We start from the raw sequence: 110,953 nt of genomic DNA, 5'->3' as shown, positions 1-110,953 counted from the left end.
CATTGCTAACCGGAGACGCTTTGGCCTGGGCATCTCCTTTCTGGGAGTTAATGCCTGAACTCACGCAGAACTTTATTTTTTTCAGTTTCAGCAGGTTTTTGACACTCCTGGCCGCGAGGCTACTGCGGCCTCTTCTCTTTTCCACATCACCCAGGGCCACCGGACCGTTGCGAAGTACGCTATTGAATTTTGGACTATTGCCGCGGAAACCGGTTGGAACAACGAGGCTTTAACTGCAGCCTTCTGGCATGGCCTCTCTGACTCCTTGAAAGATCCATTGGCTGCACGTGTAAGACCCACTGCTGATCCTTGGAGGGGCGCATGTGAAGACCGCTACTGCATGAGAAGAGTCTGATCGACTACAGTTTGATTTCATGGACTCGGCTCTGCCTGAAAACTGGAAGAAATGGCTAAGTGCTCAGCTGGAAGAATGCCGAGAAGGGTTCTCCACTAGTGAGATGGATGTGGGCTGTAGCAGAAACGCTGAGCACACGATTCGTCTGAACGACACCACGCCATTCCAGGAGCGCTCCCGGTGTATTGGTCCCAGAGATGTGGAAGACGTAAGAAACGTCATAAACGAGATAGAGACAGCCGGCATAGTGACCGAATCCCGAAGTCCCTACGCCTCCCCAATAGTGGTGGTAAGAAAGAAGAATGGGTCCGTCCGTCTGTGCGTGGACTATCGAACTCTGAACCATCATACCATCCCTGCCGCGGATAGAGGAGATCATCAACGTGCTGACGGTAAGCCAGTGGTTCAGCGCGCTGGACCTTTGATCTGGGTACTACCAGGTCCCCATGAGCTCTGAAGATCAGGAGAAGACGGGGTTCGTCTGCCCTCTCGTGTTCTATCAGTTTAGCCGAATGCCTCAAGGTATTTGTGGTGTTCCAGCGACTTTCCAGAGGCTGATGGAAAAGACGATTGGGGATATGAATCCTCGCGAGTGTCTGGTCTACCTGGATGACATAATCGTGTTTGGAAAAACCCTCGAAGAACATGAGGCAAGTCTCATGAAGGTGTTGGATAGATTAAGCAAAGAAGGCATGAAGTTATCCCTAGATAAGTGCCAGTTCTGCCGAACGTCCGTCAACTACGTGGGTCACATAGTGTCCGCAGATGGAGTGGCCACCGATCCCGCCAAGGTAGAAGCCGTGGTGAACTGTCCGAGACCAGACAATGTAATGGAGTTGAGATCCTTCTTAGGGTTTTGCGGCTACTACCGCCGCTTCGTAGAAGGATACTCAAGTAAAGCCAAGGTTCTCAATAGTCTACTCAAGGTTTATCCCGAGGAGCCTCGGCAGAAAGCTACATCTCCGAGAACACCCTTTGGTTACAGGTAAACATCTGCCTGCGGACAGACCTTCACCGGACTTAAGAAACGCCTGACGGAAGCCCCGGTCCTGGCTTATGCCGACCCGAGAAACCTTACGTTCTACACGTGGATGCTAGTTTCAACGGGCTGGGAGCCGTGCTACACCAGAAGTATCCTGCTGGCCTGCGTCCAGTGGCCTATGTGAGTCGAAGCTTAACTCCTATATAGAAGAACTATCGGTTTCACAAATTGGAGTTCCTCGCCCTCTAGTGGGCCGTAGTGGAAAAGCTCCACGACTATTGGTACGGGGACTCCTTCGAAGTGAGAACGGACAACAATCCATTGACTTACATTCTAACGTCAGCCAAATTGGATGCCACTGGTCACAGGTGGTTGGCCGCCTTATCCAACTACCAGTTCACTTTGAAATATAAACCCGGACCTCTGAACATAGGTGCTGACGCCCTATCTAGGAGACCCGGGCTGAGTATGATGTCAGATGATGGTCCCTGGGAAGAGATCCCTGAGCCAGGGATGAAGGCAATGTGTTCCACCGCGGCGATAGTGGACGACAAAGTCACGTTCTCTGAGTTGAGACTAGCCGATTCCTTGGGATGCCGCCCACAGGCCCTTCCCGCCACCTACTGTAGTTCAGACGGTCTGGAAATATTCCCGAACACTCTCCTGACGTGGAAGGAGATAGTGATGGCGCAGATAAACGATCCAGTGGCTAACGCTATCCGTGAGGCTCTACATCAGAATAATCCATCCTTGGTAAAAGGCCCCCCCCCCCGACACTGTTGCCATCCTCATGAGAGAATTGGACAAATTCGAAATAGAGAGTCTACTCTATCGGATCGTCCCCTACCATAATCATCCTGACCGACGGCAGCTGGTCCTACCTCGAAGTATGCAGTACCATGTCTTACGATCCTTGCATGATGATCACGGACACTTGGGGTTAGATAAGACTTTTGGATTAATACGAGACCGATTCTTCTGGCCCAAAATGCGGGAGTCCATAGAACGGCATTGCAGGAAATGCCTACGATGCATCCAAAGAAAAACACTGCCCACCCGTGCGGCCCCAATGGGTCATCTCAAAAGCTCTGGCCCAATGGACTTAGTCTGCATGGATTTCTTATGTATAGAACCCGACTCAAGAGGTATCGGCAATGTGCTAGTAGTGACAGATCACTACAGTACATCCGCTACTCCCAAGCGTTTCCGACGAAAGATCAGAAAGCTTTTACACTGGCCAAAGTACTGTGGGAAAAGTATTTTGTGCACTACGGTCTGCCAAATCGGATGCACTCCGCTCAGGGACGGGACTACGAGAGCAAGCTTATCAAAGAGTTGCTCAAGCTGTTAAACATTCAGAAGTCTAGGATCACTCCCTATCATCCTGAGGGAGATGTGCGACCTGAAAGATTTAATCGGACATTGTTAGATGTGCTAGGCACCTTAAAAGGCTCTTAAAAGTGAGAATGGAGCAAGCACGTCGAAGCACTGGTGCACGCATACAATTGCACTCGGCATGAATCTACGGGGTATACGCCATACTTTATGATGTTCGGCCGAGAGGCATGGCTGCCCGTAGACATCTGCCTAAGGGTATCTCCTGATGGGGTACCCAATGTGGCTCACTACCGCTATGTAAAACGGCTTAAAGACAGCCTTCACCGTGCCTATCAGTTAGCGGAAAGGGCCAAGGCTCAGTTAAATGACAATAACAAAATAAGGTATGATCACAAAGTCCGCTATCGGGAACTTCGGCCCGAGATGCAGTTCTTCTATGCAATTTAGGGATCCCTGGCAAACATAAGCTGGCCAACCACAAAGAGAGAGGGTGGGTGACAGCGAGAGAGGGTGGGTGAAAGAGAGAGAGAGTAGGTGACAGAGAGAGAGGGTGGGTGACAGAGAGAGAGGGTGGGTGACTATGAAAGACTGTGGATTGGTGTCTGTATTCATTCACACACTCACACAATCTTACACTCACACACTCTTACACACTCTCTTACACACACTCTCTTACACACACTCTCTCACACACACACACACTCTTACATACTCACACACACTCTTACTCACACACACACACACACACACACACACACACACACACACACACACACACACACACACACACACACACACACACTGTAAGGAATCCGCTCCTCGGTTTACTGTTTGACTTACCATGCAGACATGTGCAGTCCTGGAACACTTCCCCTGATATTTACTGCAGCCTGGATTCACTCACCAAAGCAATACTGCCACACGCCCCTTCTGCCATTGGTTCTCTGACCTTTAAGTACTGCTTTCCCACAATGCTCCCTGCCGAGCATAGTCCTTCCTGGATGTCTCTGTGTTCTGCCATAAGCCTTGTCTTGTCTGTCTCCTTGGTTCCTGAGACCGGCTGCTAGTGTCACGCAGCGGTCTGTCTGTTCCTGTGCTGAAGCGGAGTACTCTCCTTGTTGTCTTCAGCTCCCTGGTTCCTGTGACCGGCTGCTAGTCTCATGCAGCGGTCAGTTCCTGTTTCCTGTGCTGAAGCTGAGTACTCTCCTTGTTACTTCAGCTCCTTGTTTCCTGTGACCGGCTGCTATATTCACGCAGCGGTCTGTTCCCTGTGCTGAAGCGGAGGTTTCCCCTGTGTTTCTTCAGCTTCCTGGTTCCTGGGGCCTGCTGCTCTTTCCCTATTGCAGAGGCCGTGTCCTGGTTCCTGCGCTGAAACGGAGGATTTCCCAGCCCGCTCAGGACTCTTGCGCTGAAGCACTGGTTCACCAGTGCAGCTAGGCGGTGTGCTACTCTGGTCTGTCTACCACCTCCTGAGACCAGTACCATGGGCCATGGTCGCCGCACATGCAGAAGCCACTCCTGCGCTCCTAAGCTGAAGCGGGGCTCTCCTGACTACCTGTTGCCGAACTCCTGCTTGAACAACGTTTACCCTGATGTCTCCAGTCCTGACCCTGGCGTGTCCACCGACGATGCTGTCTTCTCCTATCCTGATCCTGCTATGTACGACTACGAACTGCGCAATCCGGATCCGCCTGCGCGGTCTAAGGTCGGTGCTTTTACAACCCCACCTCAGCCACGCGGTCCGACCCAGGTTTGTGGCGAGCACAGCCGTGACACACACACACACACACACCCTTACACACTCTCTCTCTCTCTCTCTCTCTCACACACACACACACACACACACACTTTTACACTCTCACAGACACACACACACACAAATGGGGATCGGACACACGGGGGGCCAATCGGAGCAGGGGGTGCAAAATTGGAGCAGGGGCGGCAAAATCAGAGCAGGGGGGGGCAAAATCGGAGCGGGGGGGCAAAATCGGAGTGGGGGGGCAAAATCTGAGCAGGGGGTGCAAAATCTGAGCAGGGGGGGCAAAATCTGAGCGGGGGGGGGCAAAATCGGAGGGGGGGGCAAAATCAGAGGGGAGGGGGGCAAAATCGGAGCAGGGGGGGCAAAATCGGTGCAGGGGCAAAATCGGAGCGGAGGGGGGCCAAATCGGACATGGGGGGGGTCAATTCAGACATGGGGGGGCCAAATCGGACCGGGGGGGCAAATGGGACAAGGGGGGGCCTAATCGGACCGGGGGGGGGGGCAAATCAGACCAGGGTGGCCAAATCGAACATGGGGGGGCAAATCGGACCGGGAGGGGCAAATCAGAGCTAATGAGGGCATGGAGCTGTATTTACCCTACTCGCTCCATGCAGGAAAAGGCGCCTCCTCACTGTGCAGCTCGGATAGAGATTGGCTGCGCGCCAACCAATCAGGTGGGGGGATGTTTATTTCCCGAGGGGACGGCGCACGGCCCGGCAAACCGCCTGTTGGCGGCCCTGACCGCCCGCGCCCCCCCGAAATAATCCTGCACCCCCCAACGGCCCCAGTTTGCGCACTGCTCAGAGGTTTTGCGCGACAGACCTACACACTGCAGCTGACACACTAACGTGTCACAGAAATGGCAAGGCTGGGGGAGACTAATTCCTCTAGCAGCCAGGGGAATAGTTCCTCCAGCACAGTGGGGACTCAGGATGCTCAGATAGATTGTGGTAGTAGGGGACTTCATTATTAGGAAGGTAGATAGGGTAATCTGTTGCCGTGACCGCATGAACCGAACAGTTTGTTGTCTCCCGGGTGCTCGGGTTCGGCACATTGCGGATCGGGTAGACAGATTGTTGGGGGGGCTGGGATTGACCCGGCGGTCTTGGTACACGTTGGCACCAATGACAAAGTTAGAGAAAGATGGAGGGTCCTAAAAAATGATTACAGGGATCTAGGCCAAAAGCTTAAGGCAAGGACCTCCAAGGTAGTATTTTCTGAAATACTACCAGTGCCATGAGCTACCGCAGGGAGACAGTCAGAGATCAGAGAGGTTAATGCATGGCTAAGAAAGTGGTGCAGGAAGGAGGGGTTTGGGTTTTTAGAGCACTGGGACTCCTTTTCTGAGAGGTGCCATCTATATTCTAGGGACGGATTGAACCTCAATGAAGAGGGATCTTCTGTGCTAGGGGGGAGAATGCTAAAAAGGTTGGAGGAGATTTTAAACTAGGATGGAGGGGGGAGGGAGTGAAACAGATAATGAACTAAATGGAATTTATTTATTTATTTATAAAATACTTTACCAGGAAGTAATACATTGAGAGTTACCTCTCGTTTTCAAGTATGTCCTGGGAATAGAGGAGGATACAAGGTGGTATGGAGGTAGAATGGGGCAAGTGTGAGTTTGACAAGCAGTGAGACACCCGTAATAAATACAGATAATACTAGAAAACTTCTAAAGACTAAACAAAGTGGGCGCAGAAAGGAAGGAGCAGATAAGATAGTAGTACAGGCTGAAAAAAACCTGAAATGCATGCTTGCTAATGCAAGAAGCCCGACAGATAAAATGGGGGAGCTTGAATTAATAGCTGCAAGGGAGCAGTATGATATCATAGGCATTACTGAAAAATGGTGGGAGGAAAGTCATGACTGGACAGTTAATTTAGAGGTTTATTCCCTTTTTCGGAAATATCGAACAAATAGAAGGGGAGGTGGAGTATGTGTATATGTGAAATCGGATCTAAAACCTATTATAAGGGATGATTTTTATGAAGGGAATGATGAAAATGTAGAGACTTTGTGGATAGAAATTAGCAGTGGAGGTAAAAGTATAAAGAAAATGTTTGTGGGAATATGCTATAAACCACCAAATATCTGTGAGATTGAGGAAGCTAAAATACTTTTGCAAATGGAGAAGGCATCAAAACTGGGTCATGTTTGCATAATGGGGGATTTTAGTTATCCAGACATAGACTGGGGCAATGAGATTAGCATTACAACAAAAGGTAACAGGTTTTTGGGGGTGCTTAAAGACAATTATATGACCCAAATTATTGAGGAACCAACCAGGAGAGGGGCAATACTGGATTTGGTAATATCAAACAATGTAGAAGTAATAAAAAATATTCAAGTCCTGGAACATTTGGGTAACAGTGATCATAACATGGTCTCATTTGAAATAAATTATCAAAAAATAGATTTCTTTTTCTATTTTCTAGGTTCAACAAAGACCTTAAACTTTAGAAAGGCAGATTTTAATAAACTGAGGCCTAATCTAGTAGTAATACAATGGGATGATGTTTTTGCAGGGAAAATGTAGAAGATAAATGGGCAGTCTTTAAAACATTGTTAGAAAATCACACTTATCAGTGTATACCCTTGGGTAATAAGTATAAAAGAAATAAGTCAAAACCAAATGTGGCTAAATAAACAGGTAGGGGAGGAAATGGACAAGAAGAGGAAGGCGTTTAGATTCTTTAAATCAGAAGGGACAGAGACATCGTATCAGAATTATAAGGAATATAACAAAAATTGCAAAAGGGCAATCAAATTAGCAAAAATGGATAATGAAAAAAGGATTGCAATAGAAAGTAAGGTAAACCCTAAAAAGTTCTTTAAGTACCTTAATAACAAAAAAATGAGAAAAGAAAATATAGGACCCTTTCAGTGTGAGATGGGTAGGCAGATTATTGGAGATAAGGAAAAAGCTGAGGTATTAAACAAATTCTTTGCCTCTGTGTTTACCAGGGAAGATTCAAGTTCAATAGTAGTGCCGCAGGAGGAAGCCACAACCTCCATATTAATGAACAATTGGTTAACTGAGGAAGAAGTTCATAAGCAACTTGAAAAAATTAAAGTAAATAAGTCACCTGGCCCCGATTGCATACATCCAAGAGTTCTCAACTAGTTAAGCTCAGTAATAGCCAAACCATTATATTTAATATTCAAGGACTCCATTTCCACAGGCTTAGTACCACAAGATTGGCGTAAAGCAGATGTGGTGGCTATATTTAAAAAGGCAGCTAGATCACAACCGGGAAATTACAGACCTGTAAGCCTGACTTCAATAGTGCGGAAACTACTTGAAGGTTTAAAATGGGTTAATATTCAGGAATACCTAATGGAAAATAAAATTATTAGTAATAGTCAGCATGGATTTATGAAGGATAGATCTTGCCAAACTAACCTTATTTGTTTCTTTGAGGAGGTAAGTAGGAATGTAGACCAGGGTAATGCAGTTGATGTGGTCTACTTAGATTTTGCAAAGGCTTTTGATACGGTTTCACACAAGAGGTTGATGTACAAAATAAAGAAAATTGGACTCAGTAATAATATATGTGTGACGATCGTGAGGGTTTGGCCCGGGATTAACTGGGTTACCCCCCAATTGGCCACCCTTTAACATCGCCAGGGAGACAAGGGGTTAACTGGGCTGAGGCCCAGAAATGTGATTTAACCCTTGTTATAACATGAAAATGCTTATTCCCCTGTTCCCCCATGTTTTATTGTTTCTGGATCAGTGTCTGCATACCACACACACTGGGACTTAAGGGGTTAATAAACTACAGTTTAAGAAAATACCCCGGTATTGTGTCTTTTCAGGAAATCTGGACTTCAAAAGGCTTAATTGAAGTTAAATGTGAAAAGCAGAAGGTTTTTTTTAGTGTACAGTATGTTAATACCTGTTTGCAGGAAGCTAGAGTGGGGGTGAGCATTATAACTCACACTTACAAAGGCCTCTGATTCAGGAGGTCTGGGCCTTAGGTGTGACACATAGCACCAGTGACCAAAAGGTAACTGCCCTAATTGTTTATGCGGGAGGCAGGAACCAAGAAACGGAGTGTTTGTTCTTCACACTTACAATGGAAGCCAAAAGCCTGCTTCAAAGGGTTTATTGATGGGGGCAAGGGTGGGGCTCCCAAGCAGGAAATCAGAATGAGTGACCTTATTAAATATAAGAATATTATGAGATGTCCTTGGCTGAACATGCTAAGAGTTACCTATGTGTATTCGTGACACCAAGCCCCCCTGGGGAGTCTAATCACTGTATCCCTAGCAGCTACTAAAGGCCAGATATTAATATCTCTCTTAATGTTAATATTACACTGTAATGTTTGGTCTCTCCGGGACCGTCAGGTGTGACGGAATGTATTAATATGTCTCGCCTGCCCGTACGTATTACTGAATTAAAGTTATGACGTTAGGTAGGTATTTACAGCAGATATGGAATTTTGGTTCCATTCTGCTATGGTAATAAGCAGGAAACACATCCTGTGGGAATTTACATAGCCTGGTCATCAAAGGCTAAATTGCTAATTGTTTATGCTTGGCCCAAGTGACCAAAGGAACTGACTAGTTTAAGTGTGACATTTCACACAAAACAATGGAAGTCCAAACTCAGCTTCAAAAGCTTCAAAGGGACTTTTGCTAGACGGCTCGGCGCCGCAACTGGGAAAGAAGGGTTAAAATGATATATAAGTCAGAGCCACCCTTTTACCCATGGTCTTCGTTGTCTTCATGTAATGTCTTGATGCCTGCATGCAAAGGCTTCATGTTTCCATGTCCTGCATGTGCTTCATAACTTTGCCTGTCTTGCTGTGATGTCAGCTGAAATATGGAAGAAATGGCCCAGTCTGTAATCCTGATGGCTTTCTTGTCATAATCTTTAAGTAAGTGTCAATATTTTGCTGTTATTTGTACATTTTTGTGTGTTCACCTTTATCAAGGAATAAATTACATTTTATCATATCTAAGTCTCGTCCCAGTTCAAACCAGGTATATATATATTTATATATATTTTTGGTGTAAATTACAGCCTGTCACAAGCTACCATGACAAGCTTGTAATTAACTGGTGGCAGCTGGCGGGACTGAACTGGACCTGGATTACAGTATTCTGCGGGGTACTGTGATCCAGTGGGAACTTGATGGTAATTGCAAGTTCCTGGGACTAAAGATATTGAACACACAGTGTACAACATATAACACAAGATATGGCACCTCCTCACTGTTCCCCTACTTGTGAGAAGCATTGCCTCCAGAACCAAAGTGCCGGCCATCCGTCTGACTGGAGCCGGGCACCGAGACCAGAGGAGTGCATCAAGTCGGCGCGGGGACCAGCAGCCAGCAAGGCTGAGAGAGAGACAGCAATGGGTGAGCATGAAACCCGGCAGGCTGAGCTAAGATCCACAGCTGCAGCCGCTGTAACCATCAAACCGCCCGGAGAGCAGGGAATAGACCCAGCTCTGAGACGGCAGAGACTTGTGGAGGGAGCGGGTGGTCTCGGAGACCATGGAAATCTTGCACCAGGAGAGGTATTGGCCGTTACGGCGGCCAGTCCATTTTACCCAGAATTGCTGGCCCTGATGTTTGCGCAGGGAGAGATGTCCCCGGCAGAGCGGCTCGAGCAGCTGAAGCTGGCAATGATCCGACCCGCTTATCCCCTCCTAGAGCCTGGTGCTCCAGCAACTCCGCTCTGGACTCCGTTGCCCCTTGCTGGGGTTAGTCCACCGGATGGCCGGAGAAGCACCGGCAGCTGCTGCGGCACTGCCAACAAATGGGCCACAATAATGCCCAGTGCCATGACCGTGCGCGGTAAGGCAAAGAAGCCCCTCAGGGCCAACGCTCACGAGCTGCGGAAAAGATGACCCAGTTAGCGGCATCCTCTGATGGCTCCCGCCCAGCCGGGGCGACAACCCTCCTCGGGACGTCTCCTGGAGAACCTGGACGGGCTGCACCAGCAACAGCGGCGGAGAGCACCGGCCATCCACCGGATCCCGGCGGAGAACCGGCGGCGGCAGAGAAGAAGCCGCCACTCTGGCATCCTGCCGGCGGCAATTTTATTTGGGGGGAGGGACAGGGTTTGCGGGAGAGGGTTATTTTACCAAGTTTGCATGGAGCTGTGTTTCTCCACAAAGACCTGGGACCCTTGTCCTGCAACGTTGTACCTGTACCCAACCCGGGCGCTGTTGCGGCAGCGGCCCGGTGCTGCCCAGTCCAGATGGTGCCGGCGGCGGCCACTCCAGTCCCCCTGCAATTGGGACCAACGAAGGCGGCGGTCTCTGCGGGGACCAGCAAGGTAAGCCAGACCAAGTCGCAGACTGACTCTGACTTATGTTTCCCTAAGACTGTACCCTGTTGTTTCACTATAGGGGTGACCGGGGGGTGGCAGGAGATAGGGGTACCAGGGAAGGGGAAGAAAGGGCAGCTTGTAGGGCAGCCAGATTTCCCCATTACCCTGGCGGAGCAGCAAGGGGACTCTCAGTTAAGAGCCCCACTGTTGCAGCCTTGCTATGGGCTGGAGGTATCAGGGGTTGTGGCACAGTTAGACCACCCCCAGATTACCTGCCAGCCAGGAGCTAAGGTGGGTGCATCTGCACCAGCAACCCTGAGCTCATCCCTGGTAAGGGGGAGACAGTGTCAGGGAGATGGCCTCACTCAGGTGTCCCTAGGGTCCAGGTTAGGATTAGCTAGGGAGAAGCGGAGTGAGGGGAGGCTGCAGGTAGGTAGCCAGCATCAGTTCTCAGGGGAGGGGAAGGAAGGGCAGCTTGTAGGGCCGCCAGGCTTCCCCATTACCTGGGCGGAGCAGCAAGGGGACTCTCAGTTAAGAGCCCCACCGTTTCAGCCTTGCTATGGGCTGGAGGTATCAGGGGTTGTGGCACAGTTACACCACCCCCAGATTATCTGCCAGCCAGGAGCTAAGGTGGGTGCATCTGCACCAGCAACCCTGAGCTCATCCCCGGTAATGGGGAGACAGTGTCAGGGAGAGGGCCTCACTCAGGTGTCCCTAGGATCCAGGTTAGGATTAGCTAGGGAAAAGCGGGGTGAGGGGAGGCAGCAGGTAGTGCAGCTAGAGTTCCCCATTACCCTGGCAGAGCCTCAGGGGGTTTCTCAGATCAGCAACCCCCTGTGTCAGCCTAGCTATGGGCTGGGGGTATAATGGGCAGTGGCCAGTTTGTGCCACCCCACAGATACCTGCCAGCGAAGAGCTAAGGCGGTTGCACCTGGAGAGATGCCCCTGAGCTCATCCCTGGTAAGGGGGAGACAAGGTGAAACCCAGTGACTTGGAAAGGCGCTTAACAACTATAAACGTGCTCAAAAAAATAAAATTAAAAGTTTGTGAAACTGACGAATTCTCTCAACCTTCCAGGGAATATGCACTGATTCCCTTACAACAGTTTAGGATCCAGGGCAGGAAGGGAGCAGCATCATCAGGAACACCCAGAAAAAAAATATACAAAACTCATCATAGTGTGGTATGAAAAATAAATATATGTCAATATGTGAAACTTGGCTCTTTAGATAACCTACTTACAAAATGTAAGATATATAATGGCAGGTTTGTAATTGTGATGGATCTTTGGACACCTCAGGTTTTGGGCTGCAGCAAACAGCAGCATACATCAGATAGGGGTGGTGTCAGGCAAGATGATGTTTTCACTCTGGCAGCAGCTTCCAATCAGTCATATGCAATCATACAAAGATAAGGGAAACGATAGTGCTTTACCAAATAACACAAAGTTTTATCGTGAAGACGAGCAGGAAATGTACTCACAATATATTAAATGAGCACATTCACATCATGGTTTCTTTAGGAACCAGGGTATTGGATCGGCAGATGGAGAGATCCCTCACTTCACTCCGCTTCCTTGTCCTCCACGAGGGTGCCCCCTCGTCCGGTGCCAGATGGATGGCGCCTGTCGTCACTTCCTGGCCTGGCGGTGACGACTTCCGGTGGGCGTGAGTAGAGCGGAGAATAGGGGGAACGCCGGTCCGTGAAGTGAGGGATCTCTCCATCTGCCGATCCAATACCCTGGTTCCTAAAGAAACCATGATGTGAATGTGCTCATTTAATATATTGTGAGTACATTTCCTGCTCGTCTTCACGATAAAACTTTGTGTTATTTGGTAAAGCACTATCGTTTCCCTTATCTTTGTATGATTGCATATGACTGATTGGAAGCTGCTGCCAGAGTGAAAACATCATCTTGCCTGACACCACCCCTATCTGATGTATGCTGCTGTTTGCTGCAGCCCAAAACCTGAGGTGTCCAAAGATCCATCACAATTACAAACCTGCCATTATATATCTTACATTTTGTAAGTAGGTTATCTAAAGAGCCAAGTTTCACATATTGACATATATTTATTTTTCATACCACACTATGATGAGTTTTGTATATTTTTTTTCTGGGTGTTCCTGATGATGCTGCTCCCTTCCTGCCCTGGATCCTAAACTGTTGTAAGGGAATCAGTGCATATTCCCTGGAAGGTTGAGAGAATTCGTCAGTTTCACAAACTTTTAATTTTATTTTTTTGAGCACGTTTATAGTTGTTAAGCGCCTTTCCAAGTCACTGGGTTTCACATTTTTTTTTTTTTTTTTTTTTTTTTGCTTTACCGAATAACACAAAGTTTTATCGTGAAGATGAGCAGGAAATGTACTCACTCCGGACGGAGCTAAAGAAATTTGCAGACAGTTAGCAGAGCCCAGCTGTATCTACCGTTTGGGAACTGTCTTTCTGCTGTATTCACGGAGGCATAGTTTTGGACCGGCGTTCCCCCTACTCTCCGCTCTACTCACGCCCACCGGAAGTCGTCACCGCCAGGCCAGGAAGTAACGACAGGCGCCATCCATCTGGCACCGGACGAGGGGGCACCCTCGTGGAGGACAAGGAAGCGGAGTGACGTGAGGGATCTCTCCATCTGCCGATCCAATACCCTGGTTCCTAAAGAAACCATGATGTGAATGTGCTCATTTAATATATTGTGAGTACATTTCCTGCTCGTCTTCACGATAAAACTTTGTGTTATTTGGTAAAGCACTATCGTTTCCCTTATCTTTGTATGATTGCATATGACTGATTGGAAGCTGCTGCCAGAGTGAAAACATCATCTTGCCTGACACCACCCCTATCTGATGTATGCTGCTGTTTGCTGCAGCCCAAAACCTGAGGTGTCCAAAGATCCATCACAATTACAAACCTGAATACAAAAAAGATGGGGGAGCACAATGGTCGGAAACAGGCAGTGTTATATAACTAATAGTTACTTTTTTAAGGTGAAGCAAATGTAACCTGAGTAGGTGTGGTAGCTCAGGTGTCTAATGTCTAATTGGGAGGGTGGACACACATGAGTGTATGTGTGTTGGTGTAAAAGTGGAATAAAGGTATATAAGACTTACACGGCCTTGTGTAAGCCCAGTCGCATCAGAGTTTCTTTAGGAGTCCCGTGTGCTTCTGATGAGGCTTTTCTTCTTGCGATGCTGGTTCTTCTTCTTGTTTTGCAGTCCACTTCCTTCTTTGGTTCACAGTGCCGCTCCAGGGGAAATTTCCTCTCGTGTAAACAAAAAGGAGGATAGGGTTAACACATATAATTGTACACACGTCAATGAGGGGGGGGGGATGGTGTGTTTATAAACCACCAAGATTTGTATTATATAATATAGTTTAGCACTCACACGGGCTAGTGTGAGTGTAATCCTATCTTGGTATCTTGTTCTAAAGAAGTTGCCCAAATCAATATCAGGTAATGAAAGGGTAGGGTATGAAGGTATTCATAATAAATATATCACAATACTCACACGGGCCAGTGTGAGTACACACTTCTAGCGATATCTTGTTCTTTTGTTCCAGTAGTCACCGATGGTGAAGATGGGGTTTAACAAATAAAAGACACTAATGTCTGGGGGGTAAAAACTATCTTTAATAAAACATAAAAAATAAAAACAGAAACAAACTCAGAATACAAACGATTCTGTGGAAAGTGAATGCAAGGGGTAGGCAGTGTGGTGTATAGTTGTAGGGGGTCTCTCTCTTCCGCGTCCGGATGGAGAGCTGCAACTTCACCTCTGCCTCCTCTGTAGTGTGCTTTAAAATGTTCCAAGTGGAGAGCAACGCGTTTCGTCCAGGTACTGGACTTCCTCAGGCTCTGTGTATGTGGTACTCCTATTCCCAGCTTCTTTTATTCTAAGTTTGGCCAATCGTGGCTTAGATGTGGTCTCCGTTCCGCTTTCTGATGCGACGCGGCGTCGCCATCTTGTGAAGTTGCGCGCGCATCCCATCCTCTATTGGTGTTGCGCGTGTAATGAATTCTGGGCATTAATAAAGTTATTCATTGTTGAGGGGTCGCGTGTCTTGCTGTCATAGGCAAGGCAGCCCCATGTCCTTAGTAGTGTCCATGAATGTCTCAATAAAGTTTGTTATTGAAAAAAAGATTTGAAATTGAAAAAAATGAAAAAATGAAAAAATGACGATGGGAAAGTTACACACATATTCCCCTGCATGCAGTATAAATGTGTGCTCCATTGAGGATCTTTATGTGTTTCTCCTTATGTTATGAAGTCTCAAAAGGGATAAAAATAACATAGAGGGTGTCAAAGATATACCTAAAATTGCTGCTACATAAGATACATTATTCTGTACCATATGTCTCTCGATGTGTGATTAAATAAAATAGTATATTTATAATAAATAATGTGTTTTTATTGTGTACTCATTTTGTAAAAAAGGGGTGGTCTTGTTTTTAAATTTAAAATGAAAAATATGATTCAATATTGGTTTTATCGATTTATGAATAGTGTATGCTCTAGTGTGAATTGCCTAATAAGGTGATAGACATAGTTGAGTCTTGTGTTGATAAAAAGTGATTAGTGTTTAGAGTGCAAGGTGTTTAGGCTTAATTTGATTAAATTAAATTAATTGATCTGTTTGTAAATTAATTGAGATAGTTTGTGGATCAATAGGGAATGTATAAAAAATGTATAAAATATATTATCATTTTAATAAAAGGTAGTAATTTAAATATTTAAAGTGCAGTGTGATTAGGGTTACTTATGTGAGATTAATTCAAATATCTATTTAAAATTGGTGAAAATAGTGTTGATAGTGATATTCCACGGTTTAATAATGAGCAACATGCTAAATTGAAATCCTATGTGAGTAAGTATGACGGGTGGGATATCGTGTTCTAAGTGTGTGCCATCCAAGTTTAAAATGGACTACTGAAAAGGGTGAGTAGAATTGATAATGCCTGAAGCAAGCTAATATCTATATTTAAACAAAAAATATGCCTAAAAATGAAAACAAACAATGTCTAAAAATGAAACGGGAAAATGGTCCCTATCCTTGATAGATCGGTGCAAAAAAGGGGGGGTATTCCATAAGATAAAAAATGTTCTACGTTTTTTAAAAAACATCGTGGTTAAAACAGTCCAATCCTAATGAACAGAGAGAATTTCGAAGTCTTGAGTGAAAGTATCTGTTTACTGGAGGAGAAAGGTAGGTTAGTTATTGCCATGGATTAAACATAGATGTTGTCCAGAGGGTGGAGTATGTGGGCCATAGCCTGGATGCTCACATAAATGCCCCCAGATCTATGTCTATGTTGAGCCCTCTGGGTATCAATGTTTTTAATTTGTATATCCAGAAGGTTTCTCGTTGGCAAAGTTTACGTAGGCGATCCCCACCTCTCCAATTAACGTCTACCCTCTCTATTCCTTTATATGTCAGAAGGTTTGGGTTGCCTTCATGGAATAAGCTAAAGTGCTTGGAAACGCTGTGTGTCATTAGCTGTCTTTTTATATTTCCCATGTGTTCCAGTACGCGGACTCGCAAAGGTCTTGAAGTGCGGCCCACGTACTGTAGTCCACAGGGGCAGGACAATAAATAAACAATGTGGTCCGTGCGGCAGTCTAAATGTTGATTTATCTTAAACGTTTCTTTTGTGGCATTTGACGTGAATTCCAGTTTGTTTCCCTTCACTGCTTGTTTGCATGCTTTGCAATTAAAGCAGCTGTGGAAGCCTTTTACTGGGGGTAACCAGGTTTGAATTTTTGATTCCTCTTTCTTAAAGACACTAGGTGCTAATTGGAGTTTAATACATGGCGCCTTTCTAAATATGACTTTTGGGACATTGGGGACATTGTTTTTGAGGACAGGGTCTTGTAATACCACATGCCAGTGTTTTTTTATTATTTTCTGGATTTTCATGGCATCTGCATTGTATGTGCTAATAAACGGGGTTTGATAGTGTGTATTGCCCTGTTTCGCTTTTGAGATCAGCATGTCGCTACGTGTTAGTGAATTAGTTTTGGCTACTGCTGATTCTATGAGTTCTTGAGAGTAGCCTCTTTCAAGAAATCTGCCTTTCAGAATATCGGCTTGATCTCTGAAGGTGCTATCATCAGTGCAATTTCTTCGGACTCTCCGAAACTGACCAAACGGTATGTTGTCTAACCACTTTGGATGGTGGCAGCTACTCGGCATTAGAAAATTATTTGCATCCGTTGGTTTAAAGAATGTTTTTGTCTTAACTACTGAATTTTCTATATATATGTTGAGGTCCAGGAAGTTGATATTTTCCTTGCTGTGCTCTGATGTGAACTCTAAGTTGACGTTGTTTTGATTAATGTGTGTAATGAAATCCCTCAGTCCTAATTCGTCCCCCTTCCATATAAACAGTACGTCATCTATATAGCGATGCCATGAGACCAGGTTTGCGCTAAAGGGGTTGTTAGACCAAATGTTTGATTCTTCCCAGCTCGCTAGGAAAATGTTCGCGTAACTGGGCGCAAACCTGGTCCCCATCGCAGTTCCGCACATCTGGAGGTAGAACAGGCCATTGAACCAAAAAGCATTATGCGTAAGGATGAAATTAATGCTATCAATAATGAAGCTACGCTGTTCTTCTAGGATGTCAGTGTCCTGGCTAATGGCATTCTCTACTGCTTTGAGGCCATCTGTGTGTTGAATGCATGTGTACAACGACTTCACGTCGCAAGTGGCTAACGTGAAGTCTTCCTGCCAAGTTATATCTTTAAGGAGATTTATAACCTGAGTGGTATCTTTAAGGTATGATCTCCCTCTGACGGCATATTTCTGTAGGTAGAAGTCTAAATACTCCGACAGGTTCTGGGTTAAAGACCCTATGCCCGATATTATGGGTCTACCTGGTGGTTTCTCCATGCACTTGTGAATTTTAGGCAAAAAGTAAAATACCGGTAAAATGGGTTTCTCCTGGTGTAAATAGCCCCATTCTTTGTCGCTTAGGATTCCTAATTGTTTCCCTTTTTCCAAAATCCTATCAAGTTCTTGTTTATGAATGTTTGTGGGGTCGTTCCTTATTTGATGGTATGTGGTTATATCTCCCAATATTCTGTTGGCTTCGAGTAAATAAAATTCTGTGTCCATCACCACCACCCCTCCTCCTTTATCCGCTGGCTTGATGGTGATGGACCTATTGTCTGACAGTTCCCTTAGGGCTGCTATTTCTTCCTTATTGAGGTTATTTCTAGGGTTCTTTTTATCCTGCGACAATTTTTCGAGGTCCTCTAAAATCAGTTGGTGATAAACCTCTAGATAATGTCCCTTACTCCCAATAGGGTTGAACTTTGATTTTTCCTTTAAACCGGAATGTACAAAGTTCACTGTTTCTTCCCCCGTTGATATGGGTGTATTAATGGTATCCCTAGTTGCTGCATCTTTATTTAGAAAAAATCTTTTCATGGTTAGGTTTCTTAAAAATTTGTTTGCATCCATGAACATTGTGAAGCCACTGGGTTTTGTTGTGGGTGCAAAATTAAGGCCCCTAGCTATAACTGCGTGTTGTGCATCTGTTAAAACGGTTTTACTAATATTAAAAACTCCTTTTATCTTTGATATTTCTTTTGGAGCTCTCCTTCTCCCTCTCTTTCCTCTCTTTCTCTTTTCTGACCCTTTTTCCTTTCCTCCGTATCTGGTTCTGCTAACGCTGAGAATTTGTTTTTTAATGGAGGGGGGTGTGGTGTGCTTTGCTCTAAAAAAGCCACTGATGCTCCATTTTTCGTCCTTTCCCATACGGGGCTCCTAATGGGCGATCTAACGGGTGATCTACTAGTGCGTCTTGTCCTTTCTGGTTCCCTATCTCTGTGCCTTGAGTGATCTCTCCTGTCTCTAAAATGTTCCCTTTCCCCTCTCCATGGTGGTCTTTCCCTTTTATCTTCCCTTTCATATTGTGGTTTATAATCCCATCCCTGACGTCTCTCCTGACTGTGATGATCTCTTCGATATTGGTCCCTCCTGTCTCTGTGGTCATATCTCCTTTCTCCCTCCCAGAAATGTCGTGGTCTTTCCTGATGATAATGTCTGTGGGGAACATACGTTTCTCTCTCTTGTGGTGGTCTCTCTCTAGGTCGTTCTCTCTCCCTTGCATAGCTATCTTTTCTTCTCTCTGGACTTTTTCTTTCTAATTTGGCGGGGGACTTTCTCACTTGTTCTTGATTTTCTGTGCGGTTAGTGGTTCTATTGTCTGTGGAGTTTATTCTAGGTCTCCTCGGTGTGTGTGTACTACCATCTCTACCTTTATCGTTAGTCTTATTTATTCCACTCTTATCCCATTTTTTATTGTTGGTGTATACTCCGTCTTTGTAGTCATCCTCATCTCTTTTAAACTTTTTGTTTTTAGAGATTATTAAATCCCTTTCTATTGTATCTACCTCTTTGGAAAGTTTTTTATTTCTTTCATGGAATGTACTACAGTTTTTCAGGGGTTCTAATTTGGTTCTTATCTTATTTATATCTTCGTCTAGTTTTTTTAGAGTGATTTGGTGGTGTTCAATTAATAATTTTATGAGGTTGTTGCCACAGGTATCTAGTATGTTCTCCCACCTCACCGTGAATTCGATTTCCTCTAGATCAAAGGAGGCTTTTTTGCTAACTCTTAGGCCTCTTGGTATTCTTTTAACCTTAATGTATTCTTCTAGATAGGCTTTGTCTAGTAATTTTCTAATCTCCTTTTTTAGGAGTTTATCTAGTAGATCAAATTCCTCGTTAATTACCTCTGAGTCATCTCTCTCTTCTGTTATTTTCATAATGCTCTCCATATCTGTATCTCTTAATAGTCTTTTTTCAAAGATGTTAGGGGTAGTTACTGTGGTTTCCATTTCTGTGGTATCCACTTCTATAAATGTTGTTTCCAGATCTGGATCTGTGATAATTGAATCTGATTCCATATTTTAGGGACCAGTTCTTTAGAGGATGAGAAGAGCTGCCTACAGGTAGTGTGGATACTGAAAGAGTTTGTTTGCGAAGGTACCCGGGCGCTATCTCTCTTTGTTATATCTAATGTGCAGAAGTATAAAAAGAATGGTGTAATACTGCCTGTAAATGGTTTTCGGGTGGTATCCTCTTGTGACTCGAAACCCCAGCAGGATCTATCCAGGACCCTTATAGTTAATGAATACAAAAAAGATGGGGGAGCACAATGGTCGGAAACAGGCAGTGTTATATAACTAATAGTTACTTTTTTAAGGTGAAGCAAATGTAACCTGAGTAGGTGTGGTAGCTCAGGTGTCTAATGTCTAATTGGGAGGGTGGACACACATGAGTGTATGTGTGTTGGTGTAAAAGTGGAATAAAGGTATATAAGACTTACACGGCCTTGTGTAAGCCCAGTCGCATCAGAGTTTCTTTAGGAGTCCCGTGTGCTTCTGATGAGGCTTTTCTTCTTGCGATGCTGGTTCTTCTTCTTGTTTTGCAGTCCACTTCCTTCTTTGGTTCACAGTGCCGCTCCAGGGGAAATTTCCTCTCGTGTAAACAAAAAGGAGGATAGGGTTAACACATATAATTGTACACACGTCAATGAGGGGGGGGGGATGGTGTGTTTATAAACCACCAAGATTTGTATTATATAATATAGTTTAGCACTCACACGGGCTAGTGTGAGTGTAATCCTATCTTGGTATCTTGTTCTAAAGAAGTTGCCCAAATCAATATCAGGTAATGAAAGGGTAGGGTATGAAGGTATTCATAATAAATATATCACAATACTCACACGGGCCAGTGTGAGTACACACTTCTAGCGATATCTTGTTCTTTTGTTCCAGTAGTCACCGATGGTGAAGATGGGGTTTAACAAATAAAAGACACTAATGTCTGGGGGGTAAAAACTATCTTTAATAAAACATAAAAAATAAAAACAGAAACAAACTCAGAATACAAACGATTCTGTGGAAAGTGAATGCAAGGGGTAGGCAGTGTGGTGTATAGTTGTAGGGGGTCTCTCTCTTCCGCGTCCGGATGGAGAGCTGCAACTTCACCTCTGCCTCCTCTGTAGTGTGCTTTAAAATGTTCCAAGTGGAGAGCAACGCGTTTCGTCCAGGTACTGGACTTCCTCAGGCTCTGTGTATGTGGTACTCCTATTCCCAGCTTCTTTTATTCTAAGTTTGGCCAATCGTGGCTTAGATGTGGTCTCCGTTCCGCTTTCTGATGCGACGCGGCGTCGCCATCTTGTGAAGTTGCGCGCGCATCCCATCCTCTATTGGTGTTGCGCGTGTAATGAATTCTGGGCATTAATAAAGTTATTCATTGTTGAGGGGTCGCGTGTCTTGCTGTCATAGGCAAGGCAGCCCCATGTCCTTAGTAGTGTCCATGAATGTCTCAATAAAGTTTGTTATTGAAAAAAAGATTTGAAATTGAAAAAAATGAATAACTTTATTAATGCCCAGAATTCATTACACGCGCAACACCAATAGAGGATGGGATGCGCGCGCAACTTCACAAGATGGCGACGCCGCGTCGCATCAGAAAGCGGAACGGAGACCACATCTAAGCCACGATTGGCCAAACTTAGAATAAAAGAAGCTGGGAATAGGAGTACCACATACACAGAGCCTGAGGAAGTCCAGTACCTGGACGAAACGCGTTGCTCTCCACTTGGAACATTTTAAAGCACACTACAGAGGAGGCAGAGGTGAAGTTGCAGCTCTCCATCCGGACGCGGAAGAGAGAGACCCCCTACAACTATACACCACACTGCCTACCCCTTGCATTCACTTTCCACAGAATCGTTTGTATTCTGAGTTTGTTTCTGTTTTTATTTTTTATGTTTTATTAAAGATAGTTTTTACCCCCCAGACATTAGTGTCTTTTATTTGTTAAACCCCATCTTCACCATCGGTGACTACTGGAACAAAAGAACAAGATATCGCTAGAAGTGTGTACTCACACTGGCCCGTGTGAGTATTGTGATATATTTATTATGAATACCTTCATACCCTACCCTTTCATTACCTGATATTGATTTGGGCAACTTCTTTAGAACAAGATACCAAGATAGGATTACACTCACACTAGCCCGTGTGAGTGCTAAACTATATTATATAATACAAATCTTGGTGGTTTATAAACACACCATCCCCCCCCCCTCATTGACGTGTGTACAATTATATGTGTTAACCCTATCCTCCTTTTTGTTTACACGAGAGGAAATTTCCCCTGGAGCGGCACTGTGAACCAAAGAAGGAAGTGGACTGCAAAACAAGAAGAAGAACCAGCATCGCAAGAAGAAAAGCCTCATCAGAAGCACACGGGACTCCTAAAGAAACTCTGATGCGACTGGGCTTACACAAGGCCGTGTAAGTCTTATATACCTTTATTCCACTTTTACACCAACACACATACACTCATGTGTGTCCACCCTCCCAATTAGACATTAGACACCTGAGCTACCACACCTACTCAGGTTACATTTGCTTCACCTTAAAAAAGTAACTATTAGTTATATAACACTGCCTGTTTCCGACCATTGTGCTCCCCCATCTTTTTTGTATTCATTAACTATAAGGGTCCTGGATAGATCCTGCTGGGGTTTCGAGTCACAAGAGGATACCACCCGAAAACCATTTACAGGCAGTATTACACCATTCTTTTTATACTTCTGCACATTAGATATAACAAAGAGAGATAGCGCCCGGGTACCTTCGCAAACAAACTCTTTCAGTATCCACACTACCTGTAGGCAGCTCTTCTCATCCTCTAAAGAACTGGTCCCTAAAATATGGAATCAGATTCAATTATCACAGATCCAGATCTGGAAACAACATTTATAGAAGTGGATACCACAGAAATGGAAACCACAGTAACTACCCCTAACATCTTTGAAAAAAGACTATTAAGAGATACAGATATGGAGAGCATTATGAAAATAACAGAAGAGAGAGATGACTCAGAGGTAATTAACGAGGAATTTGATCTACTAGATAAACTCCTAAAAAAGGAGATTAGAAAATTACTAGACAAAGCCTATCTAGAAGAATACATTAAGGTTAAAAGAATACCAAGAGGCCTAAGAGTTAGCAAAAAAGCCTCCTTTGATCTAGAGGAAATCGAATTCACGGTGAGGTGGGAGAACATACTAGATACCTGTGGCAACAACCTCATAAAATTATTAATTGAACACCACCAAATCACTCTAAAAAAACTAGACGAAGATATAAATAAGATAAGAACCAAATTAGAACCCCTGAAAAACTGTAGTATATTCCATGAAAGAAATAAAAAACTTTCCAAAGAGGTAGATACAATAGAAAGGGATTTAATAATCTCTAAAAACAAAAAGTTTAAAAGAGATGAGGATGACTACAAAGACGGAGTATACACCAACAATAAAAAATGGGATAAGAGTGGAATAAATAAGACTAACGATAAAGGTAGAGATGGTAGTACACACACACCGAGGAGACCTAGAATAAACTCCACAGACAATAGAACCACTAACCGCACAGAAAATCAAGAACAAGTGAGAAAGTCCCCCGCCAAATTAGAAAGAAAAAGTCCAGAGAGAAGAAAAGATAGCTATGCAAGGGAGAGAGAACGACCTAGAGAGAGACCACCACAAGAGAGAGAAACGTATGTTCCCCACAGACATTATCATCAGGAAAGACCACGACATTTCTGGGAGGGAGAAAGGAGATATGACCACAGAGACAGGAGGGACCAATATCGAAGAGATCATCACAGTCAGGAGAGACGTCAGGGATGGGATTATAAACCACAATATGAAAGGGAAGATAAAAGGGAAAGACCACCATGGAGAGGGGAAAGGGAACATTTTAGAGACAGGAGAGATCACTCAAGGCACAGAGATAGGGAACCAGAAAGGACAAGACGCACTAGTAGATCACCCGTTAGATCGCCCATTAGGAGCCCCGTATGGGAAAGGACGAAAAATGGAGCATCAGTGGCTTTTTTAGAGCAAAGCACACCACACCCCCCTCCATTAAAAAACAAATTCTCAGCGTTAGCAGAACCAGATACGGAGGAAAGGAAAAAGGGTCAGAAAAGAGAAAGAGAGGAAAGAGAGGGAGAAGGAGAGCTCCAAAAGAAATATCAAAGATAAAAGGAGTTTTTAATATTAGTAAAACCGTTTTAACAGATGCACAACACGCAGTTATAGCTAGGGGCCTTAATTTTGCACCCACAACAAAACCCAGTGGCTTCACAATGTTCATGGATGCAAACAAATTTTTAAGAAACCTAACCATGAAAAGATTTTTTCTAAATAAAGATGCAGCAACTAGGGATACCATTAATACACCCATATCAACGGGGGAAGAAACAGTGAACTTTGTACATTCCGGTTTAAAGGAAAAATCAAAGTTCAACCCTATTGGGAGTAAGGGACATTATCTAGAGGTTTATCACCAACTGATTTTAGAGGACCTCGAAAAATTGTCGCAGGATAAAAAGAACCCTAGAAATAACCTCAATAAGGAAGAAATAGCAGCCCTAAGGGAACTGTCAGACAATAGGTCCATCACCATCAAGCCAGCGGATAAAGGAGGAGGGGTGGTGGTGATGGACACAGAATTTTATTTACTCGAAGCCAACAGAATATTGGGAGATATAACCACATACCATCAAATAAGGAACGACCCCACAAACATTCATAAACAAGAACTTGATAGGATTTTGGAAAAAGGGAAACAATTAGGAATCCTAAGCGACAAAGAATGGGGCTATTTACACCAGGAGAAACCCATTTTACCGGTATTTTACTTTTTGCCTAAAATTCACAAGTGCATGGAGAAACCACCAGGTAGACCCATAATATCGGGCATAGGGTCTTTAACCCAGAACCTGTCGGAGTATTTAGACTTCTACCTACAGAAATATGCCGTCAGAGGGAGATCATACCTTAAAGATACCACTCAGGTTATAAATCTCCTTAAAGATATAACTTGGCAGGAAGACTTCACGTTAGCCACTTGCGACGTGAAGTCGTTGTACACATGCATTCAACACACAGATGGCCTCAAAGCAGTAGAGAATGCCATTAGCCAGGACACTGACATCCTAGAAGAACAGCGTAGCTTCATTATTGATAGCATTAATTTCATCCTTACGCATAATGCTTTTTGGTTCAATGGCCTGTTCTACCTCCAGATGTGCGGAACTGCGATGGGGACCAGGTTTGCGCCCAGTTACGCGAACATTTTCCTAGCGAGCTGGGAAGAATCAAACATTTGGTCTAACAACCCCTTTAGCGCAAACCTGGTCTCATGGCATCGCTATATAGATGACGTACTGTTTATATGGAAGGGGGACGAATTAGGACTGAGGGATTTCATTACACACATTAATCAAAACAACGTCAACTTAGAGTTCACATCAGAGCACAGCAAGGAAAATATCAACTTCCTGGACCTCAACATATATATAGAAAATTCAGTAGTTAAGACAAAAACATTCTTTAAACCAACGGATGCAAATAATTTTCTAATGCCGAGTAGCTGCCACCATCCAAAGTGGTTAGACAACATACCGTTTGGTCAGTTTCGGAGAGTCCGAAGAAATTGCACTGATGATAGCACCTTCAGAGATCAAGCCGATATTCTGAAAGGCAGATTTCTTGAAAGAGGCTACTCTCAAGAACTCATAGAATCAGCAGTAGCCAAAACTAATTCACTAACACGTAGCGACATGCTGATCTCAAAAGCGAAACAGGGCAATACACACTATCAAACCCCGTTTATTAGCACATACAATGCAGATGCCATGAAAATCCAGAAAATAATAAAAAAACACTGGCATGTGGTATTACAAGACCCTGTCCTCAAAAACAATGTCCCCAATGTCCCAAAAGTCATATTTAGAAAGGCGCCATGTATTAAACTCCAATTAGCACCTAGTGTCTTTAAGAAAGAGGAATCAAAAATTCAAACCTGGTTACCCCCAGTAAAAGGCTTCCACAGCTGCTTTAATTGCAAAGCATGCAAACAAGCAGCGAAGGGAAACAAACTGGAATTCACGTCAAATGCCACAAAAGAAACGTTTAAGATAAATCAACATTTAGACTGCCGCACGGACCACATTGTTTATTTATTGTCCTGCCCCTGTGGACTACAGTACGTGGGCCGCACTTCAAGACCTTTGCGAGTCCGCGTACTGGAACACATGGGAAATATAAAAAGACAGCTAATGACACACAGCGTTTCCAAGCACTTTAGCTTATTCCATGAAGGCAACCCAAACCTTCTGACATATAAAGGAATAGAGAGGGTAGACGTTAATTGGAGAGGTGGGGATCGCCTACGTAAACTTTGCCAACGAGAAACCTTCTGGATATACAAATTAAAAACATTGATACCCAGAGGGCTCAACATAGACATAGATCTGGGGGCATTTATGTGAGCATCCAGGCTATGGCCCACATACTCCACCCTCTGGACAACATCTATGTTTAATCCATGGCAATAACTAACCTACCTTTCTCCTCCAGTAAACAGATACTTTCACTCAAGACTTCGAAATTCTCTCTGTTCATTAGGATTGGACTGTTTTAACCACGATGTTTTTTAAAAAACGTAGAACATTTTTTATCTTATGGAATACCCCCCCTTTTTTGCACCGATCTATCAAGGATAGGGACCATTTTCCCGTTTCATTTTTAGACATTGTTTGTTTTCATTTTTAGGCATATTTTTTGTTTAAATATAGATATTAGCTTGCTTCAGGCATTATCAATTCTACTCACCCTTTTCAGTAGTCCATTTTAAACTTGGATGGCACACACTTAGAACACGATATCCCACCCGTCATACTTACTCACATAGGATTTCAATTTAGCATGTTGCTCATTATTAAACCGTGGAATATCACTATCAACACTATTTTCACCAATTTTAAATAGATATTTGAATTAATCTCACATAAGTAACCCTAATCACACTGCACTTTAAATATTTAAATTACTACCTTTTATTAAAATGATAATATATTTTATACATTTTTTATACATTCCCTATTGATCCACAAACTATCTCAATTAATTTACAAACAGATCAATTAATTTAATTTAATCAAATTAAGCCTAAACACCTTGCACTCTAAACACTAATCACTTTTTATCAACACAAGACTCAACTATGTCTATCACCTTATTAGGCAATTCACACTAGAGCATACACTATTCATAAATCGATAAAACCAATATTGAATCATATTTTTCATTTTAAATTTAAAAACAAGACCACCCCTTTTTTACAAAATGAGTACACAATAAAAACACATTATTTATTATAAATATACTATTTTATTTAATCACACATCGAGAGACATATGGTACAGAATAATGTATCTTATGTAGCAGCAATTTTAGGTATATCTTTGACACCCTCTATGTTATTTTTATCCCTTTTGAGACTTCATAACATAAGGAGAAACACATAAAGATCCTCAATGGAGCACACATTTATACTGCATGCAGGGGAATATGTGTGTAACTTTCCCATCGTCATTTTTTCATTTTTTCATTTTTTTCAATTTCAAATCTTTTTTTCAATAACAAACTTTATTGAGACATTCATGGACACTACTAAGGACATGGGGCTGCCTTGCCTATGACAGCAAGACACGCGACCCCTCAACAATGAATAACTTTATTAATGCCCAGAATTCATTACACGCGCAACACCAATAGAGGATGGGATGCGCGCGCAACTTCACAAGATGGCGACGCCGCGTCGCATCAGAAAGCGGAACGGAGACCACATCTAAGCCACGATTGGCCAAACTTAGAATAAAAGAAGCTGGGAATAGGAGTACCACATACACAGAGCCTGAGGAAGTCCAGTACCTGGACGAAACGCGTTGCTCTCCACTTGGAACATTTTAAAGCACACTACAGAGGAGGCAGAGGTGAAGTTGCAGCTCTCCATCCGGACGCGGAAGAGAGAGACCCCCTACAACTATACACCACACTGCCTACCCCTTGCATTCACTTTCCACAGAATCGTTTGTATTCTGAGTTTGTTTCTGTTTTTATTTTTTATGTTTTATTAAAGATAGTTTTTACCCCCCAGACATTAGTGTCTTTTATTTGTTAAACCCCATCTTCACCATCGGTGACTACTGGAACAAAAGAACAAGATATCGCTAGAAGTGTGTACTCACACTGGCCCGTGTGAGTATTGTGATATATTTATTATGAATACCTTCATACCCTACCCTTTCATTACCTGATATTGATTTGGGCAACTTCTTTAGAACAAGATACCAAGATAGGATTACACTCACACTAGCCCGTGTGAGTGCTAAACTATATTATATAATACAAATCTTGGTGGTTTATAAACACACCATCCCCCCCCCCTCATTGACGTGTGTACAATTATATGTGTTAACCCTATCCTCCTTTTTGTTTACACGAGAGGAAATTTCCCCTGGAGCGGCACTGTGAACCAAAGAAGGAAGTGGACTGCAAAACAAGAAGAAGAACCAGCATCGCAAGAAGAAAAGCCTCATCAGAAGCACACGGGACTCCTAAAGAAACTCTGATGCGACTGGGCTTACACAAGGCCGTGTAAGTCTTATATACCTTTATTCCACTTTTACACCAACACACATACACTCATGTGTGTCCACCCTCCCAATTAGACATTAGACACCTGAGCTACCACACCTACTCAGGTTACATTTGCTTCACCTTAAAAAAGTAACTATTAGTTATATAACACTGCCTGTTTCCGACCATTGTGCTCCCCCATCTTTTTTGTATTCATTAACTATAAGGGTCCTGGATAGATCCTGCTGGGGTTTCGAGTCACAAGAGGATACCACCCGAAAACCATTTACAGGCAGTATTACACCATTCTTTTTATACTTCTGCACATTAGATATAACAAAGAGAGATAGCGCCCAGGTACCTTCGCAAACAAACAATTACAAACCTGCCATTATATATCTTATATTTTGTAAGTAGGTTATCTAAAGAGCCAAGTTTCACATATTGACATATATTTATTTTTCATACCACACTATGATGAGTTTTGTATATTTTTTTTTCTGGGTGTTCCTGATGATGCTGCTCCCTTCCCGCCCTGGATACTAAGGGGGAGACAAGGTCAGGGAGGTAGGTGCACTCAGGTAGTTCCAGGGTCTGGGTTAGGATTGCCCAGGGAGGAGAGGAGTGCAGGTGGGCTGCAGGGAGGTAAGCAGCAGGAGTCATCAGCAGGGGCTGAGGTGCTGGGCCTCGGGGAGGCTAGGCAGAGAGACACTGGGGAGCAGGGAAAGATAGGAGGTCAGTGGGGTGTCAGGCAGCTGGCAGAAGCTAGGGATGGGCTAGGTAGGCAGAAGGTTCCTTGTCCTGACTGGCCAGGAGTGACCCCCCTGACAGATTCCCTAGGGTTCCCAAAGGAGGGGCTGTGGGTAGATAGGCAGCCAGGGAGGAGAGTCAGGAGTATAGCGGAGCAGCTACAGGTTGGCACAGAGCCAGGGCAGGTAGGGTCCCTACAGAATAGTGACATAACCCTTTCCCAGACTTGGTTGACAGAAAAGCGATGGTCTGTGCTGGATAGCTGGTCTCCTGTTGGTGCAGCGACATGCCAGTCTCTGGGCAATGTGCAGCATAGTCTGCACAGGGGCCCCTTCACCATGGACTTGGTTCACAAGGCACTGGGTGGGGGGCAGAGGGAGGCAAAGGAGAAGGCCTGGCGGCCACGGTGGAGCCCGGCTTTGCAGGATCTGGACTTTACAATCCACTGTGTACTGGTCATTGCCGGAGGACAATTTTGCCAGGCCAATCCCTCAGGACGTATTGAGTGCGTCAAGGGCGCCAGTGGTATCCCAGGGCCAGGGGGAGGCCGCGGGGGTACCAGGCACCCCTTGAGCGGGGGAGGTGTGACGATCGTGAGGGTTTGGCCCGGGATTAACTGGGTTACCCCCAAATTGGCCACCCTTTAACCTCGCCTGGGAGACAAGGGGTTAACTGGGCCAGAAATGTGATTTAACCCTTGTTATAACATGAAAATGCTTATTCCCCTGTTCCCCCATGTTTTATTGTTTCTGGATCAGTGTCTGCATACCACACACACTGGGACTTAAGGGGTTAATAAGCTACAGTTTAAGAAAATACCCCGGTATTGTGTCTTTTCAGGAAATCTGGACTTCAAAAGGCTTAATTGAAGTTGAATGTGAAAAGCAGAAGGTTTTTTTTAGTGTACAGTATGTTAATACCTGTTTGCAGGAAGCTAGAGTGGGGGTGAGCATTATAACTCACACTTACAAAGGCCTCTGATTCAGGAGGTCTGGGCCTTAGGTGTGACACATAGCACCAGTGACCAAAAGGTAACTGCCCTAATTGTTTATGCGGGAGGCAGGAACCAAGAAACGGAGTGTTTGTTCTTCACACTTACAATGGAAGCCAAAAGCCTGCTTCAAAGGGTTTATTGATGGGGGCAAGGGTGGGGGTACCCCAAGCAGGAAATCAGAATGAGTGACCTTATTAAATATAAGAATATTATGAGATGTCCTTGGCTGAACATGCTAAGAGTTACCTATGTGTATTCGTGACACCAAGCCCCCCCTGGGGAGTCTAATCACTGTATCCCTAGCAGCTACTAAAGGCCAGATATTAATATCTCTCTTAATGTTAATATTACACTGTAATGTTTGGTCTCTCCGGGACCGTCAGATGTGACGGAATGTATTAATATGTCTCGCCTGCCCGTACGTATTACTGAATTAAAGTTATGACGTTAGGTAGGTATTTACAGCAGATATGGAATTTTGGTTCCATTCTGCTATGGTAATAAGCAGGAAACACATCCTGCGGGAATTTACATAGCCTGGTCATCAAAGGCTAAATTGCTTGTTTATGCTTGGCCCAAGAGACCAAAGGAACTGACCAGTTTAAGTGTGACATTTCACACGAAACAATGGAAGTCCAAACTCAGCTTCAAAAGCTTCAAAGGGACTTTTGCTAGACGGCTCGGCGCCGCAACTGGGAAAGAAGGGTTAAAATGATATATAAGTCAGAGCCACCCTTTTACCCATGGTCTTCGTTGTCTTCATGTAATGTCTTCATGTAATGTCTTGATGCCTGCATGCAAAGGCTTCATGTTTCCATGTCCTGCATGTGCTTCATAACTTTGCCTGTCTTGCTGTGATGTCAGCTGAAATATGGAAGAAATGGCCCAGTCTGTAATCCTGATGGCTTTCTTGTCATAATCTTTAAGTAAGTGTCAATATTTTGCTGTTATTTGTACATTTTTGTGTGTTCACCTTTATCAAGGAATAAATTACATTTTATCATATCTAAGTCTCGTCCCAGTTCAAACCCAGGTATATATATATTTATATATATTTTTGGTGTAAATTACAGCCTGTCATAAACTACTGTGACAATATGCACCTGGATTAAAAACTGGTTAAAGGACAGACAACAGAGGGTTGTCATAAATGGAACATTTTCAGGTTGGGCTAAAGTCGTGAGTGGAGTATCTCAGGGATCAGTACTGGGACCCCTGCTTTTTAACATGTTTGTTGCTGCGCCCCCTGTCTGCTCTCCCCTGGTGCTCGACCCCATGTACCTTAGTGCGGCGTCAAATGATGCTTTGTCATTTGATGCCGTGTTGCCATGGAGACGTGTCCCAAAGCCGAGTTGAGTAAGTTGAGTTGCAGAGGCCTCGCGCGATCCCCCGGCATTTAATTTAAATGCATTGGGTAAGGGTGCCGGGCCTCTGCAGCCGCCGCGCCCCGGAAGAATCACTCCCCAGTGTGCGCACCCCTGCTCTAGGTGACCTAATAGCATCTCTTGGGTTCAAATATCACCTCGATGCTGACGACACACAAATTTACTTTTCAACCCCTGACCTTACACCTGCTGTTCAGACCAAAGTTTCTGAATGTCTCTCTGCGATATCATCCTGGAAGGCCTCCGTTAACTTAAAATTAACATGGCAAAAACAGAGCTCTTCATACTTCCTCCCAAACCTGGCCTTACTACCTCCTTCCACATTACTGTTGGAAGTACCATCATTCATCCAGTAGCCCAAGCACGCTGCCTAGGGGTCACACTCGACTCCTCTCTCATATTCAAAAGGTAACTAAAACCCGTTGTTTTTTCCTCTTTAATATTACAAAGATACGCCCTTTCCTCTGTTGCTCAACTGCTAAAACTCTGACTCAGGCCCTCATTCTCTCCCGTCTTGATTACTGTAACCTCCTGCTGTCCGGCCTTCCTGCCTCTCACCTGTCTCCCCTACAATCTATCCTAAATGCTGCTGCCAGAATCACTCTACTCTTTCCTAAATCTGTCTCTGCATCTCCCCTGCTAAAATCCCTCTCCTGGCTTCCTATCAAATCCTGCATCTCGCACTCAATTCTCCTCCTCACTTTTAAAGCTTTACGCTCTTCTGCCCCTCCTTGCATCTCAGCCCTAATTTCTCGTTAAGCATAGGGTGACCAGATTTTGAAAATGAAAAAAAGGGACACACAATTTTTTTTTTTTTATATTAACAGTTTATTTATTGTATTATCCCTGAAGGCGTAGGTACGCTGAAACGCGTTGGATTATTGAATATTGATTTTTAATACACCAGAGGCTCTTCTAGTGGGTAGATGCCCGCTGAGAGTCAAGCTAAAGATTGCATAAACCAATGGACTCTAGCCTGTCTGACTGGGTGGACACAACGAGGGGTGCTCAGAGCATCCGGTAGCCCGCCCCCTGACAACGGAAGTGCGTAGTGGTGTGGCAGGAGGGAGGAAGCTGACTCCCAGCAGGACGCCTGGATACCAGCAGCCGAACCCCAGACGGCAGCGCGACACCCCCCGAGTGGGAACACCCAAGGGACGAGCGCAGCAAAGGGAGAGGCAGTGGCAGCAACATCGGTTCCTGAATCGGCTCCTGAGTATACGTGCAGCACCATTGATTCGGGGGGGGGACCTACCTTGTGCTAGAGTGGACAGCCCAGGTTTACAGCCATACCGGGCCATCTTCTCTCAACACCCACACAGGCAAAAGTTTTTTTGTTCTTTTATTCATCTTTAGTTATTTAGTATAACCTCATTGTTACATACTGTGCTGTCTCTTTAGTGTATAACAAACTTATTGCTGTTTGTTTATTCTTGTCCTCCATTACATCTGCTGTTTACCATTAGCGCTCCTGTTTCTCTTTTTGTTTGTTTTATTTATTGTATTACACTTATACTTTACTACCATTAGTCCTTGTTACGTGCGTGTGTGTGTGTGTGTGTACCTCACTAATCGAACAAAAAAATGTGAATGATTCTGAACCCATTAACCAGTGTCAGGATGCCGCCTCTTCACAATTTTTAAAGCAGCAATCCCACCTGAGATCTTACTTGATCCGCAGTCCCTCAAGGTACTATACTGGAGGGGAGGTGTTCCCTACCTGTCTTCCGATGTCTCCCGTGTGAAACGAGAGTCAGATCTGGAAGAAAGCAGAATAGGTTATTTTGGTGTAGGTATACAGCAGTTAAGATAAGACATAGAGAGTGGGTGACAGACTGAGTGAGTGAGACAGAGAGAGACAGTGACAGAGAGACAGTGACAGAGAGAGAGAGACAGTGACAGAGAGAGAGAGACAGAGAGAGACAGTGACAGAGAGAGACAGTGACAGAGAGAGAGACTGACAGTGACAGAGAGAGAGACTGACAGTGACAGAGAGAGAGACTGACAGTGACAGAGAGAGAGACTGACAGTGACAGAGAGAGAGATTGACAGTGACAGAGAGAGAGAGACTGACAGTGACAGAGAGAGAGAGAGACTGACAGTGACAGAGAGAGAGAGAGACTGACAGTGACAGAGAGAGAGAGAGACTGACAGTGACAGAGAGAGAGACTGACAGTGACAGAGAGAGACTGACAGTGACAGAGAGAGAGACTGACAGTGACAGAGAGAGAGACTGACAGTGACAGAGAGAGACAAAGAGACAGACATTGACAGAGAGAGACAGACAGTGACAGAGAGACAGACAGTGAGAGCGAGAGAGAGACAGTGCCAGAGAGAGAGACAGTGCCAGAGAGAGGAGAGAGAGAGACAGTGCCAGAGAGAGAGACAGTGCCAGAGAGAGAGACAGTGCCAGAGAGAGACAGTGACAGTGCCAGAGAGAGACAGTGACAGAGAGAGAGAGACAGTGACAGAGAGACAGTGACAGAGAGAGACAGTGACAGAGCGAGACAGTGACAGAGAGAGAGACAGTGAGAGAGAGAGTGAGAGAGTGACAGAGAGAGACAGTGACACAGTGACAGGAGGACAGAGAGACAGGAGGACAGAACAGAGAGACAGAACAGACAGACAGAGGACAGAGAGACAGAGGACAGAGAGAAAAACAGAGAGACAGATGACAGATGAGAGACAGAACAGAGAGGACAGAGACAAAGGACAGAGACAGAGAGACAGACAGGGAGAGAGAGAGGGAGACACAGAGAGAGAAAGAGGGAGATAGAGAGAGAGGGAGACAGAGAGAGAGAGACAGAGAGACAGACAGAGAGAGACAGAGAGAGAGGACTGACTGCCTGACACTTGGCTGGGTGGGTGGGTGACTGACTGCCTGACACTTGGCTGGGTGGGTGACTGACTGCCTGACACTTGGCTGGGTGGGTGACTGCCTGACACTTGGCTGGGTGGGTGACTGACTGCTTGACACTTGGGTCGGTGGGTGGGTGACTGCCCGACACTTGGGTGGGTGGGTGACTGCCTGACACTTGGGTGGGTGGGTGACTGCCTGACACTTGGGTGGGTGGGTGACTGCCTGACACTTGGGTGGGTGGGTGACTGCCTGACACTTGGGTGGGTGGGTGACTGCCTGACACTTGACTGTCTGACACTTGGGTGGGTGGTTGGTTGACTGCCTGACACTGGCTTGACTGCCTGACACTTGGGTGGGTGGGTGACTGCCTGACACTTTGACTGCCTGACACTTGGGTTGGTGGGTGGGTGACTCCCTGACACACATTGGGTGTGTCACTGCCTGACACTTGGGATTGACTGCCTGACACTTGAGTGGGTGGGTGACTGCCTGACACTTGGGTGGGTGAGTGACTGCCTGACACTTGACTGCCTGACACTTGGGTGGGTGACTGCCTGACACTTGACTGCCTGACACTAGACTGCCTGACACTTGACTGCCTGACACTTTGACTGCCTGACACTTGACTGCCTGACACTTGACTGCCTGACACTTTGACTGCCTGACACTTTGACTGCCTGACACTTTGACTGCCTGACACTTGGGTGGGGGGGGGGGGGGTGGCTCCCTGACACACATTGGGTGTGTCACTGCCTGACACTTGGGATTGACTACCTGACACTTGGGTGGGTGGGTGACTGCCTGACACTTGGGTGGGTGGGTGACTGCCTGACACTTGGGTGGGTGGGTGACTGCCTGACACTTGACTGCCTGACACTTGGGTGGGTGGGTGACTGCCTGACACTTGGGTGGGTGGCTGACTGCCTGACACTTGGGTGGGTGGGTGACTGCCTGACACTTTCTGACTGCCTGACACTTGGCTTGACTGCCTGACACTTGGGTTTTGGGTGGGTGACTGCCTGACACTTGGGTGGGTGGGTGGGTGACTGCCTGAAACTTGGGTGGGTGGGTTACTGCCTGACACTTGGGTTGGTAGGTGGGTGACTCCCTGACACACATTGGGTGTGTCACTGCCTGACACTTGGGTGGGTGACTGCCTGACACGTGGGTGAGTGACTGACTGACACGTGGGTGGGTGACTGACTGACACGTGGGTGCGTGGGTGACTGACACGTGGGTGCGTGGGTGACTGACTGACACGTTGACTGACTGACTAACACGTGGGTGGGTGACTGACTGACACGTGGGTGGGTGACTGACTGACACGTGGGTGGGTGGGTGGGTGACTGACACGTGGGTGCGTGGGTGACTGACACGTGGGTGCGTGGGTGACAGACTGACACATGGGTGGGTGGGTGACTGACTGACACGTGGGTGGGTGACTGACTGACACGTGGGTGGGTGGGTGACTGACTGACACGTGGGTGCGTGGGTGACTGACACGTGGGTGCGTGGGTGACAGACTGACACATTGACTGATTGACTGACACGTGGGTGGGTGACTGACTGACACGTGGGTGGGTGGGTGACTGACTGACACATGGGTGGGTGGGTGACTGACTGACACGTGGGTTGGTGACTGACTGGTTTGACTGACTGACACGTGGGTGGGTGGTTGACTGACTGACACGTTGACTGACTGACTGACACGTGGGTGGGTGACTGACTGACACGTGGATGGGTGACTGACTGACACGTGGGTGGGTGGGTGACTGACTGACACGTGGGTGGGTGACTGACTGACACGTGGGTGGGTGACTGACGGACACGTGGGTGGGTGACTGACTGACACGTGGGTGGGTGACTGACTGACTGACACGTCGGTGGGTGACTGCCTGACACGTGGGTGGGTGACTGCCTGACACGTGGGTGGGTGACTGACTGACACGTTGACTGACTGACACGTTTGACTGACTGACACGTGGGTTGACTGACACGTGGGTGGGTGACTGACTTACTGACACGTGGGTGGGTGACTGACTGACACGTGGGTGGGTGGATGACTGACTGACACGTGGGTGGGTTACTGACTGGTTTGACTGACTGACACGTGGGTGGGTGACTGACTGACATGTGGGTGGGTGGGTGACTGACTGACACGTGGATGGTTGTGTGACTGACTGAAAAGGTGGGTGGGTGGGTGACTGACCGACTGACACGTGGGTGGGTGGGTGACTGACTGACTGACACGTTGACTGACTGACAAGTGGGTGGGTGGGTGACTGACTGACACGTGGGTGGGTGACTGACTGACACGTGGGTGGGTGACTGACTGGTTTGACTGACACGTGGGTGGTTGGGTGACTGACACGTGGGTGGGTGACTGACTGACACGTGGGTGGGTGACTGACTGACACGTGGGTGAGTGGGTGACTGACACGTGGGTGGGTGACTGACAGACACGTGGGTGACTGGGTTGGTGTCTGTATACACAATGTCACTGATACACACAGATACTGGGAGGGGGCAGTCACACACACACTGGGGGGGCAGTCACACAGAGACTGGGAGGGGGGGCAGTCACACACAGACTTGGAGAGGGGGCAGTCACACACAGACTGGGAGGAGGGGCAGTCACACACAGACTGGGAGGGGGGGCAGTCACACACAGACTGGGAGGGGGGGCAGTCACACACAGACTGGGAGGGGGGGCAGTCACACACAGACAGACTGGGAGGGGGCAGTCACACACACATACAGAATGTGAGACACACACACACACACACACACACACACACACACACACACACACACACACACACTGGGAGAGGGGCATCACACAGTGGGAGGTGGCAGACATACACACACACAGAGACTGGGAGGGGGGGGCAGTCACACAAACACTGGGAGGGACACACACAGGCGGCATGGGGCTTACCGGTGAGCCTTCCTTCTGGTGAAAACACACACACACCGCCCCCGATACTAAGCCCCAACCCCGTCATACCCTGACGCCCGGGACCAGTCACCAGGGGCAAAACCCGGGACATTTCCGGGACGGACCGTCACCCGGGACAGCCCAGAAAAAAACGGGACTGTCCCGGCAAAACCGGGACGAATGGTCACCCTAGCTATGCACCATCCTGACTCCTGCGTTCTGCTCAAGGATGCCTTCTCTCTACCTAGGGTGACCAGATTTTGAAAATGAAAAACCGGGACACAATTTTTTATTTTTACATTAACAGTTTATATATTGTATTACACTTATACTTTACTACCATTAGTCCTAGTTACGTGTGTGTGGTGTGGGTGTGTGGTGTGTGTGTGTCTCGGATGGCCTCACTAATCAAACAAAAAAAAAGCCAGATGTGAATGACTTCTGTACCCCTAAACCATTGTCAGGACGCCCCCTCTTCACAATTTCTAAAGCAGCAATCCCGGATGGGATCTTACCTGATCCGCAGTCCCTCAAGGTACTATACTGGAGGAGAGGTGTTCCCTACCTGTCTTCCGATGTCTCCCGTGTGAAACTTGAGTCAGATCTGGAAGAAAGCTGGGCGGGTTACTTCAGTGTAGGTATACGGCAGTAAAGATGAGACAGAAAGGAAGACAGGGACAGGGGGAGAGACAGGGGGAGAGACAGGGGGAGAGACAGGGGGAGAGACAGGGGGAGAGAGAGGGGGAGAGAGAGAGAGAGGGAGAGACAGGGGGAGAGAGAGAGAGAGGGAGAGACAGGGGGAGAGAGAGAGGGAGAGACAGGGGGAGAGAGAGAGGGAGAGACAGAAGGAGAGACAGGGGGAGAGAGAGAGGGAGAGACCGGGGGAGAGAGAGAGAGGGAGAGACAGGGGGAGAGAGAGAGGGAGAGACAGGGGGAGAGAGAGAGGGAGAGACAGGGGGAGAGAGAGAGAGACAGGGGGAGAGAGAGACAGGGGGAGAGAGAGAGAGGGAGAGACGGGGAGAGAGAGAGGGAGAGACAGGGGGAGAGGGAGAGACAGGGGGAGAGAGGGAGAGACAGGGGGAGAGAGGGAGAGACAGAGGGAGAGAGATGGAGGGGGAGAGACGGGGAGAGAGAGAGGGAGAGAGGGAGAGACAGAGGGAGAGAGATGGAGGGGGAGAGACAGGGGGAGAGAGAGGGAGAGACAGGGGGAGAGAGGGAGAGAGAGAGGGAGAGACAGGGGGAGAGGGAGAGACAGGGGGAGAGAGAGAGGGAGAGACAGGGGGAGAGAGGGAGAGACAGAGGGAGAGAGATGGAGGGGGAGAGACGGGGAGAGAGAGAGGGAGAGAGGGAGAGACAGAGGGAGAGAGATGGAGGGGGAGAGACGGGGAGAGACAGGGGGAGAGCGAGGGAGAGACAGGGGGAGAGAGAGAGGGAGAGACGGGGAGAGAGAGAGGGAGAGAGAGAGAGAGACAGGGGGAGCGAGAGAGACAGGGGGAGCGAGAGAGACAGGGGGAGCGAGAGAGACAGGGGGAGAGAGAGAGACAGGGGGGGAGAGAGAGAGACAGGGGGAGAGAGAGAGAGACAGGGGGAGAGAGAGAGAGACAGGGGGAGAGAGAGAGAGACAGGGGGAGAGAGAGAGACAGAGACGGGGAGAGAGAGAGGGAGACACAGGGGGAGAGAGGGAGAGACAGAGGGGGAGAGACGGGGGGAGAGAGACAGGGGGAGAGAGGGAGAGACAGAGAGAGAGAGATGGAGGGGGAGAGAGAGAGGGAGAGACAGGGGGAGAGAGAGAGAGACAGAGTGAGAGAGAGAGACAGAGTGAGAGAGAGAGACAGAGTGAGAGAGAGAGAGACAGAGTGAGAGAGAGAGACAGAGTGAGAGAGAGAGACAGAGTGAGAGAGAGAGACAGAGTGAGAGAGAGAGACAGAGTGAGAGAGAGAGACAGAGTGAGAGAGAGAGACAGAGTGAGAGAGAGAGACAGAGTGAGAGAGAGACAGAGTGAGAGAGAGACAGAGTGAGAGAGAGAGACAGAATGAGAGAGAGAGAGACAGAATGAGAGAGAGAGACAGAGTGAGACAGAGTGAGAGAGAGACAGAGTGAGAGAGACAGAGTGAGAGTGAGAGAGAGGCAGAGTGAGAGAGTGAGAGAGAGGCAGAGTGAGAGAGTGGAGAGACAGAGTGAGAGTGGAGAGACAGAGTGAGAGTGGAGAGACAGAGTGAGAGTGGAGAGACAGAGAGAGACAGAGAGAGAGTGACTGTGGAGAGACAGAGAGAGACTGTGGAGAGACAGAGAGAGAGAGAGTGACTGTGGAGAGACAGAGAGAGAGAGAGTGACTGTGGAGAGACAGAGAGAGAGAGAGTGACTGTGGAGAGACAGAGAGAGAGAGAGTGACTGTGGAGAGACAGAGAGAGAGAGAGAGTGACTGTGGAGAGACAGAGAGTGACTGTGGAGAGACAGAGAGAGTGACTGTGGAGAGACAGAGAGAGAGAGAGTGACTGTGGAGAGACAGAGAGAGAGAGAGAGAGAGTGACTGTGGAGAGACAGAGAGAGAGAGAGTGATTGTGGAGAGACAGAGAGAGAGAGAGTGACTGTGGAGAGACAGAGTGAGAGAGTTTCTGTGACGTGACCAAGTGTGTGACGTGACCGAGTGTCTGTGACCGAGTGACCGTGACCGAGTGTCTGTGTGACCGAGTGTCTGAGTGACCGAGTGTCTGAGTGACCGAGTGTCTGAGTGACCGACTGTCTGAGTGACCGAGTGTCTGAGTGACCGAGTGTCTGTGATCGAGTGACCGAGTGTCTGTGACCGAGTGACCGAGTGACCGTGCATGTCTGCGTATGTATGTTTTGTTAAACCGTTTAATAAAAAAAAGGAAAAACAATTTTTTTTTTATTATTATTATTTTTATTTTTTTCTGGACTTACCTGAGGTCTGTGTGGACTGGTAGTCTGTAAAAAGTGTGCCTTGTGGCAGACACCACAACGTCCGTTGTGAGTGCCCGCGCTGCAAGAAAAAGGGTGCATAAATATGAATATGAAGTTTAAATCAATATTTAAATGCAATACATTTGCACCCTAAATCGGAGTTCTGGACCAGGGATTATAGTGTGTGTGTGTGTGTGTGTGTGTGTGTGTGTGTGTGTGTGTGTGTGTGTGTGTGTGTGTGTGTGTGTGTGTGTGTGTGTGTGTGTGTGTGTGTGTGTGTGTGTGTGTGTGTGTGTGTGTGTGTGTGTGTGTGTGTAACATATGTATGTGTATGCATGTATGTTTTGTAAAACAGTTTTTTTTTCAAAAACAACATTTTTTTAAAATGGTTTTTATATTCTGTACTTACCCAAGGTCTGTGAGGACTGGTAGTCTGTGAAAAGTCTGCCTCGTGGCCGACATCACAACGTCCGTTGTGAGTGCCCACGCTGCAAGAAAAAGGGTGCAAAAAATGTAATTGGAAATCAGCATTTTAATGCAATATAGTTATATATCTAGACAGCAGCATAAGAAAAAAAAATCATAATATCTTTTTTACAGTTTAACTTCAACATAAATTCTATTAAGTAAAAAGGGATTTCAGTATCAGAAATGAATAAAACATACCACTTTACTTCGCAGCCTGAAATCTACTTTCTAATCTCTACTGGACTTAATAAAAAATTAACATTAATTAAAATTACTTAAATAATGAAGACATTAAAATTAAAGAATTTCAATTAATAAAAAATGACCATTAAAATTAAATAATTGACATTAATTAAAATGAAATAAACAATGAATTGACATTAAATAAAAAATGAAGGCATTAAGTACAATTAATACTTTTTTTTAAATTGAACATTCTGACCTTGTGTACTACGATTTGCAAAATAAATAGGGGAAATAACAAATAGGGTTGTATTTATATTAAAAATATATGTTGCTACTACTTACAGTAATTATTAGCTCAGCTCTGCTCCTAAGAGGTGGATTTTGAGACACAGTCAGACAAAGGCCAAAGCAAATGTGCAGCAGCTCTGACACTTGTTCCTCTCCGATCCTCCGCGTGGCAGTGAATGTCACGACACTGACATCACTGACATCACTGACATCACTGACATCACTGACATCACTGACATCACTGACATCACTGACATCACTGACATCACTGACATCACTGACATCACTGACATCACTGACATCACTTCACTCCTCCCCTCCCACCTCACCTCTGGCATCATCCAATCCCCTGCGGTCCTGCTGCAGATTCAATACTTAAATTGCCTCCCCCTGCAGGAAACATCCAATCTCCTGCACCGTTATTGTCTCTCCCCCCCCCCAGGCACGCTGCCTCTCCCCCCCCCCACCCCCAGGCACGCTGCCTCTCCCCCCCAGCCCCGCCCCAGGCACGCTGCCTCTCTCCCCCCCCCAGGCACGCTGCCTCTCTCCCCCCCTCCCAGACACGCTGCCTCTCTCCCCCCCTCCCAGGCACGCTGCCTCCACCCCCCCCCCCCCCCCACTCCACCCCCCCCCCCACCCCACTCCCCCCCCCCCCCACCTCTCTCCCCCCCACCCCACCTCTCTCCCCCCCACCCCACCTCTCTCCCCCCCCCCCCCCACCCCACCCCACGGCACCCTTCCTTCCATTCACACATACTATACCAATACCGGGCCTTGGTGAAGGATGATGCCGGGGGCGGGGCTTAATGCCGAGGGGGGCGGGACATTGTACAATGATGGGCCGCATCCAATCAGCAAGACCCGTAACACAAGCCCAACCCCTGGCAGTAAAAAAAAAAAAAACTTACCAGCCGGGTTGCTGCAGTCTCCTCCTCCGCGCCGCCGCAGACTCGCGCACCGCGCACAACGAACCGCCGGCGACAAAAAAACGGGGACACATGAGGAAAATCCGGGACATTACCGGTACGCACAGAAAAACGGTACAGCTCCCGAAAAACCGGGACTGTACCGGCAAAAGGGGGACGGGTGGTCACCCTATCTCTACCCCCTTTTGTAGCTAAAGCCCTCTCCCGTCTTAAACCTTTCTCACTGACTGCCCCGCACCTCTGGAATGCCCTTCCCCTCAATACCCGACTAGCACCGTCTCTATCCACCTTTAAGACTCATCTTAAGACACACTTGATTAAAGAAGCATATGAATAGCACTGTGGCTAATATTATACATGATACATAAAGCTTGGCCCCCTGCAGACGCACTTACCAGAACTCCCTCCTACTGTCTCAGTACGTTCTTCCTACCTACTAATTAGACTGTAAGCTCCTCGGAGCAGGGACTCCTCTTCCTTAATGTCACTTTTATGTCTGAAGCTCTTATTCCCTTTATGTGTTATTTGTTATTTATGATTGTAATGTGTATTACTGCTGTGAAGCGCTATGTACATTAATGGTGCTATATAAATAACGACATACATACATATAACTAAGAAATAATAATATAAGATCACCAAAGAACACTAAGCTAATAAGATAATGTATAAAATAATAATAATTAGATGAGTTATAATATAATAATATAATAATAATAATATCCCATGACACGATTACGTCACTTCTGTGACAGTGCATGGGCAGCCCTAGTACTGCCTTATGACGCACACCTCCTTTCCTATGTAAAATTCAATGTTTGTTAATAAAGTTATTGAAATAAATTAAAAACAAAAAAAAATCAGCTACTGGCTGTAGGAGTGATCTGGGTGAGCGGCCGGGCGATGACGTGAGGAAGAGGCAGTGTCAAGTCTCGCGAGATCCGCCCCCTAGCTCTCGCGCTCCTCCCCCCGGCCCTGCGAGCTGAGGGATGTGTGTCCGCCATCGCGGAGGAGTTCAGTGAGCGCCGAGTATACCGGCCCCCTCCCCCCCCACCGAGCTGCTCGCACCCCCCCGGGGGAGGAGGAGAGGAGCCCCCCCCGGGACACTGACAGGGCGGGCCCGGGGCCTCCTCACACCGACACCCGCCGCCGGGGAGACAAGGAGGGGCCCCGGGGCCGGCACAGCACCGACACCCGCCGCCGGGAGAGACACCGGACCGAGGCGCCGCCGGGGGAGACACGGAGGGGCCCCGGGGCCGGCACAGTACCGACACCCGCCGCCGCCATGTCCAACCTCAGCAAAGGCACCGGGAGCAGGAAGGACACCAAGATGCGGATCCGGGCCTTCCCGGTGAGACGGGCGCGGGGGCGGGGGGTAACTCTGGGGGATGTGGGAGGAGCAAACACTGGAGGGGCAGATAGGGGCAGGGCGGATTGTAAAGGTGGGGTACATACTGGGAATGTGTGTGAGGGAGTACATGCTGGGAATGTGGGTGCGGGGGTACATACTGGGAATGGGGGTGCGGGGGTACATACTGGGAATGGGGGTGCGGGGGTACATACTGGGAATGGGGGTGCGGGGGTACATACTGGGAATGTGGGTGCGGGGGTACATGCTGGGAATGGGGGTGCTGGGGTACATGCTGGGAATGGGGGTGCGGGGGTACATACTGGGAATGTGGGTGCGGGGGTACATACTGGGAATGGGGGTGAGGGGGTACATGCTGGGAATGGGGGTGCGGGGGTACATGCTGGGAATGTGGGGGAGGGGGGTACATGCTGGGAATGTGGGGGAGGGGGGTACATGCTGGGAATGGGGGGTACATGCTGGGAATGTGGGGTACATGCTGGGAATGGGGTGGGGGAGGGAGAGGTGGGTACATACTCCATTCTGGAGTTGAGAGGCAGATCGTGACATTGGATTAAATCCTGGTTTGGGCAGATGCTGAGGGAATAGGGTAAATACTGAGTTGGGCAAATATACAGGGTATTTTGGAGGTAAACATTGCGAAATGCCTATAGAGAGGCAGACAAATGCTGACGTGTGGAGTCGGATTCTTTAGGAGGTAGATACTGAGGGGTGGGCATCCACAGATGATGCGGGTCACACAGGTGATATAATCAGATAGCGAATACATTGGGTGGTAGGGATATTCTGGGGGCAGATTAAGAATATGTACTGAGGCTAAGGTGAACCAGTTACCACTTTAGGCAGATAACAAGGAAGGGCACATTATAGATGGAAGTAGGGTTGGGAAATACAGTACCAACTAATTTCCCGCAATAACAATATTTAAACATTTGTCAAAATAACCATATTACGCGTGATAACTCGGTTGTGTAGGTAGTATAGAGAAGAACACAGCCAAGACCTCATCAATAACTTCATTTCCCAGCACATTTTTTTCCTAATGGTGAAAGGGATTTCGTTTGAATATTTATTACAAATGTTTTTAAATCCACTACATCTGTAAATAACATTTTTTTGCCACCTTGGAAGTAGAAGGGTAATGGGGTTTACCGGGCAAATCTATCAAAGTTAAGGAGGAGTCCTGCAATTCACCAGTTGTTCGACAATGTCTGTGACTTCCATGGCTGACAATACCGCAATAATAATTTGAAATAACTTACCACCATGTTTTGTTCTCGCAATATTGCGATCATATTGGTATATTGCTTCAACTCCTAGATTAAGAGATACAGTTCGTGTAATTACTGGACTCCATTAATGTAGCATGTTTATTTTTAAGGTTTGGGTTACAAACTGATTTGTAGTAGTAGTAGTAAGGGGCAGAAGGGTAAATAAGCAAGGTAAATATTTTGCATGAAAGCTCTTTGGAAATCTGTATCAAGTGTTGCAACTGGAGCAGTGATCTAGAAACAGATGTAAATTGCGTCACATTTATGAATGTGTCAAGATTCTTTGCTCCAGTAATTTGTTTTGGGGAAGGGGCCTCAAGGAGTTATAGGAGGAAATGGCAAAATATGAGATGCATTTCAATCTGTGCCTATAACTGGGGCAGTTTTCTTTAGTCAAAAAAATCACCAGGTGTGAGGAGGGTTTGACCCTTGCTTGGAAGAGAGCTGTGCTAAATTTAAGACGACATTAGCAAGGTGTGTACATGTGGCGCTGGCGCAAATTGACTCATCAACATGTTAGCTCTGTTTTGAAGGAAATTGCTCTGTTTTGATACATATGCCAATTTAACCTGCTCCAAGCTGCTATCATTTTAGTACTTAAGTTTCACCAAAAGCCTCATGAAACGTGTATTCCTACTTTGTTTTCATCCCTCTCCCCGTCTACTTGAGAACAAGCATTACAGGTCCCAGTATGTGTTGTGGGTGACGTTACAGAGGTATAATGTGATGAGTCAGATGCAAGGAAATAGTTTTTTTCATTCTCATGTTGTGGAAGTTACATGGTAGGTGGGTAAATACTGCTAATGCGTTCAAATTACTGTGTTAGGCAGATTGAAGTCAAACCAAAGTCCCTCTTATTTACTTGTGAGTTATCGGGTTAAATATGATGCAGGTTGATATTTTGGGAGTTGGATTATTTTCTGTATCCTTAATGGGAATCATGCTGGCTGAGAGCTAAAATAAAGAGCTACAAGAATGCTGAAATACTTATAATATATTGTTAATGACCATTACGGCTAATAACATTCTTTTAAACTACCAAAAACCTTATAATACTTATACTTCTACCTGTGATACTTTAAAAATAAATGTCCAGCTCACAGGTTGTGTTACCGCATATTATGAGCATAATAGGTGCCTAAAAAATGTCCAGGACCTCACTAAATTAGCATGAGTATTTGTACACACAAGGCTTCCGTATGCAGGTAACACAGGCAGTGGTGCTCACACACTCCTCGGAAGCAGAGCTTTCTACTCTCCAAGATCATGTCCCACAATGCCTTGCAAAGAGCAACACAAGGAAGGCATTGTGGGATGCGATCTTGGAGAGCAGATCGTGACTAAGGCTTAGTCCATAGGCACTTCGCCCGTGCGGAGGCGCGCTCAGGCTCAGGGAAAGCGGTGCTTTCCTTGGCCTAAGAGTGCGCGCCGTCTGTGGGCGGGCTGTGACGTCACGGAGCTGGTTCGCCCTCATTGGGCGAACCACTCACGTGACCGGCCCTGTGCTCCGGGGAGCTCTGAAACGTAACATTTGTTAGGCCTCGGGCATGGTGCTTCGGGCCACGCTGACCAGTGCGTCTGCTCTGCCTCGCCCGCTCAAACTGGATCTTTTTTGTGTCCTGGCAGGCGAGGCAGTGAGCGTGCTGCGTAGGCGGGGCGGAGGCAGGCCAGAGGCGTGTCGGGAGGCGGGGCGCGAGGCGGGGCTAGTCCCTCGCTCCCATTGGATGTGAGCGGTCACGTGACCGCTCCTCCGCTTCCCTGAGCGGCAAATTTTTAATTTGCCTGTCTCTCCAAAATACCTGAGCCTCTGCACGTGTGCGGAAGCGGCTGCTAAAGCCGCGCTGATGACAGATGCAGGGGCTAAGTGCATCTGCTCAGCACGGCTCACCATACTATGTCCCAGGCCTTGAGACACACGCTTCCGCAGACGTGCGCGAGCCCCTGCTAAAGCCGATGTCATTGCGGCTGCAGGGGCTCAGTGCCGAGCAGCAGTGCGCCTTAGCGCTGTCCATGGCCGAGGCCTAACAGCTCTGCCTCTGAGGAGAGAGCACGCATGCAGTCAGTGTATTGTGTGCATATAGACTGGGCTACCTGGTTGTATAGATCAATAAGTTACAACTTTCCACCTTTTTGAAGTGTCCAGTGCTGGTAATAACATATTTTATAATATTAACTTTGACATCTGTAACAGAGAAACTGTTTTACTAGTCTTGTTACTGTACCGTGTGACAATCCTTTTCTTTACTGATATATGGCCATACTCTTGGAAGCAAATAACTTTTTAAAAGTTTTTTTAAATATTTATTTCTATACTCCTTAAAATGTTTATAACGTATTTTTGCTGCATAGAATAAAACATGTAGCTCAACCTCAGGTCCTTGCTTGGACTGAGAGATTGAAAATGTGCACTGGCATTGTATTTATCATACATTTACATTATGTTTAGTGTGCAGGACTTTGTTAATTTAAAAAGGGGCACCCACATTAACTTTCTGTTTAGGCTTTTGGCAATATAAGCTGTCATCTTGGCTTTGGACTTGTTCACCTTTGAATGAGTGATGTCAAGTGAAACCGGTGAGCTGGTAATGTTGATGGTTGTAACAGGCTGAGGGAAGGTATGACATTGAATGTTTGTTGCTGTCGGTCAGAATTTTAAGCAAAGTGTATTTGAAGAAAAAGATTAGTAGAATCTCTGTAGTCTAAAAAAGAGTACCAAATTTGTCTGCCTCCAGTATGATTTATGTACAGGGTTTGTAAGAAATGGTACACAAAAAGGCTCCATCTCTATATACAGGATCCCTCTGGCCCTCAGACATTAATTGCTATTTAATACCAAAGATACCCGCTTGTGGGCAGAAAGGACACTGGTCTGATAAATCATAACATTCCCACTGAGGTGTAATCCTTTATGGGCCCCTAAGTGGGAGGTTTAAGAAGGTACAATATTTTGAATCTAATGCAGGAAAGAGGCTAAATATTTAAGATATTATACGGAGATACCGGATCTGTGATACTAATGTTATGTGCCGCTGACAATCGTGGGAACCCTGTAAAATTTTGTAAATAGTGGAACTGCAATTAGTGTTTACCACAAATATTTTACATTGTAAGCTTGTGCCTAGCATGCAAAAATAAGATGCAGTAGTTGGCGCTGGGCCTTGACCTGTCATCTTACTTCATAGTCCAGTCATGAAATGCACATCCTCATCTCTTTTCTCCCAGTTTGTGTGTTGGTTAGAAAATCTAATACCTGTTAATTATCATTAGCGGCCAATCACTTGAATAGACCTTTTTGTTTATGAAACATTCCCCATTTGTATAATACTCGTTGTATTAAGAGTGTTAATTTGTATATACCATCTTGATCCACTTGTACACATTATATAGAGCTCCAATCTGGAGTAACTGTATCCGCACTCCGTGGGAGATTATTCCAACAGAAACAATATGAATCCCAATCATTTGTCTTTTCTCCCACATCTTTTCTTCTAGTGGCTCTCAGTACTGGCTTATATAAATCAAACTGTATCCGGTCTTCAAGTTAGTGTGTTCCCTCAGCAGACAATGATGTTGGAAGCAGCAGCGGATTATATGGGTTCATATTTGTGTCAATAGATTTTTGCTGCTTTTGTGCTTGGCACGTTACTTTCTTTTGGAGTAATGCATATGAAACTTCGTGTATGTGTGCTGATCTGTTGTTTCCTCTGTTGTCCATCTTTAAAACGATGCGGAAACACGTGCATATGCCTAGTTTTTGTACCAACTAACTAGTATTGAGGGATAATGTCCTAGATCCAATTCCATAGAATGGTGCTGTTACTGAATTGTACTCGAGGGGGGAAAAGGAGCGAAGAATCGTAAACAGTATATTGACTCATCTTTTGGGGCAAATATATTTTCTAAATGTTTATTATCAAAAGAATCTTGGTTACTGTGATCTGTAGGATGAAGTTGTGAATCATTCTATAGCCATTAACTGAATAGAAATTGCATTTGGGGATTTGTAATGGCAGTCATTGCAAAGGTAAGAAGTACACGTTACTACCCACACTCATTAAAGCAGCAGTCCAAGGTGCCGCTTTTTGGAAACAGATTTCCCTTCCCCACCCCCCCTTTAATATGCGCATCAATACAATCCACACAATTAGCTAAGTTGCCGATCAACCCGCTCTCCTGTGATCGTTCGGGAAGATTCGGCTCGGGGGTTCACTAAATGGCTTTCAGTGCCGTAGAAAAGGACCAAAGACGCAAAGTATTGTGGGGAAGATCATGTAACCAGGCAGTCACTATATACAATTGGTGCTGCTTCCTGTTGAATGGCCATTTAAATCCACTTAAAAAAACAAAAAAAAACTAGTAATATAATGTGTTGATGATTTAGACGGCCAATTGATCGAAATAGGGAAGAAAGGGAAGCTGATTTCCAATTCTTTGCCATAGCACGTCTGATAGGAATAGAAATAGCAAATATTAACAATGTTTGTCTACATTTGTTATAGGTTTGCCTAGTAATGCGGTGTTTATGGGAAATTAGCATTTGCGCCTGTAAAGATGCCACCATTTAAATAACCAATTAATAACCGTACACACCCAGTGATCCACCTTTGTATCAGTAGAGAATTGTATTATTCGCTTCTATAGTAAGCACATTGCTTTGATGGGAATAGGCCAAAGGGCATGATTGTGTGTGTGTTTTTTTTTTTTTTTTAATGCTTTTCTGAAGATACTTTGGTTGTGCCACAGTAGGAAATATAAGGCAAAAATGGAGTGCAGATGCACAATTTATGTATTTACTAGAAACAGTTAGCACTTTGTAAATGTGCATTCACTCTTGCTAAAAATTAATAGATGTTCCCACCTTAAGGCTGTACTTATAGTGCCGGTGATAGTGCTGCGACGTCGCGTCAAAACAAATTGCATTGCCGTCGTCGCGTGCGCTTATAGTAAGTGCGGCGCGACGGCTTGGTCGCGATCACTGGAAGTCATCTCAATTTGATTTTTACAGCTACCGCAGCCTGATGTCACCGTCGCGACGCCGGCACTATAAGCGTAGCCTAACACTTAATTTTTCTTGTATATCCATAATATACTAATGTTAAACTCTCTAGTAAGTAGGCCCTGAAGTCTTTGCTTGTTCAGAGTTTCCACCATGCTCCATTTCTAATGTATTGTGATTGGCTGCCTAAAATAATCCTGTGTCCAGGGCCAATCAGATGAACTGCAAGAGACTAGTCATTAGATGTATATGACACAAATTACCTCTGATGATATTAACGGAATGCATCATTCCGTATAGTAGAATGAACATTTCAGTGGAGAAGTATTTATTGTCCTTCCAAAGTGTTATGTTGTTTTCTATGTGTGACTTTGTCCTCCATATATCTCATTTGTGAGAGCAGGAGGAACAGGCCACTTTGAAAGTGTGCACAGGGGGAGGAGGGCGGTTGCAAGTTTGTTTCTCTGGGGTTCATGCAGGATTGGGGTTTGGGATGCCCATCCAATTGCAACAAATGCACAGAAATAAATACCTGATGTGATAATGTGCAAGATTATGGAGAAAACAAAGCCATTTTAAATGGCTTTATTTTATTGCCACAGTGGTAATGTAATGTCTACTGGAAATTGTATGGCCTTTGAAGTAGTGTAATCCCAGCAACAACTTTCATCTTGAACATATTTTTTTTTAATATATGCGCACGCACATACCTACGCACACATGTGCACGCATACTTGCATGCACTCATACACTCGCATACATGCGTGCGCACATACCTACGCTCACATGCACACACTCATACATGCACATACCTACGCTCACATGCACGCACGCATACTTGCATGCACTCATACACGCACATACATGCGCGCGCACTCACATGTACGTGCACACGTGCACATATACATATTTATAACATGTTTTACCAGGAAGTAATACATTGCGTTACCTCGTTTTCTAGTATGTCCTGGGCATAGGTATGATGATAAATACATGGTTAGAAATAAATAGTTACATAAGTGAACACAGTTATACATTATATACAAGACATTGCATGCACAGTTAAAGATAATGTTATAGGCGTACTGTATGTAACAGTTACAGACCAAATTAAAATGTGAGACAGCTTTAGTTTTGAAAGAACTTAGGCCGCTATAATAGTTGCCGCGCGTGCGATGGAGCGCATGACATTACGCGTGCGAAACCTTGTCTGAGGCGACTGGGAGGCGTGGCCGTGACGTCAAGTGAGCGGTTTGCCCTCATTGGCTGAACCGCGCACGTGATCTGGCCGTGGCGCGACAAAGATGAAATTATTTTTCTTCTCGAATAGCACGCACGCGTTCGTGCGGCCTGATAGAGAAGAGCCGCTTGAGCCGAGCGCGGGCCGTAGCTACCACTATAATCGTGGCCTTAGACTGGTGGCGTCGGTGAGTCTCTGGTAGACTGTTTCAGTTGTGTGGTGCACGGTAAAATGAGGAGGAGTTGCTGGATACTTTGTTGAACCATGAGACCATGAACAATATTTTGGAGTTAGATCTCCGATGACATGCACACATACATGTGTATCTTCTCACTCACTCCCACTCTGGATCAGTGTGCTCTATGTCTTCCGATATCTCACGGCTTCTTTCAATTCTGCTATGTTCAGACCAGTATCTTTCTTGATGGTATCTAGCCAACGAGTTCTTGGGCGGCCTCTTCCTCTTTTATCTCCAAGCATGACGTCCTGCTATAATCAGGTATGGCTGTATGGATTATATACAGACCTGGGATCTTAAAGGCACACCAGCAGCAAGAAGACACATTACAACCTCTGATTTGATGAGCTTTATTTGATCTTATCTCTAGTAAGTGGGTTGGCATATGGGCCAAGCTTAGCATCATATCTTAAGCATTTATATACACCGTGTACACTATATTGTTTTTTTCTCTATTCTGGGGTGATCCGGCTCCTTCGGGAATTTGGAGGTGTAACGTTGAAATTAGAGGACTTTTGTAAACAAGTCCTCATCAGAGGTTGTGAGCGGATCGTATACCCAGTTTCTTTCACATATATCTAATTATCCAATGTAATATTATAATATCCGTGTGGGAACGTCTGTCCATTCTTTGGGTTTGTCGCACACGCACTTATACACTTACGTACGCGCGCACGTACATTCACGCAATCAAACTACGTTCATACATAGGCGAGCACACATACACACCCAGGTCTTAGAGAAAAAACATCAAGTGTGTGTGTGTGTGTGTGTGTGTGTGTAAAAAGCATGTATTACATCGCATAAATCTGGGTAAAAAATGCATTAATAGAAAAATAAAAAAGCCTTCAGATATGCACACTCACAAGAATGATGTTAAACGCATATAGAGATATCTCATGGTGGAAAGATGGTAGGTACAGCAGACAAACGTGTCCCTGTGTACTCGCAACAATTCAAAAAATAAATGGTGCAGGGGTCGGAAGCCCGGGAGAGAGCGTACCTCTTCCATCAAACTTGCACAAACGCTAGTGTGATGATGTAAAACGCAAAAGGGGGCGGTCCCAACTCGTTTTGTCACTGGTCATGTGACTTCCTCGGATATAGAAGACCCAAGTATATGCAATCTTTAAATAGTACTGTATCTACTAACCAATAACTACAATATGTGGTAATTGATAGCAAGTGCAAATAAAAAAAGAAAATCAACCTAGAACATTTGAAATTGCCATAAATAGAGCCAGCGGCACTCTAGAATATCTCACTCTTAAGTCTACTAGGTGCTAAAATGTTTTCATATCTGTAAGTGTTCTGAACCCTACAGGAGCTATGGTGGACAGCTCTGCAACTAAATGGGGATTGCAAAGGAGGATCTTCCAATGTTTGAGTATAAAAGTGATTTGTTCACAAAAGGATGACCTTTCGTGATGAACTTGGGAGGAAGAATTTGTGTTGGTTTGTGCTATAAAGAGTCCCTTGATGATTTAGATAACCTAGCAGTGTATTTGGCTTTGGTTTAAGCATGTAATGCTCCCCTATCATGAGCTTTTACTTTAGCTAGTGAATCCATGATGGGGGTCTTGTTGTAGCCGTTGGTCAAAAATCAAAGTGCCAACTTTGGGGACTGTCAAATCTGATTACACAGAACAATTCCTCCTTAATCTACTAAATTGGCTTAGAGAAATGTTGCTGAGCCATATTTTGTGATCGCACCTTCTGGCATGTAAATAACTGTTGGTTTAGACTTCCTTAAAGTAGACTAATTGTGAGACAATATAAACCTGATGCAGTTCAACAAAAATAATTGTTGGGTGAAAGGAAGTCTATTGTTAGTCTCCAGAAAGTACTGGATTTCTGTAATGCCCTTCTCTTGCTCAATGCTCATGTAAACAGCTTGTACACCCAGAGTAGCCCAACAATAGGGGGATTTCCACCTAATCTCAGAGATGGAGTCCACGACGTGTAGCGTCACATAGGTATGAACGCATTTGGACCACATAAGGTTTAAAAAGTGATCCACATACCTGGACACGCCAGACGTCATTGACTTCACCCCGGAGATGATAGGTCAACCCAGAGGAAAGCCTAGGTCTTTGTGGACCTTCGGCAGATGGTAAAACGAGGGCACATGAGGATGAGGAATGTATAGAAACTTGAATTCTGTGGAAGAGATAATGCCCTCATTTAAGGTAGCTTTGAATAGAGGAAAACACGCATTGATATTCCTCTGTGGGGTCTGAGGGCAGAAGTGTATATGAAATAACATCAGATAACAATCTTTGTGCTTCTCCAATATACACCCATGTTTTGAATTACAATACTGCCCCCCTTGTCGGCTTGTCTCAAGACAATAGATTCAATGTCACATTTCTTTAAGGCCTCCGAAGAGATTAACATTTGTGTATGGGGATCCAGAGCATCATTTTTCAAAGTCTCTTAGCACCAGTGTGTAAAAAGATTCGATATAACTTCCTTAGTTATGGGTAATGTCTCTCGCACCATTAGCCTCAAAGCGATCCCCCTGGATCCATGGCTGTTCCTACTGGGCAGGCGGACCCAGGGAATGTCAAAAGCGGCACACAAACTGGTTGCGCATTTTGCAACCGCCACTAGATGTGAGATCGCAGCAGTATGGCAACAGAATGAATTACCCATAATTCCCAGAATCAGGAACAGAATTTGGCACGTTTGCCAGATGGAACAGTTGACTAGTTGGGTCGACGACACTGGCTCAAATTTTCTAAAAGTCTGGGCGCCGTGGCTTGCTCAGACAGATATCCCCGGGGTAGATGCAAGCACAATCCTGCATTAATATCTATAAATGCGTTCTCCGGTGACATAGCAGGACTCACGACCACTTAGATATGTGACAGGTAGGGCCTACCCCGCGACCAGGGGACGAAGGAGCAAGGAACAGAAAGTGGCCGGCCAGATCATCGCAAAAGTAGAGGCAACAGTCACCAGAATCGGGGCCTTTCCAGCCGATCCCCCCCCTTCCCTTTTCGTGTGCACCCTTTGTTGTCCTGTCTCGGTCATGTAGGTCACGTTTGTCCCGTGCCGTGAGTAATTGTAGTATGTCCAGTGAAGTACCCGTCTGAACACTGTCCCAGGGTATACTGGGATGGTTAATATACCTGTATTTGTATTTTGGTACTAAACATTGGTCTGTGTCATATTGTACGAACTGTAAAACCAAATAAAAATTTGAAGTTGAAAAAAAAAAAAAAGCCTCAAAGCATAACAGCTGCAAAGCTAGACGGTTACGAAATGCTGGAGGGAAAAAAAACTGACTCCCTTCATTCAGGTAGTTAAAATAGACATAAACTTGTTTTGATTACGGTTCTAACGACTTTTTAGCTCTATGTAAAACGCTTAAAGAAGTTTCTGCGAGTAAACATTAATTTAATTTCCATTTCACTTTTTATCATTTAAGAAACCTTTTTATTTGCATGATTTCCTTGATCACACATGCAATGCCAAAGGTTTTCAACAAATTACTACCTCAAAGGGATGACTACAAAAATGACACATGTAACCTTCTCTGCAATGTTTGGGTATATTTCTGGTAGAGAAATGGGTTGTGATTTCCTTTGACAGCAGGTGGGCCAAGACCATGCTATGGAGGAGTACCATCAAATACAATGCAATCAGTGATTGTTTATATTTTAATTCACCTCACACAGCAGATATTGTACATTTTGGGACTATAAAAGTCACTGCAGGGACGGATATGGACATTATCAGGAGCCGTTCCAACGGCTCCTTTTCAGCAACTGATGCTGTTTTTACCTGTTGACTCTCTAAAAGGTGTTCTAGTATGCATCTGATATCCTATGCTGTAAACTACCCTTGTCCATTTTCCTGTTTAGTCTTCCATTCCGTGTGTTGTGAAAGTCTTCTCCAAGCTGGAGAAGATTCTACCCCTTTTGTTTAAATGGAGATTAACTCTGCACGGGGAAGTGGTCTAAGAACCAGGTTCATTGTTCATTGCTTATTGCTTATTGAAAGGTGTTCCAATGTATGTCAGTGATGGTAAAATCCTGGGCACCTGAAATTCCAGCACTGGCACCTATGCTGCTGGCAGTGCTGGCTGACCAGTCTGTCACCACCACCATTGGCAACAGCTCACACAAAGCATGACTGGGAGTGCTGTTGCCGGTCGCTGCATTGACTGTCCAGTCAACAGAAAATGCTGGAGGAGGAAAGAGACCGCAGGGGGAGGGGTGGGGCACCCCCGCCTTGCACTCTCCTTAGGCTACGGCCCCGGTGTTGGCTGCTGCACGCGTGCCTTGCGTCCTGGTGGCGCGTGCACAGCTTAAAACTGCAGTCTGTAGGGAGCGATGGGAGGCGCGGGGCGAGGCCAAAACAGAAGGGCGGTGTGTGGCGATGACGTCAGGCACAATACAAAGCACAGCCCAGCAGCTCAAAAAACGCTGCACCAAGCACATTCATATTTCTAATTCAGGAATAGACCAACAACATTTTAACACGAATTTACCTGGAGTCTAACAATGAAAAGGGCAGCGGGGGTATGCGGAAGGGGAGAAAATCATTGAATTATATGAATTTATGATGACTATGCCTGTTGGCAAATACTCCAGAGAGTGATCCTATGCCAACAAACTGCATAAGAGCAGCATTCTAACCCTCTCATTGCTGGGAACGAATGCACCCTTATTAAAATATATATGGAGAGAGCATGTGATGCGAGTACAATGTCCTGTTTTTAGTAATCAGGCGCATGGATAGAGCCCCCTAGTGCCTCCTGCGAAGGAATACTTTCGGAACTCGTTGTTGAAATGTGAATGTTGCAGCCTCACTCTCACATACTGCCATCCTAACTCGGCCAATCACTCGGATACACCTTCCCCAACTTGTTCCCTCTTCTACATTTAATAAACACAAGCTGCAGGGTTGGAGCACAAAGCTGTATTGCTACAACCAGGGCTTTCCCCCCTCATTGTTTTGAAAATACTACACTGCCATTGGTCTACACTAACTGCGCTCCCATTGGTCCAAAATATCTGCCCTGCTATTGGCTCCCAGCACACCACGTGACCGCGTCTCCACATGGTGGGACAAATTTATCGTCTTGCCTGCTGGCCTGCCTGATTGAGATTAGTGTCTGGTGTGCGGCGCGCGCCGCCGTCCCCACCAGCGACTTGGCCTTACTGCCAATGTATAACGCGAGCTGGTCTGTGGAGGCTAGAGAGGACTGTGTATATATCCCGCCTACACCACACTATATACCTACACTGATTTCCCCCCACCCCTGCCTTCTAACTTGTTTTTGTCCACCCCTGGTCTGTTCTTTTGGTCACAGCAGTGACCTGTAAGTGACCTTCCCTCAAGACCAGTAGCAGCTTTGTGTAATTGGTTGTAAGTTCTGTCTCAATAGTTTATTGATGCAAACAGTCACAAGTAAATCACCCATGGCCATGTAAAGCTCACACGTTCTCCTGAGTATTGGACATGAACATGGTTTCTTTTTTTAATCACTGCACATCTTACTTATTATTAAAGCATTAGTTTCCCATATGTTGCAACCTTAAAGAAGCAATGCTTTATTTGGGAGCCATTATATAAAAATAATAATATAGGATATCAGTGCTTTTGATTACTAAAGCTGTATCAACATACTAATAACATTGCCGTACTGGTAAACAAGTCCCAGACGGACAGGTAATGTGATTGCAGCCCTCTTATAAAGTAAAAGACCATATTTCATGTATCATTTTCATTAGAGACCACCCAATATATTGGATTTTTTTTGTTGAAGCAAATGGTTTTGATAGGAAAAAAAAATCAGTTGGATACAGATCACTTTTGGAATGTATTCTTCCCATTTGGAACCAGAATTACCGTATTGGCCCAAATATAGTGCTAAGTTTTTATCCTTTAAATGTACATCCGAAAACTGTACTCATATTACATGCGCACCCTAATCCCTTTTTGTATTTTTCACTATGCTACAGTATGTTCGGGCCAATACGGTAGTTAACTGCAACAATGGGATAAATCTTGATGCCTTCTCTTCCCCCCCCCCACCCCCCCCACTTTGTTCCCTGATGGATCTTTTTCTCCCCACGCCCAGTGTGTGCTTTGACACACAGGGTTTTGTTTAAATTGTATTATGTTGTTTATCGTGTTTCCCTTTGACAAGAACACCCCATATTTGAAAATCTTTCTTATTTTCAAGAAAGAAATGAAATAGTTGACTGGTGATTTATTTTTAACTGGTTGACTTTTTCAGAGAAGGAAATAACTTTATGGAATGTAAGGCCTGGGACATAGCGCGCCTCAGCACTGTTTGGGGTCCTGTGGCTCAGGGAAAGCGGTGCTTTCCCTGGCCTTACACAGCGCGCAATCAGGGGGCGGGCCAGTGACCGGCCCTGCGCTCTGGCAAGCGGGGAAATCTCAAAACGCCGTCAGACACACGCTTCCCCAAGCGTGCTGACGCGTGCGCGAGCCCCTGCTAAAGCTGCTCTCATTGCGGCTGCAGGGGCTCAGTGCCGAGCAGCAGCACGGCTGACCATGCCCGAGGCCTAACGTGTCTATTGTTTAGCAAAGTGACGCATTGAATATCACCTTATCTAAGTATCATCAGTGGGCTGTAATAATACTGGTCGTCTTGCGCATGGAAACAGTATTATTTATTTTATTTTTAAACTTTTTTTTTAATTATCATAAATTTATAAAGGTGAATAGGGAGGGATTAAAAAATATATAATAGGTATGAGGATTAGGGGTTCATGGTATCATTTTTACAGAAAAATAACACCTGAAATATCTCCGTTTCCTAACAATTGCTTATGTCATTTTGACAGACATTGTTCAGAACATCTTTTTTTGAACTGATTTTTTTTTATTTTTAAATCAGTCAACATTTTTATGTATAGGTATCCCAGATTTGTAACTTCCAATGAACTCTTGCCAAATAGCCAAGCTGTGATGTGACCTCTGACTATGAGAGCTTCAGTTACTGCAATTGTAGCCTGGTACTAAATAAGATTTAGTTTTGAAAACAGTCCACATTTGACCCAAACATGTGCATGTTCATAGTGGTCTTTGTGTTCAAGAATGCATTTGTGTTGTGAGGAATATACGTGATTGAGCCGCAGTCTGATTTTCCTTAAATTGCTGACACATCTGGGAGTCCAGGCTCATCTTGGGACACACACTGTGAACAAGCAAAGCATGTTTTGAAAATGTACTTTACTGTCCTTTCCTGCAGAATGTGTGTACAGGCACCCTGACGGTGAAATCGGATTTGTCCTAAGAAATCAAAAGGTGCAGCTCTCCTGACAAATGACACCCCCCTTACTTCCATTTTTTTTTACATGGATAGGAAGCAGGTAGTACTCGGAACCCAGAGCAGAAAATAGCACGGTTCACCTGAGATGCATTCTGGGAAAGGTGCGGCCAGTACTTCCCCATCTAGGAGAAAAAAGGGAGGGGCAATAGCAAGCCGCAGCGTAATCTGTCGCAGCTTCCTATTGGCCTGCGTGACACAGGGGATTTAAACAGAAGGCAGTACCAGCAGCACTTTCCCCAGTAAGTAACTTGGAAACCAGGAAGTCCCCGGAGCTACAATGAGTGTGGGTGCCCTTGGGAAGAGGTTGCTTTGGTCCTTACTCATTATCGGGCAGCGAGCGGTGTTGCTTGCTCAAACAGATTTGCATTTTATATCTTAAATTGCAATAGAAAGCATAACTCCTCATGTTCCTGCTATGAGATTCATTTTATATAGTGCACTGCACAATGAGACGGAGTGTAGAACATACTTTAGACTTACAGTCCTTGGCTCTATTAAATAAAGAATATATGTTGATGTATTTTACTAATGGACAATATTTTGAGATTTAAAATGTCTCCTTTCTTTGCTGTAGAGTTCTGCAAAGATTGCAGGTTTTTGGCCACTTTTAAAATAAAACGAATGAGGTTTGTTTTTCAAAAAATTAAGTTTAGCGATGATTTTTCAATTGTTTCATTTACCAGAGGTGCAATTTTCTTTTGTAAAGTACAGAATGAGATGTAGCATTGCGGAAGCAAACGTATACATATGTATAAATACACACACACACACACGTGTGTGTGCATACATACATACATACATACATACATACATATATACACACACACATGTAGTAACCAGGGAAATCCTGATGGAAAAAGACAGCACACCGCAGTAGTAATCCAAAAAAATGTGTATTGTGAACACAGGGCCGCCAACACGAGGAAGGTCCCTCTACGAGGACCGAAACGTTGGCGGCCCTGTGTTCACAATACACATTTTTTTGGATTACTACTGCGGTGTGCTGTCTTTTTTCATCAGGATTTCCCTGGTTACTACATGTCTCTATGCTTAATTATGGGACAAGCATCTATCTGCCTTCTTACAAACGTGAGTGCAATTCTCTCTGTGTGTGTGTGTGTGTGTGTGTGTGTGTGTGTGTGTGTGTGTGTGTGTGTGTGTGTGTGTGTGTGTGTGTGTGTGTGTGTGTATATATATATATATATATATATATATATATATATATATACACATATATATATGTGTGTGTGTGTGTGTGTAAACCCCGTTATAACGTGGTCCTCGGGGTCCACCCCGAGACCACCGCGTTAGTAACGGGGTCGCGCAAAAACAAAATGGCCGCCGCATCATCAACCCGAAGCGCCCTTCACCTCGCGGGGCAGGAGATGGGAGCGGGGATGTCCCTCCGGTACCCGCTTCCCCTTGTCACCGCGTGACAGCCCGCGGGGCAGGAGATGGGAGCGGGGATGTCCCTCAGGTCCCCGCATACCTCTGATCCCCCCCACGTGCCCGGTGCTCCCGCTGCCTGCATGGAGGTGGTAGCGGGGGGTTTCTTCTCCCCACCGCTGTCCACGGCGCTCCCGCTGCCTGCGCGGGAGGGGGGGAGCGGGTGGTGGTGCTGGTCGCGGCCTTTCCTCTGTTCCGACCCCCCCCCCCCCCGGTCTGTGTAGAGTGAGAGTGTGTGTGTGTGTGTATGTATATATGGGAGAGAAACTGTGTGTGTGTGTGTTTGTGTGTGTGTGTGTATATGGGTGTGTGTGTGTGTGTATATGGATGTGTGTGTGTGTGTGTGTGTATATATGGGTGTGGGTGTGTGTGTGTGTGAGTGAGTGTGTGCAGTGAGCAGTGTGTGCACTGTGCAGTGTGTGCAGTGTGCAAAAAAAACACAAAAAAACCGAGCCACGTGAAAACCGCGTTATAACCGATTCGCGTTACAACGGGTCGCGCTATAACGGGGTTTACCTGTATGTATATGTATATACCTCAAATGGAAATATTAGTGTATCCTCATTTGCATGTCTTAGACAGGTCTGCAACCCCGCCTTTCACCATTATCACCCATAACACAGCATTTCCACTGCTGCAAGGGATTCTGGGAAATGACATGCAAATGAGCACTCAGTGCCACAATTTGCTTCAAAACCATTCAACATGGTTACCCTATAGGCTTAAGCTTGCTGTATGGTCACAGCTTTGAGCATAGCCAGGGTTATGATGCATAGCTAGTAAACCCACCCACAGACAATGTTTCGACCTTAATGGGTATCTTCAGTGTGGGGGTTGGTTATACTGGCTATGGAAAAACGAAGCAAGGGATAGGGTTACCCACCATAACTAGATAGATATATATGATATAGATATATATTATATTGATAGATAGTTGGTCACTGGCACTCCTGTAGTAAATCAGTAGTGGGCTGGTGCATGCCCCATAGAAATAATAACTATTACCCAAGTGGCAAACATGATCCTCCGCCACCGGGAGCCTGGGGTGTGTGTAATGAATAGATGCAATAGAAGGAAGAAATGGCAGAGCACAACCGGAAATATCCAAAACATTAGGAAGAAAATGCGTTATCCATGCCTTGATAAAGTGCTCTGTAGCACGAAACATGTTGGATGGGTAATTAATGCCTTGCCATTTTTTCCATTCTTGACCATTAATCTTTTTATGGATAACGCACCTTCCTCCTAATTTTTTGGATATTTCCGGTTGTGCTGTGCCATTTCTTCCTTTATTGCATCTAATCTACACGGACGGAGGCGCACCAAGATTGCCTGGAACCTGGACTAACATGGACGCTGCAGCAGACCTGTGAGTTTTTGCTTGCTACATGGCTGTGTTCCTTAAGGTATTTGGGTATTCAATTGGGGTGATATTTAGCACTTTGGTTCCTGGATTTGAGTGCCGCTTTTGCTGGTTTACCAACCGGGATACCGCACCCATATATATATATATGCTCCAGGCATCACACAGGAATAATCCTCATCATACTACATCAATTCTTCTGTTTACAGCCTTTAGCACCACGCATGAATACATTTGCTGTGTGTCATGAATATTCTAACAGCGCCTCCACCTGGGAAGGATCCTCACATAGTGGGATAGCCCCTCCAAAGACAATATTGTCAGTAATTGCACACAAGGGTATATGTAACAGTATTTACTGGACAGTAACTTATAACAGGAACAATACAACATAACATATAACAATAATATATATCTATATCTATATATATCTGTGTTTAAAGCAGCATGCATTGGCTTAAGGGTTTAACCATGTAATGTGGTCTTGAGAAAAGATGGCACTGTGTGCTCATTTGCATGTCATTTCCCAGAATCCCTTGCTGCCGTGGAAGCGCTGTATGCTAGGTGATAATGGTGAAGGGCAGGGTTGCAGAACAGTCTGACATGTGAATGTGCTCACAGGTAATATTTTTATTATATATGTATCCAAGTGTGTGACAGCGCTGCCCTTGTGTATTGTTGGTGCACTTGTAGATATACATGCCGGGCACTCCAGCCCCCGGGTGCCGCTGGGTTCTAGCAAACAACCGATCAGTTTGTCCATTAAAGATCCGCCTCTGCGTGGGGTGGTATCCGGTTGGAGGTCCCACCTTAGGGTAATCTCTGGTTTGATGGCCTGGTCTGATCCCAGACGCAGGCAGCGCACACCGTGTTCATCCGTAGCACATATGCTGACTAACACTATATTGCTAAGGGAAGCCTGTCACGGGAGACCAGTACTTTTCACCAAAACCACCGGGATCACTAGCACCAGACAGGACAAAGTTATTGAATAATATGGGGTTTATTCTGGCACGCCAGCAGACAAACAAAGATGTACAAAACACTATACAATACCAACAGGGGGCCTAGGGAGTAGACGCTAGCCTCGCTAGGTGCAGGGGCCTGCTTCAAGAAGGCTTGTCCTGTCCGCTTCTTGTCCAGGATCTCAGAGGGCTGATCACACAGTAGCCCCTCTGAGATCTCTCCAACTGGTCACTGTAAAAGATCAAACTCCTTCACAGAATGTCTCTGTCTCTCAGATAGGCATCTGAGGGTAGATCTCCACATTCCTTCCCAGGGTGTCTCTCAGTCTGTTAGCAAGAGAGGCTCTCAGATGCTTTCTGAAGGTAGAACTCCACACTCCTTCCCAGAGTGTCTCTGAAAGTAGATCTCCTCTGATCAGCAGCACCCCTAATATAGCCCTCTGTGGCTATCCATTGCATGGGAGGGGGCTGCTGGACAATCAGCACAGGTTAAGTTAGTGCCACACCAGCCAGAGGGCATGCTAAAAACCCATCCCCATCCCCGATTAAATCAGAGTCCCCTCTAAACAAATGTACACATAGTCCAATTAGCACTTTATAGGGCTGACTCCCAAATCACATAACAGAACAATGTTGATTCACTAAACTGTGGGATTGCATTTACAGAGAATAACAAATTCAGACTTTGAAATACATTCTTACAGACATGGAAATACATTTACATATTCCCTGTTCTTCCCCAGATATTTAAAGTACATTTGGGCAAAATAAGCCTTACAAAGGTGGCCAAGTTACATAGATTATGGGGTAGCTAGCTGGGCTTCATTTCAGTTTTGTGATGTCAGTAACCCCTATTTAAAACCAGAGACAGAACTTGAAACACAGACAGAGCTCAGTGCTACATCCATTAACACAGATACACGGTTCAATATGAGCTTATTGGGGTTCTGTATGTTCAGTAACCCCTATCGTCACAAAGCGTCCCTGTCTAAGAGCCATCCCTGTAGCACACAAGCTATTAGTGATGGGTCTAGCTGGGACCTATGGGGTTGTTCTGACCTAGTCCAGTGGAGCACTTCTCCCTGGACATTACCTATCCCCTTGCTATTCTGCTTACAACTTACTGACCCAACTGTCAGCGCAAGCTCCCCTTACCACAAATGCAGCAGCCCTATTGGCTGCTTGTGTTCCACCTCGCTGCAGCCCCTGAGGCTGCTGGGAACTGTAGTTCCCGTTGGAACCTAATCCCCTCTGGCCGCCGCTCCTAGGGGCACTGCGCATGCGCAATGTTGTGTAATGGCCACTACTGAATAAGAGAAGTACATCAAAAAGGGGGGAAATCCCCACCAAAAGCATGCAGAGTGGTAAGCAGTGTCCCCCCCTCCAAACCCTTCAGGAAAACAAAGGTTTTAATAAACATTGCTAAACATCAATTCTTGAGACTGAAAAAGTGGGTTACCGTCGTTTACCATCTTCCTTAGGAACTGGATTAGCGAAATAAAAAGTAGGGATAATTTCAGGTTCACTACATGTTCTGATTTTTGAAGAGGGTAAGAAAAGTCTCGTCAGTAAAAACACAAAATGAAAAATTGAAGAGTAGGCTGAATTGAATAGGAATCTGAAAGGGAACATTTCTCTTCCTTTAAACTAATCTCTGTGTTTAAATAGGTTTCTCCTGTCTTTGTTAATACACGAGGGAAACGTAGGCCATGCCCCTACATGTAAACTGATTATGTAAATGCAGTGTCACTGTTATTTGACTTGGGATATTTCAATTTCACTTTGACATTTCTTTCGGAGACAGGGTTGGCTTGTCCGCCTTGATGATCAGGGTTATACCTGTTGAGTTTAGTCATCTGTTTGCTGTTTCTTTGTCTTCTGTATGTTAACCCATTGGCAGTAAAAGACACACACATACCAGGGGTGGCCACTGCCACCCCAAGAGCCACCACCGGTTCAGGTTTTCAAGATATCCATGCTTCAACACAGGTGGCTGTAATTCACCGAGCCACTGATTCAGCCACCTGTGCGGAAGCAGGGAATATCCTGACAACATGACCTGTTGGTGGCCCTTGAAGACTGGAGTTGGCCACCTGTGGCTTGGATCAAAAGACCATCTCAGTGCTCAAATAACACAAATTATATATTGTATATACAGTACAAAATATACAAAAATAGGAGCTGGCAAGTGGAACTGGGCTTTTAAAAAATGCAATTCTGTCTCCATGTTCAAAACAAGATGATAATAAACGTGAGGACCCTGTTTTCCCTATAGTGCCACGTCCTTACATATACAATCTATACTGCTATAGGGATGACTTTTTGGGCTCTCTGGATTTTATGTGCATTTCACCTTCAGTTTTCTGTTGGGAATAGTAGGGGGTGGAGTTTTGGGTTCAACTCTGTCACAGCCATTTTGTTTTATCCTAAGCGGAAGCCATATCGAATCATATTTCAAAATGACTAGCACCCTGCAACTCCATTTACTAATCTCTTTTTATGCTCAAATAAAACTACCTTTGCTTGGTTAGTGAATGTCACAAGAGGCTGTCTGAAGGTGGTCAGAGCATGGGGATTGTGTCTCCGTTTGCGATCTACAAGAAAGCAGATATTCGTTTCCACTCTGGGAAGATGCGGGCAAGTGTTCTGCAAAAACAATCATGGTCTTGATACCAAAACCTCTGTAGCCGTCTCTGCAGTGGTTAAAGCCTCATGCTCAGACATACAAGGTATATTGGAGCTGCAGTAAAGTGGCACACTTGTGCAACTTAACACATTGCACTGGTTGTGCTGGTAATTTGGTATATTGCGTGGTTGATGAGCACAGATTCCAGGGAACATGCATTCTCCAGTGCCTGTGTGTGACGTGTGTAAGAGAAAATGCATTGCATTTTTATTGATACACAATAGCAGAGTTAAGTCAATACTAGTGACTGGTGTATGTAGTGCTGACTGTGTCATCTGGCTCAAACCTCGCAGTCCTTCTTTTTGTAACTGGAGCACACGGAAATACAGCGATTTTGCTGGAGCTCAGAAGGGGCCACTTCACTGAGATCAGAATGTGACATCATTTAAAGCTGAACCTCACCTTGCAGAAGCTAGGATCAAAGTACTGACTCGCTCTCAACTGAGCTATTGTGATGCAGTTCAGCGCCGCTAAACTAGTTTACATCAATTACTTCACGCCTTTAACCTGCAATTACTTATTTAGTTGGTTGTTTTTTGGAAATCTTTCTGTCGCTTTCCCTGGCGTGATTTGCTTGACCTCTATAATGCAGAATAAGGCTTGTGCTTTTCCCAGTCTGAGCTGCGCAGCTACAAGTGTCTTTCACATGTCCCTGTACAGCTCTTCCCATATCCGCACTTTGCCGATTTCAATGAAGATTTTTTTTTATACAAATTATAAAGTTACTGAGTCTCGCTGTTTGTGTCAAACTATTTTCTCTATCTGGAGTGGAGCTGGAGGAGTGGTGGTCACCAGTTATAGTCGAGGTTGTTTCCCCTACTCTCCCTCACTCCCCCCCCCCCCTCACCCCCCCACCCCCCCCCCCCAAATGTCTCAATCCTCAAGGCTGAAGAATGGTTACATCCTGTTCATTTTCATGGAATGAAGTAATTGTGATGTGCTGCATTCATTCAGCCCACACGGCATAGTGATGTCACACCGGGAAAATAACGGTTTGAATCGTAGTGGAAAGGGGCTTTTGACTTATTGCTTAACGGTTATGAATTAAGGGTTTTATTTGGTGATGGCAGCGGTTCTCAACTCCAGTCCGCCTCTCTCCCCCCTCACCCCCCTGCCTAACAGGTCATCATTACAGGATATCCCAGCTTCAGCAGTCCGACTGAGCCACCTGTGCTGAAGCTGGGATATCTTGAAAATCTGACACATTGGGGGGAGTCTTGAGGATTGAAGTTGAGAACACCTGGGATATGGAAATGTTTTACTTGATTCCTGATCACAGATAGAATAAGGAGAAGGTTAGGATGGCCATTGGCTCTTCACCATGTCTTTTCTATTACACTGAGAGAGAAGATGCAGTGCTGGTTTTAAAGATGAATTCTATTTTAAAAAACGTTACAATAAACTTTTCTAATACTTCCTATTGGATCATATTTCATTTTTATCCCACTGAAATGTCTTGATTTCTAATATTTTATATTTTAAGTAAGGCCAGAAGTCACAAGCCTGGCCTACAGTATGTGCTGTCTGCTGTAGCTTTCTGCTTCTAAAGAGTTTCAATTTTTCTTTCACTCAAAATGGAGCAGGCAAACCATTGTTGCTTGAGCTAAAGAAGGGAATTAACATAAAGGGATCCTCATTATGTCCCACTGCAAATGTATGAAAGTGCAGCGTCTCTGTAGCACAGAGAAGCTTGATAAGTTATTTTAAATAACATGAAGTATAAAAAAAGAAATTATTTATTTTAAGCCATACCATATGTCAATGTACTGTTATTTTTGTGTTACATTGGGGGGGGGAGGTTAGCAGCTGCTGTCCTTTTTATTCAATGTTTATGAAACTATCGGTGACGTGGCAGTCTCTGCGTTTGTTTGACCGTTGGTTTCATGGACAGAGAAAAAAAACTATGAATGCTACCTTAAAGCTGTGTGTTTTTTTTTTTTTGTTTGTTTTTTGTTTTTTACTTCAATAGTTTCATGTGGGCAATCTCTAAAGAACCTAAAGAACTGCCGTAGCTGCCGGTCAATTCGTTCTCCGTCTATTGATCGGCGAAGTTTGGCGACATCTTTAGATCTGGGGAATGTAAATGGTTGCTATAGGAACAAGCATGCTCTGTTAAAATAGAATACAAGAAAATTGGTCTTTCAAAGTTGTTGTTTTTTTAAACAGAAAATGCTAAAGATATTTTTTCTTACTACAGAACTGATTTATTAAAAAAAAAACACACATGCAGGATATTGCCTGGACTGCAGCTTTAAGCCTTGCTGTAGTTTACATCTGAAATAACATTTAAAAAACAAATGAAATAGATATTTTGCAAGTGTATTTATTTCACGTGTGTGTGTGTGCGTGTGGTGTGTGACACCTCGGAGGTTACTACTGTGTGTTGCACGTTGACACTCATAATGGTCCAACTAGATCTATAATAGTCAAGTCCATGACCGCTTCCAAAAAAAGCTGTACTTCCATTAATCAGAGTAAATTCACCCTGAAATGGGCAATCCCTCCTAAAGCTAAAGTGAACGAATCCCAGTGACATGTTTAAGGTCTCAACTAAGTGATCAATACTTATTTTATTTATTTTTTACCCAAATGTGAAACCTGTAAGTATTTTTAATTGCATTTTTTAAGTTACACTTGGGAGGGGTTTAATTTTCCCTGTCTGCTCCCTTTGTTTGATGTCACTGAGATCAGCAAATGCTTGTACAGTCAGCCCCACCCTCCCTCCACCAACCTCTCCACTGAACGTTATGGGTTCTCTGTTATGATAAGGACCTACAGATGCCCCATAGAAATTCAACTGGCCAACTATGGGATTTCACCTCTTTAAAGCCCTTGGAGCCCAGAGGTTCAAGGAACAGATTGGGATGCAATGCGTTACAGGCTCCTCTAGCAGCTCAGCAAATTAAAGCGGTAATCCATATATATATTTTTTTATATAGCAGGTGGTCTCCAGAGCTGACGCCATTAATTTCAGCTCTGGGGACCCCCTGCTTCCAAAGATGGTTACCTCCGAATTAGATGCCGCAGCCGCTCTCTTCGGCTACCAGGGTTCACAATATGTCTGCTCTTCAAAGATTATCTACCCTGCGGATCAATAGGAAGCAGTGACGTCGTCGGTGCGGCTTTCTATTGGTCCATGTGATGCGAGAGCTTTAAGGCTGCGGACATGTTAGGGCAAACCGCGCAGTCCCGTGCGGATGCTCCGCCATGAACCCTGTCCTCCTCAATGAGGATGTTTTTAGAAGGGGCTTCCGCGTGCGTCCGCAGGCGTGGTGAAGCGCGCTGATTTAGAGCAGACACCTCAAAATGTTTCCGAGCGCGCTGGGGCGTTGAAGAGCCAATCTGAGTAAAGACGTTGACATCGGCGCCGTGACGTCATTGCCACGCCTCCCACGCACGCTGCCTCGCCTGCCAAGCCTTGAAATCTCTCTGGCTTGAGCAGGCGGGCCTCGGTGTCGGCGCGGATGGCTGTACCATGTCCGCAGCCTAAACTGTAGAGCCTTGTTTGCTGAGCCAGGGGAGCAGCTACCAGTATCCCCTACGGAGGGAAGTATGGGGTCCCCGGAGCTGAAATTAATGGGGTTCACCTCTGGAGACCCCCTGCTTCAATACTATATAGAAAAAAGTAGCAACTTCACAAAAAAATTGCGGGCATAGTTTGTGCCTTCTAAAGGCATCAGAGCAATAGGTTGTCCTGAGGGAATAATCGGAATATCTGAAATGTTAGAAATATGGTATATCCGGTTCAGTTGGTCTATTATTCAATCTTTATATGGCAGACACAATATTTGTTTTTATCTGGAATGGAAATATAGGGCACAATGCAATATTTGGAATGAAAAAGTTTTGTGTGAGTTACTATATAGTTGTATCTATAAACCTTGTACAATTGCACATTTGTTTTGTCCATGTTTACAATTTGTTTTATTCCATTGTATTTTTGCACTGGATGGTTTTGTCTCCTTGAATCCTCCCTCTGAGAAACGATGCTTGGTTCTATTCGCACTTAGCTCACTTCTCAGAGCGTGTTTCTCCAGGTGCAGATTCCGAGATGAGCTGTTGGAGAAATAAAGGGGCTCCCTTGAAGCGCTTTGTATTGCAGGCCTTGCACAGAGCTTCAGCTTCTTGAACTCCTTTGCAAAACAGGCTTTAAAATCATGTTCCCTGTTTTCCCACCAAGAGTGGCATTACCCAATACATTTCAGATGAGATCCCCAGCGAGATTACCATTCGTTTAATGTGATCAAATGGAAATTGAGTTTCCACAATGTTGGGATCAGACCAGGCTTTGAATCCTGGGTATTACATATTTTTTTTTTTTTTTTTAAAAGCATAACTTGTTTTGTTTATATTTATTTATAAAATGTTTTACCAGGAAGTACTGTATATGAATATTTTTTGGTACATTGAAATCTAAAGTGATGTGACTGATTCTTTCTCGGGCTTCAGTAACCTCTGGATTTGTGTTGGAAAAAACGAGAACGCTTAAAACTGTCTGCATTTTCATTGGTGCGCCTGATATGTAAAGGACTGGTAGCTACGGTGTGAAATTTTGCTGGCAAATTGGTGACACATTAGGTTGCTTGCAAATTTGTATGCTGCTGTTTGCGCTTCAGGGAACTAGATGGACTGTTTGTATAATTCAAGTTTTTTTTTTTTTTTTTTTAAATATGATTACTGTACCTGTAAAGATTGTAACTTGATTCAAGTGATTTGATTAAGCCCATGCATTTCAGGCATCATAAGGTTTAAGAATACTTCCATTATACGCTTGTTTTTTTTTGGACACCATCATTATCAGCACTTTTTCTAAGCCAGCATTTACTGAGCTTTTTTCTTTGCCCAAACCTCTTGTTTATCACAATCAGTGCTGCAGGGTCTACAAAGAATTGGAAAAAATTGTTAGGGCTCCCTGACATGTGGCCGTTCCAGTGTTGCTTTTTCATCCGACCTTCCGTCACCGCTCTGATACAGTGGGGGACTCTGCACCGCAGCATACGCAAGCTGGCAGAACATTGCATAAAACGCTGTCTAATTAAATCCTTTGTCTCTCACTATAATGCTTGCTGATAAAAAGCTGATGGAAATGTATCAGTTTTTTTTTTTTTTTTTTGAATGCCCAATTATTCAGCGGCCGATACAATGCAGCTCTGTGCCAGCTCCTATTTTGTACAGCAAGTCTCAAACAAGTATCGCAGAATGGTTGAAGTGTAGCAAAGCCCTGAATTTGAATGGGAACAAGCCATCTGTTCTGATGAGTTGCACAAATTGCTCAGCAGAGCATTGATGGAGGCAGTGAACACTTAATAAACTGCTCGATGGCATCGTCATTTTTCTGTGCTCTCAAAGCCAACAGTCCATTCTAATTCTGCTTTTATGCATTCATATCAGTGAGCCGTTCAGATGTTTTTTAACATAAAACTTTTGAATAGTAAATGAAATCCAAAGTAACATGTAATATAGTGGGCGTCTTGTATTCAAAGGCTTTCAATTGTCCTTGGCTTTTTGCTCTTTAAAGTGGACCCCACGTTATACGACATGGGTCACAGGGGCAGGAAATCAAAAGCAAAAAGAACTTTGAAAAGATATGGGATAGAGTCACGCTTTTGAACATTGACAACAAATATTGGGAAAAACTGCACTTAACCTGAAATTGCAAATGTTCGTGCAGTCAAATGCTTGGTTTTCCCAGCTGGTCTCTTTAACCTGCCATGAAACAAATGCACTGCTATCCTCCCTCTGGCACTACAAGGGCTTAAGTGAAATGCACTGGTTGCTTGGTACTTCCGAATCTCTCTGCTCCACTGTCCATTCAACATGTTGTAAACCAACATCATCACTCTGGTATGTATTCAGACCAGGGGCGGCCAACTCCAGTCCTCAAGAGCTACCAACAGGTCAGGTTTTATCCTAAGCGGAAGCCATATCGAATCATCATATTTCAAAATGATTAGCACCCTGCAACTCCATTTACTAATCTCTTTTTATGCTCAAATAAAACTACCTTTGCTTGGTTAGTGAATGTCACAAGAGGCTGTCTGAAGGTGGTCAGACCAGGGGTGGCCAACTCCAGTCCTCGAGCTACCAACAGGTCAGGTTTTAAGGATCTCCCTGCCTCAGCACAGGCGGCAGACGAAGAGGAGAACTGGAGTTGGCTACCCCTGATTTAAACAATTGGGTGTCAACTAGCGGTATTTTAACACACACATGTGGAATTGCAACGTGGCGAGATTTGGAAAAGAAATGTGCCCCTCCATTTATTCAAACGAGTGTGTTTTGTGGGGATACATTATCTTCTAGGATGGATTGCGGCTTGCAATTTTTTAAAACATTTTTTACATCCATCATGCTGTCTAGAATCCCTTTTCATTACATATTGATTTAAGTGCATTTTAGTTACATTAGCTTTAAGTATATCATTCTATTGGATATCTGTTTAAATGGTGACTTCATCTAACGTGGACCAAAAGAGTACTCATGCCTCAGTATGGGATGTTTACTATTCCAACAGTAGTGTGTATTGCGGTGGTCACCGGCTCTGTAATCAAGCCTTGAACTGCAGTGGAAGCTCATCTCTTTACCGTTCATATTAAGGCCTCGTTCAGGGTGCTAGAGGCAGGAGTTGGAGGGAGGGGGTTCGGGAGGGAGAGGGCGGCAGTCTACTGGGCGATGTGTGTTCATCCCCAGCAGACGTTTTCAGGAGTTGAGGAGGGGGCGGGGCTACAGACGGCAGGTTAGGGATCGAGGCTGCAGTCTTGAAATCATTCTCAAGAATGATTTCATTGGCTGCCGAGGTCCCAGTGACGCAGCTACAGCTTCAAAAAACTAATTTTTTGTTTATTGAAACTTTAGCCAGTGTCAACTCCGGGCTTCGGAGACAGGGCAGCTGCTACCCTGACAACCAGTATTCAATTTGAATACTTTGTGTCCCACGGCAGCTCGCACGGCAGCACGCCCTCCCTCCGAAGCCTGCACCCTGAACGAGGCCTAAGGGTTGTATGGGCTGTACGTGTAGTTGGAATGTTAACCGCACACTGCAGGAGTTACCGTGACCACACTTTTCTGTTCTGGAGTTCAGGTAAAATGAACATAGGTGTACATTTATAGGAAGGTATTTTTGTTCTCACAGTAACTGCTTTTTCATTAAATGCACCTCTGCCTTGTAGGGTTTGATGTCTAATCTCTAGTATAGCAGGCACTGTCCGCTCTTGACTGGCTTCATATCTTGGGGCACTACTTCAGTACAGTATTGTGTATACAGGATTCTTCAACTATTCCCCAAAGGGGCCAGATTGGCAAACATTGAGGGGAAGGGGACAAAATCTTATTGCAATATCATTTTAGATGCATTTAAAGACTTGACAATTATTCTTATTTCAACACTTTGCAAGCATAACACCTGTACCTCATATATTTACATCACCTTAATCTTACAAGTGAGCTTCAGTTGGAAAAACAGCACTTGGCTCCCTAAGGCTGCGCTTATAGTGCCTTGTGACAGCGACGCGACGTCGCTCCCAAAAATTAATTGATGCCGTGCCTAAAAATTTGGAAGCCGAGTAAATTTGATTTTTTAGAGACAGTCGCCACGTGACTGTCTCTAAACCAATTAAATTGCGCGGCCCGCCCCTTTTAGTGACGTCACTGGCCTTGTCGCCAGCAACGTTACTAAAAGTAAAATTACAACTTTTGCCGGTGGCGACGGGTGATATCATCGGTCGCGTCGCCAGCATTATAAGCGCGGCCTAAGCAACTAGTACAATACTAGCAGGAGCAGAGAGGTGAAGGGCCAACAAGGCCACATTTGGCCCGCAGGCTGCCAGTTGGCTGGCCCATGTGTTGGTCTCTTTCTCCCTCCTCTTCCCCAAAATGCGTGGGGAACGTGGCATTGTGAACACTAAGCAGCACTACGCATTAGGCCGATTTATTTATTTTTGCGCGACAAAATAATTTGCTTTTGTCTGGGTCACGTGAGCGGTTCAGCCAATGAGGGCGAACCAGCTCCGTGACATCACGGCCACGTCTCCCCCGAGGCCACAAATCGCCTCTGCGGCAGGCACGCGTGACGCCATGTGCTCCGTCGCGCGTGACCCTAGTATAGCCTCAGTCTTACTGTTTTGGAGTAAAGCGGGCTTGTAAATGAAGTAATAAATTGCATTCTTAAGAACTTCCCCAATAATCTCACCGGCATGTTACTGCAATCTGCAGAACTTTACTGGGCAGGTTGCTATGCGAGTCACATCTCGCCACAAAGCAATGATGCAGGAAAACTGGTTCTCATTCTATGGAGAACAACTTGCTGGTGGCGATTTTTTTTTTTTTTTAATTTTTATTTTGTAGAACTAGCATATATAATAAAAAAATCAAGTATTTATACTGTAGGCTGTAGATTTCCTTGTTAATACAAAGTAATATTGACAGAAGCATTTTTTAAGTATTTAAGCGGAACGCACTAGCAGGAAATCGTAATACAGTGAGGAAGGAGGGTATCTCAGCACAGTATAATTAAAGGAAAAAAGGCTAGAACATATTACTAGATTAAACGAATTAAAGCTGCAGTTCAGTCAATATCCTGCATGTGTGTTTTTTTTTAATAAATCAGTTCTGTAGTAAGAAATAATACTTTTAGCATTTTCTGTTTTAAAAAAAACTTTTAAAGACCAATTTTCTTGTATTCTATTTTAACAGCCATTTGCTAAGGCACCGCCCCTTCATGTCCTGTCACAAGCCCTGGCACACCCCTTTGTCAGCCCTGCCCTCCCTCTAGCACATGTCAGTGCAGGAGTGCTCATGAATATTCATGAGCTGCCACTGACAGACAAGCAGAATATAAACAGATCCCTTCACTAATTGTCACCAAATTTCGACCTATCAATACATGTAGAACGAATTGACCTGCAGCTATACAGTTCTTTAGGTAATTAGAGATTGCACACATAAAACTATTGAAGTAAAAAAATAAATAAAAAAAGACTGAACTGCAGCTTTAAGATAAAAAACATCTTCTCTTGGTGCTCCAGTAAATTGATACAAATGCAGTTCTCTTGTGTTGCCCTATAATTAATTTCTCCTCCTGTCTCACAGATGACTATGGATGAGAAATATGTTAACAGCATTTGGGATCTTCTAAAAAACGCTATCCAAGAAATCCAGCGCAAGAACAACAGCGGGCTGAGCTTTGAAGAGCTGTATAGGAATGCGTATACCATGGTGCTCCACAAACATGGGGAGAAGCTGTACACGGGACTGCGAGAAGTCGTCACCGAGCATCTCATCAACAAGGTAACCGCGGGCTGCAATCCCTTTTCCTGCGCAGGACATGTGAAATGTGCACTGATATACCACCGGGACATGGCCAGAGAAGGGGCACTCGCGGTGCTCGCAGAAAAATGCCTCAAGTGCACAGCAACAACAGTCCCGTAAGAATACAAAATCCGCTGATAACCCCAAAGAAGGAAATGGTGGCACTGCATTGGGTGTCAAAATACAATACTAAACGGGGATCCACGGTTCGGTTCGGTTACAGTGTGAACTGAAATGTTGATCCAGGTTAAACATTTTTTTGCATTTTGATGACCACTGGAGTGCCACTATTTCCTTTTTTGCCATCATGACATGGACATAAAGAATACTGGCCAAGAAGGGCTCCAATTAATATCAAATGTACTTAGTGTGAATGTTGTTCCGGTAATAAGGGATTTGCTTCCACAGCAATAACTGCAAATTCCGTAAAGAATGTAAATTAGATCCGTTCCTTGAGTTTGTTAAAAGAATCAGAGTTAGTTTGTTTAAATTTAACAGGTCTTTTATTCGCTGGTTTATGAGCCACAGAGAACCAATTTTTAGAAATGTTGCGTTTTTCTAGGTTTCTATCAGTACAAACTTTTTGTTCTGTATGCATTCTTTTCCTCTGCATCTTTATGGTCCAGCATAGCAGGGCAAGTACCGATTTTACTGATCTGCACGAATCCTGGAGACCGAGTCTATTTCTGCACTTTTCCTTGTTTAAGTTTTATTGTTCTTATTTGAGTGAGATCAGCTCGCAGCTCCTGCTTCAGTGGCACACTCTATTGTGATGTGGCTTAGGAAACCGCTCACAGAAAAATATTTTGTATACAGATTAACAATCCAATTGGCTTCGTCTAAAATAAATATAATCTTCCTTAACCCTGAAAATCATAACAATAAAAATGTTTTAAGCAGTCTGGCGCGATGCAAGATACCAACATTATACTGTATGTGTTAGTCATATAAGCTTTTTTGGTTTTTTGGGGGGTGGAGGGGGGGGGGCAGGGGTTGTGGTAGGGGACATTGCGACTTTAAAAGTTCCCTAAAATCGATAAAACTCCTGTGTACTTATGATAAAGAATATAAGTTAAACACTGGCATTGATGACCATTATATATAAATTTGGCTAGGGGCACTAACCTTTCGATGAGCAGGCATATCTTGCTCAGAGGTCAAGAGGGTGGGTAGGTAGGTTTGCGTAAATGGCATAAAAATATAGTTTTGCCTCTATTTCATGTTTTAGGTCTTCTGGGTTATTACCTGGGGTTTAACATCCCTAGTGTTTCCTATAACCCGATGTAGTTCAGAAGTAAACAATCTTTCATACTGTGTGTGTAGCAGTTTATGGCTCCGTTACCCCTCAATGACAAACTCGGAGAATTTTAAGCGTAAAACTGCGTGGCTGTGAAAGCAAAGTGGCACTTTAGTAGATTAGCATCAGAAATTCCTGCCGTGCTCTCGACCGAGGAAAGTGCATGCTGCCAGAGATAAACCGTTCCCCAGTATGGCCACTGCTTCATCTGCCCTTGAACCAGAGTAAAGCTCAGAAACGCATGCGCGCTCTAAACCCCAGTGCATCATTACAGGATTATACAGGTGCTTTATGACCAGGATCTTAACTTTGTACTTGGACAGTGCTTGGAGTTTCTCTGAGTATGAGAAAAACACACATGGTGTAAGATTTTATATCCTTTCATTTATTTTAGATTTGTATTTTGCGGATTGGACCTGGGCACAATGAATGTGTACCGAAAGTAAAGCCAATCTTGGTTTACTGCATGTTTGGTAAATGAAGCAATAGATTGTTGTGTTGTGGAAGAAGGGGCTCTCCAGCGTCTCTTGCAAATGCTTTAGTTGGCCTATAAGGGCTCACTTGAAGTTAGATTGTTGGCTGTTTAGTGTCTTAAAATTGTTTGCTGCCATATGCTATTATAAGTGAGCAAAGATGGGGTAAAATACTTTCCCGTAGCAAAAAAGCATACTACGGTAATTTTAGAAAAAATAGTGAAATAAGAGCTTATTTTTGGCACTGCATCTCTGGTGTTCCTGGCAGTATCAATGACAGGTTCGTAAGCGGTAGCACAACGAGATAGTGGCCATATGTTGTATTGATACCACAGTGTTGTGTATTGAAAGACTAAGGCTCTTTTAAGTGAATCGGCGATATGGGACATTTTAAAGATGGCGTCAGGGTTGCGGAGAGGTGACCGGCGGTGAGTTGTGGCTGCGGAGCGCCGTGGACAGTTTGGTTGCGGCCAAATGTTCAATTCCAGCCTTAGGGTGTGCTGTATAATATCATAGCAACACTTCGTAAATATGGGCCTAAGACTTTAACCTAAATCCTACAGTTTGTGTGCGCATGTGACAAACGCTGAGGTTTTATGTAGATCTGGTGAAAGGTTGAGAATCTGCATCTTATTTGTAGCAAGAAGAAACGGGCTGTTGCATAGTGTTCACTGCTCAAAATGTTTGCGCTTTCTCAACGGTCCCTGCTTCTCCTCAATATTATGTTACCATTTCACAAGAATGGTTCAGTACATGAGGATCTGTGCTTTGTTTTCTTTCATGGTTCTTTCATATCTGGTTTTTATTCTGTTTCTGCAACTAGTAATTTGGATGAGAAAAAATAAATAAATATATATAAATACGTGACGTCACATGACGCCGCGTCGCCGAAGAGAAGGTAAGTGAAATTGCAGAGGCCTCACGGGTTCCCCGGCATTAATTTAAATGCCTTGGGGGAAGAGCGTGGGGCCTCTGCAACCACCGGGCCCCCCCGAACAATCTTGTGCCCCCTGTTTGCGCACTGCAGACATAGTAGATGAGGTTGAAAAAAGACATGTGTTCAACCTATGCTAAATATTGACAACAGATACTTTATCCTATATGTGTACTTGCAGTACTGTGTATAGTTATCTCTTATTCAATGCAACTTTCAGGCTTCCAGTAATTCATAACACCAACATGTTTTCATCTGCCTTGTACTTTGCAGTCCTGGCGGGCGATTAATATGGCACCCAGACATTTGCTCATTTAAAAAATAAATTAAAAAAATATATGTTTCTGTATGCAAGTCCAAATCCCTGCTAATTTTAGTTGACTGTTGTCATACTTTGTGATACATTTTGTCATACATTGTGCCATTTGTCATTCATTGTGACTGGTTTCCAGCACAGTAGACGAGGGTTGACAGTGGGTTAGTGCAGGGGTGCTCAACTCCAGTCCCCATGCCCCGCACCCCCGAACAGGTCATAAGGATTTCAGGATATCTCTGCTTCAGCAAAAGTGGCACAATCAGTCCCTGTTTCAGCACAGGTGACTCAATCAGAGGCTCAGTCAAAGACTGGAGAATTTCGTGGGGGGGGGGGGGGTGGCGGGGCAGTTACCGAGGCCTTGCGCTCTACCCCACTGCATTAAATTAAATGCCGGGTGAGGCGTAAGGCCTCTGTAACTGCACCTGGTCACCTGCTCTCTGCCGGGTCTTCGGCAACGTGCGTCAAATGACGTGACGTGACAGGGTCACATGATGTCACATGACCGGTGGCATAATTTTGACGCCGAGTCATTGGAGAGGGGTGGGTGCGAACGCTGTGGCTCCCGGGCAGGGGGGCGCCTGGGTTCGTGGGAAATAAGAATGAAACAGACGATGAAACAGACAGTAGAGGAGCAAAGAAAACCACTGAGCCATGAAAAGAAATGTAACAGAAGTGATGCTCTGATAAAGATGGAAAGATGGGAAAGTTTTCACTAGTAATCTTGTAAACTACTGTCCCGGCCAGCTTTATTCTAAGGCCGAGTACATAGACGGACAGGCCGTGCTGAGCCGTGCGGACGCTCCGCGCTGAGCCCCTGCATCCTCAATGAGGATGCCTTGAGAGGGGGCTCACGCGAGCGTCCGCAGGCGTGCTAACGAGATGGAGGTTTCAGCCGAGCGCCAAGCTGTTTTTCAGCGCGCTGTCGGCTGAAAACCTCCAATCACAGCACTGCAGATTTCAGCAGGCGAGCGTCAGCGCGGTTCGGATCGCCTCACCCCTCTATGGCCCGGGCCTAAAGCTTGCCGGGTTAAATGCGGGCTAAACGCGGGGCTTTTCTCCGATTTGAATCGGAGTTTCCAGCGCGGCGGGCGCTTAAATAGATGAGCGCTAATGGCGCTTATCATTGAAAGCGCCCGAGGCGCGGGAAAACCGGCCGAAGATAGCCACGCGCCGTCCGCGGGTTAAAAATACCCGCGGAGGCAGCCGCTTTAGATTAAAGCTGGCCCGCCACTGTACACAGGTGACACATACCCAGGCATTGCAGAATAAGGTCAATGATTGCAAAGTGACTCATAAGGAAAGCTGGGCTGTATGCAACTGTTGAGAAACATCTTTTTATTTACGTCGTTGCATTTGGCAAAACACAAAAAAGGCGCGTTTACTTTAGGCAAAAAGCATAAGCTGGAAGGGAATGAATGATATGCGCAGACATGATGTGCTTTCAGCTCACTTGTGCTTTCCGGCACCCGTAGGCTGTGTCCATACAGCCTTCGACTGCGTGGAGGCGAGCGCGTGACGTCACCCGTGTGAAGCGGGACTGTTTTGTGGACAAGGGGGGAGGCAGTGTCTGTGACGTCATGTCATGGAGCTGGTTCGCCCTCATTAGGCGAACCGCTCACGTGACCTGCCCATCGCGACAAAATCTTTGAACTGATTCCTCGCGCACCACACGTCCCCCTCCTGCTGTCGCACCCGCGCGTGGTCTACGGCAGCATGCACGCCGCCTGATATACTGTGGAGCAGCGTAACTTTGCAGGATACAGTGAATCTGAGCGCTTATTTTTCTACCTTTTCACAAGCACCTCACGATTGGGGATAAATGCCTCCCAAAAGGATTTTGAGACACTGCTCAAATGTTCAGAATATATATGGTTTTCTGGGTATGCACCTTAACCCTGGCTGTGCTCAAAGCTGTGACCATGCAGCAAGCTTAAGCCTATAGGGAACCATGTTAAAAATGGTTATTGAGGCAAAAAGTGACACTGTGTGCTCATTTGCATGTCATTTCCCAGAATCCCTTGCTGCAGTGGAAGTGCTGTATGCTGGGTGATAATGGGGAAAGGCGGGGTTGCAGACCTGCCTAAGACATGCAGATGAGCATACAGCTATATTTGCATATATATATATATATATATATATATAGAGAGAAGAAATGACCTAGGCGCAAATAAGCCAGGAAAGAAACAAAGAGAAAAATATCATAGGGCAGTATGTCTGTTACTTTCAGAGTTAAGGTGGTAAGGTATACACTTACACTTAATCAGCCAAATAAAAGCCTTTAATCCACCACTGGGATTCAGGAACACTGCTGCTGGGATTTCTTTGCTGTTTGCATGGATCTCAGACTCTCCACGACTGCTGCTTGCTTCAGGGGTCACCTTTTCATCTGCAGCTGCGTGTCTCCTTAACATGGGATATAGCTCACCAGGGAGGGGGGGGGGGGGGGGGGAAGGGGAAGAGGGACAATGGAACAAAAAATAGTATAAAACCTTTTATTGTAAAAACTATCTAAAAAATAACAAACAGTATCTCACTCACATGGTGTGAAATAATTTCAAGCAGTTGAGAGTTTGAATTGAGTCTCTCACACTCGTAGAGTAAGCTGTCCGGTCCACTGCACTGCTGCTAGCCTGGTTTACTTCCGCGTCACGTGCTCCGGCTCCAATTCTCGCGAGACTTCGACCTCCAATGACGTCACAGCGCTATCTCCACTCCGTTCTGCAGCGCGTCTCACTCTGCTCGGTTTGCAATGACTGCAGGGTCTGCCCTACGCGTTTCTCCTCTAGGGCTTCCTCAGGGGCATAATAAGATAAGGGGGTATTATGCCCCTGAGGAAGCCCTAGAGGAGAAACGCGTAGGGCAGACCCTGCAGTCATTGCAGGCATTGCAAACCGAGCAGAGTGAGACGCGCTGCAGAACGGAGTGGAGATAGCGCTGTGACGTCATTGGAGGTCGAAGTCTCGCGAGAATTGGAGCCGGAGCACGTGACGCGGAAGTAAACCAGGCTAGCAGCAGTGCAGTGGACCGGACAGCTTACTCTACGAGTGTGAGAGACTCAATTCAAACTCTCAACTGCTTGAAATTATTTCACACCATGTGAGTGAGATACTGTTTGTTATTTTTTAGATAGTTTTTACAATAAAAGGTTTTATACTATTTTTTGTTCCATTGTCCCTCTTCCCCTTCCCCCCCCCCCCCCCCCCCTCCCTGGTGAGCTATATCCCATGTTAAGGAGACACGCAGCTGCAGATGAAAAGGTGACCCCTGAAGCAAGCAGCAGTCATGGAGAGTCTGAGATCCATGCAAACAGCAAAGAAATCCCAGCAGCAGTGTTCCTGAATCCCAGTGGTGGATTAAAGGCTTTTATTTGGCTGATTAAGTGTAAGTGTATACCTTACCACCTTAACTCTGAAAGTAACAGACATACTGCCCTATGATATTTTTCTCTTTGTTTCTTTCCTGGCTTATTTGCGCCTAGGTCATTTCTTCTCTACATTATCCATTGCGGCAAGTGTGGAGCCGCAGACCTAATTGGCTGCATTCAAGCAAGAATAGATTGTAAGGTATAACACCTCCTGTTTGACTGATTGGCAAGGGGTAGTTAATATTTTTACTACTACAACCCCACTAAGTGTTTGGAATTTGCGCTGATTGTATTCTGTTTTTTCTATATATATATATATATATATATATATATCTATATATCTATATATCTATATATCTATATATATATATCCAAAAAATCTACTCGCCACTTGCCCGGGGGTTAAATCCACTCGCCCGGGGCGAGCAAATGTGTATATATATATATATATATATATATATATATATATATATATATATATATATATATATTAAACACACAAACCCAGCAAGCTCAAACGCCCACACCCTCCTAATATTGACTATATGTAATGCCACATAGAGTGCAACTGGGCTGTGGCACATGAATATAGGAAAACACAGGGGGTGCTCAGTGCTACATCCAAATGACAAAACATACATGGTAATAATTACAAGAAATGATGCTTCAATACTAATAACATTGCTAATGCTAATAATAAAATATGTTTTTTTAGTTAGAAATTTTGGCCAAAACATCATAAGCTTGCACACCAAACGTCAAGGTAAACCATAATAAGTGCAAGTCCTACACTACACTGCATTTGTTCCCAATACCTCTGTATGAGGGGGAAGAACCATAATAGATTCATTACCTGCAGCAAGATGAGACAATCCACCATTAAAAAGGGGGAGTTGACGTGAGCTCTGGGGGAGGTGCCACAACCTCCATACAACTGATACCAGTCAGAAATTAATTAAACACACAAACCCAGCAAGCTCAAACGCCCACACCCTCCTAATATTGACTATATGTAATGCCACATAGAGTGCAACTGGGCTGACAAATCACCAAAAAATCTACTCGCCACACAAAAAAAATACTCGCCACCTAGTACCAAACGTGTGCTGCTTGGGCCAATATTTACTTGCCCGGGGGTTAAATCCACTCGCCCGGGGCGAGCAAATGTAAATATATATATATATATATTTTCGTGGTGATTACCTACTCTTATCTCATTTGAGCAAATGTCAGTAAGCCAACCTCACACCGATGAGACCCATCAAGGTTGAACACATGTCTGTGAGTGGGTTAACTGACTTTGCATCTCCCAAGTCCTTGCTTAAAAGCTGTGTTTAAAGCAGCATGCATTGACTAAGGGTTGCTCATGTAATGTGAGCATGAAAAAAATTTTAAGTTGAAAGAAACTGATGTTTTTTTTCCCCCTTCTATTTTACTCGTTACGGCTTTGGGATGCTGCATTATTACCAAATGTTGATGAAACTTTAACAATAAGTAGTTACTAGTTCAAAAGAATAAGCTGTATAATTGGCTTATTCCACCGTTCAGTATCGGAAAGGTATAGATGTCATAAATGTAATTTTGTTCTTTTTCTGCTGTTAACAACATTTGTTTTCTTTGTTCTTTTGCAGGTTCGAGACGATGTTTTAAATTCTCTAAATAACAACTTTTTGCAGACGCTTAATCAAGCTTGGAATGACCACCAGACTGCCATGGTCATGATTAGGGACATCCTTATGTACATGGTGAGTGTTACATGGGACCAGATAGGTTTTTACTGCACAGGGATACGTTCTAGTGACTTTCTTGTTTATTTCCGTGCTCTGATGGTTCTTTATACTTCCACACTAAGGAACCACCAAATCCAACTGCCCCACTTGCTTTTGAAAGAGAATAGTCAACCCCTGGGGTGCAAGCAACTTCAGTCCTCAAGGGCCACCAGCACGTCAAGTTTTCAGAACATCCCTGCTTCAGCACAGGTGGCTGAGAAGCTGAATGAGCCACCTGCGCTGAAGCACGGATATTCTGAAACTCTGACCTATTGGTTGGCCCTTGAGGACGGAAGTCGTCCACCCCTTGTAAAGTGTGTTGCAACAGCGATTTCATGAAATAAATTGAAGTTGAATGAAGCAGAGTAGTGAGGTAATTGATTGGCAGGTATGATCTAAAATAAATATGGCTGACATGACTGGTATATGTGGGGCGGCTTTAGAGTATATTTTCTCCCGAAAAACAGCGGAGAGAATAAAGTATACATTTGTACCAGTATCCTCCTATATGTCAGCGCGTTTATTTTGATGGCTTGTACGGGATGGTTATTTTAGAAATGCAGCCTATTTAGGAATGGGGGATAGAGGGGAGATGTCACTGGAGACCAGGAATCAACTCGCCAGACCAGAAACACGAGTTTATAATATGAATTTATTGGAAAAAAGTTATCCACAACTGACATTAACAGACCACACATACCCAACCGGGGAAAACCGGGGATCCCCTGCCGGCCTAGTTGCAGGGACCTCCTTGCAGAAATGTCCCTTGTCCTCTTCCCTGCACTATCCTCTGAAACAGGACTCCAGGCCTGACACCAGCACAGGAGCGGACACTGCAGCTTTTCCCAAATATCATTTTTATTTTTCAATTCAAACATTACATGTTATTTCAAGACATTTGCAAAAAAACAAAGCACTTTTTTCCCAGTCGTTCAACAGAAACGAATCCATTACAAATTAAATCACAATATTAACAAAAATACATGCATTTATTTATAACGACAGTAGGAGGGGGCGCGCATTGCGCAAGAAGTCATTTGAAACTGATTTCTCGGCGCAACAGACAGGTCACGTGAGCAGTTCGGCCAATGAGGCTCCTTGACGCCCCTAGGTACACCCCCCCACAGCGTGCCCACCATGGCCCGAAAATACACCCGCTTCACGCGGGTGATGTCACAATCTCCGCACGGGCGAAGGCTGTATGGCCTTTGCTGTACAGCATAACTTCTGCAACTCTTATGGCTACCTAGAGGTCTCCCTCACCACCACCTTTTTTTATACACTAACCCCACAACATTGAAACACTCAGGGCCAGGTGCTGTCTGCTTCCCAGCCCCTTATTGGTGGGTTGAAATGAAACATAACATTAGTTGCAAAGCAATGCTACAGGAAAAGGTCACAGACCGTTTTTGCAACGTTTCTCCTGCAACAAAATTAACCTCTGGTCCCTGAGGTGAGGGAACCAGGTTAAGATGTAATACGTTATACATACACATAACAATACCAGTGTATTATTGACAGGTAGGGGTAATGGCAGGCTTGACCTTTATTACCAGCAGCCATATTTACCCCTACTGCCACAGGGGATACCATTTGTTTTACATGAAGATGTGGTGCTTAATATGGTGAAGAAGCTGCATGCGAGCGTTATGTAACAAAGATTACTTGTTTTATCTGAGCACTCTGGCTCTATAATCCGTCAGTAGTGCTGGCTTTGAACAATACCTTGCAGTCAAACGTGTTACCTGCAGTGTGGCTTTATGGGGAATTATTGAGTTGAAGTTAAACTGTAAACTGTAGTCATGAAATCGATTTCTGTAACTCCTGGAGCGGTCATCACACACCCACAAACACCCCCCCCCCACACACACACACACACACACACTCCACACCCCCATAGGAGCCCCTGCAGAAGTGTTCACAAGGCTGTGTTGGAGAGGTGTTCTTACAGTACCGCAGCCCACAAGAAGACATAACCGCTGCCTCAGCATCAACTGAGTAACACGTTTGCTTGATCTCATAGAGTGATCTGTCAGGTTGTCTTGCTCCAGTGCAATGCTGTTTAATCAGACCTGAGGTGGCTGTGCTAGGTAGCCATTGCAAACCTCACGAGTGCATTAGTCTAGTCTCCTGAAAGCCACACAGTGGACATGTAGACCAGATAAAGCTCTTATTCTCCTTCATATAAAATACTACTGTACAGCGGCTAAGTGCAGAGCTTTTGTATGGGTGGTGTACGAATAAGAAGCCGCTGCTACTACTGAAGTGGGGATTGTGATTAGTATTGAAATGTGACGTGGCTTTGATTTATACTCTGCTTATAAACTGAAATGGTATCCTTATATAGTGTATATGTCTCATGATGTTTGTACTTGGACTTAAATGTACAGGCCATGATTTAAAACTGAACAATTTGTCTTAAAATATTTAGTCAAATTATTATTTTCTTTACTTTTTTTTTATTACATATAGATATAGATATAGAAGTGGAGTTACACTTCACACATGTTAGTTTTATTTTTTTATTATTAATCATGATTTTAAAAAAAAAGTGTTTTTTTTTTTGTTTGTTTTTTGTTTTTTTTTTAATGCTGCAATCCCGCCTGGGATTTAATTTCTTTGTATTTCTTTTTCTTATTTACCTGAACCTGTTGGGGAGATTCTTGTAGGTTTTTTTGTGGTGGTTTTTCACGCACAAGAAACATACAAACATGGCGGGTGTCACCCGTAGAAAGACGCAATGTCACCCCCCGGTGACATTTGTTTAATCTGATTGTGCCGCTGTATATGTAGCTATGAAATCGATATATTGTTTTCAGTTTATGTTGAGCTTTTCATTGGTGACGGCCCTGTGTGGATTCCATATAATATGATGAGATATGTTATAAATGTGAAACAAATCTGCCTATTTTTCTAATATTTTTGAAGACATCTGCAACAATTCATCAATTTCATTAAAATAAATACCAAATATAATTGCTCCTTGTCTTTTCTCATTACACTGGTACTAACACATGGGTAACCTGTTTCCGCACAAAGAAAACGGTGCTGTGAATTTTAGTTAAGAACCATGGCCTTGAAGTTTTTCCCATAAATTTACACGAACTTTGGACTTCCTTGGGGTTTGGGATATGCCATCCCGTTACCATATACAGTCACGGCCAGGCATTGACCATCTGTTGCAGGGCCATGGGAAGAACATTTAAAAAGCATCGAACTTGAAGTGCTCTCTGATTATGGAGGTGCTTTGTTACTCTGCATGTAAAGCTTTCTTGACCTATTGATGGTGTGACACTTGGTATTCTGCTTTGTTTTACCAACATTCTTAAGCTCTTTTAGGATGACATAAATACACACATACATATACACATATACACACACACACACACACACACACACACATACACACACATTAACCTATTGAGACTTGAGAGTTCAGCCTTCAGTGAAATAAACCATTTACTTTGTATGGATTTAATAGCAATGAATACTTACGGCTGAACAGACTACAGCCTTCCAGTTGTACAGAACAACAATTTCTGAATTTCCATGTGCTAGGGTAAGTAAACATCTGGTATGGAAATAACACAACAACCCATTTCTTTGTGCTAGAAGCAGGAAAGAATATAGGTTTATTTGGAAAAATATGGTGGACCTATAAACATTTGAGACTAATCCAGTGCCATGTTATTTAACTTCTGCATATTAAACCACTGACATCTCTTTACATCTACTCTGCTTCTAGGACCGAGTGTATGTTCAGCAGAACAATGTGGAGAACGTCTACAATTTGGGGTTGATCATTTTCCGTGATCAGGTTGTGCGCTACGGCTGCATAAGGGACCACCTCAGACAGACCTTGCTGGACATGATCGCAAGAGAGCGGAAAGGAGAGGTGGTGGACAGGTGGGCATATTGTCCTTCCAAGCATATTATGGACTTTTTGCTGCCAAATGTTGCTGTCTTCTTGCAGTATAGTCTGTTCCAGGCGCTGCATAACACACATGGTATAAATAGGACACAGTCACAGCCACATGGTGAAAAACCAATTGTAGGGCCAGTGGTCCTTCTCTGCCACTGAAGAATAGTACAATCAAGGAACTCTGCATGATGGATGATTGTGTATGATTGTGTATTGCAGTGTGTAATGTGATATGTAAATCAGATTATTTGACCCATTGACTTGCTTCCATCCTATACTATGAGGTTCTCCTTTCCAGTCCTCAAGACCCCCTCCCCCAACAGGTCAGGTTTTCAGGATATCCCTGCTTCAGCACAGGCGGCTTAGTCTTTGACTGAGCCACTGATTGAGCCACCTGTGCTGAAGCAGATATATCCTGAAAACCTGACCTGTTAGGGGGGGTCTTGAGGATGGAGTTGGGAACCCCTCCCTGCCTTATGGGTTTGGCTTCTTAGGGCTGTTTATAGAGCGTGCGTCCGTGCGTGCCTATGCGAACGCGCGTGCACGTGCCGCATGCTTTTCGTTGCGTGTGTGCGTGTGCGTGCGTGTGTGCGTGCGCGTGCGTGCGCGTGCGTGCGTGTGCGTGCGCGTGCGTGTGTGTGTGTGTGTGTGATTTTATTATTTATTAAAAAAAAATTGGTAAAAATAAAATATTTTTTAAGTTTGTGCAGACTCGCATACACACACGCATACACATACACACACGCATACACATATACACACGCATACACATACACATATACACACACGCATATACACACGCATACACATATACACACGCATACACATATACACACGCATACACACATATACACACGCATACACACACGCATACACATACACACGCATACACACACGCATACACATATACACACGCATACGCATATACACACGCATACATATATACACACGCATACACATATACACACGCATACACATATACACACGCATACACATATACACACGCATACACGCATACACATATACACACGCATACATATATACACACGCATACACACACGCATACATTCATACACACGCATACATATATACACACGCATACACACATGCATACATACGCAAACATACATACACACGCAAACATACATACACACGCAAACATACATACACACGCAAACATACATACACGCAAACATACACACGCAAACATACATACACACGCAAACATACATACACACGCAAACATACATACACACGCAAACATGCATACACACGCAAACATGCATACACACGCAAACATGCATACACACGCAAACATGCATACACACGCAAACATGCATACACACGCAAACATACATACACACGCAAACATAATACACACGCAAACATACATACACACGCAAACATACATACACACGCAAACATACATACACACACACACACGCATACATATATACATACACATGCATATATACATACATACACACGCATATATACATACATACACACGCATATATACATACATACACACGCATATATACATACACACGCATATATACATACACACGCATATATACATACATACGCATACATTTAGCGCTGGTCGCGGCGCGAAAAGATTATTTTCCCTGTCTGCTCCCCTCTCCGTGCCGTGCGCGCGCAGCCCTCATATAGAAGGGCTGACACGTCGGCCAAATAAAATTCCGCGCGCACGGCATAGCGTGCGCCCGGCACTATAGAACGTGCCTTAGTCTCTGGCATGCTGCGTACTGCAGGAAAACGCACATCTGCGAGCAGGCGTTCTCTCTGTAGAGACTTCTACACTTTCTCTGGCAGAGCACCTCCCTACATCACAGGTTTGTAATTTCCTGTGTTAATGCAAAAATACCTGAATGCAATAAAGTGCTATTTAGGGAGAACACCCTCCTATCTCTATTTGTGCTAAGTATACAGTCTCTCTTGACTAGTTGTAGTTGGGTTTCTGTGTACATAGTACTGCATTGGTATATTTGAAATACAGCGTCCTCTTTACTGATAAGTAACAGGATTTGCAGGCAAGCGTTTGGAAAACTGCATTTCTCCGGCTTGTTTGGACCGGTCTCTTCTCTGTCGAACAATTATCTCGCGCTCTAATTTCTTGCAATCCACTTGCTCACCTCTCGCACTCTGCTCAATGATGTCTTCTGTCTAGCCCTCTTGTATCTAAAGCCCTCTCCCGCCTAAATCCTTTCTCACTCGCTGCCCCACACCTCTGAAATGCCCTTCCCGTCAATATACGCAAAGCGGGAAACGTCACATCTCAAGCAAAGAATGAACGGAGAAAAACTTGTGAGAATTCCATACTAGAAATTGACCTAACATAACTTAAGAAAATAAAGTTTTGTTTCATGTTATGATGCCTGCGACATTTAGATTCAATAGACATTTAGATTAAATAGGCAGTTGTGGTTTCATACATTTTGTATACTAATTTTTCACATTTAACTCTAACTTCAAAAGCACAGTGATAATTAGTATGGTAATACAATATATGCTGCTTTTGTAAAGCACTTTTTGGGATCGAACTGAGGAAGGAATGCAGCAAAAAGTGCAGTGATCAGGATTTTTTTTAACTTCAGTATTAATTGGACAGTTATGCATTTGTGAACCAAAAATACTCATGCTACTGTACATGAAAACTAATAATTAGATCAGTCATTGGTGGAGTGAAACTGAGGCACTCTGCACGGGGCGGTAGATGAGCACGGGGGTAGACGGGCCGGGAGAGGATGCAAGGCTGTCCGGTATCTAATTCAGCGCTTCAGTGCGGATAGGGGCTGAGCGGGGTCAAGGGAGGGAGGGATCATCATAGGAGGGGAGGCGGGCGCTCCAGGTAGATACGGGAGGCAAACCAGAGAAAGCCTTGTCCTTCCCGATGCTCCCAGGTTGAATTAAAGGCCTCCAGGCCCCCCCCCTCACGGAGACAGACAGACACACATACACACTCGCTCCCCCTCCGGTGGACATGAAACCCTTGATCGCGGCGGCCGGCCATTTTTTTCCCATGATCCCCGTTATGACACGGTCACATTATGTGGACCACAAGCACCGCGTTATAACGGGGATCAGCTGTATTTACAAATCTATTTAAGATCCATACAAAATCATTTTAGAAGGGCACTTTTTTCCCAAAGACACTACAAATTACATAGGGTCATACCTTCAGATTGGAGGAAAGGACATTTTACCAGTAACGGAAAGTACTGTAGTAACAGACACGTTTCTTTACCGTGAGAACAGTTGTGTAATAGACTACCAATGGAGCCTGTGATGTCAGACCTAATAGATCTCTAAGAAAAAGTTAGGCATGTTGCAGAAAGGAACGGTATACTGGTTATCCCAGGAGACAAGACGATTACCCCGGGATCACAAGCGACGGACAAAAGAAAGGAGTTAAATACATTTACTTTATTTCGGTCGAGCAAACTGAAGCAACTCCATGCTTAAGTTGCCATAACAGAGGGTTTATGGGGGAAATCCTAGCTCACTAGGTGATGGGTGCTGCCGTAGCTAACTTACCCAGGATGTCTTCCACAATCCATCCACCTCAGAGTATCCCCAGTACCTTGGGATGATAACCGCTCGGTTCAAATTTCCCGCTAGTCTCTGACACCATGACTAGCTATGAACCAAGGAACAACTGCGGCTCTGATCGGTGTTGGCTTACATAGTTTCCTGGTCTTCATCTGAAGCCATGGAGGACCGGGTGCCAATCAACCAGCTAAGAGATGGTCTTCATTGACCAATCGGAGACAGATTGCTTGTCTTGGATTGACCGATCAGGGTTGTGTGAGGAGACAGCACTTTAGGGGTGGGCTTAAAGAGAATGGGAAATTCAACCTGACCAATATGATTCAAGCCGATGGTGCAAGGGCCCAGACCTTGGTTCCCAGTTTCAACATACCTAGAGATAGGCACCTCACAGGTAGGGAACATGTATTCCAGGAGCGGAGCCATTGGTCATCCCCAGCAAAGTTCACGCCCTTCCCTACTTCCAATTGTTTCCAAGCACTACACCTACCCCAAAACAGATAATAGCCCAAAGCTTCATTGTGTACTGGCCCGGGCTGAGTGACTTACCAGCTCACCACATAATGGAGCCTTACAAAATACACAGGCAGAATAAACTGTTTTACGGGGGGAAACAATGTGTTGGCTACCTAAGATGGCCATGTGAACTGTATCAGGTCGCCATCTTGTCAGGTAGTGGTAGCCAGCGGAATTAACAATGTATATGCATGCCAGGCTGCCCCTACCTTCACACTGACGTATTCCAAGTAAGTTAAACATACAGATGTACAGAAGGGGGGCTAGCTCTGGCTGGGCACGCATGCGCATTAGGCGCGGGCTCTGACACACACACACACACACACTGACAGACACAGACACACACAAGGAATTCAGTTACTATAAATATAGAAGTGCAAATGGTTAAAACACGCGTTCTAAGTCAAACTTCTTTGCGTTTTGGCACTGAACTTGTCTTGATTTTTAATTAAAAACATCACCATCACAAATACAATTTCTGTGACAAAACAGGGACCAAAGACAAAAGTTTAACTTAAAATGTGCGTGCTCGGCACACACGTTTTTTTTTGTTTTTGCCTTCCTCTGAATAAATATAAATCCAAATAGCAGAAGTATCTCGGTCTACTAAATTTAACATACGTTGAACTCTCTACTATATTATGCAAGTGTAAATATTTCACTGCACAGATAACTATGAATGATTTCAGGATGAATGCAAATGCTGTGACAGTCTGCTTTAGACTCGTCCTTTTAGTAATGGGAGGCGCTTGTTTGGTTGAAGGTATAAGGATATCCATAACAATTATACATCTGGGCAGGTTGTAAAGGTAATGATGCTTATATGTATGTTTTTTTTTTTTTTTTTAACACTGATATTTAGTGTACATATTTACATTAGTAACCACATCAGAAGAGATTCAGCACGGATGTTTATACAATTATTTCTACTTTTACCCCCAACATGTATGTATTTGACAGAGGCGCCATAAGAAATGCCTGCCAGATGTTAATGATTCTTGGTCTGGAAGGAAGGTCAGTCTACGAAGAAGATTTTGAGGCTCCATTTTTGGAAATGTCTGCAGAATTCTTCCAGGTAGGAAAATATTTAGGCAAATAAAGCAGTTTGCTTACAGGCTGTGTGATACAAATAGCAATGGTATAGCTGTTGGTGCCTGACTCCCTTTGGGGCCCAAGCTTTTAGCCATGCTGCTCCCACTCTTTAGAACAATCTGAGAGGCCTCATCTCTGTAAATCTATTAAAAACAGGCTCAAGACCTGACGGTTTACCCAGGCATTTAATTAACCACAACCTGTTCGGCATTTAATAGCTACAGCACCGTCCCATCCTGTATTGTATCTTCCCGTGTGTTTTGGCTCTCTTATAACCTTAAATGCTTTTTTCTTTTCCCCTTTTTGGGACTGTAGTGCTTTGTGTCCCATTTGGGAAAAAAACGCTATATAAATAAAGTTATTATTCTTCATCTCCATTGCAATCATTCATATGGGCTTTCAAATGAAGGCAGCAGTTGAATGTTGCTTCACATGAATAAACAGCACTTTATAAAAACCAGTCTCTCTACACTTCCATTCTTCTCTGAAGGACCGATCTACTGTATTTAGTGGTTATTGGGTAAAACCGAAATGTTGCGTTATTTTTGGTGCCGAGGACTTCCCAGGTTCCCAATCCGTTCAGTAATTGTATTGTAATGTATGTCTTTATTCATATAGCGGCATTAATGTACATAGCGCTTCACAGTAGTAATACATGTCACAATCAGTATTACTTCCGGAATATTTGTGACTGTCTAATAGGAATACGCAACTTCTTCCCCCTCGTTGTTGCGGTTTCCTATTGGCCCGTGGAGCCAGTGAGATTTCCTTTAAAGGAGACCAATCACTGGCAACGAAACCAAGTGTTTTGGGTACCTCTAGAGGACCCTCCGGTTCCAATGCTGTTAAAAAAAAAAAAACATTTTTTAGTAGGTGGGATTGGTGCTTGAATGCAACCAGTTTTTTGTGGTTCTGCAGGGAGATCAAATCCTAACCAAGCTTTACTTTCTCCACAGATGGAAAGCCAGAAGTTTTTAGCTGAGAACAGTGCGTCCGTGTATATAAAGAAAGTAGAGGCTAGAATAAATGAAGAAATAGAGCGGGTGATGCACTGTCTCGACAAATCAACAGAGGAGCCCATTGTGAAAGTTGTGGAGAGGGAACTTATCTCCAAACATATGAAGACCATAGTGGAGATGGAGAATTCGGGCCTAGTACATATGCTCAAAAATGGAAAGACAGAAGGTAGGTTCACTGTCGAGATGCATCTTGGAGGTTACAGCATCCATTTAAAGGGGCAGTTCTCCCTGAATGTCTACCTTTTTTTTTTATTTTTTATTTTATTTTTATTATTGTTTCAAGATTTCTTAACACATCACGTTGTTTGCAGGCCTTTGGCTTTTTAAAAAAAAAAAATATCTAGATGGGAAAGGAGAAATTAAAATAAGATTGGTAAACTGATTTTAAAGGGGCATCCCAGTGAGCCCACTTTCAAGTCTGTCATATCGGGAGGGGAACTGCACCTTTTTAAGCAGGTTTTGACCAAAACATATATTCACATTGTAGCCTGTGTAAGGAGAAGCATTCGTTCCTTTCCAAACATTGTAGCTTCCTGAAATGACAGTGTCCTGGTCAGTGCTCGGTTGTTCGATGCCCATCACTATTAGAAATGCTTCCCGGTGTCTGTGTTGGGTGCAATGTTAAGCCTATAGTGGGTTCCAGCCCATTTCTAATGACACTTCCTTTTTGTGCTTTCTAGGGCATGTTGTGGGCAACTCCAGTCCTCAAGGGCCACCAACAGGTTAAGTTTTCCGGATATCCCTGCTTCAGCACTGGTGGCTTAAAGACTGCCACTGATTGAGCCACCTGTGCTGAAGCAGGGATAGCCTGAAAACCTAACTGTTGGTGACCCTTGAGGATTAAAGTTGCCCACAACATGCTCTAAAGCCTGATTTCCGTATTATTTTTGTCTACATAAAGTAGACCACTGCATTTAATGAAATACACAACATATATTATTAACCTTACGAATAAGTCGGTACTATGTGGATGAGGAAATAATTGCCTGTGATAATGTTATTGCAAATGTAGCAGTGTAGACATCTGAACGGCCTCCTGGTCTCCCTCCGTACGCCATACTAAGAAAATGGCTTGTGGTGTAATATTTGTCTGTTTTGATCAAAATGTCCGCAATAAACCTTAGGCAGAAGTTGGTTGTGTTGTACTATGCCAGTGTGCCCCGACGGCTGTGCTAATGTCTATAGATTGTTGCTTTCAGGAATTTCCCGTGTCTAGTGAGATTTGTAAGGATAATGAGCCTTCCTGGTTTAGTGTTGGTTAATGGTGCAATTCCCTTCCGTAGTGCTTGCTTCCTCTAGCATGCATCCCCATAGCCTCCGGCTGTGAAACAGTCCCTCATATCTTTCTAAGGCCGAGTCCACGGTCCCTGCTGGCGTGCTGAGGCGCAGGGAAAGCGGGTGCTTTCCCTGGCCTTGCGGTTGCTTACCGCAAGCGCTCTCAGCAGCCGTCAGGGGGCGGTCCGGGGGCGGGCGCGTCACTGGCCGGGGGCGGGCCAGTGACGTCACGGAGCTGGTTCGCCCTCATTGGGCGAACCGCTCACGTGACCGGCCTGTCTCGCCGGCAAGCGGGGGAATTTTAAATTCCCCTAAGACCTGCGCTTCCGCAAGCGCGCGGAAGCGCAGGTGAGCCCCTACTAAAGCCGCTCTAATTGCGGCTGTAGGGGCTCAGTGCTGAGCGGGAGCGCGCCTCAGCGCGCTTCCGCCAGCAAGCAAGTAACATGGCCGAGGCCTAAGCCGTCACTATCAGTGGTCTTCTCATTATCCTAGAGATCCTTACTTTCTGAGAGTAGTATTGTGATCTAATTAGGGATTCTTGGTAATGACTGGTGGCCTGTAAAATGGCTTTGCTGTCTGGGTTTAAAGTTGGTCTGTGTGCAACTCCTCATTTTTTTAAGGCTGCGTCCAGGGTGGCGCTGAGCTGGTGTGGGCGCTCACGCTGGCCTCGATGAGACACATTGTAACAGTGTGTGGCCTGCGTGATCGCCCCCCCCTACGCGTGCCCGTGTGCTGTCCTCGGCGCTCAGATTCAAGAGTTTCAAAAATTTGAATCTGTAGCTCCGATTTCAGATCACATGACCAAATTTACCCAATCAGAGGACAGCAAGGCAAAACCAATGCAATACAAGCATTGGGAGCTTGCATTGGTTGCTGTCCTCTGACGGGGGTGGGACACGAAACGGAAAACGGAGAGCTGTGAACAGGGGTGGGGTGGGTAAAACGGAGTGGTGGTGTGGTGGGGGGGGGGGTAAAACGAAGTGGTGGGGGGTAAAACAAAGTGGTGGTGGTGAGGGGGTGTGGGGGAGAGAGGGAAGGGGGGGACGGGGGGAGGCAAGGGGGGGGAGGGAGGGATTGAGGAGAGGGAGAGAGCGTGGGGGGGAGGGAGAGCAGGGGAAGAGAAAGATAGGGGAGGGGGAGAGGGGATAAATATATATATAGATATAGATAGATGTTACTGCAATAGATGCCGCGTCCCACCCCCCGTCCCACTGACACGCCCCCTGCTCGCAAAAAAAATTCTCGCAGGACAAGATTGGTCTCCTGCTTACATGCACGTGACGTCACTGTGCATGAGCGCCAGCTCGCTCGCTCTGCTCTTGCCTTCACCCTGGACGAGGCCTTAAATTCCAAGGACCTCCAAGCCCCACTCCAAGTCTTTCAGTCGAATAGTAGTGTCTAAACCAGTGGTTTTCAACAGGTGTTCCTAGGAACCCTTACGTTTTTCGTGGGCATCCCTAAAGGGTTCCCTGTCATTTTTAGGTTGTTTGAAAATTATACCAAATAAAATACAGAAGAATGTACAATGAATCTGATCTCAGACACTCAGAGAAGGTTGGGGTTTCCTTATAATGCATCTGATCTCAGACGCGCTATTAGAGAGGGTGGAGGTTCCTTAGGCTTTGGGCATGGTCAGCGCTTATGCGCTGGCCTGTGCTGCTGCTCGGCACTGAGCCCCTGCAGCCGCAATGAGAGCGGCTCTAGCAGGGGCTCGCGCACGCGTCAGCACGCTTGGGGTAGCGTGTGTCTGACGGAGTTTTGAAATTTCCCCGCTTGCCGGAGCGCAGGGCCGGTCATGTGAGCTGTTCGCCCAATGAGGGCGAACCAGCTCCGTGACGTCACTGGCCTGCCCCCTGATGGCACGCTGTGTAAGGCCGAGCCTCAGCGCGCCTCAGCACTGTTTGGGGCACTATGTCCCAGGCCTCACAATGCATCTGATCTCAGACACGCTATTAGAGAGGGTTGGGGTTCCTTACAATGCATCTGATCTCAGACACGCTATTAGAGAGGGTTGGGGTTCCTTACAATGCATCTGATCTCAGACACGCTATTAGAGAGGGTTGGGGATCCTTACAATACATCTGATCTCAGACACGCTATTAGAGAGGGTTGGGGTTCCTTACAATGCATCTGATCTCAGACACGCTATTAGAGAGGGTTGGGGTTCCGTACAATGCATCTGTTCTCAGACTCTCTTTTAGAGAGGGTTGGGGATCTGCAGAATTTCATGATATAATTTTAGGTTTCCTTAACCAAAAAAAAGTTTTTATCCATTGAACTTTTATCCATTGGTTTAGACCATCCAAGTATTCAAAAAACATTTTCAACTCCTCCTGAGCTTGTTGTCCAGCATATGATAATGTCAACAATGAAGCAGACTATCTCAAGGTGTGTGTGTGTGTGTGTGTGTGTGTGTGTGTGTGTGTGTGTGTGTGTGTGTGTGTGTGTGTGTGTGTGTGTGTGTGTGTGTGTGTGTGTGTGTGTGTGTGTGTGTGTGTGTGTGTGTGTGTGCTTTTGTGACACAGGAAATTTATCCCACTTTACACTTTTCAAAACCTCTTGAGAGATTTCCATATAATTTACGATATTTTCCTATTCTCTTTTGAAGTTAACCCATTCTTCCACGTGACCTCCTTCACGGCAAGGTTGGCTTTAGGCCCTGTCGCTACTAGCTGAAGACACCTGTTTTTTGTTTTTCAAAGATGCATTCCCAGCTGGTTTGCACTTTTGCACATCAGTGTCACGTGGCTTTCATTAGAAGCACATTGGGAGGTAAACATCCTTGTAAGTACATGCCCTTCACTACCCTGTGTCTGTCAGTGAAAATATAGAAGTACAGGATGAGGGCGGTGGCATGTTTTCACTTTTAGAAATCCCTGCCAATTGGATAATGGCATTTGGATTTAAAAAAGTAATGGTTCTAGTTAAATTTGGGGATGGTATGTCTTCCTCAAACACTTCTACTTCTCCCACGAAAGCTGTGCTAAATGGGTCCAGGGGAGGCTAACTCACACCCCCTCCTTACCTTGTCTCTAGCATTGCCACGGTGACATGTCGCCAAAGTCAAGGTAACGCCCGTAACATAGTGGGGGCGCGCACGGCAGTTATAGTTGGCTGTGGTTAGCCAGCCATTGTATGCTAGGGCCGCGCGCACGGCAGTGAGCGTGGAGCCGGGCGATAGCGGGGAATACTGAGAAAACGAAGTATTCGCGCCGCTGTTTGTGTGGGTGTGTGTTAATAAATAATTTATTCTCAACGTGTCTTATTTTTTATTTTTTTTAAATATATAATAAATTAATAACACACAATCTACATGTGTGTGCGCGCGTGCACACACACACACACTGCAAACCTGTCGCTCCCGGCAGCACGGACTGTACACACACAAAATGTGCGTCACGTGCACGCGCGTTTGCACCTACTATAGAACAAGCCTACGGCTGAGAACCCGCTGTGAACGGCCACGTGCGCGCGCGCCACCAGCCATTTACCTCCTGCCTGTCTGTGCCCGCTGCCTCTTTCCGATGAGGCTCACTACGTGCTGTGACGCGTCAGCCGCCAGGGGATGCAAGAGGATTGCGATCCCGAGCGGTGACTCGTCACTGGGTGCGCGGGTGAGCCAATCGGCGCCGGGCTCGAGTGAGCTTCCCCCACCTCCAAAACGTGGGGGGGGGGGGGGAAGAGAGAGAGAGTGTGTGTGAACACGAACGGACCCTCCGCTCAAACCATGCCCCCCCCCCCCCCCACTGGAGCAATGTATGGGAAGATGTGAGACCTGTTAAGTGTGTAACCGGTTTGGTACTTCATGGTAAAAAGGCCCATGTCCTTTTTGTGGCAGTCATGTTGTAAATGTTACCGGAGTTATTTGACATTCGCAGAATTTTAATTCTAGTATTGAAAAGGCTTCATACGAAGAGCTTTAAAGGAATACAATGCACGGAAAGCAGAAGTAGTGATCGCAGCAGATGTCTCTGCCCTGCACATACTAACCCTGATTGTTCATACCACGATCAAAAAATACAAATCTGACATCCAATTTGCAGGCCCTTGGACCTTTTGCTGCCTGCTTCAGATCTGTCATGCACAATGTGCAAAAACTAGAAACAAACCACAAGTTATAATGGAAACTGCTTCTCTTATACATTAACTTTTCCATTCTTTTCCATTTTGCTCAATACTATATAAAAATTAGAACTTATTTCATTAAAAGTTTAAAAAAAATGTTTTAACTATTCATTTTTCATACAAATCAGGGAGGGGTACAGAAATGAAAAAAGGGGGGGGTGTTATAGTGTGTTACAATCTGGGAAATGTAAATAGATAGGTCTGACTGGCTTCGAGGAGACGGCTGTCTCCACCTAAAACTCATTCCTAACACCAGCTGATCAAGCCCCGGTTTAATTATGACACAGGACTACTGTATTACGCTGCTAGATTCATCAGCCTAGCGGCTACTATCCCCCCGGGGGCCTTGGGCCTATTCAGGCTCATATCAGTAATGTGATTGGGGGACAGCCCTAACGAAATCTAGCCGTGGTCGCCAGATCTGAGGACAATTGTGATAATTATCATTAACCAGGCAAGTAAGATTGGTCATCTGGCATGCAAACCTCTAGTTAGTTATTTATTTATTTATTTAAATGCCCCCAAGTACCCTGCCAACCCGTAAGTTAAAATGATGGAAAGTTTTTTTTGTTTTTTTAAATCGTTTTATTTGGTCATTGTTGTAATATTATTCATAGGGAAACTATTGCATGATCTCACCTGATTCACAGATTGTCTGTAATACACTTAAGGAGTGTTGTCTGTACTTGTGATCAGAATGGGTGGGTAGCTCTGGTTTTTGGGTAGGTGCTGACACAATGTAAAGCTGTTGATTAGAAACACTCCGCGTACGTGTGAATAAAATATTTCTTTTTATGTGATGGCTTTTGGCATGCAGCATAATTAAGACCATGCTACATGGACACGTTCAACATGGCAGTCACATGGCATGTGATCCAAACGTATACTTCAAGCCACAAACCGTGTTTTTCCAGGAAAGATCAGAATAAAAGAATGAGAAACGTGTTGGGGGAAGCCCATACAAAGCATGTGTTCGTATTGTTAATGGGGTCTAAGAGATAATGACACTGTTGTGGACTTGTACTGTAGGATGCACATTGTTTTGAGCCCCTCTCACATAACCTGTTCCTGCTCCCAGATCTGGCCTGCATGTACAAGCTGTTTAGCAGAGTGCCGAATGGCTTGAAGACCATGTGTGAGTGTATGAGCTTGTACTTGAGGGAGCAAGGCAAAGCCCTGGTTTCCGAAGAGGGAGAAGGGAAGAACCCAGTGGATTATATCCAGGTGGGTAATGCATATGACTGGTACCTCGTCCATATATTGTGTCCCCAGCAAGTATATTGTGTCCCCAATGCATATGACAGGTACCTCGTCCATATATTGTGTCCCCAGCAAGTAGTTCAAAGCCAAATAAGCAATTTATGAAATAGTTTAAACCAGCAAACGTTTCTCAAAAAACTAATGTTTTCCTCAAATGGCTTTTTTTTAAAATGTATTTCTTTAAACCTGACAAACACTAAACTGTTAAAAGTATTACAAGGACATGTGTGTTTCCATTTAATAGAATCTAGTAATTATTTTAACCTTATTTACAACTATGAAGTTGGTGGATTCAAATACATTGTAGAGCCACAGGATTATTGCATTAAAACAAGTGCTGTGGGATGGCATCCGTGGCAACTTTGTAAACCAGGCGTTCTCAACTTCAGTCCTCGAGGTCATGTTTTCAGGATATTCCGGCTTCAGCGCGGGTGGCTCAATCAGTCCCGGCTTCAGCACAGGTGGCTCAGTCGAAGACTTAGTTCCTTGAGAAAAGTTTGCTAATGATGTATATTTTACAATGATTTTATATTTTGCCATTTTGCAATTTGATGACTCAAGGTTATTACAAGTTATAATGTAGTGTTATAAATCAGGGGTGGCCAACTCCAGTCCTAAAGGGCCACCAACATGTCTGGTTTTCAGGATATCCCTGCTTCAGAACAAGTGGCTACATCGGAGGACCGGTCTTCGACTGAGCCTGTGAGCCACCTGTGCTGAAGCTGGGATATCCTGTAAACCTGACCTGTTGGTGGGACTAGAGTTGGCTGTCCCTGCTATAAATCATATACAAGTTGGCTTACTTAAGATACGTGGGGTGGGCTTGACACAGAAGTATCTACTTTATTTTACAGGGACTTCTCGACCTGAAGAATAGATTTGACCGTTTCCTCCAAGAGTCCTTCAGCAACGACAGACTTTTCAAGCAAACCATTGCGGGTGACTTTGAGTATTTCCTTAATCTCAACTCCCGGTCCCCTGAGTATCTTTCCTTATTTATTGATGACAAGCTGAAAAAAGGAGTCAAGGGAGTAAGTATTGCAACCAATAAAAATTAATTGAACACAGCACTTTAGTAATAGTCTGAATTGATTGGTGTGTATATATGTATATAAAATATTATATTATATTGCTTACATGGTGCCTTATACACATTCTTGCTTTTCTCCCAATAAAAACAACAGATTTTCTGTTAATCAAGAGAGAAATATGACAAAAAGTGATGTAGCTTTATTTAGAATGGGTTTAGAGGGGAACCATTCAAACAATTCAAATGTTCCTAAGAATATTTGTTTGGCTTCAAAATTAGCAATGCAAGTGCTTTTAGCATTTAATTTGTTTTTTAAGAATGATACTTTTCACTTTTGATGTTGTAAAATTAGTTTTAAGGGACTAATGCATCTTTCCGAACTTTGTGGTGTCTTGTGTTTACCAAGCTATACTTTTTTTATGGCCGACCCTAGTGTGTCACCGTCTATTATAATAAAACCTGCTTTATACATAATGTAGAGCATTTGGGAGTGTAATGATTTAAACAATTGAGTTGCTGGTTCTGGTTCATTTTGAAAGACTCCCTCACTCATGCAAGTGAGGAATACAATATAGACTGCCGTCTTCATTACCTCATCAGTAACCGAAGTAGCTTCATTACCAACACACCTTAAAACTTTCTAGACACCAGCCTATGACGCACCTGAGCCATGATGTTGTTCTGTGACTGTTAAAACAATATTGTGACTGTTCAGTCTGCATCTTCATCGTGACGCTGCAAAAGGTCCTTTTTTTAGGGCATCAAATCCCCGCTGTTCGCGATTTTCAGCTTTAGGGACCCAGCTGGTTCTTGAGATAATTGCAGATGAAGTTACCACGTTTTAAAAATCCCTCCAGGAGGAAATGCAACAGCTGCCAAACCTTGGGTCAATGGGAAGCTCATTAAGTGTTTACAACAAACCCCCGCACAGCAATGTCTATAAATGGTGCTTTTCCCAATAACCTCTATTTGCTTTCTTCCAAGCTGACAGAACAAGAAGTAGAGTCTATTCTGGATAAGGCGATGGTCCTCTTTAGATTCATGCAAGAAAAAGATGTGTTTGAACGTTACTACAAGCAGCATTTGGCCAGGAGACTTCTTACCAACAAGAGCGTCTCTGACGACTCTGAGAAAAATATGATATCCAAGTTAAAGGTGAGATGCCTGGAAATTGATTTGATGCACTTGTGAGTATCAGTATATATAGAAAATATGCTGCATGCCCCTCCTATCACAGTGGAATAGTTATTGAGTAGTAATCTTGTGACGGGAAACACATTTTTGCATTAACTTCCTGTGACAATATTCTGAGGGTATAAACATTCTTCACAGTAGAGCGGTTTCTGCCTATTTTAAGAAACTGCAGTTACATTAAACACAGCAAGTGAGACCAATATTCTTAGTATGACTTATTAGGGATATCCCTGCTTCAGCACAGGTGGCTCAATCAGTGGCTCAGTTATTTTGACTGAGCCACTGATTGACCCATCTGTTGCGAAGCAGGGATATCCTTCAACCCTGACCTATTGGGGGGCAGGGAGGGTTAGGGGTGAGGTCTTGAGGGCCGGAGTTGAGATCCCCCCTGTTTTAAGGAGATTTATTTTTTGTGTGTGGGTTGCCATTTGTTTAATTAAAAGAACGTTGCTGTGTTTTGCAGACGGAGTGTGGGTGTCAGTTCACGTCGAAGCTGGAGGGCATGTTCAGAGACATGAGCATCTCGAACACCACTATGGACGAATTCAGGCAACATTTACAGACAACAGGGGTGCGGAGTAATATCTGTCTGCTTGTCTATGTGCTCTGGTATCATGAGGATCATCCGACAGTCCACATGGCTCGCTGACCGGTGTTATACACAGCTTTGCGTGTCAGCTGCTATACACACGGTCACATCCTCAGTGCAATATAGGCCACCAATTCTCTTCCGTTGTTTTTCAGGTCTCTTTAGGAGGAGTGGATCTCACAGTCAGAGTGCTTACCACGGGCTACTGGCCCACACAGTCAGCCACACCAAAGTGCAACATCCCACCCGCTCCCAGGCACGCTTTTGAAATATTTAGAAGGTACGATCAACATAAATTCAACGTGTGTATACTTTCCTCCGTCACATGCCAGCTTCCCAGTTATTATTGTATGTCCCTGTTGTTTCTATGCAGCTGCTAGCTCTATATGCTTGGAGCTAAATGGCACGCAGATTCCTGGTTAAACTTGTATTGAACAGGTAACTAGCGTGTCCTTGCAAAAAGTCTGTGAAATGTAAACTGTGTGCAAGGCTCAAATGTGAACTGGGGATAAGATAAAGGAGACTAGAATTATTGCTGTTTAAATTAGTATGGACTTTTTACCACAAAACGATCAGATGCCTAATGAAAGCATAGTATATTTAAGATCTGCCTCTTTCACTGTGTGGGGTTTGTCTGGACTAAGAAGCCACATGTAACGGAAGGTACCATGGTGGTTGAATCAGATTGCATTTAAGTGAATGTGAATTTTTTGGAAGATTACTCAAATTGTATTTTAATCTACCTGGAAATGTGCCGCCCTTGGGCACTTGCCTGTGTCTGCTGCCCTGCTTCCCCTTCAGAATCCAACACCCAATGACGCCGGGGACGTCACCAATGCGGCGTTGCGTTGCCATGGTAACGTGCCGTCATTTGTGCCGTCCGCGGCGTCATTTGACGCTCGCTTTTGAAGGAGACGCAGGAAGCGGCCGGCACAGGTAAGCAAGTCCTTTCCCATTAGGTCCGATAGGCCGAGAGCGCGGCAAATGCAAATGTGGGGCAGACATTTTTGCCGCCCCCAAATGTTGTTGCCTTAGGCCTGGGCCTAATGGGAAATCTGACACTGAATCTACCCCCATGTCTTAACATCGCTGAGACGTAACTAGGTTACTAAATTGAGCCATAGTGTTTTTTGTTGTGAAAATGACAAATACAAATAGCCTTGTAATATATTTTATTTCAAATATTGTGTAATGTAGATATATTTCCACGTAAACCTTGCTTCGTTTTCACTGTAAGATTATTTCTGCTATGCCTATTAGGGAGCAATTTGTTGGTAATATCTCAATGATATTTATTCCTCACAGCATCTCGCGTCTGCAGGTTTTTAATTGTATAAGTTTTTTGTTTGCAAATCTTAAACAGTCTGGCGCTGTATATCTGTGGGACAGTGGGAATGTCCGCCTTATAGCCGTGTGACTGACCTGCTTCAGGTGTGTTTGTAATTACTCGATTGAGATCATTAAAACTAAAATAGTGTCCTTTTTAAAGAGGCAATTCATGCGGTTTGAAGTAGGGGTCTTCGGAGCTGAACCCCATTAATTTAATCTCCGGGGAACCCTGCTTCCCGAACTACTTGCTTTCAAAGGGGTTCCGGTATCTCAGCGAAGTTTAAAGCTCCCGGTCAATGGGCCAGTGCTGCACTCGGTCACTGCTTCCTATTGTCCCGAGGGACACGGGAGCTTTAAGCGGCCATTGTGTGATCCCTACTAGCCAGAGCGCCTACCGGCACCCACTCCGGTGGTAAGTATATTCGGAAGCAGTGGGTGCCCAGAGCGGAAATTGACGGGGTTCAGCTTTGGAGACAGCTTGCTTCAAACCAATGTTAAAAAAAACCAGTGCATAGATTGCCGCTATAAGCATGGAGGAAAGGTGTGGTTTGCATATGCATTTCTATTGAAGTCCTTTCTAATTACTTTCTATTTTCTATGTAGGTTTTATCTCGCTAAACACAGTGGTCGGCAACTCACATTGCAGCACCATATGGGCTCAGCAGATCTGAACGCCACCTTCTATGGACCTGTTAAAAAGGTAAATCAGGAAGGTTATTCATTCAACTGTAATAGTGCTGAACAGGCTGAGAAGTGTGATCTCACACCCTCCCCCCACCACACACACCCACCCCCACCACACACACCCACCCCCACCACACACACCCACCCCCACCACTCACACCCACCCCCACCACTCACACCCACCCCCACCACACACACCCACCCCCACCACACACACCCACCCCCACCACACACACCCACCCCCACCACACACACCCACCCCCACCACACACCCACCCCCACCACACACCCACCCCCACCACACACACACACCCCCCACCACACACACCACCCCCCACCACACCAAACCACACACACACCACCACCACCCCACACACCCACCACCCACCACCACCACACACATACACACCACGCACACACACCACCACCACCCTACACACCACCCACCATCACACCCACCACCCACCACACACGCATACACGCCACAATACACACACCACCACCACACACGCACACACACCACCACCACCCACCTCGCACACACGCACACACCACCCCTGACACACACGCACATCCCCGCCCCAAAACGCCCCCCCTCCCCCCCCCCCATACACACACAATGGGAGATTCTGTGCATTCGTGCCCTGATCAGCACTATCACACGTCAATGAATAACCAGTGTTAGTGTGGCCAGCGGCATATTACCCACCTTTTAGATCACCACCTGCTCTGCTGCCCTGTAGACCAGGGGCGCACAATTCTAGTCCCCAAGACCAACAGGTCAGGTTTTCAGGATATCCCAGCTTCAGCACAGGTGGCTTAATTAGTTGTTGTCGTTGACTGATCCACCTGTGCTGGAGCAGGGATATCCTGAAAACTTGACTTGTTCGGGGGTCTTGAGGACGGGAGTTGAGCCCCCCTGCTGTAGACCACAACTATAGTCACGTGTCTCTAGAGTGGAAGCTTCTTCCTTGATGCATCACTGGCTTTATAAACAGAAGCATGCTATATAATGATAATAATAATAATAATGTTTTTCCTTAGTGTGGACAGTGTATGTAGTGCTGAATTTGGCAGGCACACAGTCCCTGTGCCAAAGAGCTTAGTCTAATTTGGGGTGCATGAGCCACAGGGAAATAATGACTTGCCCAAGGTCACAATGAGATTTGACACTTTGTTCACCTGCTTCAAGGGCAGTGATATTACCAGCTACTGCGCCAGGTTATGAGCTACTCCTTCAGGATGAGCCGCGTTTGAAATGAACGTGTACTTTAAACGTGTGTAGGATTTGTACAGCGAGGAAAAGCTTTAGGCTGCTCCTGATACGGTCTGCATTCTTCTTTTGCTCTATATTGTAGAATGTAAACATGTATTAATAGGGAAAGGGTATTATCCTGTTTCGCCAGGAGGACGGATCAGAGGTTGGAGTCGGAGGTGCCCAGGTGACTGGCTCGAACACACGAAAGCACATCCTGCAAGTCTCTACCTTCCAAATGACCATACTAATGCTCTTCAACAACAGAGAAAAGTACACCTTTGAGGTATGTACATCTTTATCAATGTACATTGTATTGTATGTCTATATTTACATGTATATAGCGCCAAAAGTGTACTCGGCGCTTCACAAAGAATACAGTACAGGGAATTATAATACAATAAGAGCAGCAAAATGAGACAGTAGGAAAGGAAATCCCTGCCCCGAAGAGCTTACAATCTAAGTGGTAGGATGGGAGACTTTCAGAGACATCAGGTGAGGGAATAAGTGCAGTAGATGGCAGTGTTTGGTCACAATGGGTGGTAGGAGTGACTGGGTGTGCGACAGTAGTCATGAGTGCAGGCTGTTGGGATGCTTAACTTGTGGGGCGAGTTTTAAGGTTAGTCAGTATTAAATCAGAAGGTTAACACCATTTACAGGGGAAGAGAGGGTTGGGAGGTGTGGGTGAGAGCAGGTGTGTACATAGCGCTTCACAGTGGCAATGCACGTGAAATAATAATATAAATAACATACTGTAATGGGAATAAGCGCTTCAGACATAAGTAACATTTAGGAAAAGGACTCCCTGCCCCGAAGAGCTTACAATCTAATTGGTAACTAGGAAGGTGTGACTGCAGGGAGCCACGGTCGAAGTGTATAGTATAAGTCACAGAGCTATCCATGTGCTGCATTAAAGAGGTGGGTTTTAAGTTGGATCTTAAAGGTGGGTACAGAGGGTGCTAGTCGGATATTGAAGGGTAGGGCATTCCTGGGGTATGGGGCAGTCAGTGAGGGGTTTAATGAGTGGTTCTGTTGAATCAGGGAAGATGAAAACCACTTGGCCCACTTCGTCTGCCGTCATATTCTGTTTGTCGCACATACTTTTACTTCCACTCTTATTGGACAGGGGACAGGTTCATATTGCCTATAGCTGTGCGGTCCTGCTAGCTGGGGGTTCCCCTAATATTGATCTGTGGCGGTCCTACACCACAAGAGGACATGTTACCTCTGGGCAGGTTCCTGCATTCGATCCGATCAGGAATAATGTTATAGTTACTGATTAGTTCATAGGCCTGCTGAACACTTTTTTCATTTGTGAGATTTGCAAGAAAAACCACGTAGAATCAGCGTAAGATTGCAATTGTCTGGCTGTGCCTCTTAACTGTTTAACTTCTGTCTCGGAGCACTGCGTGTGGTTTGGGTTTGGTCATAGGGGAAACTTCACTTAGCTTTTTGAGCTTGTTTTTGCCTAATGGTAAGAAGGAACTGTCCTTGCCTTCAAATATCATTCTTTAGGACAGGGGGTCAACTCCAGTTCTCCAGGGCCAGCAACGGGTTAGGTTTTCACAATTTCCCTGCTTCAGCACAGGTGGTTCAGTGGAAGACTGAGCCACTACTTGAGTTGCCTGTGCTGAACTGGAGTTGAGAACCCCTCCATTGGGAACCCAGTAACTGCTTTTAAGATGGCAATTGAACTCCAGATATGTCCCAAGCTTTAAAGGCTAAAATGAATCTTTCAATTTCTAATCGGAGCTGCTGTTAAGATACTGATGACTTCTCGCTTTTAGGAAATCCAGCAAGAGACGGATATCCCTGAGCGAGAGCTAGTGAGGGCCCTGCAGTCACTGGCATGTGGGAAGCCTACCCAGCGAGTTCTCACAAAGGAGCCCAAATCGAAAGAAATCGAGAGCGGCCACATGTTCACCGTCAATGACCAGTTCACCTCCAAACTGCACAGAGTTAAGATCCAGACAGGTGCGTGGAACCGCGTCCCGTGGCAGACATGTTATTGTGTAAAGCGGTATTTTCATTAACACATGCTTGATCCATTCTTTCTCTTCTGCAATTGGCTACTTGTTCGTACTTCTTAGCGAGAGGAAAAACAAATGTCCTATGTAGAAGTAAATTAACATTTGTATACCACTTATTAAATTTAGTTGCACATGTCTTTTTTGTTTTTAACGTTGATGTCATGGTAGGTGATTAAGCTACGTTTTGGGGGGTGTTTTTTTTTTGTTTGTTTACTATTTGCTTCTATGTGCTTTGGTTAATATGAGTAATTTTAGGAATGTATCAGGTAGTGAGCAATGATGAAGGGATTATCCAATAAGTGAGACCCGCACACAAACAAGAAAACTATTGACAAAACATTGTCGATAATTCAATATTTTATATCGGTAGAAAACCTCATACAAGGTTTAAAAAAAAAAAAAAAAAACTACTGTCAAAGCTATCAAAAGGTGATAAGTATAAAACACGGGAATACACAGTGACAATAAATCTCTAACATACTGTATACAAAGGAAAGATAAATACAAGATATGTCTTAACACCATGGATTAAGGAGTGAATGGGATACACATCACCTAATTAATACCTTATATTATGCAAAAAGTTACGCAAAAACATGGCTAATTCACAGAGCGGTCAAATGCAAAAAAGAGCAGCAATTATAAAAGGAGGGGGGGGCAACATTTCAGGACCCGAAGCCCATTCCCACACATACTAACGCAGTACTTCCCCTGTGTCCCTCCTCAATCATCTCAAAGTTCCAAATTGTAGAAACCAGCCACACTCGGTCTCTTGTATAGTGTTTGTACTATAATGATGAAGGGGTCGTACCGAGCAGATATGGCTTACCTCTCCCGAGAAGATACCTACCTACATGACCTCACATTGCATGACTTGTCTCCCGCATTTCCAGTGGCTGCCAAACAAGGGGAGTCTGACCCGGAGCGGAAGGAGACGCGGCAGAAGGTCGACGATGACAGAAAGCACGAGATAGAAGCTGCCATAGTTAGGATAATGAAATCTAGAAAGAAGATGCAGCACAACGTCCTAGTAGCAGAGGTAACGTAACCACACCACTTCTTTCTGAACCAATAAGTCAAAGGTGCATTTGCACAACAATCTCGGTTGCCATTTATTGTGGTAGCTGTATTTGTGCATGAGCAGGTGCCAGAAAGGCTAGCAATACATTGAGAAACTCCAGGCCCCTGGTGGCAAAGGAAATAAACACACAGACTTTTTTGGCTGGGTAATTCTAAATAATCGAATGGGCTTTTTCGGAACATTTTGGGCTGAAATTGCCCTTTGACTTCCATGGGAATTTTTAGACTTAAAAGTCCAGACGGCTGATTTGAACTATATAGAATAAGGCCCTTTGTGTGTCAGTCCAGCTTAAAGGTTTATGCAATAAGCTGATTTAGGCCATGAGGGAAGGAGTTTTAAGAAATGGTTGTCAGGTCAGTGGGAAGGCGGTACTAAAATACAAAAAAAAAAAACATATTGGTGCCCAACCGCAAGCATCCAGTATTTCACATACTGTGCAATACATTCTGGGAATTGACCTCAGCATCAGTCCATGGTCCTTCCTGTGAATTGTGGATTCCCACTCAACCGCAAAATCATGTAGCATAATGTGTACCATTTTTACCTGTTGTACAAGCTAAAATATGTTTAATATATTTCAATTGAAGGCCCAAAAGCTTGATATCAAAGTCCATGCATAGTGTAGAACAGGGGGCTCGACTCCAGTCCTCAAGCCCATCAACCAGGTCAGGTTTTCAGGATATCTAAGCTTCAGCAAAGGGGATTCAGTCAAAGACTGAGCCTCTGATTGAGCCACCTGTGCTGAACCAGGGATTGATTGAGCCATCTTCGCTGAAGCTATGATATCCTGAAAACCTGACCTGTTTGGTGGGGGGGGGGGGGGGGTTTGAGCACCCCCGGTCTGATATAGAATACTCTGTGTTAAGGGTAAAGGCTCCTACCTAACTGGAAAACAAGTACTGTAGCGTCAATTCCAACGTTTCAATGATCAAAGCATCGACCTAAAGCGGTGCAGGAAATTAACTCGGCAGCTCTGTTTAAAAGGAATGAAAATGCCACTGTAAAGTATGGATCAGAATAAAAAAGGGAGAAGCAGTTTTAGCCTCCCAAGCTGTGTCTTTGGGTGGGGGGTGAGAGGATGTCCCATAGAAGTGCAGCAATGTCTAAACCAATGTAAAGTAATGTGTTGGCTCCCACTCTGTTATTTCTGGGAAAATGTCTCTGCGGGTTTTTCTTATGTTCATCAATCAAACAGGAAAGCAAATTAGTTGGTAATTTAAAAAAGAAAGTCTTCTGATCCGTTTATAATTTGGGTTCCCTTTCTTGTGTCTACTGAGCACATATCAAATCCCTACTTGCTGTTGATAGATAAATTGCATTGTAAAACTTGTTTTCTTCTGTTTTTTCACTCTAGGTAACACAGCAATTGAAGGCCCGATTCCTTCCAAGTCCAGTTGTTATTAAAAAACGTATTGAAGGACTTATTGAGCGAGAATATTTAGCGCGAACACCTGAGGATCGCAAAGTATACACCTACGTAGCATAGAAAGTGCGTCCTGCAAGTTGATTTACTCATGGACTTCATACCCCTTCGCATGAACTGGGAAGTTCTTTTAAATCATTACACATTTACGAGCGCTGTCTCCTAATAAATTACAGTATGTGTTCTAGAACATGCACAAGCCTACGAGAGTTTTCAACATCGACACCCCACTGGGCTTCCGAACCGTTTACCCTTGTAGATACCATTATTACAGTTCCTTGGGGGAATTGTTAACATGCAGATTTTTTTTTTGTTCTGAATACTGTATGGAAAGAACGGGGAACACCAAAAAAAATAAAATAAAAAACCAATTTAGAAAATACAAGTCATTGAAAAGAAGTTAATAAAATTGTTGGGATTTTATTTTTCCCCCCAAATAATAGTGGTGGCGTAAGTCTGTTTAATGTATATCTGCTAGGGTCATTGCACTTTTTTTTCCTTAAAGGTAGGTAAAAATAAATGTATTTTTAAATGATCTTGCTGAATTCCCAAATACTGCTCAGTTTAGGGTATTTAAATCTGCTTAGAATGAGAGGAACCTCGCTTACAATACCAACTTTGACCACTTTGAATGCTGATTCCTTACCGTGCTTCACATGCACTTGGACACAGAATTGGTTGAGTAAACTAGTATTAAGGGCTATCACTTCAACTCGAAGACGTGCTTGCTGGTTTTCCCCCCATACATAGGGTTCTAAATACTGAATAGGACTCCTAGCAATGTTTGTGCTCACACTGGAACTTCTTGGCTATATTTTGCTGGCAGAGAGAATATGCCTCAGATGTTTGTAGGTTTATCATCCACACAGACAGCAAGCAGTAAGGGAATGGGCCATGCTTATATGAACAGCTGTTTGAGGCATAACAAGACCATGAAATGAATTAATCTTGGCCAACAACTTCAGGTTTGTTGATGTACACCCCTTAGTACAGCGTTTTGGTGTGTAGCTGGTTTATAGTCAGACTCATATACGCAGCAACTTCGAAATGAGAGGCTGTTGGTTCTAAGTAGGATTTGTAGACAAAATCAGTATCTTGAAAAATGCATGTTTAATAAATCTGTCAGCCAATAGGAGACACTCATAGCGCTCGTCATTACTTGAGACAAATTGCAGATGGTGGCCATTGCGTGTGTGCGTGCGTATGCAGCTAGAATGCTCTAGCCACCTTAATGACCTAAAATAAG

At 44.8% G+C, this 110,953-nt stretch overlaps 1 protein-coding gene across 2 annotated transcripts; it reads left to right on the top strand.

The window, feature by feature from the left end:
• The first annotated feature begins 42,916 nt into the window (after nt 1-42,916).
• CUL3 (cullin 3) lies at nt 42,917-110,147 on the top strand. Of its 2 annotated transcripts, none has more exons than XM_075569692.1 (16): nt 42,917-43,319; nt 73,942-74,139; nt 82,176-82,289; nt 86,059-86,219; nt 91,282-91,396; nt 92,370-92,598; nt 98,911-99,056; nt 99,947-100,123; nt 101,107-101,277; nt 101,780-101,887; nt 102,061-102,185; nt 103,838-103,934; nt 105,328-105,459; nt 106,961-107,147; nt 108,097-108,242; nt 109,639-110,147. In XM_075569692.1, the coding sequence occupies exons 1-16, from the start codon at nt 43,254-43,256 to the stop codon at nt 109,768-109,770; spliced, it is 2,304 nt and encodes a 767-aa protein (XP_075425807.1). In that variant the 5' UTR covers nt 42,917-43,253; the 3' UTR covers nt 109,771-110,147. The 2 variants fall into 2 exon arrangements, with proteins under 2 accessions (XP_075425807.1, XP_075425806.1); XM_075569691.1 differs by having other exon boundaries at nt 105,325-105,459.
• Nucleotides 110,148-110,953: the final 806 nt, after the last annotated feature.

The sequence above is a fragment of the Ascaphus truei genome, chromosome 14, assembly GCF_040206685.1.
Source record: "Ascaphus truei isolate aAscTru1 chromosome 14, aAscTru1.hap1, whole genome shotgun sequence".
Lineage (NCBI taxonomy): Eukaryota > Metazoa > Chordata > Amphibia > Anura > Ascaphidae > Ascaphus > Ascaphus truei.
This window is presented reverse-complemented; position numbering and strand designations above follow the sequence as displayed.

Bases quoted from the DNA above. Each gene is read 5' to 3' on its own strand.
- CUL3 (XM_075569691.1), top strand. From the start codon at position 43,254: ATGTCCAACCTCAGCAAAGGCACCGGGAGCAGGAAGGACACCAAGATG. The intron at 82,290-86,058 runs GTGAGTGTTACA...CTCTGCTTCTAG, and splicing joins GGGACATCCTTATGTACATG to GACCGAGTGTATGTTCAGCA. The intron at 103,935-105,324 runs GTAAATCAGGAA...CTGTTTCGCCAG, and splicing joins TCTATGGACCTGTTAAAAAG to GAGGACGGATCAGAGGTTGG.